Genomic DNA, 144,179 nt, shown 5'->3' with positions numbered 1-144,179 from the left:
TAATGCCCGTGAACCTGATATTCAAATAGCAGATGCCAGAATTTGTGCATTGCCAAGTAGGAGCTTGCTACATGACGAGAAAAGAAACAAGTTGGGACTCAACTTGTTACTTCTCCAATTGTCTTAAAGTGCCCTTAAAATCAAGAAAGCTTGTATGTCAAATTTTAGCATTCCCGCTCGATATGATACAAAACTATAGTGTTGCTTTCCTGATAGGGCTCACAGTCCTATATCTGGTAAACTTGCAAACATTTCATGGTGAGGCACGTAGTTCAAGAGGACTTGTTGTTATTATGATGTCCGCTGAGCTTCTTATGGCTTGGCGTGGGCAGCTTGCAAACCAATATTCTCTCTTTTGTCCTTCTTCCTGAAAAGAGAAATCATGAAGCCATGACAAACACGCAGGCAAAGAATGCCGAAACAAAAGTTTGTCCAATAAATGAAGAAATCGCAGTTCTAGTTGAAGTGTTCAGAAACATACCTTGCGAGGGTTCTGGCTCGGTGGTGACACATTCACTGGTGACTTGTACGTCCAGAGACAATAGAGTCCAAAGTGGTGATCAAATATGAGCAGCATCTTGGAGGCTGGAGGTAAAAGAAGAAAGCCTCAATTGCTATGGTGGAAGCGTGGTTGAGTTTGTGATTCATGCATGACTAAGAGCAGTGCACAAAATGCTCCGTGACAGAAAACATACACACACAACACTGCTTTGAGTGTGCATTTCTTTCAATTGTGTCCTAGTGCGAGCTGTGCTTCGTGAAGCCTCGGTTAAAGTTTTTGCCAGCATCTAGGTAGTAAGCACAGTAATTTTATTACGTATCAAATGATATTAATCCAACTGTGTCACCGGAAGTACACTTGCACTAATGTGCTGCGAATTTATCGCAGTGTATCGTTCATGCAGACACAGCCAAAACTATTTATTTTTTATACTGTACTCCGAGTTAGGAATTTTTTCAACGTGGCAAAATAACAAGAGCCTTGTTTGAAATGCCTTTGGAGAGCAATAACTTTACTATGATTTTCCACTTTGAAAAAAAAGTAAGACTACAGCAATCTGTTTTACCCGCCTTGCACCCGAAGAAATTGAAAGTTGGAAATGCGAAGCAGTGTTTTTTGACTCACCGGTGCACACACCGAGAAGCTGCAAGGTTAATCCGCTTTCTTGGGTAGTTTCCAGACAGATCGTGCTCGGTTCCAGCGACGAGTTTTCACACTAGCTAGCACATTTGTTTCAAGTAACCCGTCATGACGTGGATAGACGCGGCAGACTACTGACGACGGAAGCCGTGTATGTACCCATTACGCCAGTGAAACGCCGCAGCCAGTGGCGTAGCCAGAAATTTCGTTCGGGGGGGCTCATGTTGCTGCTCGGCCTCCTCCTTAAGAGGAAGCTTTAGCTCGGGTGCTGCTATTTAAATACATGTAGAAGGGTAATTCCTTTTTCCTCGCAACAAGTGCACAAAATTTGACGATATTTGTTGAATTTAAAAGAAAAACTTAAATTCTAGTGACTGTTGGTTTCGAATTTTTGGTCAATTCTTCATTAAAAATTGGCCAAAGTCCCAAATTTTCAGAAAACAGAACTATCAATTTTAAAACTCAGTAACTCAACAATGAGAAATGGTAGCACATTTCTGTGAATTGCATCTAATAGTACATCTACAGCGGACAAAATAGATATGTTAACCATGAGTCTAAAAAAATTGTATTATGGAAATACGACTTTTTCAGAACCCTTTTACACAACGTAACCAATTCACGCAAGACACAAATTGACACACCAAATTTGTCCGCATTGACTTTCCTAATAATTGCCTATTACAGAACCGAGATATCTGTTCTTGGTACATATTTATTATTTTGTAAACGTCGTGCTTCTATTTTTTCGAAATATGAAAATCTTCAAAATATCTATACAAAATTCAGGCCGTAAATCGAAATTCGCTTCCAAGAGACACTATAATTTACCTTCTCTCTCAAATGCTACAAATTTCATTAAAAGCGATTAACAGGATTATCTCAGAAAAGCGTTTCTGCGTTTTACATGTATTTGAATAGGCCGCGTGGGATTGGGTGCCAGCTAAAACTTCCTTTTAAACAATTTGTCGAGGGATCAAATACATGAATAATAACTGCAGTACCATTGTCAAAAATGATGTAAACGAATTCTTGAAAGCTACGCACTGTCCAAACAAGTAAAATGTGTTTTTTTTTTCATAAAAGAATATTCTTGTATGTGCCAAAAATTGTGCCCAAAGTAATTGATATCAATGCTTCCATGTTTTTATCTATTTAATAAGTAAAGAAAATATCACACGAACTTTAGAACTATATCAGTTCGAAACCAGGAAAGCAGCGCATACCGCTGATATGAAAAATGAAAAGGCCATGAAATGAACAAGTTGAGGACAAATATGTTAATGAAACTTAGTCATTCAAGAACCGTGTTTACATTCTTCTATATATTCAATGGCCAGTGAAAAATCTCCATGACGCTGTCATTTGTTCAAATGTATTACGCAGGAGCAGCTGTCACCGGCCGAGAATCGTAATTGCACCGAAATTATATTCGCAACAGAGAGCAAGTATAAAAAGCAGGAGTTCTGCAAGCTATACGAGGGTCAGTCAAATGAATGTGAGCCAATGAGAATACATGACAAACTGAGTACTTTATTAAAAAGCAGTCTTCATGAGAATTTAGACATTTGTTCCACTGACTAAAGAGTCGCGTTATTCCCGCCTCATGAAACTCTTTAGGTTGCTGCTTCAAAAGGTCTGTAACTGACTCTTTCACGTCATCGTCCGGCACGAATCTAGTTCTGCTGAGCTGTTTTTCGGTTGCCCTAAAATGTGGAAATCGCATGGGGACAGGTCTGAGCTGTATGACGCATGTTGCAGGGTTTCCCACTTGAATTTTGCCAGTTTTGTATTAATCATATCAGCGACGTGGGGACGGGCATTATCGTGGGACAAGATGACCCAATTCGTCAATTTTCCATGTAGTTTGTTCTTGATTGCGACACGCAGTGGTTCCGGCGTTTTACAATATCGGAAACAATTGACAGTCTGTCAAGATTGAGCAAATTCTATCAGTAATGGCCCCTGACGATCAAAAAGAAGCCAACAACACCTTTCCGGCGAAAATGACGGCCTTTGCGTTCTATGGCCGAGGTAAATTCGAATGTTTCCACTGTAAGCTTTGCCGTCGCGTTTCAGACTCGTAGTAGTGGCACCATGGTTCGTCCCCGATCACAATAGCAAACAAGAAATCGTCATCCTCATTGTGATACCGGATCAGATTAGTCAAAGCAGCGCCAAAATTCTTCGTCTTCTGGCGGTGGATCAAAATCTTGGGCCTCAATTGCGCACACAAGAGCCGATAACCGAGGTGCTCATGAATTATGGCGTGAACCGGTTCGTGACTGATTTTCACACGCTCTGCCAGTTCATCGATGCTTGTCCTGCATTCTTGTCTCGTCAGCTCATCAACCTTTGAAATTGTGCGGCATGTGATTGCACGATGACTTTGGCCCGGTCTTGGAATGTCATTGCAACTTTACCATTCTTCTTTGAACCGTTTGCTCCCACGTTTTACAGTGGCCAATGAAATGCAATGTTCAACGGACACGGCAGCCATACGGCGATTAATTTCTTTTGGGGAATTACCTTTAGCTGTCAAAACCTTCGCGACACCACGCTGTTCAGCTTTTGGGGTATCCATTATGACAGGCAACCATGTCCAACCCAGTATATGAGAGCAATAAAGAACATTTATCCTCACACATGAGTACCACTTTTGTAAATGAGAGGTGCCACTCTGCTACGTGCATGCCTCGTAGATAATGAACCGCATCATTATTGCGACTCGCACTCGGGCATTAGCAATGCGAAGATGCAATGGCATATACAAATGCGAAGGTACAGCTTGATAAAGGGCAAAAAGTGTGACTGGAAACGAAGTTCGCTGCACGTATACACGAAACCTCGCAACAAGATATTTAAATATACGTATAAGTCTCCAATAAATCTACGTATCTAAGAAAAAGTCGCTGTATATAATGCGTCAAACAAGGCAAATAAACATGTTGCGCGATCACAGATTCACGTAATCCTTGATTCCGCCCCAATTCCGTCCACACCCCCCGATGTATCCCGCGCGACGGAAGGCGGCGCGCTTGCTCCCCGCTTTTCTCCTTTACACACACACGACTGAGCCACTATCGTCGGCTCAGCCATTCCACCCCCCATACATACAGCATGCGGCACGCGGTCACGATGTTATCACCCTTGGACTTTATACGAAACGTGAGGGCGACGGCAGGAATGCGCCTGTAGTGTTCATATAATTGCTATCGCAACAATATAACAGTATCTAGTAACTGAAGCGTCCCGTGGCTCATTACTTTCCACAAAAGAAGAAGTAACAAAATCGAACTTTTACCATGCGACAATTCGCTGCGCCGCAACAATGTATTTTTTTTTTCCTTCTGTGGGGCGGGGGCACCGAAATGAAAAAAAAACGCATAGGAAAGTATGTTGGCCACAATCGAATGCCTACTTTGGGCACCTAATGTGGCTACGGAAGCAATATCGATGAAAACATGAGACGCTTGGTCCACTGAGAACCAACCATACGCATACTGCTCGGTATCCTACACCGGCGAGACAAGACTTTCCGGAGAAGTTCTGAAAAAGCCAACGCGGCGCAATCCGTCCAGTTCCCACAGTTATGGCGGCTAGCGACCATTGTTTGTTTTTCTCGTCGGCTAGCCAGAAAGTGTACAAAACTCTGCCAGGCGAAAATACACTTGGCCGGAGAAAACCGAACGCGCACCGAAGTGCGCCGCGCGGTGGTCGGGGCCACGCGGGAAAAACGCATGCGCTCTGGCTGGCTCTGGCTGGCTCTGGCAGCCCGCGGGTATGTTAGCGAGAACAAAAAAAAAAAAAAAATGAAGAGGCTCAATGTCTCCTCGCGAATAAAAGTCAAAGTAGAAAAAATAAATAAGAACGTAGTTACCTTGGCTGGCTTTAGTGTTTTGACATGAATGTCTTGGCGTAGGTTAAAAAAAAAATGTTGATTTTTTTTGTGTGACATGGCGGCACAAATGAACAACCACAACGCTTCGTCTCATTGAAACTCGCTGCGTGTTTTGTCAACTTTTCTGCTAGTGTGTTGATTTGACTTGTCTCGTTGTGTGTTCCGATGTAAGACTTTAGAAAAATCAATGGACCTTTGGAGTCAAATGCTTATAACAACATTAAACCCACGAAGTTCCGCAATTGAAAATCTAACGCACAACTTTGCAAATGTCAATGCACCTTTCACATCAAGAGTTTATGAGATTTATACCCATAAATTTTCGGAATTGACATCCATGCTTTCCATAGATTTCGCGGCCTCAGCGAGAGGCCGCGGCGAGCCCGCTCACCATCAAACCGCCCTTGAAACTTTGTGGTCGGATGGGGCTGTTTGGCGTTCATGTGACTCTCGGTGAATGGGCGTTGCCGCGATATATATAAATAGAATTTATTGATAGGAAAGACAGAGAGGTCGACCTGAGCTAGTGCGCTCTAGTTTGCTACTCTGCACTGGGGAAGAGGGAAGGGGAGTGAAAGTATTGGGATGGATGATGATGATAAGAGAAGTGGTGAGTGCTTATGTACATGAGACAGTTGCCTCGCTAGAGCCGCTCGTCGAGCTTGGTGTCCAGCAGGAACTTCAACAATGCTTTTGTTGCACGCATTGAAATTGCAGTGTCCGGCCATGGGCCGAGGATAGCTTCCTCCGACAGTAGTTGTCTGCCAACGCTGGCTAGGAAACTGTTTAACGTCCTTCGCTCCAGCATACATGCTGGGCAGTCGCACAGTACGTGCTGCAGTGTTTCGGGCGTCTGGCAGTGTACAAAATCAGGGCTGTTCGATTGGCCGATGAGGTGCGCGTAGCGACGGGTGAAAGCAACGCCGAGCCGAATCCTGTGTAGCAATGATGTTTTGCTCCGTGTAAGCTTCGGGGGCAAACGGTTGCGGCGAAATCTAGCGTGAGTTCGCTACCTTCGCGGTTAACTGTCTTTTCGAGCGTCAAAAAGACATTATAGACAAAATCCAGAATCATTTCCGGCGCCGGGGGTTGCTTTCATCGGCGGTGCATGGACAGCACGAAAAAATTTCGGGGGCGGGGGGGCTGAACTGGCTACGCCCCTGGCCGCAGCCGATAAAATTCACCGTCTTTAAACATGAGCCTCTGGTAGCGGCTATCGAATGTCGGATGCATAAACTGGCTGAGATATTATTGTTGGCTAATTAACACGAACCTGCGTGATGCTGCACAAAGGAAACGGCCACCCCGTTCGCCAATATAAACCGTCGTACAATTTGAATCGATAAACGGCGCGGACTGCAGTCGATACCAGTGGGCTGCTGCTTATCACACGTCAGTGAGGCCTCAAAACCTTTATTCAAGTAATTAAGCACAGGCTTTAATAACGTAAGTTTAATAAAAACAATTATCTGTTTATTTTGCAGAAAGTTGCACGTTAACTATGTTTGACGGTTATTATGTGTACATATATAGATCAAATATTGAGCCGCGTTGAACGCCCCTAGCACAAAAAATACAAATTAAAGTATGCGACCAAATTACAGTAGCTCCACTTACGCGCTTATGCCGGCATGCGCCGCGGTTGATTTTTCGCCCTCTGTGGCGATCGCTAGAACTTGAGAGTGTGCGGGGCCTGCCCGTACACTCTCAGGTTCCAGCGATCACCACAGAGGGCGAAAAATCAACCGCGGCGCGTGTTGCACATGCTGCGACTGGAACGACGAAAATCGGTGCAGTCGCACGCGTCGCAATGCGATTTTTAGAGGGCTCATTTCACATGATTGCGATTTCAACAATGCGACTGGTGCGGCGCCCAGGAATGCTTACTGTGCTTACTGCCAGGTTTCGTGGCATACGCTGCATAATTCTTTTATTGTAATGAATAAAACGTTAGCATTATAATATTATTGACTTTTCTTGCTTAGGAGCAAATAATATGCACGTTTAATAATCTAAAAACGTGTTAAGATTTGTTTTGGAGTGCGCAATGGCGGTTTCTGAAATTCAGTGCGACATAGCGTACTTCGAGTGGGACGCGCTCCTGCGAAGTCCCGTCTTTGAGGACCAAATCCTGGCCGTCCAGCGCGCCCGCGATCGGGCCGGCAGACTAGATCTGTCAGTCCCGTCGTGGGATTAGCCGGGTGCGCGTCTTATCGCGCTTTGCTGGACCAAATAAAAGTTTATTCACTCACTCACTCACTCACTCATGGCGCACGTAAACGGGTGTTTGTCGGTGGTTCAGCGCTGTGTGTTGTCTCATCTACCTTCTATGACCGTTTCATTCTGCCTGCGCTACAACAATCTACAAGATGACCTATCTACAAATACACATAGCTATCCTCACCACGAAGTCGTCGTGTCAGCCCAACAAGATCCTCGCGCTACCGGTGCTCGGCGTCAGCTTCTGGAGAAATGATGCGTGTATATTGCTCGTGATTGTGCATATGCGGTGCCTGCTCCTAGCCATATTCTTGCGCCAAACGCAACAACAAGTACCAACCCAAAAGCCCGCGTGTGTCCCTGAACGAAGCCGCAAATCATCGGTGTGATTACTGGACGTGGAATGAAAACTGTGTTGTGAAATTCAACCTTAGCGTTAGCCTGGTTCGTCTATCGCCGTGCGTGGGCTGTGAATATATATTTATGGGAGTCCTCTCTAATATATTTCTAAAGGCGCAAAAGCCGACGCATCAAATGTTTTGAGCAGTTGCCGTCACTTTTGTAGAAACCTGTACGTTGTAACATAGCTTTCTAAAAGACATGCTTCTCGTCCACTTGTTTGTCCTGTGTCTCGCGCTTGTAGTACACTCTGAACTTCTAACAAGAAGACCATATCAATACGCGCTATCCATAATGCAGGATCGTAGGCCCACGGCAGGCTCACTTGCCGTAGGGGTTTTCAGCTATCTGCTCAGCCTCGCACGCCGCTCACAGTTAGCCTGTTTTGTAGAAATAAAGATTATTATTATATTAATCTTATTAGATATTATAGTTTCTTCACTGTAACTTATAGCAATCGTCCAGATTTCTTAAGCTAGTCATGCATTTCACCTGTATTAGATCAACATTGTTACGACATGCTTATGGGAGTCATTTCAAACTAGATTGCTCAGCCAGAGTAAGTACAAATGAAAGTGTCAATGTTTATTCCAATTTGGTATCCTAAACAGATTATATTGGCAGAATTCTTTGCCTGCTTGCATTTCCTGCAATTCAATGTTCAGAGCTGGAAGAACTGATTACTTTCCTTGCTGTCGAAAGGCTGCTTCAATGTCAATAGCAAGATATAATTATTCATTTCGAAAGTGTTAAACAATGGCCATATCTCTAAGCTTATCAATGCGTTTTTGTTCCACGAATACAATTAAGTTTTCTCTCTCCCTCTCATTGACAGCCATGGAATGAAACTGTTCATTGCCGAGACAGCCACTGCCTACTTGCCTGTGAGCTGGAAGCTGTGGATCTGTTCAGTGCTACCTTTTTAGCAAGGGATCCAGTCATAAAACAAAGAGGGTAGGCGGAAATGAACCATTCTGTATCACGTACACTTGCTCTCATTTCACATGCTTGTACCGTGCTAGCTGTTAGGGTTTTAAAGAGAACTTCACAGAAAAACTTCGAGTATATTCACATGACAAGGAAAAGGCAACAGTTGACTTGAATTTCCATGAACTTGCCAGGAACCAGATAAAGAACAGCCAAGCATTAGGGTTGATCACATCTCACTAGAACTTAACAATATTACCAAAGAGTCATGCAGCATATAGCATTTATCTTGCGTTGAATTACTACAAACATGGCTCCACACAATAGTTTTGTTTGAATATATTGTTGAATGCATATTCTTGTTTTATAGAAGAGCTAGATTAGTAAGTGTTACTAAGCAATGTTAAATACATGTTTGTTTGGCTTACAAAACAAACAAAACGGATCACCACTTAGTAATAGTGTGCTTTTGTGTGTAACAACTTGACTTTTGAAAAGTTCCTCATTCTACAAGTCATATCATAAGAAGCCAACAAACACAGACTCCAAGGACAACATAGGGGAAATTACTTGTGCTTAATAAGTGAAATAAAGAAACGATAAATCAAAGGAAATTAAAGTGGATGAAAAAACCAACTTACTGCAGGCGGGAACCGAACCCACCTGCGGAGGTTGTGGGTTCGGTTCCCACCTGTGGCAAGTTGTTTTCTTCATCCACTTTAATTTCCATTGATTTATCGTTTCTTTATTTCATTTATTAAGCACAAGTAATTTCCCCTATGTTGTCCTTGGTGTCAGTGTTTGTTGGCTTCTTATGATATGACTCATAAAAAATCGGGCCCCTCGGTTAACCCCCTTTCTTCTCATTCTACAGAGGTTTATGTAGTGAAATATATAAATATTTGGATGCATCTGAGGTGTCGCCTGGTTCAAGGAAATTCCAGTGGCAGCCTGTCTCGATCGCTCAATTCTTGGCACTATCCAATATGCAGCATGTCTGATTGCTACAGTGGGCAAGTGCTCTGCAGCTGCGGGAAACTTAGGGATAAAGGTTAATTGCATGATTTATGGCATTTCTAGGTTTTTAACTTAGTACCTCCTCTATACGAGGTCGACACTATGCCACTAGACCCCTGCAGGGCTGCAGTCATCATAAATATTAATTACTCACCATGTACACAAACTATAGAGCTGGTTAGGACCAGGAACAAGATGTTAGGACCAGGAAGAATGTGCACTATATTGTGCAACACGAAATCTTTACAAAAATGGCTTGTACATACTTTCTAGTGACAACACTAGAAAATATAATGCAGACAAATTCCGGACATCTACACCTGCCGCGATTCCCTCTTCATAAGCCCACAATACATAGAAGCTAGCTTATACAGATCTTGAAAACGTACTCGGGGAACCTGATACGCATATAGATGTTGGCACTACATGCTCCTTAACACTACAAATGTTCTAGAACTTATCCGCAGCAATTTAAGAGGCACGCAGCCAAAACGGGCTTTCCTTGAGGATGCAAAATTTCCGCACAAAATGAAGAGTGAAATGACGGGAAGGTTCTTGTTTACAATATTCACGCAAAGAAAGAAAAGCATGTAGCAACAACACCTAGCTGTAAAGTTAACACACATATTTCCAGCATGTCAGAACGATCGTATCCGAGGTAGCACAAAAGAGATACATAACGTTTGTATATTGTTTATCCGAGACGAAAGAAAGGGTTTAAAGAGACGAGTAAGGCAACTTCGTTGGTAAAACATTGTATATGCCTGCTAATGTCCGGCTCAATTACTTTTTCCCGACGATCTAGAACAGCTCTTCAAATTGTATTCGGAAAGCTGGTCTTGAAATAGGGTTGGGGAAGACACAAATAATCCCTTTGCTGGGGCACTTCATATATTGTTTCTAAACGCTTTTAATACATTATCTAAAAGCTGATTTAGAAGTAGTCTTCAAAGGTTTGCGATAATCTGAAGCTCGTTTTCGCGGTTTCCAAATGAGTCGAAGCGTCGGTGTCTAGTTCTACTGAGCTCCTAGCGCAGTGCCAGGCACTTGCCTATACAGAGGCAGACGCAACCTCAATCAAGTGACCTGAACAGGCACATGTCCACGAAAATGAATTCGCAAGGCCACTTTTGGAATGCAGCAGCGATGTTCATAAACAAAATGGGAATGACGTCTTGACAATCGGTCAGGCCAGGATTTTTGTGCCAAGAGCACATGAAACGAGCATATCACAAACCAACACATTAATGCAAAAATAGCACTTATGCAAGGTTTGTGCAAAATATATGACAAATGCAAGGTAAATCGAATTAAAAGCACATCAAGAATCACTAAAGCTACCAGAAACAGTTCTCAATGAACTAGAAATTGATCAACAATGGCTAGAGCTTGCATAAACGAAATTCATAAGTACGCTTACAATGACGAACAGCAAGAACGCGAAGTGTGCTAAAGTTTCTTATTTTGCACAGGAAAAGCACATGCGATCAAATGAACAGACTAGAGTTATTTAGAAATTGATAACACAGCAACTGCAAGAAGCAGAATGAAAATGCGAGATTTAATCGCATGGTATCTGCCTACAAGCTATGTTACAAATAATCTAGGAGCTTGAAAAGAACACAAAAAGGAATAACGACACATACGATCAAAAATCAATCCTGTGATAAAAACCAAACAACGGGAAAATGTTAAGCTTGAAAATAATGCCTTTACGGTACATGAAATATAGTAATGGTGAGAGAATTAAAAGAACCTTAACACTAAAAAAAAAATCTCGTGAATGATCATAACAAATACTCAAATAAGGAAGTCTGTGTAACAAGTGAGCAGCACTGTAATGCAGAGTACGACGAGACTGAGTAACGTTACACATAACTAAAATAATCATAGTACTCTAGTACGCGAGAAATGAATGTGCAAGCCTGATTATTACAAAATTGTATAAACCGGGAAATTTCCCGGCCGCGGCGGCCGCATTTCGATGGGGGCTAAATGCAAAAACACCCATGCACTTAGATTTAGCTGCACGTTCAAGAACCCCAGGAGGTCCAAATTTCCGGAGCCCCCCCCCACTACGGCGTGCCTCATAATCAGATGGCGGTTTTGGCACGTAAAACCCCATAATTGAATGTTGAATGTTTTGAACCTGGAAATTCACTGGAATGCACAGGAAGCTGCGCTTCAGTAACCAAGTGAGCAATTGTCATAATAAATAGGAAACCGTTTACATAAACAACATTGTACAAAGGGCACATATGTACCACTCTCGCAAAAGCAGGCAGAAGGTCAAAATGAATCATTTGCAAACACATGAATACATTAGTACACTTGCACACATCTCCAGTCTCCTAAAGTAAATAAAAGAAATTGGCTCGCCATCCCTGCCCTGCGAAAGTGGATGTCCAGCGAAGCTGTTTAATACTACCACTACAACTGCTGTGGGGTTATGCAGTGCTTTACTGCTTTAGAGTGATGGTAATTTTGAAAGCACGTCGCCGCCCGTAGCGGAGCAGCAACAACAGTGAAATCAGGTTCTAGGCTGGTTATTCTGTACACGCAATACTAGGGACATCACATTCCACGTGGCAAGCTGCCATCGCCGCGGCAGCTTGCGCAGTAGTAATCGGGAAGCGTATGCGGGAGCGCTACGTGCTTCGCTGTTACCATGCGCACCTTATCAATTATGTCGCTCGGATGCTTGTTTTGAGCGTGTTCTTTATTGAAAGGTACGCTGTTCTATATGTTGCATCCGTGCTTCCAAAGAATGTATGCACTGTGCGCTTTACGTTGCTGAAGCCTCTGCCTTACGGGGGTACGAGCCATCGCTTCTGGGCCTACACTGCCGCCGCGATCGGCTCACATTTTCGGTAACGGACACAAAAAATGCCGACAAAGTAGGGGCTAACAGCTTCGCTGTAAAAAGCACTCTGAATGACAAAAACCTTTCACACAGGTAGACCCAAACCAATGCTTTACTAGTTTACTCTCACTTTCATATCGAAAAATATTTGGCACAGAGTCCAGGCAGAGTTACATTGATGAAGAGCTTGGGAGAAAATCACTTTGTACTCTACGGTTCCGCTGGCAATGGCACTGCCGTACATGCTGGTACTTGAAATGTCTTGAGTGTAGACACACTTGCTGCCTTGGACAGGTATGCCCAGATATTTCCACTGGTGCTCCATTTCGTCGAAGCGGAGGCGACATTTTGCACTACGCTGGTAGTGAAATGTTTTGAATGCAGATGAAGTGGCTTCACCAGGACGACTTGCCCACATACCATCCCTGACACATGTATGGGCTCACTCTTCACTTGGTAGCACTGAACTTTAAGTGTTCCCACTGGGTGTGCTTGCCAGATAAGTGGGCAGGCCTCACACTCAATTTTTTGCAGCTTCTAATGAAACATATAGCAACACAGTTACGCTACAATGTGAAAGATATCCTAAGTTTATGACTCATGAAACTGGCATGAGCACAAAACATGCAACTACAACACTGTATCCAGATCATAAAAATGAACATAACCAATGCTAACTAAAATGTGTTGTGGAAATTGTTTTGAACAAGCTGTTCAATGAAATGGGCACATATGTAGATTCCGCCTAAAATATAGTAAGCATTTTAACTATGTAATGATAATGTAAATTGCGTTCACTCGCCGTTACTGTGCTAGCGATCTGATTGCTTGTATTTCTTAAACGATTCAGAGGACGTCCTTAAAAGCACATGAGGGAAGATGCCCCGATGTATGTCCACGCATTCCACGCCCTTTTACCAGGGGACACTGTGTTGATGCCAGTGGTTTTTATGTCACCCGTCATCTGCTTACTACCGTTCAAGACACCACGCTAAATTACCTGGCGTTAGTCCGATATTGCTGCATTTATTGGCACACTTTTGCCTTGTAATCATATTTTCAACTAAGACCTCGAGGTAGGGACAAACATATGCAATTAATCATCCACAAATCCATTCCGCAATACAAGGCTAAAATTCCTGTGCAAATAACCCATATTGCCGCAGACAGATCTCCACACGCCAGTTACAAGCACTCTCGTGAGGCATCCTTCTAAGCGCCTCATCGCTAACGCCCCTAGGCATTTCTCATCGCATCGCCATTAGAAGAGCGCCAGCAACGGCTCGCGGATGGCGAGGCAGCGCTTGTCCCTAGTGCACGCGCACACGGCAGCGCCCGAATCCCCCTCTTCCAATGAGAAGTCACGGCGCCGCTCCTGGTCTTCGGGGTGCGTGAAAGTGTGTTCGGTGTGGAGACGCGGTTCACTGTTGATAGACTCCTGTTAACTCTGCTTGCAAATTGCGTGAAAGTGCTTTAGGCTTGAGTTTCCGTGCACAAGTTCGCTCACAATAAACCAGTTTGTTTAGTGTGCTTCATTGAAGAATGCTACATTTCTGGTGGAGGTGCGGGGTATGGTTTTGAGTCCCCAGGTCGTAAGAGAGCGGAGCACCGACCCTCAGCGATTGGAATCCAGAGAACTGACTCCAGTACACCAGCGCACAAGCCGCTGCCTCCGAGGAGACCCGCCCGAGTTCGGACTGCCTGTTGCTGTAGCAGTGCAGGCAACAGTTACCAGAGACAGTGCAACCAGGACCAGCCCGGTTGCATCGTCTCAGCTCATCGTGTGCCCACCACGCACGCCCGAGTCCTTCCACGGCGATACATTCGAAGATGTGGAAAACTTGTGAGAACACTTCGAGCGAGTCGCAGATTTCAACGGCTGGAACAAGACAAGGTAGCTTCCCAACGTATACCAGTCAGCGAGGACATGGTACATGAATCATGAAGCGGCACTATCTTCATGGGAAGAGTTTCTGAGACAGCTGCTTGCCACGTATGCCAGCACCGATCGGCGAGAGAAGGCAGAGCACGATCTGCCTTCTCTCGTCAGAAAGCCAGAAACCAGCGCACTAACGAGAGTGCTCGTAACTGGCATGTGGAGAACTCTCTGCGGCATTACATGGCAATAATACTCTAAGCGGCAAGTGCTTTGTATTTTTACCCACAAACTTAATGAACCGACACCCCTAAATGCCTAAGAGGTTCTTCCGTTTGACGTACGCTTGGAAAATTTGTTGAACAAAGACCAAGAACAGCGGATGCCCTGTTGCACGAAGTGCATGAACAGCGCACAAATCGAAAAAACCACGCGAGCGCTGCCGAAGCTCCGAGCGTGCACATGACACACGCACGAACTCGGCGTCTGCCGAGTTCAAGGCCGTGCAGCGCGGAGACCGGCACCAGCCACAAACAGCAAAAAATAGTGACTACGTGGAGTATCAGGATATTTTAGGCCAAGTGCATTCACGACTCACGAGCGCAGTATCCACTAGTGAGTTATACATAGTATATGCGATATCCGATCACGAACTACAGAAACTATAACAAGGACAAAGCTTTAGAAGCAGCGAAAGATATTGGTAGCATTCAGAGGCGCCGAAGAAAATCGAATTCGGCCGTCTCATATTGGACACAAAGTTCCTCTTAAGACCATGAAATACCAGTCACGTGGGATAAAAGGGGCCAAAATACAATCGAAGCTGAATCGCAGGCGATAACAGCACGGTGTGGTTCACGGAATATTCTACGAGTGCGCTGTAGGCCACGGCACGGAAATACGACGGGCACTTCACCTCATGCCTTGCGCTATCGTACTCGTGATGAACATTAGCAAAGAGCCCATTTGTTAGTTCTCTTGTCTGCAACATTCTTGCTAAACGGAAGAGTGAAATACCACAGTGACTGGTGTCTAGAGGGTATTGGCAATGTGCGCAGAATTGGCATTCCCGCCTTTCTTCGCATCCTGCAAAACTTGCTAGTTTCACGCATGACGGCCGATCCCGATGCCAGGCACCCAAAAGCAACATTTCGTCTCTAACGTTCATCTTAATACTGCTCTTAACGCCTTAATAACAATGTCACTCAAAAGGCCCTCGCATAGCCATAGCGACATGACCGTGAGCTTGAAGAGCAAATTAGTGCACTCCACTCGGCGCTCTCGAATGAACTCACGCGCTCTCCAAATTAAAATCATACAAACAAATCGCTGCACATGCTGTGCCAAGTAAGACAACAAAGCACAATACTTACTTGAGAAAGGACAGCGCGACCGAAAACAGTGAGAAACACGCCTGCTCACACTGAGTACAATTGCGGAACTATGCACAGACCGCTTCCACACGACAGCCTTGGCCACAGCTCAGCTGCTCTCCAAATTAAAATCATACACACAAATTGTTGCACACGCAGTGTGAAGTAAGACAACAAAGCAACTCGGTGCCTCAGTGCCGGACGTACGCAACGGAGCCCGGTGTCAGCCTTATTCACACGTAGCCGCAGGGCAAGGAGCTGCATGAAGCTTGGCCGGCGAAACGTAGAACCGGCAGACAGCCATCGACTACAACTCGGTTATGCAGCAAGCACAGACGCGAGGAACATTTCTGCTACGGTGCCGGGAATGCGCGATGTTCGGTGAGTAGCAGAAAACGCACTGAGACAGACGCTCGGCCACGGCCGCTGCCCGGCTAATGTCATAACGGTTCGGTCTCTGAACCTTTTGACGCTAGATACTGGTAAGTTCACTGGAACCGAAAGGGTGCGGTAAGACGCACGTTAAAAAGCTTGGAGGACGCTTAATCTTCGCTTTCAAGATTGGAATGCGATAGCGTTATCGCACCCCGTTCGCACCGTCCACTCATTCGCTCGGCATGCCCTTGAGTCATAATAATATTTGGGGTTTTACGTGCCAAAACCACTTTCTGATTATGAGGCACGCCGTAGTGGAGGACTCCGGAAATTTTGACCACCTGGGGTTCTTTAACGTGCGCCTAAATCTAAGCACACGGGTGTTTTCGCATTTCGCCTCCATCGAAATGCGGCCGCCGTGGCCGGGATTCGATCCCGTGACCTCGTGCTCAGCAGCCCAACACCATAGCCACTGAGCAACCACGGCGGGTATGCCCTTGAGTCACACAAAGACGAAACGTGCGCCTGAGCAAGCGGAACGAACCAAAGAATTTGGCGTCTCGGAGGGAGAAACGATCTACGCGAGCCAAACGTCGTGATCAGCACGGACAGCCGGGACGTGACGCGCCATGAAGGCGGACGCGATCATGGGGCTGGCGCCTCGATGGGATCGTCCTCTCTCTCGCTTGGGAGCACCACGCAGGCGCATGACTCCTCGCCAGCAGCACGGTATACATCGCAGGGGACGCTTTCCCACCAGATGCGCTACGGCGCAGCGACACGTCAGAGCCGTCCCGCATCGGACGCTGCACCTAGGAATCGCGCTGTGAGAGGAAAGAGAAGCCGCGTCACCTAAACACGAGGGTTCGAGTGACGCACGCTGGAAGTTGGAAGGGGAGAGAGCATAACTCTGCCGTCGCTGCCCAGGAATAATTCCGTCACTTGTCCCATCTTTCGCAATTGTCTTGGCGAGTTTAATTCATTTATCAGTACTATGTCTCGAAGCTTCACTGATTCTGAGTGCCTAGTTTCATTAATGTGAGCTGAACGAAGGTCATGGAGGTGCTCTCATCGCCAACGATTCCAGAGATTGTTTAACACATGTTGTCTGTGTTTCCATCTTCGCTGAAGTAATTCGCGTGACGACGGTGTCTTTTTTGATGTTGTGCTCGACAAGTCTGGAGGAAGCATAGTCAATCTTTGGCCTATGAGGAAATTACTTGGCGTAAGCGGCATTGGTTCAGAGGCTTCTGCATACACAAATGTTATCGGTCGTGAATTTAACATCGCTTCTACTTGATAGAGCGTGGTCGAAAGTTCTTCATAGGTAAAGAAACTGTTTCCCAGTGTTTTCCTTATTGTAGACTTCACAGATCTAATGAGTCGTTCCCAATATCCTCGCCACCAGGGAACTTGTTCGGTGATAAATTTCCAAACAATCCTGTGACTTCCGAAATACGATTGTACTTCCTGTGATTTCATTAATTCATAAAGTCGCTGGATCTCCCATCAGGCTTTTCCAAATGTCTTGGCTTTGTCGAATATACTGTCTTACAAATTTCTCGTCGTGCCACAAATCGCTTAAATGCTAGCAGGAATTTGTCGTAAGTAAGACTGGTGACAAGCTCGAGATGAACCGCTCTGACGACTGCACATGTGAAGATGAGTATATAACACTTCTTCGTTGGCCCTCCGTTATCTTTGTGTAGAAGCTGTCCGGCAAAATCCATACCACTGACTTCGAAAGGTGGAGAGGGCTGAACACGTTCAGCTGTCAGAGACGCGAAGGACTCCGAGTATGGCTTGCAGGAATATCGCCGGCAGACTGTGCATTTGTGAATGACTTTCTTTACAACCTGCCTGGCCCTCAGTACCCAAAAGCTTTCTCTCAGTTCAGTCAAAAGAAAACTGAGTCCAGCGTGTAAAAGTCGTTGGTGTTCCTTCGTCACCAACAACTTCGTGAATGTGTCTGACGCAGGAAGCAGAATGGAGTGCTTGGAACTTCCCAGGAGGTTGCTCCGCTTCCTGGTTTTCAAGAATAGCCAACGGCGGAAAATCTTATTGCATTTAAACATACAAAGTCGCAAGGACGGCGCACGAGACGGCATGCAGGGAAAGAAAGCTGGGAGAGGTTTCTCTCGGGCATGAATTCTTATACCCAGGAGCCAAAAGTGTGAAATGGGCTTAGAAGCATAAAGGGGCAGAAAACCGTTGCCTTTGGTCAATGAAAAAGGGAATACCTTGGAACACTTGGCCGACGCTTATAGCATTCACTTCGAACGTGTATCTGGCGCCATACACTATCAGAATCATTCCTTAAATACAAGCAGCTAGCCGAACTGAAGTCACTAGACCAAAATTGCCGACCGAATCAACCATACAATTGTCCTGTTAATATTGCCTAGCGGAAAGCTGCGTTGAGCGTATGTAGGAACTCTGCACCGGGAGCTGACAGAATAATGTATGACATGATTAAAAACCTACACAGAGAGAGACAGATTCCATTTCTGGCACTTTTCAAGTCTATTTGGGCTGCTGGATACGTACAATCCTTATGGAAAGAAGCTGTCGTAGTCTCGGTCTTGAAACAGTTTAACGACCCATCCGACGTTTCAAGTTACCGTCGAATAGCACTCACAAGTTGCTTATGCAAATTCGTGGAGAAAATGATAAATCGTCGTCTTTTACATTTCTTTCATTTGTGCAAAATGCTTAACCCTGATCAGCTCGACTTCAGAGAGGGTTGGTCGTCTACGGACCCTCTCATGCGCACTGAGGCAAACATTCGCTACGCCTTTCTCCACAAGCAGTTCTTTCTTTCTGTGTTTTTAGACATGGAAAAGGCATATCACGCTGCTTGGCAATATGACGTTTTACGGGGCCTCTCGGAAACGAGTATGCGAGGCAATATGCTTAATATCATTGAAAGTTACTTATCACACGCAATATTTCGTGTTAGGGTTGGCAATGGCTCTATGCAAGCTATGCACACAAGAAACTGGGGTGCCGCAAAGGTGGGATATAAGCTGTACCCTTCTTATTGTCAAAATAAATTCCTTTTCACTAATCTATACCGCAGAGTATGTTTTATTCGGTATACGTACATAACGTACAGTTAGGTTTCCGGCCATGTAACCTTGATATTTGTGAGCGACATGTCCAGCTTGGCTTGAACAAAGTGGGCAAATGGGCAGAAGAGAACGGCTTTAAAGTGAATCCTCTTAAAACCTCCTGTGCCCTTTTCACACAAAAAAGAGGCTTATTTGCAGAGCCTAAAGTAGAAATGCATAGACAACACATACTAGATGCCACACAACACAAATTTTTAGGCGTAATATTAGACTCAAAGCTAACCTTCATTCGACACATGAAGCACCTCGAAGAGAAATTACTAAAAACAATGAACCCTCTTAAAATTTTATCACACAACATGGGACAGCGACAGGAAATGTCTTATGAACGTGTTCGAAAGTCTCATATGTACGCGCTTAGAATATGGGGGCATAGTGTATCAGTCCGAGAGTGCAAGCGCCTCGAAGATCATTGGCCCTGTTCACCAGCTAGGTATCCGCTAGGCGACGGGTGTCTTCAGTTTCCTAAAAGCTGTCTTCATTTCCTAAAACTTCAGTCAAAGTACTTGTGCACAGATTTTTTCACTAAAGCTTCTAAGTCACATGCGCGGTGTGTTTTATGCATCAATCGGATCATTCTTCTCTAAATCAGATGCCTTTGCACTCAGAAACAAGTACCTTCGCCGCTGAAGCTTATGCAATACTGTCCACTGTTAAAGAAAACAAGTAAGCAAAGCTACACAAAGCCAATATATACACGGACTCCCTCAGCGTCCTGAAAGCCTTAATGTCACTGCGTAAGCACGAAACCCTGTACATACGGAGATTTATTCCGTTATTCAATAATAAATATGCTAGCTGCCAAATTGCCACATCACTTCCATTGCAAGTTATAAATCCTACCACTGCTGTCCCTAGCTTAGATCTGAAGCCTTTTCTCCGAAATAAACTGAGAAGTCAGTGGCAACGCTTGAAAGAAATAATAAGCTCCACATAGTCGAGCCACAGTTGGGTTCCTGGCCCTCCAGAGCGAAAGCACCTATTTGTCGTCTCAGAGCACCTATGTCCTATTTTGTCGTCGCAGAGTAGAACACACATATGGCACCCACAGTTTTTGCTGAATGGTCACCACCAACCTGTGGTAGATATGGTGAACGGCTGACCGTGCTACACGTTTTCCTGCAGTGTCGGGTAGCCGAAACCGAGAGAAAGAAACGTTTCGCTTTAGCATACTGCTATCGTGTCCCCCTCCATCCCATTATGTTTCTTGGTGAAGAACCGCTTTTGAACACCAAAGCAGTTCTAGGTTTTTGAGTGACGTTGTATTATGTGTTATCAGCTCAAGGAATTCATAATGCATCCTCTAACCAAAGCATCCTGCTGCGATCATAGTGTTCTTTACAGCGAGTGCCTCCAGGTTCTTGGGCTGCAAGAACAATGTCAAGGCAGTTGTGCTTCTTACAAGTTTTTAGCGCTGATATATTTAGTATGTGCATTATCCTTTCAGAATATATCTTGCGCGTTCATAGTATACATAATTACTCATTGCCACAGTATTCTAACGTATATGTTTTACGCACTTCACGTCGACTGTTCTTCAGGCACTTTTACAGCCGCATCATATCTGCCTCTTGTAATTTATTATTACATTGCCAACTCATTAACAGAAGCATGGCGCTCTTTGACCATACTTGGCCCTTGCGCCATAAAACCTCCTACATCATCATCAAGTTGCTTAAGTATGTGAGAATGCCTACATACACGCGACACTTCAACAAACTTTTTTCACTCCAACATGGACAACTGCAGGTGCGGATCTGGGTAGGTGGCTCTGGTCGAAGAAACTCTTTGACGTGGACTTGGAGCACTGGGTGTGCGCTACTCAATCAGCGCTGCTATTCAACGCACCTCCTTCATACCAACCTCAGTAACTCGGTATGTGCCAGTAAGTGTGCTTGCTCTTCAATGAACGTCTTTGATGCCAACTTTGATAACTAGGTAAGTACCACTGTGAATGTGCCCCTCTACAATGACAAAAAAGAACCCTTAAATTTCTCCGACCCTCAGCGGACTCTAACCCATGTCGTAATGGGTTCTAAAGGATAGAAACCCTACGCGTTGGCAGGCTTTGTCACAAGTTATTACGGGAATGTGCCGCTTTCAATGAATGCCTTTTACGCCAACACTTTAGCAAGCTGCGCCATGAATGCACTGGGTATGACCGCTTTTCAATGAACTTCTCGCTAACTTGGGTCACTGAGTGTATACCAGTGAGTGCGCTGCAAGCGGGGGAAGAATTCCGAACTTTAGCAGGCACTGGAACGCCACGCTTCTCGTCTTCTTGGCAGTGTCACTAGATGGGGCAGCATGTCCAAAAAGAAGAGCGAGAGGGGAGCCCGGTTGCTGCGTGACACATTTCTCAGCGTTTCCACGCACCGGTGCGCCATACATTTTGAGACCACGCAAAGGCGACGCTGGATGGCACCAGGTGTTCTTAGGGAAGCGCAAAAAATCTTGCTGCAGTACACTCCCTACGCATAACTCGTTTCCACGGTGGCAATAGGTTGAGTCGACAGAATAATTCCCTCCTAAACGCATCGCCTGGAATGGTAATCGCGAGATGGGTTCCACCGGCTCTTTCCGAGCTTCTTTAACGACGCGACGAAAGTTATGTTCGTCGTGGTAGGTTTTATCTCCTGGCAGGTGTATCTAATCTCAATGGACCGCACAAAAATCTGTGTCAAAAAACTCCGCAAGCGGATTTGTATGATGCGATTTCTGTGCTGTTTAGACCGGTGCACTGGCGAAAATAATGATTGTTGTGATATTTTGTTCCGCGCGTTTGAGATTCAGGTGCTTTGACAAATCTTCAGTCATCACGGTTATTTGGCTGCCACTGCTCAAAAAACTTCGTATGTAACAGCTAGGTGTCATTTATGGCCTAGGTTTACAAAGTTTAGGGAAGAAATACGCTAGAGACGGCGTTTTCGGTTACCTGTCGTCTTGCGATGAACTCTCAAACTGGCATAGTTTGGCTGTAGTATTTGACGACATGTTGTCCCTTCCATAAACTGGGTCGCACGTAATTGTAGCATACCGAGCTATAGGTGTAGATTAAGAGATCGTTCTGCAGTCCCATGCTTGATGACCTTTGGTTGTTCAACGGAATGACCTTTTTGCCAGTTCGAAGCAGTGTAATAGCGTAATTTCAACTCAGTTTCGCACATTTCTGCTTTGTATTGCCTCGACGACCAAAACATGCAGTTATATTTATGTCTCGTACTGAGTGGCTGTTATGTGATGTGTGGTGCGCGACATGGTGCCGTGATCGGGACGGTCAGGAGCAGACGACAAGGAGTGCGCGTGCCGAGGCAAATTCCGTGCTGGAAGGTGAAAAACGACAACGCCGAAGAGCGTGCGGCACGTGAACGCGCGGCGCAAGAAAAACAACTGAAAGAAGAAAAGCAAACCAATTAGGAAAGACCACCGGGCGTCAGGCAGCCAATCGGAGAATGCCTAATCGGCCAGAGAGAAGAAAAAGCGTGGTTCGCTGGCAGAAGAGAGAGACGCCTGGGAGACGCCGGAAGAGTTCCAGGAAGCGACGCCAGGAGGAGGTCAACCACCGGACCTGGAGTTGAAGACGGGCCGTCGGGTTCCGGACCCGAGCCACCAGGACTTCACCCGACCGGGGCCTCCTGCCAGCCCGTTCCTGTGCGTCGCCCGTCTACCCGAGTTCTACGCCAGCTGCCCGGCCAGAACACCGCCCCCGTCTGTCGTGCCGCCTGCTGCCCGAGGCCGGCGTTCGAGCTTCTGTGCCCGTGGGCAGGACAAGAGCAGTCGGGCTACGGGCCCGAGCTCTACACCCAGCTGCCCGGCCAGAACGCCGCCGTCATCTGCTCGTACCGCCAAGCCGCCTGCTTTACCTCTCGAAGCCAGAGCCGGCGCGCTCCGGTCGCCCGGTCAGTCAACTTACACCACGACCTTTGGTGAGACCTGCGCAACTCCTTGCGGCAACTTGTCGCCGCGTCTCCGCATCGAGACTGCGTCCCTGCCGTCGTGGCAAGCCCGGACTCGCGCACTAGTTAGCTTCACACTAGCCCCAAATGTGTCTTACCGCCGTGATGTCTATTTGAGTGTTGATTTTCTTATTTCTATTTCTTTATATCATTTATTTTAAGCCTCTTTTAGTTCCATTAAGAGTTTGTGTGTGCTCGAAACCAACGGCTTTGTCCTCAATTGGCTTCTCGGAGGCTCCGCCTAAGAGAACCGGTAAAACCTTTGAGTACACGAACCGTTGTGCATATTTGGGCATCACAGTGGCACGTAGGGATTTCGAGACTACCATGCGTGGACTGGCTTGCCAAGCTTGAATTTCCATCGTCTTGTCATCTAGGGTGCTTGAAATCACTCCTCTCTAAGCTCTCGGGCTTAGTTGATAGGAAGTTGAGAAGACCGTCTAATGTGTTGCCTCCTGCGTCCCGTGTAATTGTATAATGCAGGATTGATGGCATTGCACGACGACGTCCCTTGGTAGTGTCCAGAAGGAAATGTCGCAGTTCATAAATAAGGATGGTGACTTCTTCATAGCCATTGTCTGCAGTCACTGAGTATTGTTGAGCACTTTGTCATACAAGATTCCTAGGTCCCAAGTGTCATTTGGTTAACAAACAGGGCTCAGCATCCGTAACTTCACAAAATATTCTTGCTTAGCTGGGCACATCTTCTCACTAAGCGCTTCCTAGCGTGCTGAGGGCGTCCTGGAAGAAACTAGTAGTCGTCGGAAGGCCCGCAATCCAGTGCCTCCTTTTCGTTGCAGTCAAAGATAAAAGAACTCTTCTGTGGGTGTGAGACTTCAAATATTATGAATAATTTAGACAAACTGTTCCCAAAGCTCAATCCCGTTGCATAAATCTTTATAGAAGGGAGCTATAATCACCTTCGTTAATTTGACTCCAGTGCTGGGTAATGATGCTGCGGATGTTGAGGCAGCCGTTGCTTGTGCATGTTTCGACGACCAGCAAATTTGACATTTCCTATAGAGAATCTCTGCAAGAAACCGCGTCGCATTGTCTTCATATATCAGGACAGCGCTATGCTCAATGTCGAACTCTTTCTCTGTAATAGCCTGTTCAATACAGCCATTTAACCTTGTCACATCATCATTGTTAGTCTTCAGTCACTCATACGTGGAATTCAACTAAATGTAAGTTATAGAGTCTGCGAAAAGAGCCATTGCCTCGTTTATAATCAATGTTCTGTGCTCACCGCGACGTCCGCTTCGGCTTCAGTCACTCCATTCTTGGCTCTTCACTGATGGCCCTTCGTATGTTTTGGGCTGTAAATGCCCGTTTTTGCGGCACAAAATATAAGCGATGGCCTTCCAGCATCTTGTATAAGACTCCGATGCGTCATTTAAGCGGACCTGGGGACCACCTGGCCTCCAATTTAGAGCCCCCCCCCCCCCTCCCGCCTACCGCGCGCTCGCGCTCTTTTGCATAGTGCCTAAATCCAGCCCGAAAGGTGCAACAAAACAAGAATGGAGAATAGTATGGTTTGCGGCAACAAATCCACGAGACCAACGAGCACCGCTTTGAACTGTGTAGTGCTACGTGCTCCGCCTTGTTCAACCACGAGAGATCCAACTTGAACGCGTTTGTCCTCCTTCTAGCAACATAATGAAACAATCTTCACAAAAATGAATGCGTATCCAGGGAAAGACCTGCCCACGATCTCAAAAGAATCCAGGTCCCAACGGCACCGGCACAGCTACAGATGTAGTGGTTATCGGTTCTGTTGCATACAAAATTGGGCAATGCAAAGAGAAACGGTACCTGTATGTCTTCACCGTAACAAATATGTGCATCCAAGTGCATCATTCTTTGAAGACTACCTTTCTACTTTTCGACCCCTCACTTACACAGGCCATGATTGTGATTTCCGCAGAAGTTTTTCTCTCGGCACCTTTTCTGACGCGACGACATTATGCTTCAGCGTCATAGATCAATTTACCTTAAACACGACGGCTCCATTGTTTACAAGCCTTTCTGAACTATAATTACAATACAGAAGCTTTCAAGCTTGCGCTCTATTTCTACCACACATGTTTATTTTCGCATAAGACAAAGAGAGACGGAACAATCCCATCTTGCAAAAAGTCTAGGGAAACTAAGGAAGTTTTGTTTGTATTACAATAAAAGTGGCTTAGGTAGCTGGCATCACTGAGTGCAGACGACCATGGCCGCATGCGCTCCAATAGGCACCATCTGTCGCGCACCGCGGGTGGATGCGCACAGGCACTCAGAAGGGAGCTGGCGCGACGGAAAGCGTACGTGTGGTCGGCGCTTGAGACTTAGGACTCGAACGTTGTTAAGCCTAAATGAAATGTTGCGACAATAATGGCACAATTAATTCATTCTTCTTAGGCCTTTTGTGGGATAATTGCCATGGCATATTTAAAGGTACGGTTGTCTTTGACATAGCTCGCTTTATACTTAAGCAGGCGTCATTTTACCAATAGCCATGCTTTTTCTAAGAAAAAATTCCATGAATTTTTTTTCCTACTCCTGGAGTAGCAGGGTCTCTAGCAGTCGGAAGAGGGCCTAGCTTCATGTAGATTGCCTTGTGTTTATCTGGGACGCTGCCTTCAACTTCGCGCGGTCCTGCAGAATGAAGTACCTGAAACTGAATGGTAAACTAAAGACAACACTGCACGGTTTTGGAACACACTGACCAAAGGATAGAAAACAACAAAACCATCGGATCAGCGCTTTCGTGAGTCGGTACTCAGCCATGAGTCGGCACTTGTGTGGGATGTTCCGTCTTTTTTGCCCCTTCGCACTTTTGTTGAACATACACTTTTACCGCATGTTGAAACAGACTGTAGTTATTCAATGAGCGAAAAACGTAGATTGTTATTTGCTGTTGGTAAACAGACCGCAACAAGCTTTTGCAATCACCCCCACCCCCAGGTAATGTCTGGGTAAAGTGTACTAACCCTCGCACTGTCTTATCATTTGAATTTCGGAAGCTGAATGCGGTAATCGATTTCACATAACTCCATTTAATGGCGTGAGAATGGTTATTTTATAAAGTTGCAGTTTGGAGGATTGAGACAGTGTTCACAGTATGTCCTAAATATAGAGCTAGTTGTCGACTGATTTGCATTTTCTGACATGTGTTATGTCATGGTTGTAAAAGGAACACTAAAGATGAGACTATTCAAGGACGTTCCGTGATATGCAGAAACGGTGACTGTTATCGTCGCAATAAGCAGACCAGTTTCAGGTACACATAAAAAAAAGATAGAATACTAGTGTTCCAGGTAGCAGTAAGGACGTTTTCAGATCCACGGCCAGATAAACAGTTGTGAAAATGTTCGCGGGGATAAGCTTCGTTAAAGAATGCTCAATACACCCGTTGTACGTATATTAGAGCACACTTGAACGACTTGGTTGTGGTAAGACAGTTGAAGAAATCCGGTGCTGTGCCTCCTATTCTCCGAAGGGAAATCCTCTGTAAGAAAGTGAAAAAATTAACGCTTAGACGAGTGTGTGTTCTTTAGTTTGTTCTACCTAAGAAGCAAGAGCAAAAATCTGTTGAAGTAGTTGGCTCTGTTTTCACACGACATCAATTTCTTCAAACACTTGTCTGAATTTTTTAGCCAATAGTAAGAATTTGTTCCCCATGTATCAGTTTTTTTATAATGCTGCTGATTCCTTAGGGCCGTCTAACGGGCCTTCGGGGTGCATTAAAGGGTCCCTGAAACGGTTCGGACAAATTTTGTATGCGCGTAGGGTACAGCTACAATAAATCTTTACACGACAATTTGTGTGAAGCGTCTCATATTAAGAGCGCTACAGGCGAATAAAAGTTACCCTCTTATATAGTCGCGCATTTTCTCCTCAACTCGTTCGCCGAGTGATCGGGGCTAAGCCCTGCCTTCGCTGTTTATGCGTCATGATGCGACGTCGTCCTGTGGATTTTCGGTTGTCTCAGAGCCAGCGCGCGAAGCCTTTCTCTCTCCGTCAGTCACCTGGTAGTCGATGCCAAGCGAGAGCTATCGAAGCAGCGTATCTGGTATTCTGGTAACCACAGGCGAGATGGGCTTTTCAGTGAATGGGAGCAGGCGTAAACTAAAGCCCCTCTATACTACTATTGCTGTAATGAAGGAGCTTAACGGAGGGGTACGTGAGTCGCCTGATCGGTCTATATGGTCCAGGCACTTGGTGGGGCAGAGCTTATCGAACAAAGAAAGAACTGATATTGCTCTAACCAAGTGTTCAATATTACGCTACTGCCAAATATTTACACCTGGAGCAAAGTAGAATATACTTCGTTACTGCTATATTTGTTCTGTGTTTGGTTGAGCTCCGTGCCACCAGGTGGCTGCACCATGCAGACGGTTCACGTTCGAGCCTCCGTTCATACCGTGAAACGGCCAGGATCAGTCCGCTTGCTATTAGCGGCGAGAACACGGAGGAAGGAAACTAAGGAGAGGCCCTACCCCCTCCGCGCGCTAGGAGAAAAGTGTGGCGGAAATGACGTAGTAGGTTCTCATTTTTTTGCTGCTTTTTTATTTTTTTTTGTTGTATGGCCACGTCTTTTGGGCCACAATGGCGGCGTTGTTCTGATTTTGAGCGCTCACACGTGTTGCTCTGGTAGGTTTCGTGCCGTGGCAAAGGCGCTGTGTGGGCGGGTTTGCGTTAGTCACCGTGTCTTGTTGCGCTCTGTTACCTGCACTGTGCTCTGCCGGATGTTGCGCGAGCGTGGGCGAAACCACGCGCAGCGCGGCGTGGTTTCGCGAAAGATGTAAACAAGAGAGGAGGGTGGCACAAAAGGCGGAGCATCGCGATGAGCAACGCCAACTTCCGGCTTCACTTTTGCTTCACGAAGAGTGACGTCAGGGCCTCTCCTTAGTTTCCTTCCTCCGTGGGCGAGAATTAGGAGTGGCGCCCTCTCGTGAGTGACGTCATGGCAAGGACGCCGCTCGCTCGGCTCTCTCGGCTGCCGCGCGCGCTCGTTCCTTTCGTCCTTCGTGTATGCTTGGGGTATGGGTGGCTCGAGCCGTGCTTATTGAACGCTATGTCGGCATCTTTCTGCTGCTATGACTGAACCACAGTTCCTTCTCCTAAAGCGCATGAGTAAAAAAAATTGCGGCCTGGATATCGCAAGCTACGTAGCGTTGAATGAGTCTACTGGCATTGCAATGGATATATGAGCCGTGTCTGTCCATAAACTTTGCGTAAAAGGAATGTCTGCAAATTCAACACGCGGAGTTGTGTATGGTACCCCGCTAAACACTTAACATTCCCTTAGTATTTAGCTATGAGAGACATTGCATTTTACATGGAAGAAAAATCTTGGTAATTGGCGTCAGCATGTTATCCGTGTTAGAAAGACACTGCACAGCGAAGCTGTCATAATGATTCTTATTACTTTGGCGTGTTGTTCCGTTCAAATATGGCCATTCATTAATGCGTAAAATGCGTGAAACAGACATGTTTCGCTAAAAAATTTGGGCCGAGAAGCCTGTGTGAGTTCGCCAAAAAGATTCCTCATGTATATCCCTCAAGCAACAAGCACCAGTAAATTTCTCAAGTGAGTTCAACGTGTAGCACGGAAAAGGGAATATATATTGGTACATTCCTATTTGCAGTCTGTAAATAGTTGCAAGCCTTCATTAACTTTACTTCAAATTTCCGCCACTTAAAATAAACACGTGATAAACCTCCTAATGTAGACAAGCAGTTAAAGAAGCAAGTGGTGCTGGTAGAATCTAAACTGCAGTATTAGTTAAGTCCCCGTGTTAATGCCGTGTGTTTCTGTGAAGAAATGCGAAAATTCGATATTATATCATGAACTACTCGTCGTGAGCAAACCTGTTTTAGCGGATTAAAATCAACGTAACGGTTGTAGAAGTCATATAACCAGCGTTTGTGACCTACTTGTTGCACCGCGGCAGGTATGGTATCATAACTGGATTCTTAGATGCTATGTTTTTGCGATTGTCCATCCGCGCATAAAAAAACCGCAATGGGCTGGTCTGCGCTCCTTAGGCTGGCACTGGAGTTGCCTTTGAGAGCTGCATTGTTGCCTAAGAAATTAGCTCTCTGAATAAATGTTCGCAAAGGATGACGCCGTAAAAATATATTTGAGACGACCGCCATAAGTATACAAGCAGAGAGAACGAGGGCGAACAAACGAAAACACCGCAGAAAGCACCCTGAAAACGCCCGAACTGTAGCAGACGACAGGCGCGAGTCCTTGCCCTGACGTCAGGCGAGCGGCGCTCGCAGCGCCCCTGCAGTTCGTTCTCGGGGCTAATTGCGTTTACCCGAATGCCGGGCACGCGAAATACTATTGTGGTAGTAAACCTCTGGCCTAAAGTAATGGCTTGAACCGCAAAAATCCTGGCAGCGGTCGGGTAACGACAACACCAGGTGCTGCAGCTTCTCCGCTCGTCTGCTGCTTTGCAGAGGGACACGATGTCGCACCTTGACATATTGCCAGTCGCTTTGTTTGCAGCTCACGACGTAAGAAGGGCGAACCATGGTGCTCGCGAAAATTACCATCGCGACCACTACTGACCGCGGAGCTCTAGTCAATGCGGAGCCCGTTGCAACACAAGTAGATGACACTTCCTGTCTTCCAGAAACCTTCAGTTTAGTGGTAATGTGTTTTTGTGCGTTCTGTTTCTGTAACTTTCTTTCTTTACGGAAACAATTACCTAACATTCCTCCTATAACGAACAACATTTGTTCGCCATAAAGTTGGAAAAATTGTCGATGACGCGCCCTGGGCAGCCAATCGGACATCTCGCTCTACTGGCGTGATATATAATCACCCCGCGTCACCTGGTCAGCGGCGGCTGAAAACTCAGCCGAGTGGCATGCTGCGACCGGTAGCGATGTACATACATTTTGAAAGCCTTAAATAACTTCGACGCTTTACGCCAAGCACTTATGTGCTTCAATTAATGATCACAAGGACCTGTCTTAGGGTCTCATTACGTTTGTACAATATCGTAAAAATTGTTTCAGGGTCCCTTTAAGCAAATATGACAGGGTGAGGGCCACATGTCCCTGCTCGCCCAGTCGAAACTACTTGCTCGTAAAGGTGATTTACGGTCTGTTGGCGATGGTTACATTCTGACTTTCCCAAGCGAGGCCTATGGACTATGACACTTGTGTTGAAGGTCTATTTTGGCTGTTTCTTTCGCAACGTAAGCCATGGACGGAAATATTACGGGCTTGATAATGGATACAGTCATTCAAAAAGCACTGAAATACCTAAGGTCATTGTACTAGCCGCAACGTCGGACATATTCTTCTCGGAAGTTGGACAAAGCGCTTATTAACAATTCAAAATAAACGTGACACCTCTTACTAAGTAGTATGTAGTAATATCAATGTTCAGTTGCGATTATATTCTAATTTAAAGGCATAGCCCAAGTTCAGCAGTGAGTCATAACTACCAGCGCGCACGCGGAAATCGAAATCTTTACCTATGTTTCGTTCCTTCTCTTTACCATACCCCCCTACCCGCCGTGGTTGCTCAGTGGCTATGGTGTTGGGCTGCTGAGCACGAGGTCGCGGGATCGAATCCCGGCCACGGCGGCCACATTTCGATGGGGGCGAAATGCGAAAACACCCGTGTGCTTAGATTTAAGTGCACGTTAAAGAACCCCAGGTGGTCAAAATTTCCGGAGTCCTCCACTACGGCGTGCCTCATAATCAGAAAGTGGTTTTGGCACGTAAAACCCCAAATATTATTATTATTATCTTCACCATACCCCAGGACACGAAAAATTTGGTTGCGTGCGGGCGCCGCAGTAGAGAAGCGGTGCCAAGCAACCTTTGACCAGTACAGCTATGGCGAAGCATGCCCAAATACTCTCAAAACATATTCATAAATACGAACGGCATTTTCCCATGATTCTTGTAAAAAAAACTGGCACGTGAGCTGAGCTGACATTAAAAAAAAGTTAGTGACGTTTCAATTCGTGAACGGTGGTGGCGCGCGAACGTATGGGTGCTATAGCGCACACGAAGCTGTCGGCCCTAGTGCGCCTACACGACGAGACTGTCCGCATCGCAGATTGAGAAAGGTTTCGGGCGGCCGTGCTATCTGCGACAGCCACCGCAGTAGAACGCCCACCCCCTTTTCAAGATAGGGCTCTCATGCCGCGCCGAAAATATCAGCCGCCGGAGTAAAACACCTCCCACCCAAATGAAATGACGCGCTTGCTCCCCGGGTTCCTGCCTTGCGCGCGTGACATTGAGCCGCCATTCGTCGGCTCACCGTTGCTCGCTTTCACTCTCACATGCTGCATACGCCGCGCGGGTACGACGGTAACACGAGGCGAGCGCGGTACGTCCATACGGCACACAGCAGCGTTAGCAACTGCCAAAGGAGGCCAACCCTACTGCCTCTGCCTACCCTCCCGCTCCGTGACGCGTCGCCTCTTTTCTCGTTGGGATGAATGGATGGATGTTATGAGCATCCCTTTTGGAACGGAGTGGTGGGTTGCGCCACCAAAGTCTTGCTATTACACTGCCTAATGTCCTACCTAGGTTAAAAAAAAAAAAGAAGCACGATGAATTCCCATAACCAAAATTTCTGACCCTCTTTTGTGAACTTTGTTTTTGTATGTCTCAGTCTTTTGGTCGTTTCCCTACTTTTATTACACCAACCTTCCAATCACCTCTTGTTAATCTCTACAGCGGACACGTTTACTTTCCCCCTGCTCTTGCTGAACCCAAGGGCTTCAAGGATGCCAGTGGTGCCTAAATGGACCGCTAGGCAGATATCTTCACATTCTAATAAAACATGCTCCATCGTTTCTCTAGCTTAGCCGCAGCAAGTGCATGCTTCTTCTTTCTTCTTATATCTCGCTTCATAGGTGCGTGTTCTAAGGCGTCCTCATATCGCTTCAAGAAGCAATGAGCTTCCCTTTGAGTTATCATGAATTGTTTCTTTCCTGATTTCGTTTTTTCCTTTTAAGTAGTTTTATTCTCCCGCTTCGCTCAATGCCACCTGTACTCCGTTCCAGACTGCATTAGCAACGCTGTGGAAGCTACGCAAGAAGTTCGGGGACGAAAATGTATTACTCCGCGCGTACCATCAATGCTTCGCTAAGCGCCGATGGCGTTCGCTTGCGCTGGCGTGCACGTCAGGCTGGTGCGGCGAGCTGCCAATGAAACAGTCGAAAAGAACGCAATAAAAAGCAAATTGACCTAAAACAACGCATTGGATATCGGTATACGACAGTTTGTTTGTTTCTAAGTTTTAACACTTCCTTCATTCAATATTCAGCCTGTATAAAAAGCAGTTTCGCACAACTACCATCAAGAACATCGAACTATTTGCAAGGGCGGCCGAAGCCACTGCAAGAAGTCCCTATAGCCTCCACAGCGTTGTACCTGATGTCTGAAACGGAGTATAGAGTTTTCTCTAGGTGGCATTACTTTTCCGCGCGTTCAGCGCGATCGCTCGTACTTTCCCCATCGTGCTATTTACCTCTCCACCTTCAGGCGCTTTTCTCCTCTGGCGCTCGCTTCGTTCCCGGCTTCAAACGTTGCCGACTTGACTGGCAGGTCACAGATGCTTGCGCCTAGAAAGCGCTTAATAGCTCAAATTCCAGCTACGGAATTCAATAGACCAGTAATAATCACAACAGCGGAACCAGGCAAGCATCGGCGAATATTGCTATGGCAAAGGATGCCTAGTTACTTACAGAATATACTGCTAAAAAGGAACCACATCATTGTATGGTCCTTGACAGAGATCTGGCACCCGAGCTCTGGTAATGTTAAAGCAACTAGTAACATATATCTCAGTTTTAGAGTTGACGAGAATTTTCAGAAACACCCGCAGAAGTTAGAATACCGAAACTTTTGTGCACACTCCAAGTCGATGGTGTATCTGCGTATGGGATGGTGTATCTGCGTATGACATCCTCCAGTGCACTACATCTGCAGGCTAGGAGTGGCGCCTGACACCGGCGAAAGATGCCGAGAGCGAGTGGGGCTATGCAAATCCAGGTACAACCAAATTAGGAAGGCCCAATAAGCTTGAACAAAGACACTCCCTCACCAGAACAGGAATTCGCCTCCCTGGTGCAGTATTCGGCTACAACCTCCCTAATGAAATTGTCTCCTCAATGAAATGGCCCTCAGTCCCCAGTGGCTGCGGCGGTCAGACAAGGTGGCGGTCAGACTTGCAACGCAGCAGAGGGTGCTAAGAATATCTGGGTCCGGACAGGCCGTAAATGGAAGCTGACCCTTGCAACTTTTAACAACCGAACCCTCTCGAGTGAGGCAAGCTTAGCAGGACTCTTCGAAGAACTATCAGACATTGTTTGGGATATTATCGGCCTTAGTGAGAATAGAATACCTGGTGAGTCTTACACATTACTGAATAACGGCCTTGTCCTCTGCCATAGAGGTCTCCCGAATAAGAATCAATGCGGGTTCGGATTCCTAATCCATAAATACATAGCGGGTAACATTGAAGAATTCTACAGCATCAACGAGAGGGTAGCAGTAGTCGTAATCAAACTCAATAAAAGATATAGATTAAAGGTACTACAAACCTACGCTCCAACATCCAGTCACGACGATGAGGAAGTAGATCAGTTTCATGAAGATGTTGAATTAGCGATGAGAAAAGTGAAAACGTGGTATACAGTAGTAATGGGGTACTTAAATGCAAAAGTGAGGAAAAAGCAGGCGGGTGAACAGGCAATTGGCAACTACGGTGTCGATTCTAGGAACGCCAGAGGTGAGAAGCTGGTAGAATTCGCAGAAAGGAATAAGCTGAGAATAATGAACACTTTTTTCAAGAAACGTAGCAACAGAAAATGGACCTTGAAAGCTCTAATGGCGAAACCAGAAATGAATTTGATTTCATGCTTTCACTGATGTTCAAGTAATAGGCAGGGTAAAATGTAGTGATGATAGGTTAGTGAGGGCCAGGGTCCACCTCAATTTAAACAGAGAAAGAGTAAAATTGGTAAAAAAAAGGTCAACTTAGAGACAGTAAGGGTAAAAGCAGACAAATTTAGGCTGGTACTTCCAAACAAATATGCAGCCTTTGAACAGAGAGATGATGATGATCACATAGAGGTAATGAATGAAACCGAAACGAGGCTGGCTTCAGATGCAGCAATTGAAGTGGGAGGCGAGGCACCAAGGCAACCAGTAGGCAAGCTCTCTCAAGCAACAAAGGACCTTATAAAGAAACAACAAAGAATGAAAGTGTCGAACTCAAGAGATAATGTAGAATTCGCGGAACTGTGAAAACTAATCAAAAAGGCGAAAATAAGTGATATTTGAATCTATAATGTGAGAAAGACTGAATAAGCCGTAAGAAATGGATGCAGCGGGAAATCAGTGAGAAGGAAACTTGGCATAGGACAAACCAAGATGTATGCACTAAAAGTTAAGCAGGGTAATATCATCAGCAATGTCGAAGATATAGTAAAAGCAGCGGAAGGATTCTATGCTGACCTTTACAGTACCCAGACCACTCAGGAGCGCTCTATTCAAAACAACAATGAACAGTATACAGAAACTCCTCCTATAACTAGAGATAAGGTCAGAAAGGCCTTGGAAGGCATGAAAGGGGGAAAAGCGGCAGGAGAGGATGGAATAACTGCCGATTTGATCAAAGATGGAGGAGATATAAAGCTGGGGCAACTGGCGGCTGTCTATACGAAGTGTCTATCGACTGCAAGGGTTCCAGAAAATTGGAGAGTTGTTTGGGAAATCAGCCAGCCGTAACATTCCCGCAAAGCCGGAACGGGCCTCCCGTGCCAAATCCCCCACTGAGTGATACGTCTCGTTCATCCAGGACGCCTGGCACTTTGTCATAAAGCCGATCACTACATGACAGTAGCTGAGAAGGTCGTGCAGGTGCTGAAGGGAATGGCAGACGACGCCTTTAACCTCCTCATGTACAAAAGCTGCTCTACAGGTGATGCTATCATCAAAGAGTTCCGACAATTCGAGCAGGCCAAAAGCCGACGCGTCCTGCAACCATTCGCCAGACTTCGCAATACTGCCGCGACGTCGACGTGTGAAGATCAGCCCGTACAGCAGCATGCGTCGCCATCACAGGACGTGGGGTGAATCGTTCGACGTGAATTGGATGCGATGGCGCAACTCAGCTTTCTGTTCGAAGTAGCCCTGATGCTACCCCCTTTTCAGTTCCCCTCCTACACGCGATCGTTGGCCAGGAACTTGAAGACATCGGTCTACATTCTCTCTGTGCTGTCGCCAACCCCAGAGCCAACGAACGCCCTTCTTATATTTTCGCTCCACCCTACCGATGCTTCTTTCCGCGCTATCGCAACACTACTGAGTGCGAACAGCGGACGATCAGCCGGTATGTTTCACCTGTTGCAGCATTGGTCATGTCGCCCGATACTGTCGCAACTTGTCGTCCTCAATACCTCGCACGCTGATCAACCTGAGCCGCTTTGATAGAAATGCGCGCAATGTTTCGCCCACAATCATGTCTAACATGGCCGACAACTCTGCTAGGAACACGTGGTACAGTCGCTCACCATCGCCGTGCGGACACCAATCTCGTTCACCGCAAACACGCCAACCCTCTTCCCGTTCGCCGCAGCCACGTCGCCTTTCCTCCCCTGTGGCTTTCGGCCGCACCCTTTCGGAAAACTAGATAATGAAGCCCTCGGAGGTGGTGCTGCATTGCCTACTATTATACAGCAAATCCTCTGTCTGTGTACACAAAGAGAAGTGTAACTGATGTTAAAATAGAGGGCGTACCTATCTAAGCGCTCATCGACGCTGGAGCACACGTATCTGTGATGAGTACTAGCGTACGTAGACGTTTAAAGAAGCTCCTCACCCCAGCAGCTGCACAAGCGCTCTGTGTGGCCGATGGCGTCATGGTTGTTGTTCTTGGAATGCGCACTGCACGTTTAAGTACAGCCGGCCGCCCTACTTCTGTTCCCTTTGCTGTGATCAACAACTGCCCGCACGATTTTATCCTTAGATTGGCCTTTTTATCCAATAATTCTGCTCTCATCGAGTGCACATCCGGCGTTCTTCAGTTGGAACTGCCTCAACTCGCCGATGCTCCGAGCACCACCCCACCGAAATTGTACTCGCTTCAAGATGTGCCTTTGTCACCAGAGGCAGTCCCTTACGTCGCTTTGACCGCACAGCGACAGGTTTCTGACGGTGAATATGGGCTTGTCCCGGAACGTTGCTGTTCCGCATATGATGCTCATGGTTACTAATAACGACGTCGTTCTCCCGCTTCTGATCTTTCACAGTTTTGATTTCGGCGACAGGCCTTTAGCCCAAACATCTGCTGTTCACCACCGTATAAACATTGGCGACACGAATCCAATTCGTTGGCGTCCCTATCGTGTATCGCGTGCTGAACGTAGAGTCATTCAATTAGAAGTGGACAAAATGCTCCGCAAAGGGTTGATCGAAGAATCAGCCAGCCCTTCTGCTTCGCCTGTCGTCCTTGTGAAAAAAATTATGGTACTTGTCGTTTTTGCCTCGATTATCCCCACTTCAGCAAGATCACGCGCGAAGACCTCTACCGACTACCATGCATCTATGACACCTTGGACTGCTTGCACGGAGCTAAATACTTCTGGTCCTTTGATATTTCATCCTGCTGCTGGCAAATTTCAGTTGATAAAATGGACTGGGAGGAGACGGCTTTCATCACGCCTGATGGTTTATATAAGTTCAAAGTCACGCCCTTTGGCCCATACGATGCTCCTGCGACATCTGGACGTATGATGGACTATCTTCTGCGAGGCGACGAACGGACCTCCTGTCTTTGTTACTGTGCCGATGTTATTGTTTTTTCTCCCATGTTCGGCAGCCACCTTACCCGACTCGTTGCAATTTTTGCTGCGTTACGAAAAACCAGCCTTTAACTGAATACCATGAAAAGTCAATTCGGGCGCCGTCAGATTACCGTGTTGGGACACCTCGTTGACGCATCTGATATGCAATCATATCAGGAAAAACTGCGCCTTTCGCAGTTTCCCTCTGCCGTGTTCTGCTTCTGACATGCGCTGCTTCGTAGCCTGTGTTCCTACTTTCGCCGTTTCGTCAAAAACTTTGCCGACATTGCTCGGCCTTTGACAGATCTTCTAAAGAAGAACAAGCCATTCTATGGGGCCCGGAGCAGGCTGGTGTGTTCGACGCTCTCATCGGGTTTCTGACCATCCCTCCAATACTTGCGCATGTTGATCCACCTGCATCCACCGGAGTCCACACTGACGCAAGCGGCCACAGCATCGGCGCTGTTCTCGCCCAACAGCAGAATGGTACAGAGTGCGTGATAGCTTATGCCAGCCGCCTGCTGTCACCCCTCGAGAGAAATTACTCCATCACCGAGCGGGAGTGCTTTGCTTTAGTTTGGGCTGTCGCCAAGTTCCGGTAATATTTGTACGGCCGCACGTTTTCGGTCCTTACACACCACCACGCCCTCTGCTTGCTATCTTCCTTCCGGGACCCCACACGACGGCTCGGTCGCTGGGCTTTGCGGTTCCAGGAGTTTTCATTTATTGTTAACTACATGTCTGGACGTCGGCACAAGGACGTTGACTGTTTCTTTCCTCACTACGTAGATCCTCCTGATCCTTTGCACATGATCCCGTCACCTGCGTGATGGCTTTTACTGACATGACCGACACGCGCGTTGAACAACGCGACGAATCCTTACAGTCCATCATCGCCGGAGTGCAATCTGGCAGCACCGAGGGTACGTGCCGTATGTTAGTTCTGCACGACGGCATACAGCCGCAATATGAACCCTTGCGGCCCGGAGTCGCTACTTCTCCTTCCTCGTAATCCGCGATCCGTCGTTCAAGAACAAATTCATGATGCACCGACGGCGGGACACCTAGGAGTTTTGCGTACATACGACTGCGTACGACGCCGGTTCTTCTGGCCCGGTTTCTACATCTTTGCGTCGTTATGTCGCAACATGCGAATTGTGTTAGCACCGGAAGAAAACTCCCCTGCCGCCTGTCGGACGACAGCACCCAATTGAAGTTCCTTCTGAACCTATCTTTCGCGTAGGCCTTGACATGCTTGGGTCTTTTGCGACGACGACTTGAGGGAACAAGTGGATCGGGGTCGCTACTGATTACGCGACACGCTACGCAATAACAAAGGCCTTGCGGGCTAGTTGCGCTACTGTCGTCGCCGATTTTCTCCTCCATGACGTCATTCTCCACCATGGTGCACCTCGCCAGTTGCTTACTGACCACGGCCGCTCGTTCTTGTCTCGAGTTGTCGAAGACCTCCTCCGCTCTTGTGGCACTGAGCACATGCTGTCCACCGACTACCACCCACAAGCGAAAGGTCTTACGGAATGTCAACCGAGTACTCAGAGATGCTGTCGATCGCACGTCTCCAACGATCTCTACGGCTGGGACGCCATGTTGGCCTATATAACATTCGCATATAACCTGTCCCGACATGACACTGCAGGATATTCACCCTTTTATCTTTTGTATGGTCGCGACCTCACATTGCCGTTTGACACTACCCTACTTTTTGTGCCACGTATGCAACTGAGTACGCTCGTGAAGTCATCGATCGCGCTCACATGGCGCGTGATGTCGCCCGATCTTGTTTATTAGCCTCGCACCATATACAAAAAACGCGTTACTACGGGTGCTATCGAAATGCTATATTCGCCCCATGTGCTTGGATGCTCCTTTGGTCGCCACGTCGTCGGGTCGGCCTCTCCCAGAGGCTTCGATCTAGCTACAGAGGGCATTATTAAGCCTTGCACCAACCTAACGATGTGAATTACGAGATCTCGCCGTTACAGTTCGATCCATCCTCAAGTCCGCAGCCTGTTGACATCGTGCACGTTTCCCGGCTCTAATCATTGTTCGCTCGCAGTTCTTCGCCTAACAAGCGCCGAGACGGCGCTTCAGCACCCGGGGGTCCTGTTAGGGAAGAATAAAAGAAGACAAAGGACGAAGATCGCGAGACGCTGGCTGCAGCGTGTTGTTTCTGGTTAGCCATCTTGATCAGATTGACTAGGCTTGTATATATATTTTAAATACAGTCTGTCTATACTCGCAACATCCCCGTAACACAATTATTAGGAGCTATTTGTTTAAGTAGAAAGCGCACCCCTCGGCGAAGGCAGACTTGGCACAGGTTTCGGTCACGAAGCGTGCGCCTCCTTAGAACTTTGAGAACGGATGGGCAAGGGTGCAAAAAGTCGTTTAACTTGTTTCGTTGAGTCTTGGCCATACCCCGAAGATCGGTTTTCATTAATCGCTGGGCGATTAGGGTGATTGTTGCCTCTCAAGGACTGAGGGTGATTGCTGATGATGAGGGTGATTGTTGCCTTTAAAGGCCTGCATACGGACAATCACTGAGTCTGTCAATAATCAGCACCGTTGCCTCTACCTCGTAAGAAAGATGGCAGTCGCACTCAGTGTTTTCTTCTGTTTTAGTATCCCCTGTATATATATATATATATGGCTCCCTAGACAAAAAATTTTTTTCTTGATTCATTTCTTTCCCTTTGATAACTTGTGCATGCTTTTAGAATCTTTAAACTAGGCTCATGCAAAGCACCTCTCCTGCTTCAACTTGTTTAAAGTTATTCTGGTTTTTGATGATGGTGATAATGCAGGGATTTGTGGCGCAAGAGCCAGCGTGGCCACAGAGCGCCAAACCAGTGTTAATGAGTTGGAAGTGAAGCGATCAATTACTAGAGGTGGATGTGACGGGGCTGTAAAGTGCCTAAAATACTGTTGTTGCGAAGTGCGTAAAACCTACATGTGGTAAAATTATGGATAATGAAGTGTGCTATTGACACGAAGAATACATTGTGAAAGAATGACGATATACTGAAATATGTAAGAGGCAAAAGTTTTCAAAAAGCAGCACTGCCTTAAGAGAGCTTATCCCTACCCCCCATCCTGCCCAGCCCCAACCCCCCAAGCAATGGGACATTCTTTTGTCCAGCCCCGACCTACCGACCCACCTCACGCTGGCGGCTAGGGGACAGAAACTGCTGCACGCATGTGGGACCTGAGAAGAAGGTTCCACCCCGTCTGGTGCCAGCGCGCACCAACCTTTCCTAAGGGCACAATAAATGTTGATTCTCTCTCTCCCCCTTTAAACGCAAGGATCTAATCGCGATCGAATGATGATTCATTAAATACTATCTGTCGCTGCCCCATGAGAGATACAGGCAGATAGACAGACAGACAAGGAACTTTATTGATGGTCCTGAGAGGCTCCGGTGCCCCCTTTTCAGAGAGGTGATGAAGCCGCGGCCGCTCCCACGTTAGTACAAGAGAGCCAAGGCTCACCACCGCATCGTGAGCTCTCTGGACAGCCCATGCTTGATGTGAAAGCTCGGAACTCTGCAGCGCAGAACTCCACTCTTCGGCGGTACAGCTATGCGGAACTCTCTATACCGAAGGGCGTTCCCCAAGCAAGTGTTCTAAATTACTTCCCTGTCCACAACACGACCAGTCCGAACTAAAAGCTTCTGGATTGATGGAGTGGAATAAAGTCAAGTTTGGATACGATCCTGTCTGAAGCATGCACAGTGGCTTGTGGTCTGTTTAGTTTATCGTGGGAGGGGGTGGGAGAGTAGACTCTCCTGTCAAGGTAGTAGTGCATCGTTACCTCGTTAAAAGTGGAAAGAATGCCTCGGAACTCTACAAGCCTTAGTTCAACAAGACCTCGACACGCATTCGCGTCCGCTCGGTGGGTTAGTGCCGCGCTTGAACGTGCGCGATGTCGTTGAGGTTCGGGAGGGAATCCAGCTAGCAGTCGAGATGTGCCGGGAACCACGTGATAGTATGTGGGCGTGTTACTCTAACGTCGATGATTCATTCTATGAGCTTCTTCGGTGATGGAGCCAGAGCAAAAATGTCCTGACCGTCGCCCTTGACTCGGTGCATATTTGAGTTCTCTCTTCGTCTAGGAGTGCCAAAGCGATCGCTGCCTGCTCCGCACTAGCCGGGGTGGAGCCTCTGATGCAGGCCGCGCAAGTGACCGTGATTGACTGCCGTTGCGACGAAGCCCGATTTGGTCATATACTGAGCCGCGTCAACAAAGCTGACCGTGTGAGGCGATTCCTTGATCTTCCGGAGCAGTGCCACAGCCCGAGATCTGCGTCTGCGCGCTTTGAGTTGCGGATGTATGTTTTTGGGAAAAGGAGCAACCATGATGTTGTCTCTTAGGTGAACCATGAGAGAGAGAAAATAAATCTTCAATGAGCATAAGGATGGCTTGATTTGCAGGAGTGGTTCCCTCTTCACGGGAATCAATGCGCCGTCTTGGCTGCGACCCTGCTCTCAACAAACATAATCTGGTCCGAGAGACGGGAGCTCGACAGCAGCGTCTGCCACTGCTCTTGGGTTTAGGGAGTAGAGGAGGCAAGTCTAGATATTGCTTGCAAAATCTATGACGATGTGCAGGAGTGTTTCTAGCTGCTCGCAATATTTACAGTGTTCGTCATATTGGGCAGGGAACGTGAGATGACGTATCCTTGGGTGCGAGATTGCATTGGTTTTTGCAACAATCTGAGTGATTGTCGCTTGTGTCTTCGTGAGCAGTGGTGGGAGTGTTCGGTTTAATCTGTAGTGGTGAGTGATTTCTTGGTACGTTGTCAGTCTAGTGAGCTCATTTGTATCCTCCACGGTCTGGCGGTCAAGTTTTTGTAATATCTGCGAAACGTTTTTAGCAAGTTTATTGTATTTAGGCATTTCACCTTGAGATACTTATGTATGGAATGAGAGTAAGCTTAGAGTTAAGTATCATGCCTAAAATTGTGCGCTCTTTGTTAACTGGTATTTGCTGTTCATAAATTTCAATAATGGGATCTGCAACATGCGCTTTGTGCCTGGTATAAGGAACACGACTTATGTGAGGGTTCAGTTTGACCCCGTTTTCGTCTGCCGACTAAGGCACTCTGCACTTTGTTCAGGTTCTGTTGTACTTCTCTCTCACACACTGTAAGGTTTCAGTATTTGAAGCCTATTTGTATGCCGTCTACGCGGACGGAATAAAAATAGCTGGTGGTAATGATGCACCAGGCGTGTTTATCTTAACAAAGAAGAACGTGCAACTCAGCACGCCTCCCAGAGGTACACCAGTTTCCTGTATGAATCCATGTGACAGTGCTTTACCCACCTTCACTCCGAATTTAGTTTTGTAGGTAACTTTCTATAACGTTTAACCTATTGTTGCGCATGCCTACCGTCGACAGGTCGCGCAGGAATCACGTAGCACCAAGTTGTATGGTACGCCTTTTCCATATCGACAAACACGGATAAGAGATATTGCTTGTGCATGAAGCCATCACCATGGTTTGCTTCTATGCGTACGTGGTGGTCACTTGTAGACCATTCTTCTCTAAAGGCGCACTGATATAGGTCAAGAGTTTTGTTTGACTTATGGAAATCTACAAGTATTTTTTTTTACTGCAAGAGAATGCAAATTATTTAAGCTGGCTTTGCCTAGTCCGTTCGCTTATCTGCTCGTCCTCTCATCACGACGACTACTGTTGTCGCTATCGGCGTGATATCGCCGATGGAGCCTCGTTGTACCCATAGTCCCGTACACACCATCGCCGTAGGACGAAGTAAGAAAAATTGACCCTAACCCGACACGCCTCATTGTAGCCGTATTCACAATCGCCATATGATGAAGACAAAAATACTGACCATAACCTCCGCTACTGCGACTCGAACCGGTCAGTGCAGCAGTGTGAACATATGAACCAGGCGAGCTAAGCAATGTGCTATCCTACTATGACAGTGCTGCACAATTAGTGCCCAGTTTGCGAATTCACACAGATTCTGAGCGATGAAGCATTGGTGAATCTATTACGGAGGCCAGAATTATCAGTATTGTGGTTAACGAGGATTGCACCACTTTGCGTCGCATAGAAATCGTTGTTGACATAGTGACGGAATGTTGTCGACCGATTCTTCGTCCCCGTGCTCATGACTACAGTGTCGACGGTACGCAAGAGTCTTACATGACAGTCATGCACGTTGAGCTAGGCGGTTGGTGGGAAACAACGTTGGAAACATTGACGGAGACAGTAAACATGGCACTTCAACGCCAGAACGACATCATTTGTTCCGTAGTAGCTGACACAGTGCACAGCCGTCAAGTGCCCGACATAGCAGGTCTACAATAATAACCTGGAAATAAACTTGCTAAATCTTTGTAGTACCGCGCTGTCATCTTGAAAATAACACACCAACCGACAGAAGCAAAGCGCATTTACCTAGAAACTTTCCTGAACAGTGGCGCCATTTGCAGATGTTTGTGTTCATTCCTGCTTCCAACACAGGTTAAAGTAAGAACCATAGTCAGCAAAGGGTGCAAACTTTCTGACAGATAGAAGCTACGTCACACATCAGGACACTATCAGGACTGTTTACTAAGATCGTCTGTATTATTTGTACGCCATCATTACTATAATGCAATAACTAGTTATACGAAGCTGGGAAGGCTGTCTACAATAATAAGCTATCAGCTTTCAACTAATCGTTAACCGCGATTCTCTAAATATTACCGGAATGCAAGAGAGATCAGAAGGAGCAAGAGATACCAGCTTAAGGGTAGCAAGATCTTGCTGATCACTGTACTGTACTTAATGAGCGATTGTTTAGAACCGTTTGCAAAAAAATTATGATGCTATGAGAGCTTGAATTTTACTTTGAGGCAGTTCCTGATGAGCCGACTGCCTGTTACCAAAAATAGGGCTGCCTCGGATGGTATTTAACACATGACCTTCATTGCTCATTCTGCGCTGTGGTACCAATAAGAAATTGGCAACGAATTGTCCAAGATATTTATAGGGTATGCGTTAAGCGCCAACTATACAATGAAAGAAGTAGTGCAATATAAAAAGTACACCAACGAACACGCGCGTACTTATGCAGTGTTAGCTAACCCCCTCATAACTGATTCATGATATTGGAAGCTTTCAGTACGTTCCGTTCTCTTGTTACACAGTGAGAAAAATTTTAGGGGAGTATAAATGCTGCATAGTGAATTCGGAAGGATGACCTGGTCGTTAGCTAGTTTATTTACATCGGTTAGTTTATTACACAGGCGCTTGTGCTACTACATTTTATAAAAAATTGCAAAGCGAAAAAAATTACGCCGAGACGAGAAGGTTACTAAGTTTGCGCTGAATTTCATTGTCGCATTGTTTGCATTGTGGCTGTACTTCAAGAGCATAGAGAGAACCAACTTATTTTTAACTACACGTTAAGGTTCAACTAGATAGGTTTCCTTAACGACGGATCGTGTTAGAATTTGGATAAAGTAAGCTTTTATATTCATAACAATGTGAATGACGGTTACTTATTTCGTGATGAACTTCTCATTATAGGAAACTTACTCGCATTCCATGAGACACATCGATAGGGTGGTGAAAAAGTTAGAGTCTGGTGGTGCTGGAGGTCCACAGAACTTAAAAGACTTGCATGCCCTCGAACTGATGTCATAGTAAAACGCATCCAATTCGTAGTTTCGTTGTCTCCAGCTTCGAGTCTTTACTGTCTCGCATCCGCCAGGGTGAGGTTTTGCACAGAATGCAGCTGCTTCACCTGCATAGTTGCAACGGAGAAATGGATACGTTTCATTCGGAGACTCAGCTGTCTGCGCGTGCTGCCTTGGTTCAAAATGGTCGAACCAAGTTGTAAACTATGTAATATAAGTGCGTAAGTAGGCTCGAGTACTTGAGCTTTAATAGGTACGGTAACGAGCTGTAGATGACGGCTTCTTGGTTGCTAGAAACTGCAGTTCTTTGAGAATTGGAAAGTATGGTTTGTGCATGTGCGATAATGTTGCCGAAAATAAACGCGAATAGCATAAGGCTTAAGAGTTCCGTTTGCAGTTGTGGCAGTGCATGCTATGTCCGCTAGACTTCATATCAGACGCGGAATTTGGGTTCCACAGCCCACTTGGCGATCGTACACCTACGTAGCTGTACGATGCACACTGTGCAGCTTTTAGTCTGCTTCATGCTTTAGTGTTCGCGTTTTGTTTGTACATAAAAGTAGATGTCAATGCACTCGACCAGTAGCCAAAGCAGACGTGACGAGGGGGTGGCGTGATAAGGTTGGTTTTGCGCTTTGACTGTGTTTAATGGCAAATGATGGGCTCACAGGTTGCACCCCATTTCAATTCATCGGTGTGCTAGCTACTGCCGTCAGCTCTCTCTCTTTCTCTTGAGTGCTTTTGGAGACATTGCTGAAATGGAGCAGTCCTGAGGGTCGAAAAGTTATACGCACACACGCCGAAGCCTAAATATCCCGCTTCAAACTATACTCCGTTCCATGCATGGCAGTCAACGCTGTGAAAACTATGCACGAAGTTCGGTCAATAAATGTCATCACTCCGCGTGTTCCCTCCATGATTTGCTTCGCGCCAACAGCCTCGCGCGTGCAGGCACGCGAGGCTCCCCGCGACGGGTTGCAAATAAAAAACCGAAAAGAACAATAAAAATAAAAAAATCATCTAAAACAACACAATAACAGCTGTATCTTACTGTGTGTTTGTTTCTAAGGATTAAAATTTGTTTTATTCAATACTGAGCCTATATAGAAACAGTTGCGCAAAACTGCGGTCAAAAAACGTCGAATCAAGTGCGAGCGAAGCCACTGCAAGAAGTCCCTTTAGTCTCCACAGTGTTGATTGCTGTGTATGTAACGGAGTATAATAACACGTTTTTATTTTCGTATAGTTCGTTGTCAGTGACTGAATCGTGAGAGCTTTTCTGATTCTAGGGTTCAGCACGCGAGGCACTCCAGGTGCGCTTACCCAGCAAATGCACGAGAGAAATGTGACAGCGCACACGAAGGACGTACTCCACCCGTCAGCGTTCAATCGGGTAAGTCCATCGAGGTGTTTTAGGGCGATGAGCAATAACAGGCTGTCCAGCGATTGCCACCAAGCGATCGCGTGCCGCGATAGTCACATCGTCGCTGGTCGCCCATACGTAGTCGTGTCGCACGCGAACTTGCACACACAGATCGCCTACCACGCTCATCCGCCGTGCAACGCATTATTTCCTGACAACACTGCTTCCCGACCTCTTCCGACAAAGAAAGAAGACCAGTATGGTAGTACCACTAATTATAATGTGACAGGCAGAGCACTTAAGCGCACAAAAGGTTTCATAAAACAGAGGGATAAATTATCTGACGGCGTCCGTAATAAATATCATACAGAGTATTCTAATGATAACTGGCAGTTATCATTCAGACTGACATTGCGTGCTCATAAACATAACATACTTGTTCGGCTGATCCCTCATGTGGAGCTCTGGTAAACAATTGTAGACGTTATTCTTTGCCAACATAGGCTTCTTCAAAACTGTTCCGAGTTGCATAGTCCGTGAAGAAAAAGAAGCGTTGCGCGCGAAGTGAACGGGCACGGTGAAAGTAAAACCAATGGGCCCTATAACGAGAAGCTATTGCAATTTGTTTCTTTTCCAAATTTGCCATTAGCCCTCCACGATTCGACAAAAATGTGTCGGGCAATTCAAACTAAGCTATTGCAATTTGTTTCTTTTCCAAATTTGCCACTAGCCATATGGGATTCGGCAAAAATGCACCGGGCCACCCGAACTTCACCTGCATATCACGCGTCGTCACGAAAACCGCAAACACTGCCCATGCGATATAACGTATACACACTGATCATGCATGATTTGGCCGAACAAAACAAGGATATCTGTTTCCGATTCTACAATTTTTTCACCATTCGCTCTCCGCTGTTGGTCAACATGTTTCAGGCTGTGCCAAGTTCGCCGATATGTCAGGTAAAGTCACAGAAAACTGCGAAAACTCACCAGGTAAAAGTAACGTATACGCACCAGAGACTCATTAATATGCGCAAGGAAACTTAATGTATTTTTTTTTCGAAATAACCTGAGACTTCTATTTTCTCAAAGGAACAAAGGATGGTATCCCGCCGACCGCTCCGGCATTTACTACTCAGGGCAATCGGCGATTATGGATATCTCTGAATATAATGAGAATTGTTGTGTGAAACTACTGCGTTGTAGAGCCGTTTCCACACGTATACGACATTGTTCTGCCAACTCTTCTTCGCAGAGCATCTTTCTAGCGGCATTTTTAAGCTTCGCTACGAACTCCTAAGGACCGTGAGCAACATACCTAGGTCCAAGCTATTATTGAACATGGGCCACTGGGTCGGGCTGGAAAGTATGATGACGACGACTTGACAAGAGTTAGATCACGAAGCTAGAACTACCCCTGAGGGATCACGACCAAGGTCACCTGCGTGATTGCCTATGAACTTGGCTTACTTGGTCAGTGTAAGAGGATATTTAGAATAAAATTTAAAAAATGGGGTTTTCGTGCCGAAACTAAGATCTGATTATGAGGCACACTGTAGTCAAGGTCTCCGAAATTTGGACCACCTGACAGACAGACAGACAGACAGACAGACAGACAGACAGACAGACAGACAGACAGACAGACAGACAGACACAGACAGACAGACAGACAGACAGACAGACAGACAGACAGACAGACAGACAGACAGACAGACAGACAGACAGACAGACAGACAGACAGACAGACAGACAGACAGACAGAGGCCCAAACGGCTGAAGTAGCCAAAAATGTGAATGCTATCAAACCTTTGAAGGAGAAAATGCTGTCTGCTTTCATAGCAAGCTAAAGTGACTGCCTATAAACTCGCAGTGCGTTTGATTGGGCTGCTCAGACAACGCTGCCCATCACTGCCTGGTGTTTTCCTCGCCTGTTACGTAAATTTGACGTCAGAACATTGGAATAAGCTCAAAGTGGAATAGCTTGGCGGTATATGGTCTCACGGTCACTAAATTTAGGTGATTCCTCTCGCTCGATTCTATTCCTTTATCATCATCTTGCTTTCTTTAGAGCGCTGCTTGGACGACTGACTAGGGAGTTAAAGAATAGCATTGGGATACAATTCCTGTAAGATTCACTGGCCAGGTTTTGTATTCGTGCTCGTTCTTGTGCTAGTCTACCCCTTTCCCCAGCACAGGGTAGCCAACCGGCACTAACGCTGGCTACCCTGTTTTCCTTCACTTTTGTCTCTTTCTCCCTCTGTCGTCGTATGGATCACTTGAGCGCTATAATGTAAAACTTTTCCAAGCCTTTTCTATTTCGTTTCTGCAGTCAGCCCTCCACGACTGGTCAAACCGTTTCTGGTCACGCCCACATCGCCTGTCTGTCCCGTGATGTCACAAAAAACATGAAAACGCCCCATGTTATATGACGTGTACACATCGATTATGCACGACTATGACAAACAAATAAAAACTAACCATTTCCGATTCTGCACTTTCTTTGCCATTAGTCATCCGCTATTGGTCAACCGTTTTCTGGCTGCGCTCACTTAGCCTGTCTCACGCGACGTCAAAAAAAAAAAAAAAACAAGTCGCTAACTTAGCACGTCAAAGTGACATGTACGCAGTATATATGGATTAATATGCCGAACAATATCGATTATTTCTTCGGAATAGCCGGAGACTATCCTATTCAAAAAAGAATAAAAGGTGCCTGCCTACCAATCACTCGGACATTGGCTGCTGAGAGATGCCGGGGAGAATAAATTTATTGGCCTTTAATAAAAATTTTGGCACCGGCAAAAACATTCTCGCACCTTTTCGGCACGCTTAAGACATCGCTCTGCCAACACTTCTTCGCTGAGGTTCCGTTTTAGTGGCATTTTTAACATTTCATTTCACGCTGTCGCTATTGTCGATCTACCACGGCAAACTAATAAAGAAAACTCCCTCCATAGCTGTGTGCTCCTCGCCTCTTCTCGGTCAATTTGATAGGAAAAACCCGTCAAGGTAAGCAATGTTATTCGTTCTGAAAGCAAACAAAAGTGGACTCCTATAAGCACGGATAGCGTTTTATTTGTCGGCTAAAACGACGCTGCGGATCAACGCTCGATGCTTGCGTCGGTGGTTACTTCAGTTTGATGTCAGGAGATCGCCTTTCAAGTGTCAAAGTACTTAACGTACTCTGACACTCAGTTTTACTTAACGTAGGACGGCGTTAAATACTTTCACTTGTACTTGTTAAGTACTTTTGTTACGTGCTTGTTAAGTACTTGTTAAGTACTTTGATGTATGCCAGACTTGTCCGTAAGAGAAAACTTCAGCTGGACATATATTAGCGAAGGCGGCCTGCTAATTAGCACTTCCGAATGAAAATCTTTGTGAATGTGAAAAAATTAGCATCCCAAATACGTACCTTCGTTGCAGTTGAGTGCGCATGCGTAGCGTGTTTCGTACACACCCCTGGAAAGGCACCCATTCCAGTAAAACTTTTGACACATGTTCGCGGTTTTGTTGAAGAAGTATTTGTTTATATTTGCGGTGCAGTCCCCCACTGGTTCCATTTGTGGCTCGTCACAACTGTATCTCCACAGTGTTCTTAATAGCTTGAGTGCCGTCGGATCTGAAGGAAACAACCAAGATCAGCTGTACTACATCATACCAATAGCGCACATGTAAGAACAAGAACTACCGATTAATATGTGCACGACATATTATCAGAAAATTTAAATCCGAGTCGCGAAGAACCATCGGGTCTATTCTGCCACCCCTCAGAACCACAGGTGCCCGAAATGAGCCCGGGGCCCTGCACTGTGCCGTCCGAAACGCCAATGTTCTACCTACCAAACGTAAAATTGTAGAGAAATTATGCCAAAAATGCCATTATGTTCTTAACGGCCTTGGAAAACCACGCTAAAATTACAGATTCTGAGCTTTACGTGTGAATAAATGCATCTCTCAAGATTGAGTTATAAGCTACGAGTTGTGGCGAAATGCTAGAGCTTCGAAAAAAGAACATAATTTAGTAAAAAAAAAGTTTGTCTTGTTATATTCAGTAGGCAGGAAAACGGTAAAAAGCCCTTGAAATTTACCTCATGTATTGACGTGTATTGCAATAATTGTTGACGTGACTGCGAGATATGAACCGCGATGCCACAAATTATGTCATCTTTTAAGTGTAGTATGTTTCATGTAAACACGAATGAAACTACCCCAAAGGGCGCCTCTCTGCGAAGCAAGCTCCACAGGTGTTGATGTTTGCGTGACCTTAAATATCTTTTTTGTTTCAGAAACTACACAAGCATGTCCTCATTCACTAATACTCAGGAAGTATGACTGCCACCAACGAAATGAATCGGCTTGTTTCCTCTATTTTTTGGGGTAGCACACGGGATGTGGTTACCCCTTCTTTCTATGCGATCTGAAAGATTGCGCGAGCTAGAAGTCGGACTGATCCGCGCAACCTGCTTTCATAGTTACACTGTGATTTATGTCATGTGTTCATAAATCGTCGTGTCATTCTCTACGCGTATATATTCTAATGAAGTGGCAAGCACCGAGGCCTTGAGGGATTAAACAAAGCTGTACAGAAGCTGTTTCCTGTAATGAACGGAGGTGTACCGCTGAAGGGAATTTTTTAATGCGTATGCATTTACATACCTACCCAACCAGGAAACCCGCCTGTCTGCTTATCCATTTGTCCCACCGCTTGTCACATAAGACGATCGCTTTCAAGATAGGGCGCAGAGCAGCGAGCGAATCGGCCCCTTCGTACTGTCTCTCACTTCAATACAAACTGAGCGGCGAGAGCACAGCGCGCAAGAACCTATCAGCACACGGCGCACTCTGTCCCCGCGGCAGATCGCTTTCAAGATAGGGCTCGCGTGCGCGCGCCATCCGCAGCCACCCTCAGAATACGGTTGATCACGGTTGATTATGGTGCACACTGAGAAGAGCCATCGTCATCGGCGACGCCTACGTATGAGGACTACAAAACGTGAAGCTGTTCAGTTAGGTCACGTACCACATCGTGCATCGGCTAGTGCTCATCTTCCACGAAGCAGCGACATCATCCAAATGCACCTTCATACAATGTGAAGATAAAGAAGAAGCGCAACAGGAAGAACCAAATAATAGAGTCTACATAAATGATGTTGTCTATACTTGCTTCATTCACAAAATATCTCTCGTCATTCGATCTGACGTCCACGTCCTCTGGGAGTTATAACGCGAGTGGACATTGCTGCTAATCCCCTCTTCGTCCTCTCACGCTAGTCTCAGTTAACATTTCGGTGTTGCAACCAGGCTTTTCCGCTTCCCTATTCTCCTTCGGTGTTTCTCGCAATTAGACTAAACACGGCAGCATACGCCAAAGAAACAGCAGGTGATTAGTAGGAAGTGTTTACGCATAATTGAGATAACTGCCACAGGAGATTCTGCACATATTTTTTTTCCGTGTTAGGCATCATGGAGCTTGGCTTGGCTAGTAGGAAGAAAGGCTTCGTAAAATTCCTTGCCTTGTTTGACTTCCAAATTCACTGGAGGCCTTGACGCAGTGGTCTGCCGTGGCGAGCTGTCTCTCTGCGCACATTGAACTCAGACACTCTCAACGTGCCGACTTGAAGATGCTTCCGAGAAATCGTTTCATCACTGCAAATTACGTATGCGTGCGATTGTACGACAAAAGAACGGGGTTAACTTATACCTATATACGCTCTCTTGGGCGCTTTTTCACAGCGCATGCGTATTTGTTTCTACGCAGCAGCGAGAGTTAGCTGCAGGGACTTTTCAATTTTGTCCCTTCTTCACAGCGGTCATTTCAGTTTTGTAGAATTTCCACAACGTAGCGAGCTCTTACCTTGTCAGCCTTCTTCGGATACACATGTGAAAATGAAGCAAAAATTAAAATTAAATTATGGTGTTTTGCGTGCCGAAACCACGTTCTGATTATGAGGCACGCCATAGTGGAGGACTCTGGAAATTTTGACCACCTGGGGTTCTTTAACGTGCCCCTAAATCTATGTACACGGGTGTTTTCGCATTTCGCCCCCATCGAAATGCGGCCATCATGGCCGGAATTCGATCCCGCGGCCTTGTGCTCAGCAGCCCCAACACTATACCCACTGAGTGGAAATGAAGCAGGTCGATGGAATTAACGCGATTGTGTACTGCGCTTCATGAAAAAATCGGTGCGCTGTACGTACATGACGCAATCATGGTCACGCAAATTTTCTGGGCGAGATCGAGCAGCTTTGCCGTTTTGTGTTAGTTTCGTGTAGGGTGCATCGACATCAGTCCTGCCATTCAGCGTGGAGACACCCGTTGACCCTGTCAGTGGCGAAAGCGCAGGCGGCATATTCGTCCTCTTTGGCGTGGTCATGCGCTGCTGTTGGTGCTTCCCGGACGCCTTTCTTCAGTGTTTTCGGCTAGCTTTCTGTCTCTCTCTCTCTCTCTCTCTCTGTGTGTGTGTGTGTGTGTGTGTGTGATTTGCACGCGTGTGTGCGTTTGTTTGTGTGTGCTCATGTAGCTACGTGTCAGTATGCGCGTGCTACATGTGTGCATGCATTTGTGCGTGTACGAATACACAGTATGCACAATTGTGTACAAATACAAAGCGTGTAAGTGCGTGCTTGTGGACATGAGCCTGCGTGTGTACGCGTGCTTGTGCGTGCACAAATACACAGTATGCAGGAGCGTGCACGTACATGCAGTGTGTAGGAGCCTGTTCGTGTGTTTCTGCGCATAGAAATACAGTGCGTGGGATCGTGTTTTCGTGTTTGTACGTGCGCGTACAAATACGCGGTGTGTAGGTGCGTGTTTGTGTGTACGTGCGGGTACGAATACAGTGTGTATGGGCGTGTTTTTGTGTATGTGCGTGTACAAATGCGTAGTTTGTAGGTGCGTGTGTGTACAAATACGCAGTGCGTAATTACGTTTGGATGTGCGTGCACAATTACACAGTATGTAGGAGCGTGTTTATGTATGTGCGTGTACAAACACGCAGTGTTTAGGTGCGCGTTAATGTGTGTTGGCATGTAAAAAATACGTAGTCTGTAAGAGCGTGCTTGTGTGTTTGTGCGTGTACAAATACGTAGTATGTGGGTGCGTGTTTGTGTGTATGTATGTGCGTGTGCAAATACACAGTGTGCAGGAGCGTGTTTGTGTGCATGTGCGTGTATAAATGCACAGTTTTAGGAGCGTGTTTGTGTGCATGTGCGTGCATGTGTACGCGTGTTTGTGCGTGTAGGAATACGGAATGTGTAGCAACGAGTTCGTGTGTTTGTGTGTGTTTGTACGCATGTTTGTGCGTGCAAAAATATACAGTGTGAAGGAGCGTGTTTGTGTGAATGTGCGTGCAGCTGTACGTGTATTTTCCCGTGTATGAATAAATAGCGCGCAGGAGCGTCTTTGTGTGTCGTGTGTATGCGTGCACAAATGCGCTGTGAGTAGGTGCGTGTTTGTGTACATGTGCGGGCACAAGGATGTACTGTTTGCGTGCGTGCGTGCGTACGCGTTATTGTGTGTACAAATATGTAGTGTATAGGTGTGTGTTTGTGTGTATGTACGTGTACAAATAAGTAGTGTGTAGTGTGTGTGTTTGCCTGTATGTGCGTTTACAAATACGTAGTGTGTAGGTGCGTGCGTGGGCCTGCGTTTGTGCGTGCATAAATCCACAATATGTAGGCGCTTGTTTCGGTGCATGTCCGTGTACAAATACAACGTATGTAATTGAGTGCGTGTGTACGCGTTTGTGCTTGTATAGATACGTAGTGTGTAAGTGAGTACGCGTTTGTGCGTGCACAAATACGCAGTGTGTAGGTGCCTCTTTGTTTGTATCTGCGTGCGCGTTCTCCTGTTTGTCCGTGTACAACTACTGAGTCTTTACATAGGTGTTTGTGCGTGTTTGTGAAGGCGCGTGTGCCTGTGTGTGCACGCGTCTTTCTGTGTGCCTGTGCGTGTTTGTGAGTGCGCGTTTTCGAGATTGCTTGTTTGCGTGAGTGCGTGTTTGTACGTATATTTCTCTAAGTGTACACTAGTGCACACGCCGCCGATGAGGAAGCGCTGTGCACTCGTTTTCCTGGACCTCCTTCCTGGAACACGGAGCATGCGTGTGCATAAATGCGCACTGTACACGTGTTTTGTGTGTATGAGCTTGCGTGTATTTGTCTATGCTGCCTTTGTGTGCGCGTTTGCTTGTGTTTTCCAGCTGGTTTATGTGCGCGTATGCGTGTGCATTAGTCTGTGCGTGTGCATGCAAAATACGCGTTGCGTACGTTAGTTTAGCGCGCACATGCATGTGTGTTGGTGTGCAGGCGTTTGCTTGTGGGCGCGGGTTAGTGCGTATGTGTGTGTGTATGTGCCTGTGTGTGCCTTTACAAATATGTAGTTTGCACGTATTTTGTGTGTGTGTGTGCCTGCGTGCATGTGTTCACGACGGCTTTCGTATAAGTTCTCAGTCGGCGCAGTCGAGTTGATTACCAATATGGCGCCGTCGAAGCGCGTGTCTCCGTTATGGACCCCGGGCGTGGCATCTTGGTGGTCGCTTAGCGACTTGGTGACTTGGCGACTTGGTGGTCGCTGAAACAAGGACATTCGGAGAACAACACGGATGCAGGAGGGCCGGGTTGCCAAGGAAAAGGGGAAAGGGAAGGGCATCGCTAGGAGCATTCGCAAAGTGGAGGCAAAGGGAAATGGTGCGTTCGCCGGTCGCTCGCCTTCAGACGCATGCTTACCTGCAGTCGAGCCATGCCACTCGATGAGCCCGCTCGTCGAACACGCCCCTGCTCGCCCTTTAACAAATGCATGGGTGCATGCTCACAACGCAGCCGGAGTTCCAATGCCGCAGTTTCACCAAATACGCGCTCACCGTCGCGTCGGATTATACCTGTGGCGCCTGGTAGCGTCCGGTGTTTCTGTTTTCGCTGCTCAACTGCACATGCTTGGCGTACTCGCTAATACTGTGATTATTCGCCCTCAGAGCAAAAGTGTAATAATGAAAATGTTGTTCATATTCTTGAACTTGTATTTATGAATGTCGAAAAAAAAAAGCCGGCCACTGCTCCCTTAAATATACGTTTCACGTTCCTGTGACGCCAGTTCACTTGAAAGAAGGATAAACCAATATTTTTTTGTGCTCCGGAATGAACAATTTTCTTTAAACCGGAAGAACAAGAACCAGAAAGCGCGGTGAAACTCATCTAACGATAACTGTCGACGTTAATGCGATTTGTATTCTAGCAATGTAGCGACACACCGTATTTCTGAAGTCACGTTTATTTCAGGATTGTAATGGGCATTCTGAGACTTTGGTTGCTTCGGTTTTATGCAGAATGCTCGCATATTGCTATTAAACTCGCTTATCAAGGTGACCTATTAACATGGTGGCCTGACGAGGACTATATGACACCGATACTTTGACGACGACGGAATGACGAAGAAGGAATGACGTCGATGGAACGGCAAAGTGGATACCGACGTGGCGTGCTGAGGTGACGATGCCTGAAGTATGACGATTGCATAACGACGACAGTGTGCAACTGGACAAAGAAGCTATGATCAGGACTGTACGACAACGAATTCATGATAGCGAATGTGGGATGGCGACGCAGTGCCCACGTTTACATAAAACGGTGGTATAAGCGCAATTCAATGGTGACCGCATGATTATGATATAACGAAGAAGAAGAAAAGACATCAATCGATCGACGGAGGCGGTATGAAGACGACGTCGTGTCGAGTACGGGAAGACATTACTGAAGTGATGAGGATGTTAAAACGACAGCGTAACGACCATGGCATGACGAAATGGTATGGCGACGATAGCTGACGACGATGGCGTGACGAGAGCTTGTTGTCGAAGTCAGAATGACGATGACGGAACAATACTGACAGCATCACGACGACAGTACAGCAACGAATGCATGATTATGACGTAATGCCTACGATGGCGCATGACAGCTGTATGGCGACGATGCGTTGAGACGAGTCAATATTTACAATAGCTTGACGGCGACTGTATCATGAATGTATGACGACGATGGCGTGACGATGGCATGACGAAGGTCACATGACAAAGCTTGGGTGCTGATGATGGCATGACCACTACAGCATCATGACGAAGGTCTGACAACAAAAGCATGTTGGCGACTTTCAGCCGACGACAGCATGACAAAGATGGTCTAATCACGATAAAAATAATGCAGAAACTCCACTGGAGTAGTCTAAGTATGCGTAAGCATATTCCCAAATTTCAGTTCGTCCACCCCCATTGTTTAAGTATGCGTAAACATACGTCCAAATTTCAGTTGGCGCACCCCCAAACTTAAGTTGGTCAATGGCTGACCCCGAAATTTCAAGTTGACCCATCCCACATTTCAGTTAGCCCACCAACAAATTTAAACTTGGCCCACCTCCATCTTTAGGCAGGTGCACCCCCATATTTCAGTTTTGCCCACCCCCAAATGTAGCTTAAAGAACTAAAATTTTAAGCTGATCCACCCGCGACCCAAGATTTCGAATCTGCCCCCTGCCATCTTTAAGCAGGTTCACCCCCAAATTTGAATTTCGCCCGCTCCCACATTTAATTTCAAACATCGAAAATTTTACGCTGGCCCCCCACTTGCAAATATTAAGGTGGCCCGCCCAAAAATTGAAGAGGGCCCATCCCTGAATTTCAATTGCCTCACGTCTAAATTTAAGCTGGCCGACCCCCAAATTTCACGTTAGACAACCTTTACTATAAGCTTCCCCATGCATTTTTTATGAAGCCCTAGCGAACCTCTAGGGGTATTTTCGTTTTACCTTCTTCGGTTTCAATTGTTACTTATCGCTTATTAAGCTATCATGTATATTTACACTATTATAATGAATAAATATCTTCGAAATTATGCATTGTTGTGCGGATACAAGGCGTTAGACATTTAGTGTGACGGGGTTGGAGTACTCGTCGGAGAACGCTGAGGCATTAAAAATATCCGAGGACACCTAAGGACTTATGAGTCCTGAATGCAAGAGCAATGATGTACATTTGAACATGGCTGGGGGCTATTTCGAGATATGAACTCCTCGCGGGAAAGAGAGCTTGACGAATGCTTCCTTCAGCCCGTCACGTCATGCTACCTTGCCCGACTAGTCTAAAATCTAGTGGGGTTGCTTCAGAGTAAGGCGCGGCAATTTTGACGTCATCGCTTTAGTAACGCCGAGCTTGTAAATCGAAATTGCGGTTTAAATAGCACGATGTCATACAGGAGAGTGCACAGGCCTACTTTCTAGGAGGCCACGATTTAGCCCAGTGGGTAGGACACTCAGATTATAAGCCTGAGGTCTTAGGTTCGAAGGCTCGAAACTCACTACAGCCAACGTTTTCTTTTTCGATCGAGTATTTTGCACATTTAATTCTTTATAGCGATTACCGAGGGGAAGTTGGAACGCAGGCGAGAGCTTGCACGTACCATGAACGCACTGGTTGCTGGCAGCTCGGTTTAGAGGAGGCAAGAAAAACACGTTTTGGCAGGTTGAGAACGTAGAGTCGACTGGCTTTATGCCACAGTAAAAGCAGGTTCGCCTAATGCCTGTCGCGGCACCCCTGTCGGGCAGCCGCCTCCCTTCCAAGAAAGAGCAAAAGGAAATGAATGCTATCCTTCATTGTTGTTCTCAGCCCCGGTAATAGTAGGGGTAGCCTTTCCACCCAGTTACGTCTGTCGAGCATCGCGGTGAATGACGCCTTCTGTTATCGGTGGAGACGCTCGACCATGCCGTTGCTCTGTATGTGGCAAGCCGTGGCGTTATGAAGGCGTGTACCGAGCAGTCTCGCGAGGGCAGACAAAGTGAGCTTTGGAATAGTCGGCCTCGTTCAGTATTCGCAACGGATGACCATACCGCGACATCCAGGTAGCAACAAATGCTTCCGCCACTGTTTCGGCCGTGATGTCTTGTAGAGGCATCTCCTCAGGCCATCTTGAGTAGCTGTCGACACACGTGAGGGGGTACCTGAAACCTTGGCAGGGCGGAAGATAGCCACCAAGCCTAAATGCACGTAATCGAAACGGCTCTTTGGTCGTCGAAACGGCGACCAAAAGAGGCTTGGTAGATTCTTGCCGAGCTTCGAACATCTTTCTTGATCCTTTGCTAAACGAAGCAGTCCGTGATAAGCTTGTGTGTCGCACTGATGCCGAGATGGCTTAGCCCGTGCGGTGAATACTGGCCGTCGAAACTGATGGGGCACGAACAGGCAGGCTGCTCGCGATATGTGGCACCTGACCTATGTTGTTCTGCAGGGAAGTGAAACCTCTGCAAGCTGGAGCGACGAACCCTTTCACTGCAATTTGAGCAGCTCGGGGTGGTTTTGCTGCGTGAAACCTAGAGCTTTAAAATCCACAGGGTCCGCAGGAACAGCTCCGATCCGTGACAGTGCGCCAGCTGTCTGGTTTCAGTACCAGAGATATGGTCGATATCCGTAATAAATTTGGAGATAAAAGAAAGTTGCCGTAGCTGACGTTCTGAGTACGAGGAACTGTTCTTGAAAACGAAGGTTAACGGCTTGTGGTCGGTCAGAATGTAAAAGCTATATAGCCTTCAAGGAAAATACGGAAACGCTTGACAGCACATCATATGGCCGACATCTCCCTCCTGAAGGTACTGTAGCGAGCTTCTGTGCGTTTGAGGCAATTTGAGAAGAAGCCTAGTTGCCTGTAATCTGCGCCATCGTGACGCTGCAGTACTGAACCCACTGCCGTGGACTACGCGTCTACCATAAGGCGAGTTGTGGGGTCAGGCAACGGAAGAATTAACAACACTGCAAGTCGTCAACCGGGTTTGGCTTCCTGGACAGAGGGTTTGTGCTCCGAGGACCAGTGGAAGGCAGGCGGTTCTTTGGAGTCACGACTCAGCAGGTCGGTAAGCGGCTGAAGAACTTGCACACAGGAACGTATGAAGCGCCTTTAAAACTTTATGAGCCCCAGAAACTCGCGCAACTTTTGGAAGGAGGTTGGAGAGGGGAAGTCCTTGTTTGCTCGCACCCGTGATTCAAGAGACTTGATGCCTTCGGGTGAAATTCAATGACTGAGAAAACCCAGGGCTTCAACTCTAAAAATGTATTTCTGGTTCTTTAGGACTAGGCCATGTTCATCCAGTCACTCAAATAGAAATAGGTGCCTAACCTCGTCCATGAACCCTTGAAAAGCGTGTGCCCCGTTCTTCAAACCGTAAGGCATACGGACAGACTCAAATAGGCCACATGGAGTAGTGATTGCTTTTTTTCGGAATGTCGCTGGCTTCGAGAGGAAATTGGTGGTGCGCGCTCATCAAATCGATCTTGCTTAATATTTTGGTTCCTGCGAGACGAGCGCCGAAATTATGTATGTGGCCTGTATGCTGTATGTGGCCTGTATGCCATGTATGCTTAACCAACACGCCCAACTATCCATCCTAACGACGTATTATGTATGTGGGCAAGGGGATATCGATTCGAAGTAGTGAGGCATTCAAAGTTCGGTAATTACCACAAGGCTGCCGCTCGTCACTGTCCTGCTTTGGAACCAGATGTAGAGGTGGAGACTAATTGCAGGAGGAAGGACGAATAACGCCCATCGTATGCATATGTTATAACTCACAGTGGTTGACTTACAACCTCCGTTCAGTGAAGTATTTCTTCGTGCATGCACATTAAAGTTGTTCCGTTGGAATGTCTTTTCAGATTATCATGCTTGGTAACTAACCTTCTGGTGCAAGTTGACCTAATATGTATCACGAAAACAGTGTGTGCCGACTAAGAAAATCAAGTTGTATTCTTTTTCGATCTCTAACGTGCGCCGGCTACTCGGAATTCACATGGGTTCAACCTCGCATCCGATTCTCGCCGGCAAGTGGTCTTAACAACGCGGCGCATGGCGCTCTATTGCTTCTGAAAATAACGTTGCTGTTGCAAAGACTAGTTGTTTGTTATTCGCTGAGGCTTCCCTGCAGAGGCACCATTTAGACCTAAGAGTGCGCATGTTCTTTCAACGCACCGCATGCGTCTGGTTTATTCTTGCACATTCGCGGCCACTGTCATTAGGTTGTTTTACCTATATTGACGGCCCTTCTGGCCGAGTTATTTTGTAGTTGTTTATTTTGTAAAGTCGGTCCAGGTTACAAGGTAAACAACGCTTAGAAAATCGTACCGCGAAAATTCAAGGAGCACGAAGGATAGCAAATCACGTTTCCTGGGAAATTCGCAGTTACCTGTATTAGGATGTGCGCTGGTGCGGCCAACGCATGGCATTGTTATCACCTGAGTTCTACCTTGAGTTCAAGGATACACATGCAATAATAACACGTTGCACGCATGTTGCCTATCGACAATGTTCAGACTTGACTTGCCTCCTGTTTCGATCGTGGGCAGAGCTTTGGCAGCGCCTCTAGGCCCGTAGTCGTTCCATAATGCGGCTAGCTCGAAGCTCAAAGCTTAGTAATGACACGATAAGAAGCTTTCCAATCACCAAGACTTGTTGCCACCTCTAATGCAAACGCAAAAGCCTGCGATCCGTCGTCAACAGCACGTTCGCGGTGCACCCTCCAGCGCGATCCCACATACCAACCTGGCGCTGGACGATAGACGGCGCTGTGATATCAAAATGACCGTTGACCATTACATCGGTAATATACAGGCTAGCATTGCAGGCAATCAAATTAAAGCTTTAAGCATGGACAGAGAATAATGGCATTTTGGGAGAGCTTCAGAATGGCTTCAGAATAGGTAGGCGTTTGGATGATAACTTGTTTGTTCTTACTCAGTGTATTGAAATATCAAAAGCAGAAAGCAGACCGTCGTATGTGGCCTTTTTAGACATTACAGGAGCCTGCGACAACGTAGACCGCAACATTTTGTGGGATATTCTGGAAGGGGAAGGCTTAGGTAACGATTGCATACAGCTTTTGAGATAGATTTACCTAAAAATACCGTTTGCGTTGAATGATAAGGGATGAGGAGCGAAGAGAAAGTTGATATCAACAAGGGACTGAGCCGGGGGTGCCCTTTATCCCCACTGCTGTTTACGATGTATATGATCAGGGTGGAGAGGGCGCTAGAAAGAAGTGATATCCGGTTTAATCTCTCATACAAACGGGTGGGTACAGTAGTAGAGAAGCAGCTTCATTCACGACATTGTTTTGCTAGCTAACAAGCAACTTGACAGACAATGTCTGTGGGCAGGAAGGCGAGAATTTAGGTTTCAAATTTAGTGTTAGAAAATCAGGTGTTATGGTATTCAATGGAAACAGTGAACAGACAGTGGCAATAAAGGGCCAGAAAATGCCTCATCTAAAAGAATCTAAATACCTTGGTATATGGATAAATGAAGGCAATATATATATGGACACACGGGAAGGAACAATAACTGTAAAAGGAAATAGAAATGCAGCCATAATGAAACACAGAGCACTATCAGGATACCATAGGTACGAGGTGCTCCAGGGTATGTGGGAAGGTGTAATGGTTGCAGGGCTTACTTTTGGAAATGGGGTTGTTTACTTCAAATCAGGGGTACATGCAGGACTCGATGGGAAGGAGCCAAAGGTCGTTGGGACGCCTCGCACTGGGAGCTCATGGAAAGACTACAAATGAAGCTGTACAAGGTGATATGGTCAGGACTAGTCTTGAAGTGAGGAAAGCTCACAGTAAAATTGATTCTGAAGAACGAGTGAGGAATACGGAAGAAAGTAAATTGGCTGGGAGAGTGTTGAGGTTTCTGTACAGGAAAAGCATTGATTCACTGATTACGAAACGAACTAGGAAGCTTAGCAGCAAGTATGCGGCCTGCAGGGTGAGTATCACAACAACAAAGAACGTCAAGCAGAAATTCAGAGACGCTGAAATAATCTCATGGGTGCGGCAATGGAAAAGAAACCTGCTATGAGTAACTTCTTAAGAGGAAAACCGAAATCAGGAAAGAAACAATTTATGATAACTCAAAGGGAAGCTCATTACTTTTCGAAGCGAGACCAGGATGCCTTAGAACTCACACATATAAAGCGAGATATACGAAGGAAGAAGTATGTGCTTGCTGCGATAAAGCTTTGGAAACGATGGATCATGATTTATTAGAATGTCAAGACATCTACGCAGCGGTCGATTTAGGCATCACTGGACTCCTCGAAGCCCTTGAGTTCTGCGAGAGCAGAGGAAAGGTAAATATGTCCGTAATAGAAATTAGTAAGAGGCGATTGGAAGATTGGTGGAAGTAAGGAAACGACAAAGAATGGAGACGTACAAAAGCAAAGTTCACAGTAGTAGGTCAGAAAATTTGGTTGTGGCAGTTCATCGTGGCTTTTTTTCTTTTTTTATTAACCTAGGTAGAACATTAGGCAGTATAATAGCAAGAGCTTGGTGGAGCAACCCACAACCCCGTTCCAAAGGGGACGCTCATAAAATCCATTCATCTATCGGCGGCGCCCTCAATGAAACGGTATTTAATAGCAACAAGATGAAAGTAAATTTTACAGTGTGCTTTATGTCAGATTTTAGAGGATGTGACACATTCAGCGAGTGACATTAGTGCCACAGTTTTCATAGCCGTTCTGAGGGGCCCAGAACATTTCTAAAGTGTGATTATTTCGCTTACTATACTTTGCAACAATGGGCGTTCTAATATTATAGGACTTGAATGACATTCTGTGCAAGGAATGCCATTCGACCCGTAGTGGTGCTGCACAGGGAAAATTATAGTCATTCGGTCGCGATAGCAATGGCGATCATCCCAACAAAATTTAGCAAGGAAAAGTAGAACAAAGTAAATGTGAGCGTCTGTAACTTCAATATATTTATTTTAAAATAAATGTGGTGCATCGCTTGTCTTAACTGACAAACATATAAAATTATCTTGCAGAATGTCTGGCCACCATAGGCCATGACAAGGCTCAGACAGATTAGTAGTCGTAGCCGATAAATTGAGCGCACACAATATGAGTGACACGGTAGCGCAGAACGACGACGCCCAGTTGCAGCAGGTGACGCGGTTAGTTGCTGAGTACCTTGGTTTGTACGAGTACACAGGCCCCCCTTTGTTTACAGTACAGTCGACAAGTAAAGCGACGGCGGCCAGACACCACTGAGATGCACAGTAAAAATGTTTTGTGACAGCCTGGCGTACAGAGTTTCTCTAGTTAAACGACATACACCTGCATATTGACACGTGTACATGTTGATCTTTCCCGGGTGATCATGTTTCACCGCTTAACAAATGCTATCGCACAGCGCAGGACGCGCCTGCACGTATAGGACGTTTCTGGAATGTTATCGATGCTTCTATCCGCTGTCTGTTGTCGCCGAACCTTGTGGTATCTGATTTCATCGCGTGACGCGAATGGGGTAGAACTTTGTGGAATACACGCGGTTCCCAGCGATTAGTCTGGAACAAAAAAAATAAATTATGGGGTTTTACGTGCCAAAACCACTTTCTGATTATGAGGCACGCCGTAGTGGGACTCCGGAACTTTCGACCACCTGGGGTTCCTTAACGTGCACCTAAATCTAGGTACACGGGTGTTTTCGCATTTCGCCCCCATCAAAGTGCAGCCGCCGTGTCCGGGATTCGATCCCGCGACCTCGCGCTCAGCAGCCTAACACCATAGCCACTGAGCAACCATGGCATTCGACGACTGCTGTATAAAAGCCGACGCGCTTGACCCGCTCATCAGATTTTCGACGATCGCCGACCGTGTTCGCCGCTATCGTTGTGCTATAAGTGTAGTCTGTTTTTGTGGGCACAGGTTCGCCCAATAAAAAGTTAGTTTTGCCTTTCGTAGTATTGCTACTTTGTTCTTAACGTCACCACCACGGGACAATATACATAAACGAATACCTCACCCCCCCCCCCCTCATTGTACATTACCGTTTCTCAAATTGCGAACGCTCAATGTCATATTTTACCTTGTCTTAGGGGTAGAGAGTATGTATTCGCATCGAGTGCGGAACCAAATATATCTCGCGAAATCATTACATTGCGGAAGTCATTCGATTTTAATGGTATTATTTACGGCTGTCTAGCAGCGGGCGAATTATGTTGTTTGATGCTAATACCATTCAATTCTAATGACATTAAAGGGTCGATTCAGTGTGACGTTTTTAGTTAGAAGCAGCTGTGCAAGTTTTTTATGATTTTGTTAATTCGATAAGTTGGGTTCTTAAACGCCCTGTGATCTTTTCATAACGTTGTTTCATGTTATTCTTTTTGGCTCTATTAAAAGGTCCTTGATATACGGATTTCAATGGTGTCTCGGCACTGATGTTAAAAGCGTGTCCAAAGAACGAAGCCCACATGCCTGTCATAAAATAACATAGACAGGTTAAGAAAAAGAGGCGTTAACGTAAGCCGGGCAGCCACGTCAACAGTGATTGTTAGGGTGGAAATCCTCCCCCACTGTCCTAAATAGAAAACTTTAGCCTCGTGCTGAACGCGGTCGTAAACGCTCTTGCCAGCCTTCTTTCTTTTCTTTAAGGAAGGGCACGGGGGCTTTCTACATGCAAAATGTGAGTGATGGAACTGTATTTTTGACCCTAAGGGCACGAAAAACCAGTTTCAGAGTGTAGAAGACCACAAGACGACCACGAAGAATAAACAGTTGGTGTTATTCGCGAATGATTCACCACTATTTTTCTTTAAAAGCTTTGTTATGTTACTTGGAAGTGTCAGCATAAGAGCACGGCCAAATATATTCTATGCGATGTTAGTGATTCCAATAGGGCATATCAAAGAGAAAGGAACACTTACTTGATTCGCTGGTCAACACCACCAAAGATGCGAGCGTAAACAGCATCAAACAGTAACCACGTCCTTTCTCCATAGCAATCCACTGTCGCTGATGCAACGCTAGGAATAGAAAATTTGATCATAAGTTCTGGATGAAAATATAAAAGAAATGATTCTTTGCGCCTTTCCAATTTGTATGTATCACATTGCGATAGTATGCACCAAAAGCGCCTTAAGACGCACCTGACGGTCCCTCCCATCCCGTCTTACTCTATTCCTCACTGTCACAAAAAATCATTTCTTTTCAACATTCATTTATCGAATACTCATTCCTTATCCTAATCCATGTAATCACATTAGGAGCGAGATGTGTGTAACCAACTATGTCGAAGAGACCAACTTTTGCTGTCAGAAGGAACAGTAATCGCCTTACGTGATACGTAGACTTCCTGGGGGACTGTAAATTCTCAATCTTAATTCTCAATACCTTAGGTAAGCGCACGACATGGAAACAGCAGATATAGGCGAAGAAGCGAGCTTGGTAGGTGGTGAGAGTTAGCAATGCTACTACGGGGGCTAGTTGGTGAAACATCATGATTATACGCGCCACTCATGGCAGAACAAATGAGATATTAAATGGAAAGGGTGTCAAGAAGACGTTATGTATTTGTCCTTGTCGTTCCTAACCTGTCCCTTTTTACGCCATGAACAACGCATATATCCTTGATGTGTTGTGAAGCGAAAAGTTACCCAATGTGAAATTGCTACGACACATCGTAAGAGGAAGCTGATGATGATAATATGTTGTGTTTGATGGCGCGAGGGCCAAGTGTGGCTCCAGAGCGCCAAGGCAGTAATTATAAGTATTCAACGGCCTAATTGCTCATGTGACGATGCGGTATAGAGGCCTAAAGCACAGAGCTGTAAATTGATTAAAATACAAAGGAATTAAAAATATGTGAATGACTGCAGTGGGGTGTGCTATGAGTATAACATGTGCAACAAAGTTGAGATAGTGTAACATGTATAAAAAGTGGAGAAATTATGTTTCATTACGAGTAGCGCGACAGCCTCAGTAGATCCCTTGAGTACAACGGCTCAGAGGCATGTGCTAGGACAAAGGTTGATATTGTAACAGTCTCCTCTCGCACAAGGCCGTGCTACGAATTTCTTGGACAGAAAACTGCCGCCTTCTCCCTAAGCTTGATTTGCCACTTTATAGCAGAAACTTGCACAGCAAAAACTCTATTGCTCAGTAGCTCGGCAGCTTTAAACATTAGAAGTTAATTTTCCTTTTATGGAACCATGAGAAGCCAACAAGCAAAAACGCAAAGGAAAAGTTATCTTTTTCATCCACTTTCATTACGAGTAACTTATTTCTTTAATTCAATTGATAAGTACAAATAATTTCCGCTATGTTGTCCTTGGCGTCGTTGTTTATTGGCTTCTCATGATGTGATTGATAAAAACCGGGCGCCTCGGTTAACCCCCTTTCTTCTCGTTTTTCTCTTATGGATATTTCGCAAAAAAAAACCAAGACAAAGTATATAAAACACTCAATTACCCAAGCCTTCACCAGACGAATCAAAACTTTCACTGATCAAGAAAACTAGCTCTAAAAACTGATGCCTAGTTTTCTCAGCCAGCTATTCAGAAACCAGCAATGCTTAACATGTTAAATAAATAAACAGCAGCACTAAAACTTGAAACTTCCTTTAATAAGTTTTGGAGATATATTTATACTTCAAACTCCACAACCAAACATATTCAGAACAAGCCTACACGGATTAAACGTACTATCTTACGAGTACATTTCCGTTTTTTGTCACATGTACCAGAAACTTGATAATGAACGGGCTTTTAATTACCTGTTCTCATAAATGTGAAGCAATGTCATATGATACGCATGTGTTGCCTGTGGTATTCGGTTTACAATGGAACATGACGCTCAAGCATAGACAGAGCGCTGCGCATGTCCTGTGTGACTCCGTGTAGTGTTTCTTTACAGAACGTGCAACTTGAGCGAAAATTTGCCAACTAGCCTGACAAGGTGTTCTGATGATGTATATCATCAGGTTCTTTACAGGTTCTGCACATCCGCAGCGAGACCAAAAGCCGAAAATCTACTTTGTTTATGCGAGGGTAAATGCCTCAGGACATACAGGGGTATGGGATGAGGGTGAATAAGGATGATTAAATGAATGAAAAAAGATTTGCTGATCTAATGAAGTCCAAGAGGGATCGATAATGTGTTCCCTGCGTCCAAGCAGTGTAATCGCTCGGATTATGCGGCGAAAGTCCCGCTGCTGCGAAATGCCGGAGCTTCGTCGCTTTCAGTGCAGGACAAACCCACAGCAGCTGGTGGATGTCGGCTTCAGCATTTCGCGACTTGCAAAGTAACAGTCTCCTCTCGCACGAGGCCGTGCTACGAATTTCTTGGACAGTAAACTGCCGCCTTCGCCCTAAGCTTGAGTGCGAGGATATAACGGACGAAAGTGCGGCCACTTCCGAATCACGGCTGAAGTGAGGGCAACCCCGACCCGGATATTCCGAAGAGCAACCTCCGCTGCACGGGTAAGACCGCAGCGGAGGTCTACCGCACACGGAGGTATGAGAGCACGTGTGCGGTGCCGGAGGTGCTCCTTTCTTGTTAAAAGGAGGGTAACATCATCTAGGTAAATGAGCTGAGGAAGTGATGATGGAGAGGTCGCTAGACGGGTCGCAGAATCCGCACGGCTTTGGAAACTTAGAAGGTCGCGTGGGATCCACTCGATAGATATTGGCTGCGGGATGCGTGCCGCCAGAAGATGGTTCTGTTGACATATTTCAGGGCTGCGACTGACGCGTTGCAGAAGCCGCGTCACCTGAAGTGCATCAGTGCGGATGACAATGCGGGTGGTGGGGACCATGGGAAAGGCGGCCACAGAGCACTACGCTTCTCGAACAGCAAGGAGCTCAGCAGCAAAGCAGGGAGAGGGTCTTGGATTTGAAACCGGGTCGTCTTATTTAGGGCAGGTGCTCAAGGGCAATAAATTGCCGTGGCCGTTTCACTGCTCCGAATGCTTGTATCAACGTAAAGCACGATGGAGCCAAGGGGCAGGTGGGCATCTTGAGCTATAATTCGGACACGCAGCGACGCTGCCGCGTGATTTGATGTCGAGCGACGTATATCAGTTTGCTTGTTATCACTCAGCTGTACAAAACTCCAGGGAGGAAGAACTGGCGATGGTAGTGGTACAAAGCAGTCCGAGAAAGCGTAAGCCCTGAGAGCACACGTTGCGTTTGAAAGGCTGGCCTTAAGCCCGCGAGCATCACGTCGCTGCTGCACCAGCTCATCTAATGTGTTCAGCTGTGCATTTTTTTGGATAGCCACGATCGGGGTGATGCGGGGAAGGCAAGTGATGACCCTCATTGCCTCGCGATTAACAGCCTCGAAGCGATCCTATTGCGGCCTCGTGAAATGCTGAAATTGGGCGTAATAAACAAGGCGTGATTGCACTACCGCCTTCACCAACTGTCACGCAACATGAGCGGGCGCCGCCCGTTTTAGGAGCAATGCGCCTAATCAGACCCAACGTCTGGATCGCCTACTTCGGTTCCGGTTCCGTTTCCCGACTCGTGGGCTGCTGCATCCAGAATTTTTAAAGTTGAACATTGTTTAAGTGGGGTTCCGGATAGATGAAGACGAATGGGTGTGGCAAAGAGTTTACGCCGGCCCCAGCGATTGGTAACTGACATGTAAGCAGATTTGCTGACGGAAAGCCCACCGAAGAAGCGTAACTAGACGTCATATCTAAAGCTGATTGAAGTGCAGTGACTTGAGTCTGCAGGTCATGATGGGTGCTCCAAACCGTGATGTCATTAGCATACAACAAGAACTTTATGTCGGCTACATCGTGTAAGCGCCATGCAAGCGGCATGAAACTAATATTGAATAATGTGTGTGACAATACCGATTCCTTGGGTTACGCCGCGAAAAGGGACAAATGAGTAGACGACGTCACCACTGAGGCGAATTGCAAAATGTCTGTCTTCAAGGAAAGATTTGACAAAATTTCATACTCTAGGGGGAAAGTACAGCATGTCAATTGAAGCCTAGGTGGCAGCATGACTGATCTCAAACGCCTTTTCGATGTCTATAGCGAGCACAGTACGACATTGTGGCTACGAGTTGATAAAACTGAGGATGCCAAGACAGCCAGCCCATCTTTAGTACCTATGAATGGACGGAAACCAATTAAAGCAGGGTGATAGAAACCATGGTGCTCTAGCCACTACGACAGTCGTGTGGTCAGCATTTTCTCAGCGAGCTTGCACAACGTTGACGTTAGGGAAATGGGTCGGAAGTTGCCAAGATCGGTCGGCGGTTTGCCTGGTGTCTGAATCGGGATAACAATAGCCGATTTCCAGCCTGGAAGGACAACGCCATCTATCCATACCTTGTTAATGGTGTCAAGGAGTTAAGGCAGCACAGTGCAACTCAAGTTCTTGTAACCCGCATAAGTAATCGAGTCTGCACCAGGTGGCGTCTTGCGACTGGTACCATCTATCGCTGCAAGCAACTCAGGCATGGGGAAAGAGCTTGCAATCCCCTCGGAGTCTGCTGTAGATGGTAACTTGTCGATATGTGCCGGAATGCCTGCCAAGGAAGCACCATTGGCTGTTTGAGGCAACGCGTCGTACTGAGGGAAAAACTTCCGGGCTGCTTCACTGGCGAAATCATCCGGCGACAAGCCAGCAGCGAAGCAGGCTGTGGCCGCCGCGTCTGGACGGCGGCAACCGTGTTCCACTGCACAGAATGTTCGCCAGAGAGAAGCATTCGATGTCTTGGATGAAAACCGCTCACACCACGTATGCCAGTGCCACTGTGAGAGGTCGCGTTCGTATCTTCGGGCCTTAGCAGTAAGGAAATTCAGTCTTGTGCGTGATTGTGCAGAAGTGGTGTCTGGGGATGCTGCCAGCTCAGCTTGTGTGCGAGCAGCCCGCAAGTTGAGCAGGCGGGTATCCGGTGCCGGTCGATCGACGTCTACCCAGCTTATGGTTGTAGCTTCATTGAGCGCGCTTTGCATGCGGTCAACAAGTAGTGGCGACGAGTCCACAGAGGTATCTTGGAGAAAGGAGTGAAAGGTGTCCCAGTTGACCACAGTAGACTTGCGGCGCAATCGGTGGGCCTGCGACGGATGAAGGCCGATGATGATAGGGTGGTGGTCACTACCCCAGTAGTCGGGCTCCAGGTGCCAAGAAGGAGTGCCGGAACCCGACCACCACATGAGATCCGGTGCATATGTTGTACGTCGAGCTTGAGGCACAGCCGCGTTGCTGAATCGGGATGGTTCAGTTGTACAAAGAACGCATCCGCGAAGGCGGCCCGCACACGCCTTCCTCGGGGGCTAGAAGTTGGGTACCGCCATTCTGGGTGAGAGGCGTGGAAATCACCACCAATATAGGACATGCTCGGTGTTGTCGACGGAAATTCAATGACCAGCCCAGATTATTCCTTGAAGAAGAGCCACAGGCCGGTCTTGCGTAGTATGACACTACCACAACAGTCGCTTTGGGCAACTTCACAGCTTCTGCCACTACCTCTCGATATGAGTTACATCAGTTTTCTAGAGAAAGGCAGACCTGAGGATAGCGCGTATCAACATAAACTGCTGCCTTTCCTGGAGGGGCAGCTGTGTGCACGCGACGGTCACTCATCGAAGGAGACGCATATCCACTGAAGCCCGGCATGGCAGGCCAGGCGTTGGTCTCCTGTAGTAACAGGGCCCACCATCTGCAGCTTATTCATACCTAGACGGAATTTAAGCTCCCCCACTTTCGTGGAGAGACCTCTTCCGTTCCACTGCAGCACACCACAAACACCTGTCACCACAATTTTGATTACGAATCCAGGCGTTGTAATATCACAGATGTGAGGTTGGATAACTGGCTGACCATGAACCGCAAAAGGGATGTTGTAGAGTTATCCGGTAACGGAGCAGAAGACCTGGTAGACTGTACAAACGATACAGCAGGGCGTGACAAAAATGACGCAGTGGAATCGATAGTTGTAGTGGTGTGAGACTCCACTGCACGTCGGCGACACGCAAGTAGTTCACGGTGCTGTCGGAGCTTGGAAACCTCCGCTAAAAGGCGGGCAATTTGACTGTAAACTGTTGCCATATCGTCACGCGGATGTTCGGGTACGCTCTGGTTCTGTGTAACCAGCAGGCGACGGCGGTCTTTGCGAACTTTGCGAGCTCTGGCCAGTCGTCGTCATGCCACTGGAGCGCTGCAAACCTGTTAGACCTCGGCACTGGTTGTGTGGCAGGATGCTGAGGCCATTGCTTATGAATCCCGCGACGAACCTTCTGAGTGGCCTTTTGCTTTGTGGGACAAGTTCGAGAAGTAATCTTGTGGTCGTCGGTCTTGCAGAGTCCACCTCGGTAAGACACTGTGCCAGCTAGTACACCTTCATCTGGCGCTGTAAACGGACAAGATGGGCCCATGTGGCCAGGTCTGAAACAGTTGTAACAATAGACGACACTTGGTTTATATGGCCGAGGTCATAGAATACAGCCATACTAGTACAGGCGGGCTGGGGGAGTTGGTGGGCCCTGCAAGGTGACGATGCAAGAGGGCCCCTTTCTTATGTAAAATCTAGTTAGCAGCTCCGACACCTCTCCTATGCTTCATACTAGTCGCACGAAACTGAGCCTATGGTCTCTGTTAAAGAATATGGGTAATGTACATTCAGCGTATTAGAGGAAGGTCTTGAAAACCACTAAAAGATAATTGTTCCAAGCAGGTTACCCAGATGCACTGAATGCAGCCAACTTGCGTTTCTTTTAGGAAATATTCTCCATGTCCCGAAGCTACGCATTCAGTGATACCTTTGATAATCCCTCTGACCTTGCCAAATCTCTACTGACAGTCAACCGCCGATTTACACATGTTTCTCCTGTGTTTACTGTTTCTGGACAAAAAAAAAGAACTTAGTATTAATCGGTACTATCTGGGAACGCTGCCATTTATCCCTAGATGACGGTAGAACAAACGAAGTGCAATAGACCTTTTAAGAAACATATGCAGTATGCCCGCGAGGAATTTCGTAATGACACCTTGTTCGCAACGTTACAGATCTGAATGAAGCTCTAGTGGTCTCGCATATTGTTTTGCAAAACAAAACCACGTATGAAGAAGGACTACATCATCGTCATCATGATCATTTGTGGTCCCTTAAGGACCCCTTCCAGGGCATTACATAAGGTTTGCAATATAACATGCTGGATATTTATCAGCACATTAGCACAAGGAAAGCTATGCAGAAAGTTCACTAGGTATAACACGTTGTTTAGAATAACAAGCATACCCGTTGCGTCAAATAAATAAAGGAATTTTTTGTTACTGGTATGCGAAAAATGCTAATCAGCTGTTCTTAATAACATTTTTATTGTTCACAAATAACTGTTGTGACAAAAATTGCTGTGATGGAGTTGCGTTGCGCACAGCAAATAAACATGGCCTCTGTAGCAGTATTCTGTCTATGAGAAATTGTACGAAGCTGTCATGTATGTACGATCGTCGTACAGGATTCGACGATTCGTACTGAATAATGAGATACCCAGCTCTACATTATTGCATGGTGTATTGAATGCCTTGTTGTGCGATAGATTGCTAATAAAAACATAATAAATTGAATTTTTCCGCCAACTTATATTTTGCCGAAACAAAGATATCCGCGTGGCGAGGTATGCTGGATCGCGCATCTTGAACAGAAAAGGAGAAGATTTTACACAGATGCGTTGCACATATGTTAAGTAAGAAAAGAAAATTAGAAGCCCAAGCGTGTTGAAAACATCTCAATGCTGAAAGCAACCTGAAAAAAATATATGCAAGCGCTGTTGGTTTCCGTTCAGACCTGCAGAGAAAGTCGTCTGCTCGTCGAGCGCATAGTGGACAAGCGGGATGGCGTTTCCCCCTCGTACATCGACAAAACCGTTCCCATGGAAGCAGGTTTAATTTTATTGTTGTTTTTTTCCCTCTCAGCGTTTGGCCTGCGAATCACCAGGGGAGAAATTGGCGCTCATGCCGAAATTCCTGTTTACCTGGGAGTATACTAGCTGAGATAGCCATGGTACAAATGCGTGCTACTTGCCGAGCGCAGCCGAAGCGATAAAGCGTCCAAGACTGCGAAAAAGTAGAGAACAACTTTTTATCCTGTTTCAAGTAAGGAAAATGTGATTCGCGTGAGAACGATGGAAGGCGATGACTACTACAGTCATTTCCCCGTTATATATAAATGATCTGATATGCTTCTACGCCGGGCAAACCCAGTACGGGCGAAATACATTGCAAATGTTCACCTGCGCCACAGCGTCTGCTCGGCGTCTATTTGGCTTCTACTGTGCGTTTGCTCGCTACCGTGACCACGTACCATGCTAGAGCGGGATAGTAAATTATTGATGCAGTGAACAATTACACTTTTATAGCTTTCCGCATCATCAACGCATCACCAGTGCTGATGTTCTTGCGCCATCTGCAAACTAGAAATCAAACCAGTTTTACGACTTGGTGCCGTGCCTCTAGTTCTAGCAGCGTAAAAACAAACGGCTGATCTCAATAATACCGACAAAACATACCTAATGATTTGACCTTAGCTCGACATGCCACTTAGCGATGACAGAGTTTGCCGTTTGTTCCTGCCCGACAGGGTGGCGAGCCAGAAACACGTTAAGTCGGATCGAAGCGGGTGGTCGGCACTGTATGGGCGTTGCAATAATGCCACGGTTAGGGTGGCTTCTGTGCAATAATTCGGAGTTCCACGTGACAGTACTCGGCGAATGGCAATGAAGCGGCATATGGAAAACAGACCCTTACAAAAAGATGTTGAAAGATTATTGAAATGTCCTTGTTCAACGCCAACAAATGACATTAAAAGCACATTGGGGAATTCTTGAAGCATTATTGAGGAAATTGTTGACAAGTGTTGATAATTGGCCCGCGCGCTTTTGTCGAAACATCATTGGGAGCTTTTATTTTAATGATGATTGGTGTCTTGTTGAAACTACGATGTATTTCAGTGTTCAAAGCCAAATTAAGCATTGTTCAAGATCTGTTGAGTCTCAAAGTTGAAAGCCCATTGATGTATTATTGAAATGTGTTGTTTGTCAATATTAAAAGATTGAAGCATTGTTGCAAATGCGTTAAGTCTTAACATTGAAAGTCCATTGAAATATTATTGTAGCTGTGTTGAATGTCAACACTCAAATTGTGTCGAAAGCCCTTCATGCCCTCATTGTGTATTTAGCAGTGTTTATAACTGCGCTTCGCTTAAAATACTGCTGAGAGAATCAGATATAAATGCAGGCACTCTTGTATTGCAGACGTCGATAACCGCCGCGAGGGAAGCACATCGCTGGCGCAAATAGCTCAGCCAACGCCTTCATTACTGCTCTGTCACCTGTTAAGCGGCAGCACGCCGTGCTCGATGCTATGTTAGTTTGTATGCGAACAATTTGAGGGCGCTGCAGTGACGCCGCGCAAGCGAGTATGTCACGTGGTATTTTTTTACTCCGTGTACCATCCGCAGTAAGCTATAAAACACTAACACTTCAAAGACAGAAAGTTAGAAATTGCCTAATCGGATGTTTCGCAAAGTGCTCGACAACTTTCTAATTGAATTTTTTTCTTAACACTGTTGCTTCATAAGTTGGTTAATTAATCTTTACTCATTGTCTAATTTAGAAAACACGAAAATAGCGCGAAACGATAAATGCAAAAGTGAGCAGCATGCATTTGGTCGCGTCGTCTTAGAGTGCAGCGGCATATTTTTAAACTCTGAGTAAGGTTAGCTGAAACACCCAGTCTAAGAAAGAATGCGCGTGAAAGAGAGAAACTTGTTTTCCAAGAAGTGATCAACTTTTCGAATGAAATCTTGCGGCAACCATGCATGGCTCTATCCTGAAGTTGTATATATTGTTACGAATGATGTTTATTTACAGGGTGAAACGAGGTCCGAGATGGAAGCTGCAAGCAAGGCCCAGCCGGCGCACAGAACCCCGAAATCACGCGCGCACACTCTTCTTCTTCTTTCTCTGCCTCAGTCGCGCAGTGCTGCGACATCTTCCCCGGGGGCAGACGAAGCTCGCTGAGCGAGTTAAAGGAACCTGTGATTGCACTGCTTGAGTATGGTCACGTGAACAACTTGCGTCGCACGTGAACGCCGATTACTTGCCGTCACTTTGGCGACGACATAGTTGAAATCACTCAAGCGGCTGAGTATAACGAATGGTCCGGTGTAAGTGGTGAGAAACTTGCGGTACAATCCGTTTTTGCGAACAGGTGTCCACAACCAAACATAATCACCGGGACTAAAGCTCACGGGGATATGCCGCGCATCATAGCGAATCTTGCTGTGGCCTTGTGTGGACAACGTCCTGAGATGCGCCAGTCCACGCGCTTCCTCAGCACGACACAGAGTTTGGGTGATGGAAGGATCTTCTTGGCACGATAAAGGTAGAATAGTGTCCAGAAATCTCTGGGGAGCGCGTGCGTACAGCAAAAAGAACGGCGCGTATTCAGTAACTTCGTGCTTGGCACTATTGTACGCGTACGTTACAAAAGGTAAGACGGCGTCCCAATTCTTGTGGTCAGCAGCGACATGCATTGATAACACGTTGGTAAGGGTTCGATTTGTCCGCTCCGTGAGGCCATTGGTTTGCGGGTGGTAAGGAGTGGAATGACGATATGCAGAACCACAAAGCCGTAAAAAGTTCTTCAACGACGTCGACGGTGAATTTCCGTCCACGGTCACTGATGACAACCCAGGGAGCGCCGTGACGTAGTATGACGTGATGATACAAAAATGAAGAGACATCTGCTGCAGTGGCGGATGGAAGTGCCGCCGTTTCCGTGTAGCGAGTAAGATAATCTACGCATACTATACTTCAGCGATAGCCAGCTGACGTCTTTGGGAGCGGGCCAAGCAAGTCGATGCCGACTTTTTCAAAGGGTAGCGTCGGTGGCCTAACTGGTTGTAAATAGCCTGCTGGGGCCGTCTTCGTTTGCTTGCGGCGCTGGCAAACAGTACAGTTGGCGACATACTGCTTCGTTGTTTTCCAGAGCTTGGACCAGAAAAATCTCTAAGTCGATGTAGTGTGCGTGCAAAGCCAAGGTGCCCGGACGTGATATCGTCATGCATGGAACGAAGGACAGCAGGGCGCAGGTTTTCGGGCACAACTAGAAGCAATGGGGGACCATCAGCCGAGTAATTTTTTTTGTACAGGAAACCGTTACGAAAAGTAAACGGTGTTGTTCCTGCTGGCTCACGTGCAGCTGCCCGTAGGAATTTCAAGGTAGGGTCGCAACATTGCTCGCTCTCGAAGGTATACGCAGGTCTGAAAAGTCGGAAGCGATGGAAACTAGGTAGTCATCGAAGTCATCATCCTCAGCTTTAGTGTGCGGCGAAGGGAGACGGGATAGGCAATCAGCATCCGTGTGACAGCGTCCGCTCTTGTAGTTAACGGAAAAGCTGTACTCTTGAAGGCGCAAAGCCCAGCGGGCCAACCGACCAGACGGGTCACACAGCACAACCAGCCAACAGAGTGAATGATGGTCAGTCACTATCGTGAATGCGCGGCCACGTAGATACGGACGGAACTTCTGAATGGCGAATGCGACTGCTAGGCACTCAAGTTAAGTAACGGTGTAGTTTGTTTCCGCTTTTGTAAGTGTCCGACTAGCGTAGGCAATGACATGCTCACGGCCATCGCAGAGCTGAGCAAGCACAGCGCCAACACCCGCACCGCTGGCGTCAGTGTGCAGCTCAGTTGACGCGTCCGGATCAAAATGCCGCAGTACCGGTCCAGAAGTCAACAAAAATTTCAGTTGTTGAAACGCGGACTCGCAGTGAGCAGTCCACAAGTATGGGGTGTCTTTGTGAAGGAGAGACGTGAGGGGAGAGGCAAGCTGTGCGAAATTCTTCATAAAGCGCCGGAAATATGAGCAAAGGCCCAAAAAGCTTCGCAGATCTTTCACAGCTTGTGGCTGTTGGAAGTCGCGAACTGCTGCTATCTTTTAAGGGTCTGGTCGTATGCCGTCTTTGTCGACCAGGAAGCCTAGTACGAGGGCTTGACGCTCACCGAAATGACATTTCTTCGAGTTTAAAATAAGGTCAGCTTGCTGGATACAGTCAAGAACGATCGACAGGCGCTGATTGTGCTCGTGAAATGTCCGGCCGTAGATAATGACGTCGTCTAAATAGCACGTGCAAATTTCTCATTTGAGTCCGCGGAGCACGGTATCCATAAATCGCACGAATGTCGCTGGAGCGTTGCATAAGCCAAAGGGCATAACGTTGTACTCAATGAGGCCGTCAGGTGTCACGAAGGTTGTCTGCTCCTTGTCTGAGGGGTGCATGGGAATTTGCCAATATCCTGACCGTAAATCAACAGAAGAGAAATACGACGCGGAGTGGAGGCAGTCGACGGCGTCATATATTCGTGGTAGGGGGTACACGTCTTTCTTTGTGACGGTGTTTAGGCGGCGATAGCCCACACAGAATCTCCATGAGTTGTCTCTTTTCTTCACTAGGATCACAGGAGCAGCCCAAGGGTTACATGATTCCTGGATCACTCCTTTCTGTAACATTTCTTCGACCTGCTGGGCGATGACTTTTCTCTCTGAAGGTGAAACGCGGTAGGCCTTCTGACGAACTGGCGTTGCTTGCCCTGTATGGATGCGGTGTTGCATACGAGACGCCGGTGGTGTATGCGACGCTTGTTGCCCTTGAGCAAAATCAAACACTGTGGCGTAGCGAGCGAGCACAGCTTCCAGCAGACACTGCTCACTAGAAGGCAGCGACTTGTTAATCATGCGCTTAAAGTCAGCAGAATTATCATGGTTGGAATCGGGGTTGGATTTTTTTTCCGCAGTTGACATTTCGACCATTCCGACGCTGACAATGGCTTGTTCATAAAAACTTGCCAGTTTAAGTCCTAGCGGCAATGTTATGGATTGGGCTGAAACGTTCATTGTCCACAAACGGGTACAACCATCAGCGGTGACAACGAGGGAGCGAGGGACTATCGCATTTTTCTTGAGCGCATTGTTATAATCGGGCTCGGCTAAACCACAACAAGAGCCTGTACGAGGGCGAGATGTGTTCACAGGTACAAACATTGCAATCTGAGGGGGCAAACACACATTTTGTGACACGGAGAGAATGTCGGCGGCATCACTGGTGCTATCTGTCATTGAAGTTCGCGCGTCGCAGCGAAGAGAAACCGCGCCACTTCCACACTCCAAAGTTGCCCCCACTTCATTAAAACTTCTTTCTGGGCGAGTTGGTGCATACTTGACATAAAAATAGTTACAGCGCAAACACATGCAATCACAAAGTAAGAAGGACGGGACACAGCGCTTGTGTCCCGTCCTTCTTACTTTGTGGTTGCATGTGTTTGCGCTGTAACAATTTTTATGTCAAGTTGCCCCCCACTCACGCAAGAAATCAATTCCTAAAATAATGTCATGCGTTGTACGTTCAAGCACAGTAAATTCACTTCGAAATGTCTGGTCCCCTATCGTAACTGAAACAGAACAGATCCCAAGTGGGTGTAGCCTTTCCCCGTCAACTTCACGAAAGGTAGCGTTCCGATCCCAAGAAAACATAACTTTTTGTCCAAGACGATTTTTGAAGGACAGGCTCGTAACAGAGACTGCGGCCCCGGTGTCAACTAAAGCAAAAGCACTCACATTGTCAACTAAAACGCACACTTTGTTTTTAAACAATTTTACACAAGGGGGTCTTGATCAAGATGAACCCCCGTCGGTCGCACCAGCTAGTTTCCCAGCGGCGGCAGTGATAACGAGCGACGACGCGGTGATGGAAAGCGTCGTTGTCGTGTCGGTGGTGGTGTGAGGCTGCGATCGGAAACGGGGGAGTCACTGCGGTTCGCGCGTCCCTGCTGCATCCGCTGGAAGGAACTGGGATACGGTCAGGGCTCGTCAGCGGGCACGCGGGGTGTGTAGGACTTAAACCGTGGAGCACGCTGCTGGCGGCGGTGGCAATACCTAGCAATGTGTCCAGGTACACCGCAGCTGTAGCAAATGCGGGAGTCACGGCTTGTCGCGGGTGACACCGGTGATATGGGTGTCATGGGTGGAAGCGTACTCTCACGCTGGTTGTAGGAGGGAAGAGCCCGCGCAACAAATCATTGTGGTGCATCTTCTCGGCGTCCCAGACTTGTCGGTTGCGGTGGCAAGTTGCTGCTCTCCGTACGGCCAGCATAGGTCCTGCGAAGTTCTCGGTAACTCTGAGGGGCCCAGGTGGCCGGTGGCACACGAGAGCGATGATCAAATGCACACTGATGGCACACATGGGTGTCGTCAACAACTTTAAGGCGTTCAAGCTCTTTAACCGCTTGCCGAATCACCGAGGAGATGTCGTGCGTTGGGACGGACACACTTGCAATAGTAGTAACATTGTCCAAGCGTCCAAACTTTGGCCCAATCCTTCTCATTTTCAGCGCTTCAAACGCCCGGCACTGTTTCCTCAGATCAGACGGAGTACTAAGATCTTCCTTCATTATAAGAAAATTGTAAAAATCTTCAGCGATTCCTTTAAGCAGATGTCCTACTTTGTCTTCGTCTGTCATGATAGCGCTGACGATTCCGCATAATTTCTGAACAGCCTCTATGTACGTTCCTGCTTAGCCTTCTTTTTATTAGAAGTCGGGTCCCCGAAGCACTTGGTGAATTCTTCTACAAAATTATCCCAGCTTGTCAGAACGCTCTCGTGGTTTTCAAACCAGAGGAGCGCGGTTCCAGCGAGAAAAAAAACCGCGTTATCGAGCTGCTTCGTAGTGCTCCAGTGGTTGTGGCGACTCACTCTGTTGTAGTATTTAAGCCAGTCGCCGACGTCTTCGTTCGCCTTCCCCGAAAAGGTGGGTGGCTCTCGCAGCGGTGTCCAGTAGCCAGCCTGACCTCCGTGATTGCTGTCTGGTCCGCCGCAGGTGGGGTCGTCACTGCCTTCTCCGGAATCGGCCATGTCCGCTGCTTGTGGTCGTAAACCGGCCAAGCGCCTACTCCGTCGAACAGTTGGTAGAGCTGGGTCGTCCAGGATCGTCCAAGATTTACCCCGCACCTCCACGAAAGATGTTACGAATGATGTTTATTTACAGGGTGAAACGAGGTCCGAGATGGAAGCTACAGGCCAGGCCCAGCCGGCGCAGACTACCCCGAGATCACGCGCTCACACTATTCTTCTTTCTCTGCCTCAGTCGCGCAAAGTGCTGCGACAATATATATATATATATATATATATATATATATATATATATATATATATATATATATATATATATATATATATATATATATATATATATATATATATATATATATATAAATTTATATATATGTCTTTGTGTGTGTGCGTGCGTGTGTATGTGTGTGCACGCGCACGCAGACTGTTTTACGTACTTAAACGTTTCACTGAGAAAATTGTAGAGCGACATAAAAAACTTCCGATACCGCTTTCTGTTGCCCAATGCGCCACATGAAACATTTTTCAGAGCATGAAAGCAGCCCGCGAATACACGCAAAGTACCTCAAGCGGCCTGGCGCGCAGCGACTTTGCGTGCATTTGCAGGCCACTTTCACGCTCGCTCGGAAAAACATTTTTATGTCGCACGTATTGAGCAACAGAAAGCTGTATCGCGAGTTTTTCTTGTCGCTCAAGAATTTTCCCGTTGGTGGTTTTCACTTAAATATAATATTTGCGAAGTCGAAGAATCAATTAAGAATAATAATTCAATTGGGCCCAAACAAAGAAATAATTTGAGTATCACCAAGCGACGACAAACAATGTTACCTTTGTGCTATCCAGCTACGTGTCATTCCCATATTTTTAAACCCTGGTTAACATTAGCAGCCACACCCGGCATAAGAAAACGTCTGGGAATGAGAGAGTGCGTTAACATTGCACATAAAAGCGTGCGCCAGCCATAGATGCCTCTATCATGATATATATATATATATATATATATATATATATATATATATATATATATATATATATATATATATATAAGCAGGGTGTCTTATGTAACTTGAACACAAATGTGTCTACTGGGGGGACAGGGGGCGACCAGTAACGTGAAAGGGCGCTTCCCTCCCCCACTTGCTTAAGTGGGGGAGGGGCTAAGTCACGTAACTTGAAATATAGGTGTATCAACATGGCGGGCTGGGGTGCGTTTGGCAGGCATTCTCAGATCATGAACAGCAGGTTGCCGTTATCCCTCGAGAGAAAAGTGGATAATAGCCGTGTCTTACCAGTACTCACCTACGGGGCAGAAACCTGGAGGACTCAAATTGAGGACGACGCAACGAGCTATGGAAAGAAGAATGATAGGTGTAACGTTAAGGGATAAGAAAAGAGCACATTGGGTGAGGGAACAAACGCGAGTTAATGATATCTTAGTTGAAATCAAGGAAAAGAAATGGGGCATGGGCAGGACACGTAATGAGGAGAGAAGATAACCGATGGTCATTAAGAGTTACGGAATGGATTCCAAGGGAAGGGAAGCGCAGCAGAGGGTGGCAGAAAGTTAGGTGGGCGGATGAGATTAAGAAGTTTGCAGGGACAACATGGCCAGAATTAGTACATGACCGGGGTAGTTGGAGAAGTATGGGAGAGGCCTTTGCCCTGCAGTGGGCGTAACCAGGCTGATGTTGATGATGATGACACGGTGGGCAGGGGGCAATGTCTCCCTGCCCACTCGGTAGATATGTCTATGGTTCAAGCAACGTGAAACCACGCCCTGTATATGCGCAATGGTGATTAAGTGAACAATAAACCTATATATATATATATATATATATATATATATATGCAAAAGACGCACACATACATGCGCATGTGCTTTTCACGCATATTTCCAAACTGAATATTGCTCAATAAGACCTAATGTTATTCAGCAATAAGTTAACAGCATTTAGTCAACGACTTTATTATTGTAAACACTCAACAATAGCTCAATAATACTCAATATTATTCATAAATATGCCAACAGAATTTAGTCAACGAATTTGGTGTTGTGAACTACTCAACAATTGCTCAATAATACTTAATACTATTCAACTATATGGCAAAAGCACTTAGTCAGCGACTTTTTTGTTGTTAACATTCGACAACTTTATTCTTGGAATATTGCTGTCGGCTTTCAATAATTGTCGAGGTTTAGTTCAAAGGCTATTGAGTCAACAACTCATCAACAATATGCCAACAACATTTTAATAGTAATTCTTATAAGGGGAAGCCCAAGTCTGGCTCCCTGCCGGAGCTATATGCAGTGACTCCAGTGGTTCATGGAGCTTAGCGCCATCTGTGTGACAAGGTAGCATTTCCGACGCAAGAAAAAAATAACGGGACGCCATAACCATTAAAAACAAAAGTGACGTCCCTGATACGAAGGCCACCAGATTTGTTTTGGTAGCCTGCGATTAGAGCTGGATATTAAAATATCGCCCCGTTCGACTTGACGGACGTTTCGAGCTTTCAGCGCGGAAAACGACGTGGCAGAAGGTCAGCCGTACGGGTTTCAAAATCGCACCCCTGCAGAGAACACATTTTTTTGGAGGCTGACGAAAGCTTTAGGTGTTGAGGGCTGTTGATATGGTCAGACACCAAACCGGTCGGCTAGCGCAGCCACACGAATACAGCTAATGTAAATGAATACATGGGGCGCTATAACGTAAAACTATTCCAAACTTTTCTATTCCAATTCTGCTATCAGCCCTCCACGATTGGTCAAAAACTTTTTTCGACCACCCCCACTTCACCTGTCTGTCAGGCGACGTCACGAAAACCGCGATACGTCCCCACTTGATATGATGTGTACACACTGATTATGGATGATTTGACAGAAAAAAGGAAAACGGTTATTTCTGATTCGACCTCTTTTCGCCATTAGCCCTCGGCTATTGGTAAAAAGTTTTCGGGCTGCACCCGCTTCACCTGCCTGTCACGCGACGTCACAAAACCGCAAGAACTCACCGCGTCAGAGTGTCGTGTACGCGATAAAGATTAATTAATATGCCGAACAAAACTGAATTTTCTTCGGAATAGCCGCATGCTGCCCCGTTCCGAAAGGAATAGAAAATGGCTGCTGCCGATCGCTCAGACGCTGGCTACTCGCACTTGCCGGAGAGCATGGGTGTATTTGCGTATAATAAAACTTCTTGCGTGACCGTGTAACGTTTTCGAGCACTTTCGGCACGTTTAATGCCCCATTCTGCCAACTCTTCTTTGGTGAGGGTCCGTATTAGCGTCATTCTTGAGCTTCCGTTGCATGCCGCCGCGATTTTCGACCAGCCACCGCAAGTTAAGTAAGGGAAAGCCGACCAATCGTAGACGCCGGCACCACCCTCTTCATCCGGTTATCGACTTTCAGTGCAGTGGCTCGGCCCCATCGAATCCCTCTCCACTTGAGCGTCATCCTCGCCTCTTGTCAGCCAATTAGATAAGACAAGCCGCTCAGAATAGGCAATGTTAATCGTTTTTCAAGCAAACAAAAGTGACCTCCTATGAACGAGGAGAGTGTTTGATAGGTCTGTTCAGACAACCCTGAGGGTGACCGCCCGGTGCTTGCGTCGGTGGTTACGCAAAGTTGGCGTCAGGAGATTGGAATAGAAACATATTGGAATAGTTTTACGTTATAAGGCCCATGGCTTTTGCAACTGAGTACTTTTGACTCAACAGTGTAAGAAGCGTATAAATTATCCACGCCACCGAATTCATCCATACATCGACACGCAAAGCAACACAACACTGTAGGTGAAGTTTACGAGGGCACCTTTCTGCACGCTTCAAGACCTGCATGGCATTGCAAGTGATAGAGGCATCATTGCCCATTCTTATAGTGGATGCTCAAAAAGGTATTTATTGATAATGGTAATGTAAAATAGGGTTGTCTTTTCTGGCCACGCGTGTATAAAATTTATTAGATTTTCTTTACTTTCGTTCAATGAATCAAACTATTTCTCATTTTAGTTAAAACAATCAAACAGAGAGTGTTTTCTTTCCCAATACTTGTTCCCGTCTCACATAGTCGCGCTTCAATCGCTGCGCCCAAACCACCCCGGCTGATGTTGGTGAACATTTGTTTTGAACCGCTTTTCGCTCGAAGCTTCGCGAGGCGATGCTTGCATGGCTTAGTGCAGCGTAATAGGCATATAACACACACACACACACACACACACACACACACACACACACACACACACACACACACACACACACACACACACACACACACACACACACACACACACACACACACACACACACACACACACACACACACACACACACACACACACACACACACACACACACACACACACACACAGGCGCGCGCGCGCAACAAATGTTTAAAAACGAGGTTATTTTTTGAAGTGCTCTAGACATTCATATTTGTCATGATAGAGATTCAAGCAATGGTTACAGAGTTGACCAAATAAAATCAATTAGGTAGTTATTGTTTAGTGAAGAAAAAATACTGGTTGTAAGTACACGCGACTACCGATAATATGCAGTCGGTACCATTTCTCTATTACTATTGGTTCTTTATTAAATATTGTTCGAAGTTAGGTGCGGCACACATCGTTCTTTTGCGTATTTTCAATGTTTATTACACGCACTAATTCCCATATCACCAACATTGACATATTTTTACAGTAGTGATGAAACTTACAGATATTTCTTAGCAAAAGTACCTCGCCCATCACCTTCAGCGGATTATATTCTTTCTCCATATGCTGCTTTTCCCGATTTGTACCTCTGTGAGTAACGTTCATGGCGGGGAAGCTAAAAACAGCGACTAAATAAAGAACCTGACTCCAAGAAACACGTAATCAGCAACGCAATGGCAGCAACAGTCGATCCGTTACTTAGGTAGTTAAAGGAGTCGTGCACAAATATGCGGAAAAAAAATTACGGAAGCATAGAAATTTGACTCGGAAGACGTTACTGTTCCGATACCCAGTGTTTATTTCCCATACTCTTTAACGGATGGCTTGCATTTTGGACGATTGTGAGCGCGCGGCGGCTGCAAGCCGGTATGTGCGGGCCGACTGTCGTTACGTCACGTGTGCTGGCGTGCAGCAGCAGCAGCAGCATAACGAACATAGGTGGGCAGCCGGCGCTTGCCTGACGTCCGCCTGTCATTGTTTCGCGAGCGCGCAACCTTGAAGGTTTGAGTGGAAGTGACTGCACGAGTGGCGTAAATACATGAAAGGGCGAGGCGAACTTGCTCTGCAGTAGCTTTCTAAGGATGTAGTAGTCCAAGCGTACAATTTGCTCAATGAGTTAAGCCGCTGTTTTGAACGCTTTTGAGGCTGAAAATGAAGCATGGTATTGTAGTTGTTTCAAAATTGTTCGCGCTGAAGCTTCTGAACACTCTACCGAAACAGGGCGGTGATTTGCGCGCTGTGTCGACAATATTCCCTCGCCGATACAGGCAGTGGACCCTTGCGGGATAGCGGGCGTACGCATAGAACGCTCGTTGTGTCCTTTCGTCGTCTGCCCCAGTTCACCTTGCACTTGCGCCAGCGCTGTGGTTGGTCCACGGCGGACACTATATTAAAGCTCCCCCATAGCGTTACGCCGAAGTTCCATGAGCAGATAAAAGTATTGAAGGACCATGCTACTACGATGCCACAGCAAACGCCGCTCGAGGGAGCAGCAGTATAAAGGTGGCACGATGTCTTTGCTCATCGCCCGCCAATCTCGTCTTGGTTTTCCCGATGACCAATGAAGAACTAAAAGCATAGCTCTTTTCGTCTTCTCAAATGCACCTCCGCTTTCTCCGTTCCTTCATTTCCGCTTTCTGCAGAAAATCCAAGGGACAGCGCCAGATTTCAGGCGCTGTCTTTTCGCTGACATGATGCAGCTCTACAGTAGACCAGGCCTCGTCTGATGGTCACTGTCCTTGAAGTGTTCGGAGCACAGAAAGTCACACTTTCACTGCACCCATGATGGCTGCGATCAGCGCGCAGCACGAATCCATGTCATCCGAAGCTTCGGCTCTGTCGGAGAGCTATGACCCGGCTTGTCTCGTCCAACGATACTTTTCCACACCCTTGCGCGCAGCAGCGTAGATGCATTTTCCCGCGTTGTGTCATTTGCTTCACTCATCCCATCGCAAAGCAGCATACAACACAAACAAACACTTAAGGCTTCGGCGCATGTTCCTCTTGCGAAAAGAAGCACGCAGCAGAGAGCAACTGCGTTGTTAAGACGACATTCGCTGCAGTCCGGCGCCATCCATGCAGGTGGAGAAACGCGGGCGATGACTGGCATACCGGTATCCGGCGCAACGTCACAGTAACGTCACTTCCTGTAGTTCACGGTTCGGCCGCTAGACGCGGTATTTTGCGACAATATCATCATCATCATCAGCCTGGTTACACCCACTGCAGGGCAAAGGCCTCTCCCATACTTCTCCAACAACCCCGGTCATGTACTAATTGTGGCCATGCCGTCCCTGCAAACTTCTTAATCTCATCCGCCCACCTAACTTTCTGCCGCCCCCTGCTACGCTTCCCTTCCCTTGGGATCCAGTCCGTAACCCTTAATGACCATCGGTTATCTTCCCTCCTCATTACATGTCCTGCCCATGCCCATTTCTTTTTCTTGATTTCAACTAAGATGTCATTAAATCGCGTTTGTTCCCTCACCCAAACTGCTCTTTTCTTATCCCTTAACGTTACACCTATCATTCTTCTTTCCATAGCTCGTTGTGTCGTCCTCAATTTGAGTAGAACTCTTTTAGTAAGCCTCCAGGTTTCTGCCCCGTACGTGAGTACTGGTAAGACACAGCTATTATATACTTGTCTCTTGAGGGATAATGGCAACCTGCTGTTCATGATTTGGGAATGCCTGCCAAACGCACCCCAGCCCATTCTTATTCTTCTGATTATTTCCGTCTCATGATCCGGATCCGCCGTCACTACCTGCCCTAAGTAGATGTATTCCCTTACGACTTCCAGTGCCTCGCTGCCTATTGTAAATTGCTGTTCTCTCCCGAGACTGTTAAGCATTACTTTAGTTTTCTGCAGATTAATTTTTAGACCCACTCTTCTGCTTTGCCTCTCCAGGTCAGTGAGCATGCATTGCAATTGGTCCCCTGAGTTACTAAGCAAGGCAATATCATCAGCGAATCGCAAGTTACTAAGGTATTCTCCATTAACTTTTATCCCCAATTCTTCCCAATCCAGGTCTCTGAATACCTCCTGTAAACACGCTGTGAATAGCATTGGAGATATCGTATCTCCCTGCCTGACGCCTTTCTTTATTGGGATTTTGTTGCTTGCTTTATGGAGGACTACGGTGGCTGTGGAGCCGCTATAGATATCTTCCAGTATTTTTACATATGGCTCATCTACACCCTGATTCCGTAATGCCTCCATGACTGCTGAGGTTTCGACTGAATCAAACGCTTTCTCGTAATCAATTGAAGCTATATATAAGGGTTGGTTATATTCTGCACATTTCTCTATCACTTGATTGATAGTGTGAATATGGTCTATTGTTGAGTAGCCTTTACGGAATCCTGCCTGGTCCTTTGGTGGACAGAAGTCTAAGGTGTTCCTGATTCTATTGGCAATTGCCTTAGTAAATACTTTGTAGGCAACGGACAATATGCATGTAATTTATTATTTTTCGCTAGTTTCTGTTTGAAAACAAGGTTGTGTCAACCAGTATCAGGACCCAAGATTTCACTTGGGCTAAAGATCTCGGCGACAAATGTTTTGTTCAGTATCCCTTTAAGGTTATTTTCAACCAGTGTCCTATATAACAAACGTCCGTAGTCGAGGCAAAAAGATGCATGGATTTTTCTCGAATGCCTGCTCGCGGTACAATATTTATTTCGTTACGTGAGTGCTTGTTTTGTCCATAATTACCTCATGGTGTTCATAATGACCACCATCATCATCTTAATCATATTTATGTGCACTGCAGGACGAAGGACTCTGCCTGCAGAGGCCTTCAATTCTTTAACGTTCCCTTATTGTGAATTAGCATAACGTTGGCATTCTTCCACTTCTCTGGGACCCTTGAACTCGTGAGACAGTTCATATAAAGGTCAGCCAGCTTTTAAAGCATGGTGTCTCCTCCACCTTTGATTAAATGGACTGCTATTGCAGCTTCTGTTGCCGTTTTCTCTCATTTCATGTCTTGCAAGGCCCTGCTAACTTCATGGTTAGCTATAGAAGGAGCTCTGCAATCTGTTCCTTATTACTTCGAATGGAGGTGTTGTGGCTGCTCCGGGTACTGTAGAGGCTAGCATAGGTTTCTTGCTCAGCTTTTACTATATCTTCGGAATCCCTGATGATATTACCCTGCTTATATTACAGTGCATACATTTTGGTTTGTCCTATGCCAAGTTTTCTTCTCAGTGATTTAAGGGTACGTCCTTTTTCAATGCTTCTGCAGTCTTTCTCTATAATTTCGAATATATCCTATTTTCTCCTTGTTGTTCAACATTTAAATTTCCATAACTCTATCTTATTTATTGAGTTGGACACTTTCATTTTTTGTCAGTTCTTTATTAGCACCTTTGTTACTAAGGAGAGCTTGCCTACTGGTTGCCTTGGTGCCTTGCCTCCCACTTCAATTGCTGCCTCTGAAGCTAGCCTTGTTGCAGTTCCATTCATTACTTCTATGTCATCTCCATCCCTCTGTTCTTAGGCTGCATATTTGTTTGCAAGTACCAGCTTGAACTTGTCTGCTTGTATCCTTACTGCATCTAGGTTGGCCTGTTTCTTCTTGACCAATGTTACTCTTTCTCTCTTGAAATTGAGCTGATTCCCAGCCCCACTAGCCTATGATCAGTGCACTTTACGCTAACGCTTCTACACCCTACACTATGCTGGGATCGGAAGGAAGTATGACATCAGTGGCATTTCTTGTTTCACCATTAGGGCTTTGCCAGGTCCACTTTGTTGCTGCGCCTACTAAAGAATCAAACGCTTTCTCGTAATCAATGAAAGCTATATATAAGGGTTGGTTATATTCCGCACATTTCTCTATCACCTGATTGATAGTGTGAATATGGTCTATTGTTGAGTAGCCTTTACAGAATCCTGCCTGGTCCTTTGGTTGACTGAAGTCTAAGGTGTTCTTAATTCTATTTGCAATTACCTTAGTAAATACTTTGTAGGCAACGGACAGTAAGCTGATCGGTCTATAATTTTTCAAGTCTTTGGCGTCCCCTTTCTTATGGATTAGGATTATGTTAGCGTTTTTCCAAGATTCCGGTACGCTCGAAGTCATGAAGCATTGCGTATACAGTGTGGCCAGTTTCTGTAGAACAATCCGCCCCCCATCCTTCAACAAATCTGCTGTTACCTGATCCTCCCCAGCTGCCTTCCCCCTTTGCATAGCTCCCAAGGCTTTCTTTACATCTTCCGGCGTTACTTGTGGTAGTTCAAGTTCCTCTAGACTATTCTCTCTTCCATTATCGCCGTGGGTGCCACTGGAGCTGTACAAATCTCTATAGAACTCCTGAGCCACTTGATCGATCCCATCCATATTAATAATGATATTGACGGCTTTGTCTCTTAACGCATACCTTCTAAAGAAGGCGTTCATTATTCGAAGGTTATTCCTGTCTTCGAATTCTACCAGTATTTCTCCTCTAGCGTTCCGAGAATGAAAGCCGTAGTTGCCATTTGCTTGTTCACCAGCTTGCTTTTCCCCCACTTTTGCATTGAAGTCGTCCATAACTACAGTATACTGAGTTGCACTTTTCTCATTGCTAGTTGAACATCTTCATAAATTTGGCCTATTTCATCATCAACGTGAGTGGATGTTGGATCGTAGGCTTGTACTACCTTTATTCTACACCTCTTAAGTTTTATTCCGACTACTGCTACCCTCTCATTAATGCTGTAGAATTCATCAATGTTGCCCGCTGTGTCCTTATGGATTAGGAATCCTACCCCTTACTTCTTCTTATCTGATAGTCCTCTATAGCAGAGAGCGTGGCCGTTTGTCACCACTGTACAAGCCTTACCCGTTCACCCAACCTGACTAAGGCCAATGATATCCTAAAGAAGAGTTCGGTTATGAAATATTGTCAGGGTCAGGTTCCATTGGCGGCCTGTTTGGCTCCAGAGATTCTTAGCACCCTTGCTGCGTCACAGCTCTGACCGCCGCCTTGGTCATGTCATCTACAGCTACTGGAGACTGACGAGAATGTGCTGATTGAATGAGTCATTTGGGAGGTAGTTGCCGAATACTGCACCATGGAGACCAATTCCTGTTCAGGTGAGGAAGCGTCTCTTGTTGAAAAGCTTAATGGCTCTTCCTAATTTTGTTGTACGTGGAAAAATTTAGCCCAACTTGCTGTCGGCATTTTTCCCGGTGTCAGGCGCCACTCCATGCCTTGAGATGTAGGGTACTGGAGAAGGTGAATTTGAGCTTACCACCTTCAGATGGCAAAAACCCCGAGCATTTCATCTTCTGACTGGCAAGCAAGCAACCGAGATAGCTCAGTCAGATAACCCTGTAGGCGGCCAGGCCACCTTATGGCGAAGTCCGGCCAAAAAAAGCCCGCAAGTCTAAAAATGCGCAATTATAGTTATATAGGTCTGCTAATCACTGCATAAGTCGGAAGTTTTTTCACTGTATGCATAAATAAATCAGAAACGTGTTTAGTCTATAGTGCTCACAATGGCTAATTAATAAGGAGTGTTGACTCCATTTCGGAATATGTCTTCATCGTCATTAAATGTGAGAAATGAGATGCTAATGGGAAGTATTTATTGATAGACAAAAGAATGTATTTGCAGTGAAAATACCAGGACATCTAAGCACTTAAGAGCTACGAAAGTCAAAGGATTAGGGCGAAAAAAGACCCTTCAGTGGTCCTTCGAGATCCGAAATCGCGGGCAAGCAAGCGCTTTGAGACAGTTGGCCAACGCCTCGTGGATAGCACAGTTAAGGCCCGTGCAATTTTTTCCCGGTGTACTTTTTTCCGACTGCCACAGAATCTAATGGGACGCTCCCAACTAAGCCGCTGTGATTTCGCGTCACCGCTTTCGTCACGCTGGGCTTGGCAATAGAAATTTTGGTGCAGGTAGCCTGATGTAAAAAAGCAGAGTGCACGGGGCTGCTATGCGGGGGGTGCTGGTTTAGCCCACTGGATAAGATACTAAGCCTCTGAGCGTGGGATCGTAGGTTCGACACTCACTACCGGCAAGGTTTATTCATTCCATTTCAACTTTTTTTCCACTATGTTCTTTATAGCGAATATCGAGGATAAGGTAGAATGCTGACAAGGAATGCGCACATAACGCAGGCTTCTGAGATGACAGCGAGGGTCACGTTATGTCGCGGCGATGTCTTGTGCTCTCAAGCAAGACATGGCATGCCAGTGCAGCAGCGGGTGCTCCCATTCGCCTGCTCAGCTTTGTAGAGGCATGCACATGACGTGGTATCGCAGCCAATGGGAATTTCGGTGCCGTTTCGCAGGTGCAGACGCCGGCTTTTTCGCTCAGTGGGCCATTTTATTCTTCTGCATCAAAATTAGTCTCCGAAAGCTTGCTGCACTGCTGAGAAGGTCAGTTATTCACTCAGCACTGAGCTCAGGCAAAATACAACTGCCGAACATCGTTCTGACACTTGGACAGCACCACTGCTTGCAGTCGACGCAGACGCCGGCGCCATATTTCCCAGTAAAATTCCTTCTATAACATTAGATTATTTCGCTCATCCTGAAGACCAACGAACATTGTGGTTCAATATCCGCGTGCAAAAGTTGTGGTTCAACATCCGCGTGAGCGAAACATTTATTGACATATTTTGACAAGTTGGCCCTTAATGTTGTTCGCCACTATGCTCTCTTATGTTCAGTGTAGTAATATTGCCAAAGTGATGTTTTCTGTAAGTTAACGAAAAGTTGAGAATATGCAGTACTGATCGTTACCGTTAAGCTCACACAAATCTGATGGTTGTTTTGGATGCGAGTGTGCGGAATCAGCTGCACTGTCTCTCAGTGCTGTTCTTCGGTGTTCTGAATGTTCAGTGAACAATTGCAATAACTATACTGTCCAGGCCTAGAGACCGAGTCAGATGTATGCTGCGAACCTCCAATTATTACCAAGTTTATCAGCTTGAAGTATTTAGCAAAACGATTAAATGGTCTATAGGATGGACGTTCATCGTTGTGCTGTACCCAGTTTTCACAGTGAAGGAAGGAAAGGATGCAAGACGAACACAACAGGTGGTAATCTACGCTTCGTCCTTGGGTCTCGTATTCTTCGTTTTTTTAATTCGTTCATTCTTTCGTTTCACTCTTCAATCTTTGAAGTGACATATTTGCCCAGCTTTTTAATGTGTCGGAACCTTTTGAAACCTTATACTGAGCATCCTCTCTAGGGCATACGCTATATATACGTTCAGGCAGCAATTCGCCCTACCGAACGACTAATACTTGGTAAAGCGCATGCATCGCCAATTAGGAACCGCCAGCGCGTTCTATAACCAGCATTCTGTAACTTTTCTCAGCCTCAAGAGCCCCCCAAGAAACAAGTTGCGATGTTGTGGCTACGAATGTCTCCTTGGCACAACTCTCCACGTATCGCTTATTGTATGACGTGGAAGATTCCAATTAGAAGTCCAAGCTTCGTTCACTACGCCAGTCATCTACGTGTATGCAATCACGAAGGTCACTGCATGTTTGCAAAGAACACATTTATTATCGCCACCCATTTAAGGGTGAATTTTGGCATACGAATTCACATTCCATGCCTTGTTTTCAAATTTCTACGGCAGCCTTTTCCAAGGCCACAGGCGTTCGCCTAACGCGTTGGTGGAAGAGCTAATCCTTTGTAGGGTGTAACATGAGACCACCGCAAACGAACAGGCTCAGATCGACAGCATCTATGCCTACCCGGCCCACCATTTACATCGACACTATGGCTCACAGAGGGTTTTGCGCTGAGTTCCGTAAAAATGTCACATTTTTAGTTAAGCTAGAACTTCGTAGCTCGTCGTCATTGTGTGATGATATCGCCCACCATAGCTACTTACCCAGCCAGAATGGATGAATCAAGCACTGCTAAGCAATCTGATGGCGAGGACCTACGCTTTGTGTTCCCACAGAACTGGAGAAATTGCAGTCATGAAGGTTAATACGCAGATGGTGTTTTCCGAGCACTGCGCAGCACGTTATGCAAAACCTTGCTTAAAGCAGCGGTGTAAGAAGCTGCGTGCATTGTTCTGTCTAGTTTATAAACGCATACATACGTCGTTGTGTAGTGTATACTGAAAGCGTGCAGCTAGAACTCTTTACCTACTCAATGAGTACCTGCGGCTATTGTCTCTTTGGTCGGATATCTACACTGACAAGGAGGTTGTCTGGGAGTAACAGGAAGCGTTGAAACCGCACTTGTAATGCCTAACTGCGTTTTGAGGGATGGCCCGCGTATTTCTCAGAACAGAGCGTAATTGACACGCAGAAATGTGAGGGAGTCTTTCTGAGCCTCAAAAGAATGAGTTTTCTTTCTCAATGAAAAGTAAAGGATGAAAACAATGGTCAGTGCAAGAATAAAAAATGTGTGTACGATGGCGTACATTAGGAAAAAAAAGAACAAAATGGGAAAAGACGCGGATTCATGTGGCCATTGTTCAAGCTGGTCATATGTGCATTGTTAAATCGGTTGTTTTTCTGTTGCAGGAAAGGACATCCGTGGAATAAATAATGGCCATTGTACTTACCCTGCCGGCCACACACAAAGTGTCCCAGCTAAATTTAGCCGGAGTTTGAAAATATGCCGAAGCGCTCTTAACCGACGTGACGAAATGCATGTTGCTGACTATTGTAGTGAGTCACTATTTTCTTTATTATCTGTATCTGTGTTGCAAAAGACGCAGATCCATGTGGCAATTCTTCAAGCTGGTCATGTGGGCTTTATTGAATAGGTTGTTTTTCCCTTGCAGGAAAGGAGATCCGTGGAATAAATAATGGCCATTGGTCACTGTCGGCGACATACACGGTACCCGAGCTAAATTTAGCCAGAGTTTTAAAAATATGCCGAGGTACTTTGAGACGACGCGACCAAATGCATATTGCTGACTAGTGTAGGGAGTAAGGCACACTTTTTTTTGTATTCTTCTTAATTCCATATATATTCAAGTTCAACTAACCAACTTGGAAAAGAACAAAGTTCGGCCAAAAATTCCAATTAGAAAGTCGTAGAGGAGTATATGAATGTACGATTAAACACTTTGTAACTTTCTATCTATTAGGCTTTAGTGTTATCCCGCTTACTACGGAACCCCGCAAAATACGAAAAAATACCGCATGACATGTCCGCTTGCGTGCCATGATTGCAGCGCTTCCAAGCGCTCCGCGTACAAACGAACACAGTATTTAGGCGGGTGAGCTGCCGCTGCGCGTGCTTATCGCTATCAGGAACCGCCGCGAGATAACCACATCTGTGGTTCAAATCGCACAGCCAACACCTGCGTCACTGCTCTGTCCTCTTCTAAGAGGCAGCAGATCCTGCTAGATGCTATGTTCGTTTGTACGCGGACAGCTTGGGGAGCGCTGCAATGAAAGCGTGCAAACGGGTATGTCAGGTGGTATTTTTTTTTATTTCGTGGGATCGGCAATAAGCAGAAAAAAAAACAAGTACCTGATAGATAGAAAGCTAGAAACTGTTAATTCGGATGTTTCGGAAAGCGCTCCACAACTGTGTTATTGGACTTTTTGCCTAAATTCATTGCTTCGGAATTTCGTTAAGTAATCTTGGAGAATTATGAAATTAACTACGGTGACTAATGGGCATGTTGGTAGGACGCGAATGGAGCTTACTGCGCAGAACAAGAGGACGAAGAAAGGCTGAGATACAGGAGTGCAGTGTGCCTCAGCCTCTTCGTTTTCTTACCACTACATCTTGTGCCTCTCGCCAACGTGTTATGAAAACAATGGGACATTGCAGCTCGAGCTTATCTTGCGCAAAGTACATCTTGGCCGAGCGCGTTTTGGGTGTATTTTTAAAATAGCTGAAATCGTCGAACGCAGACAATATACCATGAAACACGTCAAGCAGCACTGTACGCAATAGAAGTACGAGGGTAGCCCAGCAAAAATTTCGTTGTCTGAAACTTTGTTCTCTCTGCTTTGAGCGAACACGATGAGCAAACTCAATTTCAGCTTTCAATTTATTTGAACAGATGGCTATCGGTGTTTCTGTATGTCGTAAACTCGGTGACTGGCAGCATTAAACCAAGCTGACCTGTACAAAAATTGTGGCATGTACTGTTTCATTCACCATTACAATAAACGATGCAAGCTTATTTGTTTGCCACCTGAGGCCTGTCGGTCACTTGGCGACATACTAAAGACATATTTTGTCACGTTAGCGTACCATACACACGAATACCGCCTCGAAAGCGGTAACAAAGCGTCCAAGACCAGCGGCCGAGCAGCGCGACGAGCCCCACAAGCCGCTACCGTAGCGACCATATCGCTCACTACGCAATAAGGATGGTAACGGTTTCGATTTTGCCAGCACCATCTTTCGGTCGCATACATTAGTTCACAACGCCACCGCTAGTCTTATTTCCGTTGCACTGTGGAAGGTACAGTTCATCCTCTGTCAGTTCACATAGGTGTTCAGTGGTGTGCCCACGATGAGTTACATCATGTACACCGTGTATTCCATCATGCGCAGCTTAAATTTCATGAGGTGAAATGCTGGGATTTTCAACAGGGAAGCTCTTCCTAACACTCTCTAAACCGATTATTGTTCACTCTTCCGTCCCAAACTAGAATATGCATGTATTGTGTGGGACCCTTCCACCAAAAAGAACACTGATGCCTTGGAAATGATACAGTGCCAAGCGGTAAGGTAATTTTTTTTCCAACTAGCGTTCAAATGACTCCTCAACTACCCTAATGCTAACACGGAACATTCAAACATTGTAGTTACGGCGGAAAATTCCCTTGCGGCGACGAGCGACCACCGAGCGTCGTTTCCAAAACAGCGGTGGTAGTAGCAAACGCCAGGCGTTGTAGTTGAGGTTTCATTTTGGGTGCCCGTGCGTCTTGACCTGCTGGAACTACGGCTGCGTGGGCGACGAGATGTGCGGAGATGTTCCGCTCCACAGATGATGCGTTCCAGGCGCTCACACAAGGAGTCGAGCGGAGATTGCGCTGCGGAAGAGCAGGGAAGAGTTTGCAGAGCGGTTGTATTGTCACCCGGAGACGGTGACGTGGCTGCGATGGTTGGGGTGGCTACTTCCATGACTTTGTCGGCCAAAGCGGCAAGTCCGGTAAGGTCCATGGTGGAGGCTGTCGCCAGGACCATCTGCACGTTAGCCGGGAGTCGTTGCAAAAACAATTCGCGCAACAGCGTGTCGTCGATGGATCTCGCGTTGTTTCCGAGCAGCTGGCTCATTCGGCGAAGAAGTTGACTAGGGCGTAGGTCGCCGAGTTCTTGAGCGGACAGAAGCTGCTGGATGCGAGAACGCTCTGAAGCTGCTGTGCGCTGTAGCAATGCTGCCTTGAGATCCTCATAGGCGGCGGCAGACAATGGGTAGTTCAACAAATCTGCTACCTCGTCAATGGCGGCGGGCGAGAGCGCTGCGACGGCGTAATGGAACTTCGAGGCTTGAGACCGGATACCAGCGACTTGAAATTGCGCTTCGGCCCGAAGAAACCACGCCGAAGGATGCTGGCCCCAGTACTGTGGGAGGCGGACAGCGATAGCGGAACAGGAGGGCTCACCGCGTTCTTTGGAAGGGTTCTGGCCTTGAGCTCTCGTAGCGTTGGTCTGGTCCATGGTCGTCTCTACCACAGGAGCGTATGGCAGTATCACGTCCGGGTCACCAAACTGTAGCGACGAGCGACCACGTAGACCGGTAAAGTCTCGGGCTCTCGCAAGAGAGGAAGAACCGACACTCGATCTCTTAGCGTAGCATTCTTTTTAATTAATCTCCTTCGGAACGTTAGCCCGTGCCGGAGCGTGCCAGCCGCTCCTGCCTCGTGTAGACGCGAGCGTCTGCGTCATCTCTCGTGCGACGCCGATGCTGCTGCCGCTACACCCTCAAATTCCGTTTCATGCTGAAAAACAACCATTTCTCTCTTAGCCTACACCCTTGTTTAAAGTAATTTGTAGCACGCCCTACAACGCATCGACATGCTAAATATTTAACACCTTAAATCACGAGAAGTAACCTTTTTAAGTATTCCTTCTTGCCCCGAACCATATCAGACTGGAAAAATTTGCCAATAGCCCATCTATTGAGCTTTGATGCCATTGAACAATAAGGATGTTAAATGCGTTTTGCTCTTTCTTTGTGTTTATTTTATACAATATACTAAGTAAATATACGACTTAATAATATATTTCTTTAATATTGCTGAGTACATGCATTGCTGGTCTTTCTCATAAGCTTGATTTGTTTACATCGCGCTGTATTTTGCAGCTTGTTGAATTGTATCCTGTATTCAATTGTTGGCGTGTCTTGTACATTTGCCTTTGTAATTATCTATCCTTCATTTTTTGTATGCGACCGAAGGCCCTCCTGCTTGGGCCCTTACCGGGGTCTGCAGTATGTAATAAATAAATAAATAAATAAATAAATAAATAAATAAATAAATAAATAAATAAATAAATAAATAAATAAATAAATAAACAAATAAATAAATAAATTTTGCCCAATCTTATGCCTATCAATTTTTTAGCAATTTGACAAAGAAGGCGGTGCTTCCTTTGAATGTATTCGAGACCATGGGGGGGGTGAAAAATAATCATTTACATGTGAGTTGCCTGACCGCGATTATTACATGAGTACCCCAAGGTAGCTATGTGAAATCACCGTGGAATTTACAGTGCTGGTTATTGTATATAGTAAAGTGATCTGAGGGCGTCTCCGATAAAAAAGTTCGATGTTTAATAGTATTAGGTCTCATTAACCTCTGTTAAGCCATTCCAAAAAAAAAACACTCTATGAAATGTTCTGTCGCCCAAATTACAAGGTTGCTATCGCGTGCAAATTGTGTAAGTGCATCTTTCTCGGACATATTTCATTTCGCCTTTGTGCCACCACCTCACGCATTAACTTTTACATTTTTAAGCAGGCTCCGATGTTGTAAAGGTCGCGGAACAATAACAAACACCATTTGTACAGAGACATTCATCAAAGCTTTACGACAAACCCATCGGCAAATGTCGTCATCTGTGGTAAAGATAAAAGCGGCAGGCCACCGTTAGAGTCCCAGCTTTTTCTCAAGGACATGATTACCAAATGAGTCGAAGGGTAATCCCTACCTTGACATGATGCTGTCGTTTTTTCGCTGGCTCGCCGAGCGCATTACTTGTGTATATTTCTGGTGCATTTGCATCTAAAAGCTGAAGCAGCTAAAGTTTTCGCAATCGCTTCGGCGGCTGCGCGGAAAGCACGGGCTGTCAGTTCGCTTTCAGTACGCACGCTGTGAAACAAGAAACGTTTTTAAGAGAAAGGAGCTCCTATACAACTCGTAGCGAGAAATCGGTCCGCATATCTCGTCTTATTACCACGATATGTTGATGAACCCCACTCGGCGGCCCATGTTGCCTTTTATGTCGAAAAGTATGGTTCGTGCAGTGTCAGTAGTCTGTACGTGTAATCAGGAAATTGACCCCTGAAACTGTACTTCATAATACTCGTAAGGCGAACCTCAATTAATTTCAATTTCTTATCTGCTCGCCGGTGCAAATATGCTGTCCGGATCATAACACAGTGTAATTTTGGAAGAATTCATATGAATCTTGTCCTCCAACAAGTGTTCCTCTTAGTCAAGCAAATTGTTTTCTTATTACATATGTGGCTAAAACATAACTAAGTCGATTTGTAAATTATTTCAAAGTTAAGCTGGCCTAAAGGTACCGTAGGCACTTGGGAATATAACAATATGCAAGTATTTGTTCGCATAAGTTTCCTGGCTGCCATGCATGAAATGAAAATCTCACATATATTGCCTAGCTTTGTCTCTTCGCAGCACACTTGATGCATGGCATCTACGAGAGAATGCACCATTTTTGTTTATTTTAAAGCATTAGTCCTGAAATAAATAAGCAGTTAACTTTCAGTGATAGGCTCCAAGTGGGGTTTAAGTTTCAAAAGCTGGTTCATTGTGTTGTCGTTTTGGTAACGAAGACGAGAGACTTTTACGCGTAGACAAAGAAAGATGCGATAAGCGGTGACTGATTAGTCAACAAGGAAGGGAAAGGGTAGTGCATTATAAGTACAGCTGAGCCCATAACCCAAAGTTCGATTCGACTTACAAAGTTGGTATAGGCTGAGCTTGTGACGTTACTGTTATTATGAACTCTAAATACTTACACAAACCTACATCCTCTATCGCAGGGTCGTTAATTACATTGAAGAAGTTCAAGTATTCTGTAACATGGGCGTGATTTTACATTAAGCATCATCGTTATCAGCCTATACGTTGTCCACTGGAGGAAGGTATTTCTCAGCGATTTTCAGTAACCCTGGTGCTGCGCTATCTGATTCCAAGTTGCCCCTGCAAATTTACTCATTTCAACGCCCCACCATATCTTCTGACGTCCTCGACTGTGCTTTCCGCCTCTTCGCACCAATTTTATAAACTCTAATGATCCACCGGTGATCTGCTTTAGTTAAATGGCCAGCCCAGCTTCATTTTTTTTCTCTTAAAGTCATCTAGAATATCGGTTATTCCCGTTTGCTCTCTGATCCACAGCATTCTCTTCTCGTTTCCTAGCGTAACACCTGACATCTTTGTTAGATCGCTCTTTTCGCGTTCATCAACTTGTTGTAGAGCTCCTGTGTTATAGGCACGGGTTTCCCCAGGAATCGAATCAAGGGAGGCTATCTCAATCGTTGGGGGTGAAGAGGGGGAGGCGGGAGGCTAGATAAACTATACAAACTGTTTCTGTTTTAGTCCGTTAGTTAAAAAGTAGACGTCTGTTACCCAAATGCTCATCCCTGTGACGTATATTTACCTTTTTCTCTATATACACCTGGAAGGGGGTGTTTTCTATTTAATTAAAAAAAAACACTTATTCTTTAGAAATTAACTTTTTACCGAGAAAGGTTAGTATTCAGTTGTTAAATGTCTGACCATTTTTCACTGTATAAGAACATGTTCAAACTAGTTGCCAGCGCCAATGACGAGATTTAAATTTTTGAAACAATATTTGGGAGTACACGAATTCTGCAGCACTTATAAAGCGGTACAGGAAATAGGACCGCTACAGGAAAAGATTTCAGCGAGAGAACCGCGGCTGCCTGTTCAGAAAAGGTGAGACGCTGCCACGTAAACCAAGTGTAAAGACAGGTAAACATCAAAGACCGGAATTTTTCTGGGACGTCTTCCGGTGGGTTTAGCCTGTGGTGCCACCTGTACGGATTTTTTCTTAGAAGGGTCTATATTGCAAGCACCATGGCTGCATGTGTTTTTTTATTTAGTTTCTTTATAAAATTTGCTTTAGGTTGTATCACTTGTTTCCAGTATTAATTAGTATTATTTGTATTAAAAACACTCTCCATATATAGTTCCGTGCCCCGCACCACATCCCTTCCTTTTTTTTCTTTTCACCTGACGCCCACTGCAGCTAAATTTTCTTATGAGGCTTCATATCTTCAAGAAATTTCGTCCTCGGTTGGAAGTAAAGCCTATTAGATTAAAGTACACAGGTGCACATTCTCTGTCTCGCTTTAGGTGGTAACTTGGTATTACACTCCTCCTTTCATTGGCGCTTGAGCAAACTGCCCGGACGTTTATTACAGGAATTGACATGAGCAAAATGTAGAGCTTCAAGGGGGGGGGGCAGAAAAACTAGGGGGGGGGTCTACAAACTCCCTAGGGCGTGTGTAGGGAAATCACTGGTTAAAGGGATTCTGAACCACCCAACAGGCATGGTCAAAAAACACAGTCTGCGCATAGCGTACTCTGCTGTGAGCATCTCAGTCAAATTTTACTGTCGTGGGCGGCGCGTGGAGCTCGCAAGAAGAGGCTGAAGTCACCCACTCTCAAACGCTCTCTTTACAACAGAAGCGAGCTCCCCACTCTTTTCTGGAGGCTTTATTTCGTAATGCAGCAGATTCCCATAAGTGGCTGCTATTGGCCAATAAATGACATCAATCAAGAAGGGCGTTCGCATCGATGCGCTTCTTCCTACTGTTCATCATACCTTGCTGGTGAAGCAGCGCACTGACACGGACACAGAGAAGACACACAAGACGACACTCGCTGCTTGCTCGAACATATAAAAGGACTCGTTGTAACGGAAATGAAGTTCAGTAATGTGGAAAGTTGGGCTAGTTGTTGATTGATCATCATACCTTGCTGGTGAAGCAGCGCCCTGACACGGACACAGAGAGTGTCGCCTTGTGTGTCTTCTCTGTGTCCGTGTCAGTGCGCTGCTTCACCAGCAAGGTATGGTGATCAATCACCAACTAGCCCAACTTTCCACATTACTGAACTTCCTACTGTTACTGAGTGTATTTATTGACGACGCTTAATAAACTGACTGACGTCAGCGGAAATTTGCTTTCGAATTCCGACAACAGTTAGGCACTTCCGCAACAAGCCGACTATTGTCTGTTCACGTTCGGCCCGGCAGCCCGCATAGGAATTCAACATTTGCCTTCTTGCTTATCGGTGTGATAGCCGCCGGGTGTCACTAATTTTCTTATATAATAATAATAATAATAATAATAATAATAATAATAATAATAATAATAATAATAATAATAATAATAATAATAATAATAATAATAATAATAATAATAATAATAATATAAAATTATATAAAGTTGCAGCTTCGAGGATTGACATAGTGTTCATTGTGTCCTACATGTAGAGCTAGTTGTACATTGATTTGCATCTTCTGGCATGTGTTAGGTGGTGGTTATGAAAAGACCACTAAAATTGAGACTATTCAAGGGCGTTCCGTGATATGCGTTAACGGTGGCTGTTATCGTCGGAATAAGAAGGTCAGTGTTGTGTACACATAAAAAAATAGAATACAAGTGTTCCAGGTAACAGTAAGGATGTTTTCACATCCACGCCCAGGTAAACAGTTGTGAAGATGTCCGCACAGATAAGTTTTGTAAAACAATGCTGAATACACCGGCTGTACGTATATTATTAGAGAGCACTTGAACGACTTGGTTCAGGTAAGGCAGTTGAAGAAAACCTGTGCTGTGGCTCCTATTCTCCGAAGGGAAATCCTCTGTAAGAAAGTGAAAAAATTAACCCTTAACAGTGTTCAATAGATTGTTCTGCTTAAGAAGCAAGAGGGAAAATCTGTGGAAGTAGTTTGCTGTGTTTTCACACGACGTGAATTTCTTCAAACACTTGTGTCACTTTTCTAGCCAACAGTAATAATTTGTTCCACATATGTGCGTTTTCATAATGCTGCTGAGTCCTTAGGGCCGTGTAACGGCCCTTCCGGGTGCTTTGAGGAGTCCCTTAAACGGTGGGGATAAATTTTGCAGATGCGAAGGGTGCAGCTACAATGAATCATTCACACGAAAATCTGTGCGCAGCGTCTCATATGAAGAGAGCTACAGACGATTACAAGTTACCCTCTTCCATATAGCCACGCATTTTTTCCTCAACTCGTTCGCCGAGTGATCAGGGCTAAGCATTGTCTTCGCGGTCTCGGCGTCGTGATGGGACGTCGTGTTTGGACATTCGGCTGCCTTGGAGCCAGCGCATGAAGCCTCTCCGCCAGCCGCCTGGCAGTCAATCACTAGCGAGAGCTATCGAAGCAGCGTATCCGGTGTTCTGGTAACCACAGGCGAGCTGGGGGTTCCAGTGGATGGGAGCAGGCGTAAACTAAAGCCCCTCCATACTACTGTTGCTGTGACGAAGGAGCTTTAACGCAGAAGTACGTGAGTGGCCTGATCGGTCTGCATGGTCCAGGCACTTGGTGGCGCACAGCTTAACCAACCGAAGAAATAATTGATACTGCGCTCACCAAGCGTAAAACATCTGAACCATATAAAACATGTTAACGATTACGTTACTGCCAAATATTTACACCAGGAGCAAAGTAGAATACAGTTAGTTACAGCTATATTAGTTCTGTGTTTGGTTGAGCTCTGTGACACCAGGTGGCTGCACCGCGCAGACGCTTCACGTTCACGCCTCCGTTCATTCCGTGAAATGGCCAAGCCCAGTCCGGTTACGCTTGCGTTTACTCGAATACCAGACAAGCGAAAAACTATACTACTAATACTATTCTGCTAATACTAAGGTCTCTTTTGGTTGGCTCTTTCGCAACGTAAGCCATGAACGAAAACGTCGCCGGGTTGATACTGGATAGATTTATTGAGAAGGCACAGAAATACGTAAGCTTCTTGTGTTAGCCATAATGTCTGACATATACTTCTCGGAAATTGGATGAAGTGTTTAAAAACTATTAAAAAGAACGTGCCTTCTCTTTATAAGTAATATGTAAGAACATAAATGCGCACTTACAATTATATCCTAACTCAAAAGCGTAGCGCAAGTTCCGCAGTGAGTGCTAATTACCGGCGCTGACGTGGACGTTGAAATCTTTAATTTTGCTTGGTTCTTTCTCTTTACCACGCCCCATGTCAGGACGCGTAAAATTTATTTGCCTGCTGGTGCCGCAGCGGAGAAGCGGCGCCAAGCAACTTTTGACCAATACGGCTGTGTCGAAGCATGCATAAATACGTTGAAAATATATTTTTAATACGAACGGTATTTTTATATGACGCTTACAAAAAAAAAACGGGCACGCGAGCTCAGCTGACAATAAAATAGTTAGTGACGTTTCACTTCGTGAACGCGGGTAACTCGCAAGTGTATCGCTGCTAAAGCGCACACGAAGCTCTCGACACTTGGTATGCCTATACTGTCCGCATCGGCGGTCGCTCTCAAGGCGGGACTTGCGCGGGTGCACCATATGCAGCAGCCGCCGGAGTAGAACGCTCCCCTTTCGAGACAGTTCACGGGGCCGCGCCAAATGCAGAAGCCGCCGAAGCAGAATGCCCCCACTCGCCTTTCAAGATAGGGCTCGCTTCGTCCCCGCTGTCCTCGCTTGCACGCGCGACCTTGAGCCGCCGTTTTCGGCCCCACCGTCGCTCACTTTCACTCGCACATAAAGCATACGGCGCGTGGGCACGATGGTATCACGAGACGAGCTCGGTACGTCCAGACGCCACACAGGACCCTTAGCAACTGCCATAGGAGGTCAACCCAGCGCGCCTCCGCCTACCCTCCTATTCCGCGACGCTTCGCCTCCTTTCTCCTTCCCGGCTTCGCTCAACGTCACCTAGATTTTCTTCCAGGTGGCATTGCTTTTCCGAACGCCCTGCGCGATCCTTTGTACCTTACCGGGCGCGCGATTTTCCTCTCTACCTCCAGGCCCCTTCCTCCTCCTGCGCTCTCTTCGTTCCCGGCTTCAAACTTGGTCGATCTCACTGGCGGGGGAAAAATGCGCATAAAGAATGCTTAACAGCTTAAATTTCAGCCACAGAATTCGAGATACCAGTAATAATCACGACAGCGGAACCAGACATGCTGCGGCCAGTACTACTATACCAAAGGATGCTTCCTCACTTTCAAAATATGCTGCTAAAACCAACAGTGTCATTTCGCGCTTCCCGAGCTAAATCTGGCACATGAGCTGTGCCAAATAAAACTAATAAGAAAATATATCACAACTTTAAAATTCACGAGCACCTTAAGAAACGCCCGCAGAAGTCACAATACAGGAACTTTTGTGCACACTTCCGGTCAGAAATGTCGACCCAGCTACTGCTGTGGAAACAGTTAATGGAAGCAATGAACATTTCGCGTGCACCATGCGCAGCACATCCCCGAAGTACTAAGATGTGAAGTTACCGCCTTATGAACGCCTCCACATGATGCCTGGATATCCGCGTGGCGAAGTTGGAATTGAATGTGAGATGCATTGTTAACGCTTCAATTTACACCAGCGTTTTATGTATGCGTGTATTTCGATGAACTGGCATTACTGACCAATTACTCTAAGGTTTCAGCAAACTTTCTTTGTGAAATTCGAAGAATACCCCTGTGGAGCCGACATAAATTTTGAATTTACCTTAAGGACAGATACTTTAATTCGGATACTATATTTTGAGCGAATAGCTTAGCCGCTGGAAAAGCTTATTAAAATGTAAACCGCCATCTATCGCTATTTATATCAACAACTCGCCATCAGCCACCTTATCTAATCCACAGAACAGCAAAACTAGCATACACCGTTTCAGAAATCAGGTGGAACGCTGTGGATGCTGCCCAATGTATCGAAAATGTATTGCTCCGCGTTTTCTCTCAATGCTTCGCTGTTCGCCAATGGCGTTTGCACGAGCGAGCATGCATCTGCCATGGCCTGCAAGAAAAAACAAACAAACAAAGCAAAAATAAAAAAAATACTGGGTTTTCCGTAATCCAGAGTAGTTGTAAGCTTGAAACGGCAACCGGAAAAGCAGATTCGGTTGAGATGATACTAACCACAATCTTAAATTAGGTTTAGTGCATGTCCGCAACGGCACATCCCACCACACCGCACCACGCCATAGTGTGCAATGGCTCATATGAACGCTCCCCAGCTAGAAGAAAACCGTCTGAAGGAGACACGATGTCAGCGAAAGACGAAGAGAGACCGAGCGCACTGCCCAGTTAGAAGAAGAAAAGCAACGCGACCAAACGTCTATACTGCGTGGGGAACATCCTACTTAGTATGTGTAAGTTTGGGAAGGAGCCCGTTTGCAGTCTCCGCCATCCTGCGGCCTCCTCCTTTGTTAATGCTTTATGTGGTGGGGGATGTTGATATCTTAGCCCCTTATAGAGGTTTAATAGCTCTGAATAGCTGTTCCCGCAGTTGATCTGTGGCCCCTCTGGGGCGGTTGACGTTCCTCCTCGGCTGGTCATCCCTCGAGCTAGGCTGTCTGCCCCTTCGTTGCCCCTGATCCCTGCGTGGCTTGGTATCCAGATAATGTTATGTATGGGCTGTCCCTCAGCGATTGGAACTCTGCTGAGGATCTTGAGCGCCGCGTTACTAATTCTGCCTCTTATATAGCTCCGGCACGCCTCTTGTGAATCTGTTAGAATATTGAGGGATATTCCTGTTCTATAACCTTCTTCCGCTGCCAGTGCGACAGCAATTTCCTCTGCCTCGGTTATGTTAGCCACCTCGGCCGTGAGTCCTGTGATTAATTCTCCTTGATTATTTACTACTACCGCGGCCGCGTTGTTTTTGTGTGCTTGTGAGTATAGGGACGCATCGGTATAGACTGTATTGTCCCGATGTCCCATCGTCTTTTCGTAATACTCTGCCCTAGCCTGTCTCCTACTCGCATGGAGGTTAGGGTCCATGTTGCGAGGGATAGGTTGTATGCGTAGTTTCTTTCTTAGTGGGTCTGGTATTGTGGCCCTGCTACTTTGTGGTTTTTCTACTTCCCGACCTAGCTTTGTCAGGAGCGCCCTTCCCGTTGTTGTATTGCTGAGTCTTCGTACTTGTGCCTTGAGCTGGCATTCCCTTAGTTCTTCAAAAGTGTTGCTGATTCCAAGTTGCATAAGTTTGTCGTTGGATGTGTTCCTTGGGAGGTGGAGCGCTGTTTTATACGCTTTCCGGAGGATGGTCTCCACTTGCTCTTTTCCGGTTTTGGTGACTGCATGGTACGGCAGTGAGTATTTGACCCGGCTGACTATCAGGCTGTTGACCTACCTGGTACAGCAGCATAACAAATACCCTGCGATGCTATTGATTTGGCGATTTCGTCAGCAAGCAGATTACCCTCGATTACTCTATGGCCGGAAACTCAGCATATTACTACATGTCTATGAGATCAATAAATTTTGCATAACAGTGAGTAAAGTCCAATGAATACAGGATTTCTATGCTTTTGTACATACATTAATCGTTTCACAAGACTTAACGAGTCTGTGAATATGATGGCTCTGTCAAGTTTTAATTTGTAATTTTCATTTTACAATTACAATTTTCATTTGTAATGCGGGTGTTAGGCCTCGTCAGGCGACACCTTAGTCTAGTTTAGTCTCTCCCCGCGGACACCATGTATTGTTGTCCGAAATAAAATGAATAAATAAATAAATAAAAATAAATTATGTTTTACCGCAGACAGCACTGCACAGGCTTCTGCAGTGAAGATAGTTGTTAGGGGGTTCAATACATCAGATTTAGCATCAGCAGCGTAAGATACGCAAGCATGTGATTTTGATGCGTCTGTGTAGAATTCAGGGCAGGAGTACTTCGATTGAAGCTCACGTAAATGCATAGCAATGCCGAACTGAGGAGCGTGCTTTGTGACCTCTGCAAAGAATAAATCACATTCTATCACCTGTCTCTACCAGGGTGGTAGTAGCTTAGCTGGAGGCTAAGCTACTACCGCCTACTACTACTAGTGCTACTACTAGCTACTACTAGTACTACTACTAAGCTACTACTACTACTGCCTCTAGGCCCTTGTGTTTCAAGAGCTCTGCCTAGCCAATTTTAGCTTTTCACATATTTTGTATAATGCATCATTCTTTCCCAATGCATTTTAATGCTCGTAGTACACTTCATTAGTAATGGCTATAATCTTATTAAACATACATTTCACACAATTTACAACAATTATTTAAAGCCACTTTTCAGCCACGTCACATGAACTTGCCTCTGCCACACTGTAATGTTGCAGGATTTGAAACTTATTTGTATGTGGTCTAGACGTAATCAAAATAGCTGGTAGTAATGATGTATGAAGCGTGTTCATCTCAACGACAAAGAGCGTGCAACTGAGTGCGCCCCCTTCGGGTACCCCAGTTTACTGTATGAATGTAACCGATAGTGCATTATTTATTTTCACCCGAAATGTGCGGTTGTGTAGGTAGCTTCCTACAATGTTTAACATATTGCCGCTGATACCCAGCGCCGATAGGTCAAGCAGGATTCCGTACCGCCAAGTTTTATCGTACGCCTTTTCCATGTCAAGAAACACAGTGAAGAAGGATTGTTTATGCACGAAGGCGTCGCGAATGTTTGCTTCGATGCGCACGAGGTGGTCGGCTGTAGATCGCTCTTTCGTGAAGCCACATTGAAATGGGTCAATTATTTTGCTGGACTGGACTGCTTTTCTCAAAAAGTTTATAAAGGCAGCTCGTATGCGCTATAGGACAGTAGCTGGTCAGCAATGATCTATCTTTACCGTGCTTCAAAAGATGAATCCCAATAGCTTCTTTTCATTTAGATGGGAGATGCCCAGCAGCCCAGATAGTATGGAAAAGTGTGAGTAGCGTGATTTGTGTGTCGGAGTACAGGTGCTTAAGATTATCATACGGGATTCTATCGGGGCCCAGTGCAGAACTCTGATGTACTGATAAGGAAGCTTTAAGTTCAGCAATGGTAAAAGGACGATTATAAGGATCGTTTGGGATACATTTCCGATTTAGTGGTTTAAGTTCTTCTATTTCTTTATGTTTCAGATATTTCTCCGAATAGTGAGTGGAGCTAGACACGCCCTCGAAGTGGTCACCGCGGGCGTCGGCCTGGTCTTCCAACTTGTGTCCTTCTTTACAAACCAGGGGTAATGGATGGATTTGTTGTCCCTTACGTTGCCTTAGCCCGTGCCATACTTTCGCCACCTGTGTGTACGAGTTAATGCCAGGCAGGAACCTCGCCCGCCTTGTCTTCTTAGCTTGCCATCGCGTTCGTCTTCCCTGCGATTTAATGCTTTACATGCGATCAAATTTTCTTCGGTTGGGAATCGGTGAAATATGGCCCACGCTTTATGCTGTTTTTTTCCGCGCCTCCTTGCACTCGTTATTCCACCACGGAACTCGTCTTTTGGATGAGCTGCCGCTTGATTGTGGAATGAAGTTATTCACTGCTTCAATGATAAAAGCCGTAAAATACGTATACCGCGTCGTTAATACTAAAATCAGCGATAAAATCTCGTGATAGGTAGGTAAATTCCTTAATATGGTCCCAGTAGGAAAAAGCCAGCTTCCACCGAGGCAGATGTGGAGGGCATTCATGTGGTACAATTAAGTTTAAAAGTACAGGAAAATGGTTACTTCCATAAGGATTTTTATTAATGCTCCATTCTGGGTAAGTGATAAGAGCTGCCGAGCCAATAGATCAGTCTATAGAAGAATGTGAATTGTGATGCATATTATAACAGGTCGGTTCGTTTTTATTGAACAGACATGCACCCGTGTTTACCAAAAAGTTCTCTACCAATCGACCTCTCGCGTCGCATAGTGAGTCTTCCCACATCGTGTGGTGAGCATTAAAATCTCCCACGAGTATGTAAGGCTTGGGAAGCTGGATAATAAGGTTATAAAAGCCTGTTTTTTCGAGATGATGGTCGGGGGGTATATAAATGGAGCAAAAAGTTTTCATTTTATTAAGAAATGGCCCGAACTGACACTGCTTCAAGGGGCGACTAAAGAGCTACGTGTAGGCAAGCTACAGAGCGGTTGGCTCTTATTGCTACACCCCCAGAAGCGTCAGCCTCGTCGCATTCCTTCCCGAAGATGAAGTAATTACGAAGAAAATTAGTGCTCATAGCTTTCAGCTGTGTCTCTTGAACACGCAGCAACATTGGATTACGTTTATGTAGTAGTTCTCTGCTATCGTCAAGGCTATGAAGAAGTCCTCTAACATTCCATTGTAGTATTTGTGTTTTCATTATGACAAACGTGTTTTGCGCCGTGTGTTTACGAGACAGGGATTAGCTCAGGGGCCCTTTGCAGGTGCCGTGACGCGAGGTTTGTCTTTCTTGAAGCTATAACGAGATCTCGCCGCTCCTTTCTGCTGTGGTGGCTGCGTTACTGTCCCCTGACGCGTCACGTGGGCAAAAGTGTTTTTGGGGGGGTGCGATACCCGCCTGCGTGCCTCCTTGAAAATGATGTTTCCCTTTACGATAATTTTTACTATTTCTTTATTTCTTTTTCCATGATGGGCACAACCGCGAGTACGCGACGTGCTCCCAATCACACTTTACACAATTGAGAAAGTTCTCGCAAGATTCGGAGCTGTGTTTATGGGCACCGCATTTGGCAGAAGTTTGGCGCCCTCATCAGCTGTGCAAACTGTGGCCAAAACATTGGCATTTGAAACATCTGAGGGGATTTGGCATGTATAGCCTAACAGGGAGCTTGTTGTACCCGGCCTCAATGCACTCGGGCAGGGTACTTGAACCGAAGGTATTAGGTGCTTCGTCTCGATTTCTTTGCCGTCCCGCCTCATCTTAATTCTTTTGACATTGACAACATTCTGCTAACGGAAGCCCTCCAACAGCTCATCCTCTGTGAGCTAGAGCAAATCATCGTCCGAGACAACGCCGCTGGCGGTGTTCATAGGACGGAGTTACTGTCACTTGAACGTTCCCAAATGACACTAGACTGGGCAACTGGTCGTACTGTTTCTGATCATGGAGCTCCAAGAGGAGATCCTCCCTTGCCTTCCTTGATGCCTTGTAGCTTGGACAAAGACCGTCAGTTAAAGACTTGGAAACTAGAAATGGGGATGTTTAAAGAGGAAAAGACCCGCGACTTCAGATGGGGCGTGACGAAGGAGTGGACAGGACGAGCGGTCCTGTGCCACTCTCCCACTCCTTTCTCACGTTCCCTTTGAAGCCGCAGGCCCGAGGTTCCCACCTCTAGAAAGGGGGAATTCTTCGTACTTGTTGAGCTGTTTTTCTTTCCGAATGGATGACGAGGAATGCTGGGAAGTGCGGACTTTGACGCCCAAAGAACTGGCTTACATCTTCGGTGCGCCCTCTTTTTTAGGGCGATCAGGAAGTGGGGGAAGGAACTAGCCATAGAGAAACGTGTTTTTTCGGCAATAACGCCAGCCACCCACCGTGAAGCCCTACAAGGGGATGCTACAAGGACTGTGAAAACATGTCCTGCAAACGCCAGCTGTACGTTATCACTATAACCAAATATGAAATAACCTAGGTTGGCTGTTCACGCACAGTTAACTTTTGCTGCCTAGAAAACTTGGAAGGGGAAGCCAGGAGAAGACAGGAAAGATGAAAAGTGAGAGAAAGACGAATATTGGAGGGAGAGAGAGAGAGAGAGAAAAAGCCAACTACCGATTTCACCCGGGTCCTTCAGTCCGGGGGTGCCGTCTACGTGATGTCGCAACACACCAAACGCCCGCTCACGCAGACGCCCCTTCGAGGCAGCGTCACCTTGCGCCGAACGCTGTATGTGCGAGTGAAAGGGTGCAAGGGTGATGCGGTGATCACGACTTCACCTCGCGCGCCCCAGACAGTAAAGCGGGAAGGAAGCGTGCTGTTTTCTGTCGCGAGCATGGCACACGGGGAGGGTAGGTAGGGGGAAGGTTGCAATTCAGCAGTAACTGCGTCTGGCGCGCAGAACGCGGTCGCGCAGGCTTTGTGTTGAAGGCGATCTGCTTTGGGAACCGACGGCTTGTAACTTAGCGTGTGCTGTGTTCTCACCGCTCAATAAAACTTGGTGCTGGGCTAGTTGGTGATGCATTCTTAAAAACTGATGGTAGCGCTAAAAGGTCGGTTAGGCTTTCTTTGTGGATGTTGAGGATTTATTTTATTCCATCCCTCAACCTTAACTCTTAGTTGCTGTGAAGGAGGCTGTCGAAAATTCAGGCGAACTCTCTTTTCAGTCCACAGCAGGAGTGTCTCTTGATGATTTTTTAAAGCTTTTAGAATTTTATCTGAGTGTCATATTTATCCTTTTTGACAAGCAGCCTTTTCTGCAGCGCAATGGCGTTTGTATAGGGTCCTGTGTTGCACCTATCTTGTGCGACATCTTTTTAGCCCATGCTGATCGCCTTTTGGATCGAGATTTTACTGGAGGCCCGGTTTTAAAAGTTTTTAGGTCTGTCGACGATTTCTTGATCTTTTTAAAAGATCGTAACGACATTTCTTTTGAAGATTCTGTACGACAGGTCTTGTTTACCGTTAATGACCATGGTAAAGGCCTCGCTTTTACCCATGAACTTCCCCAAAATGGCGAGATACATTTTTTAGACCTCAGACTGAGGATAACTAAGGGACACACCTGTTGGGCGTATTTCCCACGTGCAAAGAAAGAACTTTTGCCCTATGAATCATCTCATTCAAAGACCGTGAAAAGAGCAATTGCATCGCTCTGCATGGAATCGGCGCTTCAAAAGTCGTGCCCGCAGGAAATGCTTTTTAGCTTTGACTATCAGGTTCGCAGGCTATTGGCCGCAGGCTTCCCTTGCTCGGTCCTCGTAGCTGTCGCTGAAACCCTCCTCAAGAAATTTGGGCCCCGACGAATGAAGGCTGCACCTGAACGCGTGAAGACCAAACCTGAGGTGATGCCTTACATTCATAAGGTTTCACACAACCTCAAAAAGGTGGCCAGCAGGCACAACGTGCCGCTTGTTTTTTTTTTCGGCGCCAAACAAGTTGGCGAGGCTGTGCCCCCGCATTTGCGGTGAAGGTCAGCGCGGTTGAAAAAAAGCAGCATGAAGATGTCTTCGTCAGGTGTGCCCTAGGAGTGGTATACTTTATTCCCCTGTCCTGCGGCAAGTGCTATATCGGGCAGGCGGGGCGTTGCCTCAATGACGGCTTAAGGGAACACTCTCAAAACTTAACAAAACAAGACAAACTTGCGAATTTAGTTTCGCATGTGATGGTTTGCGAGTGCGTGCCACGGTTTAAAGAAGCAAAGGTTCTGGGCAGAAGTGCTAGCGTTAAAGCTAGAGTGTTGCTGGAAGCTTTCCACATACAAAAAAGGCGGGTCTGTGCATCAGCGATGCTTCAATAAATTTGTACTCGGCTGAGCGCACACTTCTGGGGAAATTTGAGAAATCGTAACGGTATGGCTTTTCTTCAATTGGTCATGTGTTCACTTCTTGCTGCTCGGGTGTTTTATCATTTCACTTCGCGTGCATGTTTTCGATATTACGGTAAAGAAGGCTGGTGCAGTTCAGTTGTGCGCATGTGTTGTGATTCTTTTAAATATAGAGCTTTTTCGAAAACTAAACCAGTTGTCGGTAGCGTTTCCTCGTCGTCGTGTCGTCTTTTCATCGTGTGTCCGTTTTTTTAGCGATACCATCCGTTTTAAAGAAAAGATCTCACCGCTCAGTTTGCGTTGAAGCGACATACAGTACGAAGGCCATTTCACTGGTGGCTTCTGCTGCGCTTCCTCACGCCAGCGTTTGGACAGCAATTGTCCGCGATCATCGAGTGTGATATGTGCTAATTTCCCAGTGCGCGCTGACACCACGCTAGTGAATTTAGTTAGCACGGGATTGATTATACGGCCCATACAAGCACTATCTTTACTTCACATGGCTTCGTACTAATTTGTTATCGTAATCGACTCTTCAGCTTTCGGGAGAAAGCGCAACTTTTTTATCTCTAAGAATTATTTTTTTGTACCAAGGGACAGTCTGACTTTTATTTTTAGATGACATCTTAAAACAAGAGGGTGGACATCTGTTTTTAGCCCAAGAAAAAAATACAGCCCCCATCACACAGACATTGGATCGCTGCTGTTGTAGTCGTCGGATGAAAGCAGTGCGTGGAACGAACTCATGACATTCGATTCCCAATCAGATTTCGCTTTCGTCTTCATGGCGCAGACATGCGTAGGGGCTATATTGCGCACTTTCGGTTCGCACCGGTTCTAACCCTGGAAGCGAGAACCGATCGAGAACGCGGAAACCACAGGGCTCATATTGGTTTTGAATGAACAGCACTAATACTGGAGCTCCGATTTTGCAACACAAATGCGACGCGTTATTGCGCAGACAACTGTGGGGTTATATATTGAAGTGAAAGTTACCTTTAACCTTAACGCGAAATTCCAGTTTGAATAAGAAATTCTTGGAGCACTTAGTTTAGGTAAAGACGCACGTTTCCTCTAGGGGAGGCTTGGCACAGGTTTCTTACCCGAAGCGTGCACTTTCTGACACTACTGCTGTTGGAGCGGATGTTGAAAGGTTCAAAGAGTCCTTAAAGTGGTTTCGTTGAGTGTAGGCCATGCAGTGATAATCGGTGCTCATTATTCGCTGGACGATGAGGGTGATTTTCGCCTGTAAAGGCCTGAATAGCTACATAGCGACAATCACTGAGCCTATATACAGCACCCTCGCATGTGTATACGTCGTAGGAAAGATGGCAGAAGCAGTCAATGTTTTCTTATGCTTTAGTATCCCTTATGAATATAAGTATTCAAAATGCAGTGCACGATTTTTGGATATATTACTTCGTATGGCTCGCTAGATGAAAAATGTTTTGTGCTGCATTGCTTCCCCTTGTATAACTTGCACATATTTTTAACATTTGTAAACTTGGCTCACGCAATGTGCTTCTCCTGTTTCAACTTTATTTCAGTTATCCATTATTTTTAATGATGATGATAATGTAGTGTTTTGTGGCGCAAGGGCGAGTATGACCAAAGAACTCCAGGCCAGTGTTAATGAGTTTGAAGTGAAGCGATGAGTTACGACAAGTGGTATGACGGGGCTCTAAAGTGAGTGAAAAATATATGTGGTAAAATTAAGGGAATTAATAATGAAGTGTGGTATTGACACATAAAATATATTGTGAAAGAATGATGATATACCAAAATATGTCCAACGAAAAAATTTTCGAAAATCCCCACTGCCTTAACAGAGCCCTTGAAACACAAGGACCTAATCGTGATCCAATGAGGCTTTCGTGAAGATTCATTCAACACTTCTTGTCGCCGCCCTATGAGAGAGAGAAAACAAAAAGATCTTTATTGAGCACAAGGATGGCTTGATTTGTCGGAGTGGTTCCCCCTACACGAGAATTCATGTGCCGTCTTGGCTGCGAACACCCGTTCAACCAATATGACCTGATCCGATAGGTGGGAGCTGGGCAGCAGCGTCTTTCACTGCTCCTGGAGTTGGGTGCAGGGGGTACAGGAAGCAAGTACAGATCTTGTTTGCAATCTATGATGATATGTGGTGTTTACTGGCGCAAGAGCAAGCTGTGACAAAGGAGCGCCACGACATACCGTAACACATTTTCTATTTTGTGCGAAATTAATTAGTGACAAGTGGAAGATATAACATGGCTGCATACGGGCCTAAAAACAATTATCCATAAATTGTGTAAAAGAGTGTATATGAGTATTATAATCATGAAAATGGTTAATGGTATGTGCGATGGGCATAAAAGTTCCATTACCAAGGGATGATACAAGAAGACCTATACAAAAGCACCAGTGTTTCACGATTCCTTGAAGTGAAGGACTCAGAGACAAGTGCTCTGAAAACATTGCATTGCGTCAGCCTACAAGGCGAGGCTGTGTTACAGATAACCAGGCTAAATGATTTCTGTGGTGTCGACGTCTGCTAGGAAACTTTAGTACCCTTTCAAAATCAAAAAGTGCCTCGTGGCTCAGAAATAGTGCAGGGCGAAGGGGAATTCACTTACGATATGCGGGATGAAAGTACGTTTTACGATGTAATTCTATTTAAAAGCACTGGAGAAGAACATGGAGGACATTAAGAACGTCACCGCACTTATGACAAGTCGGAGGATCACTTCCAGTGAGGAGGTAGGGGTGTGTTCCATGGGGATGTCCTATCCTTAACCTTCAAAGAAGCACTTCTTCGTGTCTTGCTATTTTCCCGCATATCCATCTCCCTATTCTTGGTTTGATTACTTTGAGCTTATTGGAAACTTCGTCATCCCACAGTGTTTGTTAATATTTGCTTAGCTCATGGCGCAAGAAAAGCTTCAGGCAAGTGGTCGGGACAGGTATGTGTCTGTCCGTATATATTGAAAACCTACCGAAGCAGCACTCTCATCGGTAGTCACATTGCCTTTTAATGCCCCTATGACCAGGTACCAATATACTATGATCAATTGGTTGTCCATGTAGGCTGAGAATAACAAGTCATATTGTTAATGGTAAACTGAATTCTTGGGTTTTAGTACACTCATTAGAGTTCTAACGATGCTCCATCTGTAAACAGAATCGCTTTTGTAATATGCCTTTTCTTTATGTGTTTCACTGTCGAGAGTATTATATTTGCTTCCGCCGTAAGAATACTTCTATGCGGATTTAGTGCACCAGACGGTGATAAGGATGGTCCCAGAGCTGCGTAAGCAGTAACAGCAGGATACTTAGAAGCATCCGTATAAAATGCACTGCAGGAAAACTCCTTCCGAAGTTCAAGAAAATGCGAATGTATATGTGCATCAGGTGCCCGTTTTTATATATCTACAAGACATGTCACATTGGATGGTCTACCGCTCCCAAGGCGGTGGAAGCCCAGTAGCAGGCATTAGGACATTCTCTAGGAGAGGGACACCTGTTTCTTCTGACAGTGCTTCTAATCGGAGGGACAGAGGAGACCTAGTGGCCGGGCGGCTACGGAACAGCGTATCCACGGACAATTCGTAAATAAAAATGAATGGCATGAATGGTCTACAGCAGATTTTAGTTTCAAGGAGTAGGAAAAGCTTTAATATGTCCTTTGGAGGTGTAAAGACCATTCGTTAGATTCAACGTGCAGGCTTCGCAGTGCTATTGGAGGAATTAGCAGCCAGCAAATGGGATAAACTAGGGCTCAGTGAAGTTAGGAGGACAAAAGAAGCATATATAGTGTTAAAAAGCGGGCACGCCCTGTGCTACCGGGGCTTAGCGGAGAGACGAGAACTAGAAGTCGGATTCCTGATTAATAAGCATATAGCTGGTAACATACAGGAATTCTATAGCATTAATGATAGGGTGGCAGGGCTTTGTGTGAAGCTTAATAAGAGGTACATATTGAAGGTCGCACAGGCCTACGCCCCAAAAACCAGTCATGAAGACAAGGAACACGAAAGCTTCTATGAAGACGTAGAATCGGCAATGGGCAAAGTGAAAACAAAATACACTACACTGATGGGCGACTTCAATGCCAGGGTAGGCAAGAAGCAGACTGGAGACAAGTCAGTAGGAGAATATGGCATAGGCCCTAGGAATAGCAGGGGAGAGTTATTAGTAGAGTTTGTGGAACGAAATAATATGCGGATAATGAATACCTTCTTCCGCAAGCGGTATAGCCGAAAGTGGACGTGGAGGAGCCCGAACGGCGAGACTAGAAATGAAATAGACTTCATACTCTACGCTAACACTGGCATCATACAAGATGTGGAGGTGCTCAGCAAGGTGCGCTGCAGTGACCATAGGATGGTAAGAACTCGAATAAGGATAGCTTTCATTGATTACGCAAAAGCGTTTGATTCAGTCAGAACCTCCGCATTCATGGAAAAATTACAGAATGAGTGTGTAGACGAGCCATATGTAAAAATACTGACAGATATCTATAGCGGCTCCGCAGGCACCGCAGTCCTCCATAACGAAAGCAACAAAATCCCAATAAAAAAGGCGTTAGGCAGGGAGATACGATGTCTCCAATGCTATTCACAGCGTTTACAGGAGGTATTCAGAGACCTGGATTGGGAATAATTGCGGATATGAGTTAATGGAGAATACCTCAGTGACTTGCGATTCGCTGATGATATTGCCTTGCTTAGTAACTCAGGGGACCAATTGCAATGCACGCTCACAGACCTGGAGAGGCAAAGCAGAAGGGTGGTTCTAAAAATTAATCTGCAGAAAACTAAACGTTTGACAGACTCGGAAAAGAATAGCAGTTCACAATAGATAGCGACACATTAGAAGTGGTAAAGGATTACATCTACTTAGGGCAGGTAGTGACCGTGGGTCTCGATCATGAAGCTGAAATAATCGGAATAAGAATGGGCTGGGGTGCGTTTGGCAGGCATTTTCACATCATGAACAGCAGGTTGCCATTATCCGTCAAGAGAAAAGCGTATAACAGCTGTGTCTTACCATGCTGCAGTGCTCACCTACGGGACAAAACCTGGAGGCTTACGAAAAGGGTTCTAATTAAGTTGACGACGGCGCAACGCGCTATGGAAAGACGAACGATAGGTGTAACGTTAAGGGATAAGAAAAAGAGCTGATTGGGTGAGGGAACAAACGCGAGGTAATGACATCTTTCTTGAAATCAAGAAAAAGAAATGGGCACGCGCATGACATGTAATGAGGAGGGAAGATAACCGATGGTCTTTAGGGATTAGGGACTGGATTCTAAGAGAAGGGAAGCGTCGCAGGGGCGGCAGAAAGTTAGCTGCGTGCATGAGATTAAGAAGTTTGCAGGGACAACATGGCCACAATTAGCGCATGACCAGGGTAGTTGGAGAAATATGGGAGAGAACTTTGCCCTACAGTGGGCGTAGCAGGGCTGAAGATGATGACAGGTATCGCACAGGGCTAGTCCTGAAGGCGCCTGCAGCAAGGTGGATGCCTAAGTGTCAGATAGGATGTAAAATATTCAAAGCAGTATGGCTCCGTAGTGAAGACGTAATAATATTAGACTTTTGTACTAGGGTGTAGACATTTGCTGTCGCTACCCCAGGATGTGAGTGAAAAGAGCTTCGGCAGATTCTTTCAAGAGTTTCAGCCCTGGTGGCATGGCCGCGGCCGCACTCTTTGTAGAACGGGAACGTGCCGGAATCTCCTCTCACGCATCGCATCAGGATACCTTGCGGTATGAAGAAATATTACGCGCTTTCGCGCTTCCTGGAAGGAAATGTTTTCCTCTACTTTGAGTGCGATTACATCCTTTTCATCCTGCCATGCAGGACAGGTTCTAGAGTAGGCTGCATGTGCAAGTTCGTAGTTCGGACAGTGGAATGCGTCATTGCAGTAATCTGGAGGGTGATCCTGGATGCTGCACTTCGCACAGGTTTGTCGGCCCCAGCACGTTTGTTAACAGTGGCCATACCTCTGACACTTGAAAGATCTCTGAGGATTCGGGGTGTGTGGTCGGACTCGGTCTTTAGTGTATCCTTTTTTTAAAATTCTGGTAGCACACTGGATGCGAAGATGACGACGTTTAGTTAGGATTTTTTTGTTCTCCCGTTTGATTACGATTCTTTTTACTATGACAACATTCCACTCCTTCGAGCCCTCTGGGAGCTCTTCCTTGGTCAGGTTCAACAGATCATCGTCGGAAATTACTCCTCTCCTTGTATTCATTAATCGATGGGGAGTCACTGTTAGGTTCACACCGCCGAATGAAACTAGATTTCGAAATTTGTCTAGTTGCTGCTTATAGCGGACCTGAAGCGAGAGGTTGCCACTCGCCATCTTTGTAACTTTGTAGTCGGGACCAATTGTTTTGGTGAGACTTTTCGGAACTGAACGGTGACATCACTCTGTGTTTTAGGGGTTTCAATATGTATGACGTGAAATCGTGTGAACGTTTCGTTGCGTTGTCCAAAAAACTGCAATACTCCATCGGTGCGCCCTCTTTCGCTAACAGGGCGATCAGGCAGACGGGGGAAGGACGATGAATCCATTAACAGATGTTTAATTTCGCTGGCTATGCGAGCCACCCACCAACGAGTCCAACAAGGGGACGCGACGAGACCCGAAGGACGCGCAGACGCTATCTGTACATAGCTACAATAACCTAATGTAATAGATACAACGTTGGATAAACTATAGCAGGTTGGGCCTTGCTACCTGGAAAACTGGAAGTAAAACGAAGTGAGGAGAAAACAGGAGAAGTGGAAAGTAAGAGAAAAAGACAATCGTTTGAAGGAGAGAAAGACAAGGAAAGGCAACTACCGCTTTCCCCCGTGTGGGTCAGTCCGGGGGTGCTGTCTACATGAAGCCGAGCGCAAAGAAGAGTGTTGCATACGCCCAAGGGCCGCAAAGGTCCAAACTCCCGGCACCGGCTCAACCCCCAGGGTCCCCCTTTCCCCTGACACGGCTAAGCCGCGCACGGGTAGACGTATTTTGTTTCAAATTATTGAAATTATAAAAATTTTCTTCGGCGGCACTCCTGACTATAATACAAGGAAAACGTGGGCAAGAAATAACAAAATTGTCTACTTCATAAAGAAAAGGTTCTGCTATCGCATAAATTGAGTTCTAAGCTGAAGTAATCACAGAAGTCTGCTGTCTTTTTTCCCTTGGTTTCTATCTGTCACACATTAGTTCCTTTGAATGAACTGTCCTCGATACAATGTTCTGTGGTGTTTGAGTTTAACCTCCGCCCCCCCCCCCCCCCCGCCACCCTGAAATGCATTATCGAACTCTATTCGGAGCAACGAACCTTCGATTGGTTTTGATAAATGCAGTTTCTCAATTTTCTCATCTACGAAACTATATCTAAAACAAGCTATCAAGATGTGTTTTAATAGAGGCAGCAAGTTTGAATGTGCCAGTGGCAGATATTTGTGTTCGTTCCTGCATCCAACACAGGTCGTGTAGGATCCGTAGTCAGGAAAGGGTGTAATCTTTCCGACAGATAGAAATTACGTCACGCATCAGGCCACCATCAGGACTGTTTAACAGGATCGTCTGAATTATTTGTGCGCCATCATGGCTACAATCCAATAACTTATTATATACTAAGGCAGGAAAGCTTTCTACAATAAGAAACTTTCAGCTTTCAGCTAATCGGTAACCGCCATTCTTTATATATACCAGAGCGCAAGAGAGATAAGGAGGAGTAAGATATATCAGCTTAAGGTCAGCAATATCATGCTCATCTCGCCGCTTCGTGCCGTTAGGAATCACTCACTGGCTGGTCAGTCGACGTTCGCGCGGTGCTTTTAAAGAATCCCTCTCCCCCATCCCCTATATTAGTGATAGTGTAGAAGCGATCGTAAAAACATTGTGGTGCTATGAGAGCTTGAATTCTACTTTGTTGGCATTTCCTGATGAACGGACGGCCTGTTACATAAGATAGCCTTGTCTCAGCTGGTAGGTAACATATGACCTTTACTGCTCATTCCGCGTTGTGATACTAATTAGGAATTGGCAACAAATTGACCAAGCTATTTATTGCGCATACATTTATCGTCCACTATACAATAAAAGCAGTGCGATATAAAAAGTACACCTACAAAAACGCTCATACTTATGCAGCGTTGGATAACCCCTCATTACTGATTCACGATATTGGAAGCTTACAGTACGTTCGGGCACCTTGGTTCCTTCTCTTGCTACACAGCGTGAGAAAAATTTTAGGGAAGCATTAATGCTGCATAGCCAATTCGGAAGGATGACCTGGTCGCCAAATGCCGCCGGGAGACCAAGGTAGTGACATTAGATTTCATAAAAAATTGATAAGCGAGAAAAATTACACCGAGACGAGAAGTTTGCTAAGTTTGCGCTGAGTTTCATTTTCGCATTGTTAGCATTGGGGCTGTAATTCAACAGCACAGAGAGAACAAAATTATTTTTAATAACACTTCTATAGAATCAGGTTGAACGAGATAGGTTTTCTTAATGACGGAGCGTATTGCAATTTGGAAAAAGTGAACTTTTATATTCCGGACATGGCGCATGATGGTTATTCATGTCATAATGAACTTGTTATCATAAGAAAACTTACTCGCATTCCATGATACACATGGACAGGCTGGTGAAAAATTTGAGTCTGGTGGTACTGAAGGTCCACAGAATTTAAAAGACTTGCAAGTCCTCGTACTGATGTCATAGTAGAACGCATTCATTTCGTAATGATGTCCCCAGCCTCCTTTCTTTTGTCCGCCGCATCCGCTAGGAGGAGGAGGCACTGCACAGAATGCAGCTGCTTCACCTGCATAGTTGTAACGCAGAAATGGATATAATTGATTCGAAGACTCTGCTGTTGGCGAATGCTGACTTCGTTGAAAATGGTGAAATGGAGTTGCAAACGATGTAATATTGCTACGTAATTAGACAACAGTACTTGAGCTTTACTAGGTACTGTAACTAGATGTAGATGATGGCTGCTCGGTGAGCGGAAGCTCCAAATCTTCTGTGATAGAAAATAATGGTTCGTACATCTGTTATAATGTTGACAAAGAAAGCGCCAATAGCATAGAGCTTTAGAGTTCTGTTTAGAGTTGCGAGAGCGCAAGTGAAACCGGCTAGAGTTGAGAATACACGCTTGATTTGGGGTCCACTGCTTACTTCGCGATCATCTACCTACATAGCTGTACGAAACACACTGTGCAGCTTTTAATTTTCTTCATGCTTTACCGTTCGTGTTTTGTTTATACAGTCACGGACAGCCTGAGCTGAAACAAAATAACAGCAGCAAAGAGATGCCGGTAGCGTGACGAAGGCGCGAGAACAGAAAGCTGTGACAAGATAAAACATGTTCAGGAGACTGCGCTTCTTCTGATCTTCGTTTAACAAATGTTTTACCTCATCACAACTTCTGCAAATCCTGACAATAGGAGGACGCGCTCATTAGAAGCACTAGCGGCGGCTTCCTCATCCTTATTTTCTTACTTCAACATTGTTTTAAATTTCCACTGTAAGCACCGTGCACATGGAGAATATATCTAGATATACACAAAGGAGAAAGTTTACTATATTCTGAAAGAGATGGAGGTAGCCAATTAAAAATTCTTTGTAAATGTATGGATAGATTATGCCTAGAGAACGAATATGTTGCTGTATGTTCACCACGCTTCCAAGTACATTGCGTAATTTTTTGAACACGAAAAAAACCTATAGACTTCAGTGACCCCTTCGGAAGAGTCTTTTATCAACGACGTGTGAAATACACGTGAATGTTGTGTGTCTCAGTATTGCTTCTCTTTCCAGTAAGCAATGCTAACGACTAAAACAAATGAAATATTTCTGTTAATTTACAGCGTTTATTAGGGATGGAAAGGTCAGCATTAGCATGCAAAGCTCACAACTATATACAGGGTGTCCCGATTAACTATCATGCCCCAATATTAAAAGAAGAGCAATGGGTTGCTCGAAGAAAACCTAGTGCATATTGTTTACAGTACACTGGAGTAGCTGCCAGTAGTTTTTTTCGTTACTGAGATTTAATTAGGCAATTGTAATTAATTATGTAACTGTAGACGTGTTATCCTAATTATCAAAGTGTCAATGAGGCATTTGAAGTCACAGTACTAATTGCACACTAATTTTTCCGACTGACAAGTAAGCTCGGCGAAATAAGGAGAATACCACGTGACTGCGCTACCGGCAGAAGAAACACATCGCGTTTGGTGTTAGTTGGAAACAAGCTGTGATAATTGTTGTCTTAGCGTAGAGAAAGAGCGCGGATGTTTTTTGACACAACACCTATCACCAGAAAAGCGAATTGAAAACGTCAGCGCAAAGGTTTAATGGTGCGTTTTGTTTCGTCCCAGTCGCCATGACTTTCTCTAATGAGCAGAAGGTAAACATGATCCTTGCATGGGATCTGCAAACGGCAACAAGGGGAAGGCTGCAAATATATATATATATCAGTCATGGAAGTGTGGCTGCGGATCAAACGTATCGACTATCATCAGGAATTATGAAAACCTGAGACAAAGCGGCAGCTTCAAGAAACAGTGGCGGAGAACTCCATCTCAGTCATAGCTTACGCGCGGATGTTCTAGCATCTATGGCCGCAAACCTTCATGCTAGCTTGCGGGACGCGGCCACCTAGGTACCAATTTCGTGTCATCAGTTTGGAGGATTCTAAATGACGGAGTTTCACCCGTACCACCTTAACCAGCACCAATGCTTAGAAGAGACGGACCTCTACAATCGTCTGGATTTCTCGAATTGCGTCCTCACAAAAGCCGATGAGTCATCAGACTTCTTGAGCAATATCATGTGCAAAGGTGAAGACAATTTTCGCAGAAACACTTAGGTAAATTAGCATAATGCACATTATTGGAGGGACTCCAATCTGCACTGGGTAAAGCGGAAGCGGCGTGGAAATGCGTGGTTTGGAATTTGCGTCCGTGCTATAATTGGTCCCATCTTCTTCGATAACATACTGACTGGACAGCGTTACCTGAACGAAATTCTTGAAGGAGTGGTGGATGAGTTTCTAAGCGAAGTCCCGCTTTCACGTCTTCCACTTCTGTCGTATCAGTAAGATTGGGCACCAGTTCACAGCAGCAGCCGAGCACGAAAGTGGCTCGATGCGACTTTTCATGCGCAATAAATTGCGAGGCATGAGCCTGTAAATTAGCGGGCTAGGTAACATGACCTCTCTCCACTCGATTTCTTTCGGGTTATGTGAAAGGTCCTGCTTACATGATCGAGACGGATGTAAGATTACCTCAAGGCAAGGATAACGGATATCTGCCGTAGGATTCCAGCGTCGGTCATCCAGAGAGCCACTGAAGATGTGATAAAACAAACACAGTACTGCGTAGCTGCAAAAGGAGACCTGTTTGAACACGTCCCCTAGGCTGGTGTTCAACAGAGCTTACGAATCCATAGATAACAAGGGCACACTGAAATCTGGCGTTTTTCTTCCTTTCTTTCTGTTTCTTTTTTTTTGCAGACATCTTGATTGCAATCAAGACAGCAAGTTGGGCCATTTGGTTCGGATTCGTAGTAAGGTTCGTTAAAGCGCAATACAAGACAAGAACAAAAGACGGTATAAAGCGCCGTGTCGTCGTTTTATATTTTGATATATCAGCTCATTTAGATATGGTATATTTGCTTTCTTAAACGCATCGCTTTTGCCTTTTCTCTAAACGTTGGCCACTCCCCGGTCAGCTTATTTTGCTTTTATTTTTTGACAGGAACCTGTTTTAGCAGCACATATACACTTTGATGAAAAATGAAACGGCCACATTAATTTGGCTTTCGTCCGAAGCAACTTTCTGGCGCGAAACATCGCTTCGCGCGCACTCTCTCGATACGGTGTGAGCAAAGCCGGAAGTTTGAAACATTCTATGCCTATTATATTGATGTTCGAATTTCGTACGTGGTGAGAGCTGCGCTTCCGCCGCGTTATTAAGAGCTTTTGTTATCAGTGTGATCAGTCGGCCTTGGGAGACGGATAAGTGTGACATAGAAATGACAGGAAGGAATAGCGGTGAAGCCGCGAAAGCTGCTGTTGGTGCTCCCTCCGTACCATTATCAAGGTTATGCGCTGTCTGTTCGGGTTTGCGACCGGCAATGCAGTTGCTTTCAATCGGCTTATTTGAGGGCGCTGCTTTATGATGCGGGTGACAGCGCACTCACGTGGTATTTTTCATCCATAGTGAGGTTTCTTTTCCACTCGGGAAAAATTGTACGCAATTATTAGTACCTCGCTGAAAACACCACAGCTAGATGTCATTTTAGTTTGCCTACAAATGCCTCATTGACACTTTCAAAATTCGGACAGAACTCGTCGCGTTGGACAATTAATTGCAATTACCGAATTAAATTTCAGTAGCGAAAAAATTACTGGCGGCTACAGCACCGTGCTGGAAACAATATGCACTAGGTTTTCTTCGAGTAGACTAACTGCTCTTTCTTTAACTCTTGGTGCATGATAGTTGGGGAGCACTGCATAATACACTCAGTAACAGGAATGAGGTGGAAGCCGAATGCACTCGAAATCAGAATCAACAGCAGTCATGCGCAGCAGCGCTTCTACTCGGACTCACAGAAAAAGAAAAACAAAGGGAGAGAGAGTCTGCAGTTTCGCCAGAAAGGCGAAGCAGTGTTAGCCATTGCCAAGTACGCGACAATTACACGAAGGAAAATTACACTGAGTGGACTCAGGCTGTGACGTCGAACTGTCTCCTAGTTTGAGGTCTTCTATATGCCCGTATAAAGCCGTCACTTCAGCGCTGAACTGTTGGAGATCACACGAAGGTTCTTGAAGTGCAATATATATATATATATATATATATATATATATATATATATATATATATATATATATATATATATATATATATATACTATGGGGTTCAGAAATCTGGTAGGGTGCCAGCACCCCCCCCCCCCCCTCCCCCGGAACAATGAAAACTCTCCGTCTATGGTACTGGGGGTCGAGAAGTAATACATACATGCCTTCGAAGCTTATTATGCCGCTTCGAGCTAATACCACATGTTCTCTTTTTTCTTCAAATAGCTCGTTGTCAGTGACGGAATAGGGTGCACTTTCCTCTTTCTACTGTTCCGCACGTGAAAGCTCTCCAGGTGCGCCCACCGAGCCCAAGACGTGCTCTGCCGTGAGGCACGAGAGAAATGTGACAGTCTACACGAAGCACGTACTCGCGTTCAACCGGGGAAGCCCATCGAAGTGCTTCCAGGCGTTGAGCAATGTGTGCTGAATTTCCAAAACAGAGGCTATCGAGCGATTGCCACCGAGCGATCTCGTAGGGCGATGGCCTAATCCTCGTTCGTCGCCCTTACGTAGTCGTGTCGCGCACCAACTTGCACGCAGAGTGCTTTCAAGATCGTCTGTCATTGCTTTCATGGCCACCATACATCGTGCAAGGCATTATTTGCGGACAACACCGCTAAGCGACCTCTTACGACGAAGTAAAAAGAAGAGCAGAATGGAAGGACCGTTTATTAAAATATGGGAGGCAGAGAAATGTTTCATTCACCTTGAAGGCACAAAACAGCTTCTAAAACAGAAGGTTAAATTATCTGACTGTGCGCGTAATAAATGTCATGCAGAGTAATCTGTGGAATACTACACGGCAACATGCAAATCGCAGTACTGTGCTGATAAACATCACACGCTTGTTCTGCTAATTCCGCATGGGGAGCTGTGGTAAACAATTGTAGACGTCATTCTTTGCCAACGCAGGCTTCTTGAAGGCTGCTCCGAGTTTCTTAGTTTGCCATGAAAAAGAAGCGTTGCGCGAGAAGGCAACGGATACGGTGAAAAAAAAAAACAATGGACACTATAACTAGTTGCTGTCACAGTTTGTTTCTTTCCTGTTTTGCCACTAGCCCTCAGGGATTCGAGAAATATGTTTCGGGCCACCCGAACTTCGCCTGCATGTCACGCGACGTCACTAAAACCGCAAACACTGCCCATCTGATATGACGTGTACACACTGATCATGCATGATTTGGGCGAACGTGAGAAGGATATCGGTTTCTGATTCTGCTAATTTTTCACCATTATCCCTCCGCCATTGGTTAAAACTTTCTTTCGGTCGGCGCCAACTTCGCCCATTTGTCAGGCGAAGACACAGAGAACTGCGAGAACTCACCAGATAAAAGTGACGTATACGCACCAGAGACGCATAAATATGCGCAGTAAAACTAAATAGATTTTTTTTTTGGAAATAGCCTGAGACTTCTCCGCTCTGAAAGGAACAAGGGATGGTAGCGCGCCAATCGGTCTGGCATTAGCTACTCAGATCAATCTGCGATTGTGGATATCTGTGAATATAACGAGAATTGTTGCATGAAACTATTGCGTTGTAGAGCCGTGTCTGCACGTATGCGACATCGTTCTGCCAACTCTTCTTCGCAGAGGATCCTTTTAGCAGCATTTTAAACCTTCCTTACCAACTCCTAACGACCGCGAGCAACATACTTAGCGGCCTATGAACCTGGATCACTGGGTCAGCGTAAGATAGATAGATAGATAGATTTCAAACGGCTGAAGTATTCCAAGAATGCTAATCTCGATAAAACCTTTCGAGGAGGAAATGTTATGTGCTTGCGAAGGAAGCTAAAGTTACTTCCTACAGACGAGCAGTGCGTTTGATTACGTTCTTGATTGCGTTTGATTGCGTTTGTGCGTTCTTGCTCTAATCCTCGTCGTATGGATTACTTGGGTGCTGTAACGCAAAGGTATTTCGCACTTTTTCTATTGAATTTCTGCTATCAGCCCTCCAAGAATGGTCAAAAATATTTCGGGTCACACCCACATCGCCTGTCTGCCACGTTATGTCACGAAAACCATGGAAACTTCCCATGTAATGTGACGTCAACACACTGATTATGCTTCCGTTATTGGTCAAAAGTGGGTGGTTGTGCTCACTTAGCTTGTCTGTCACGCAACGTCAGAAATGCGAAAAATGAGCACGTCAAAGTGACGTGTACGAATTAAATATGAATTAATAGTGGAACAAAGCTGATTTTTTTTATTAGCGGGAGACTGCCCCATTTCAAAAAGATTAGAAGGCGTCTGCCTACCGATCACTGGGACATTGGCTAATAAGAGATGCCGGGGAGTATAAAATGTGTTTGCGTATAATAAAGATTTTCACGCGGGAATAAAACATTGTCGTGTCTTTTAGGCAAGCTTAAGACATGGTTTTGCGAAGTCTTCGCTTAGGTTCCGTTTAAGTGTCATGTTTAACCCATTGCTTCACGCCGTCGCTATTGTCGATCAACCACGGCAAACTAAGCAAGAAAAAGTGCAACAATCGCAGGCACCGTCACCACTCTTCTCATCTGATTATCTCATTTCATTGCGCTGCTTCAGCCTACCGAACCCCTCTCCATTGCTGCGTGATCCTCGGCTCTCACGTCAAAATCTGTCACGATAAGCAATGCTATTCGTTTGGAATACAAAGTTACCTTCTATAAGCACGGAGAGCGTTTTATTTGGCGGTGAAAAAGACGCTGCGAGTCACCGTTGCATGCTTGCGTCTGTGGTTACGTGAGTTTGATGTTAGGAGATTGGAATAAACGCAGATCCTAATAGTTCCTCGTTAAGGGGGCCGTACTTACTGCGCCCGCGTTGGCTTCGCGCAGTTCATGCCTTTCTTTGCTCAAAATACTTAACGCTTTTCTTTACAGTGCTACATCTGTGGTTGTTTGTAGAAATAATAATGAGGGCCCACATTTAACAAAAATGTCTTACGCCAGACTTGTCCGTAAGAGAAAATTTCAACTGAACATATTAGCGAAGGTCGCCTTCCAATAGCAAAGAACACTTTCGAATGAAAATCGTTGCGAGTGCGGTCGGAAAAAAAAAATGGAAGGCGACCCTAACCTTTCACTTGGGTGTCCCTTAGTGGCACTTGCCCCTCGGCGTTGGCGTTCTTAAGGCTAAGCTAGAGAGCGTCTTTCCCCTGGAACGATATGCGGACGAGGAGGGAGGGAGAGCGAGGAGAGAGCGCCGCACGTGGCACCTGGCGGGCCGTAGCCCCCTAGCGAGCGGCGCACGAATCGCACCTTGCGCGCCCTCTCCGGGGCTGAAGTCAGACCTTGCAACGAACGCGCCCGCGCAGCTGTTGCGAGCAAGCGAGCGAATGAGCGAGCAGGTGAGCGCCGGGAGAGGAGAGCGAGAGAGGAGGGAGTGGCGTCACATCCGCTCTCCTAGGCAGGTGCTTAGTCTATGCTAGGAACCTGATTTCCATTAATTATGCGGTTAGATATCACGCCACCTCTTTGTAACTGATGTCATTACTTCAGCTTTCTACTTCCAGGTTTCAGGGGATTTCGTCGAAGTCGCGCTCACGAAGCGAGTCTCCAAAGTCTATTCTTGCTTCTGTCATTATGTGCTTCGATGTGCGGTAATCAGTGATTTATAAATATATTTATTCGAGCCACCTCAGCAAGTCAACTTGTATCTAAATTAGTGCTCTGATATTATATCTACAATTTTTTATGTTATATATATATATATATATATATATATATATATATATATATATATATATATATATATATATATATTACAATTTTATATCTACAAGTTTTGCACTCTGCTATTTTTTTCTATGTTTTTGTGCTTTACTTTGATTTCGGCCCCGGTCGTCTCAGCACGTGAACCGGAAGTGCTGCACAAGAAAGAAGTGTCACTCAATGCTCATGCTACTAAAAAGAAAACATCCCAAATACGTACCGACGTGGCAGCTGAGTGCGCATTCGTAGCGGGTTTCGTACACCCCTCTGGAAAGGCAGCCATCCCAATAAAACTTTTGACACATGTTAGCGGTTTTGTTGAAGAAGTACTTGTTTATACTTGCGGTGCAGTCCCCCACCGGTTCCATAAGTGGCTCCTCACAACTGTAGCTCCACAGTTTTCTTAATAGCTTGAGTTCCGTCGGGTCTGAAATAAAGGAACCAAGATTAGCAGTATTATATTTCACCACTAGCGCACATATAAGAACAATAACTACCGATTAATATGTACACGGCGCATCATCAGAGTATTTAAATCTGAGTCGTGAAGAACCAGCGCGTCTATTCTGCTACGCCTTAGAATAATAGGTGCCCGAAATGAGTCCGGCGCCCTGCGCTGAGTCGTCCGCGATAGCAACTTTATAGCTTACAGATAATGCGGAAAAAATGCCAATATTTTTCTAACGGCCCTTGAAATCGATTGCAAAATTACAGATTCTGCGGTTTACATGTGTTTAAACTCCTCTCTCAAGCTTGAGTTATAAGTAATGAGTTGTAGAGAAATGCTAGAGCTTCGAAAAAGGAACAGAGTTTTGCAAAAACTTCTGTTTTGGTATATTCAGTGTACACGAAAACGGTAAAAAATATATTGAAATTTAGCTTGTTTTTTTACTTGTATTGCAATAATTCTTGACGTGACAGGGAGAGATGAACCTGCATGCCACAAATTATGTTAACTTTTCAGTGTAGTATGTTTCATGTAAACTCGGATTAGGCTTCCTCGAAGTGTGCCTTTCTGCGAAGCAATCTCGACAGGTGTTGATTTTTGCAGGACGTTAAATACCTTTTATGGCTGAGAAACTACACAAGCATGTCCTCATTCATCGATACTCAGCAAGTATGACTGCCACAAGCCAAATAAATTTGCTTGTTTCCTCTATTCTTTGCCGTAGCATACGGGATATGACTAGCCCTTCTTTCCATGTGATGTGAAAGGATGCATGAGCTGGAAGTGTGACTGATCCGCCCAACATGGTTTCATACATACACTCTGATTTATGTCATGTTGTCATAAATAGTCACGTCATCCTTTATTTTCGTAGCAGATTCTACTGAAGTCCAGGCAAACACGGAGGCCTTCAGAAGTTAAAGAAAGCTGTTCAGAAGCTGTCTCCTGTAATGGAGGGAGCGAAGTGTATTATTTAAATGAGTGAGCAATCCCCCTTTTGTGAAGCTGAAATGTGCATGTGCAGCGCCCTAGCGGCTGAGGACCGAAGCAATTTGGCAGGCGCACCCCAGCCGGACTCGACTCTCTCCTTGGAGTGAGTGGAGTACGGCCGTGGCAGGCGCTGCACTTGTCAGTGGAATAGGGCGCCAGCTGTTTCTCTTATACTCTTACAGACCGGCACATACGCGTGTCTTGCCGTTCTACACGGTTTACCCCGACGCATAACGCAACGGCGCCTGCCCGTCCTTGCGGGAAGACCTCCAGTCTATAGCACACATGTTCTGGGAGTGCGGGTCGAAATACTCGAAGTCCAGCAAGGAGGAGTGGGACTTCCTTCTGCGTAGCCCCTCTCTAGACAAGCAAATCCTGGCTGTCTGGCGTGCCCGGGACCGGGCTGGTGGGCTAGACCTGCCAGTGCTGACGTGAGACTAGCCTTGTCTAGACTAGACGCGATCGACAGCGCCGTGAAGCCTGTATTAGGGCTGTGAAGTGGTAAGATCCGCAAGGGCATCCATGGCAGCAGTCCGCAGCATCTAGACTGTGCGGGAAGCACTTTGTGACAGGTATGTATTAGTGTCACGGTTAGTTTATGGAAAGCGACTTAAAAGAATATCGCTATTCATGTTTTCTATTCAAGGGAAGGATGAGAGCATTTGATTTCAGAAGTGAAAAAAGAATGTATATTTACATATAGAAAGTGGTGAGAAAACGCACTCTAATCCTATAGTTGTTATGTGTGTCCGAATACACAAGGACAGTAGAGTGAGAGCGGGGTGCGGCTCACCAACAGTTCTGGCACATGGTCACGTAGGTCAAGAGAGCCGATCCGTCATCAACAGAAGGCACTGGTCGATCCTTGAGCGAACTCCAGGCTGTCAGGCGATGGGACCTTGTCCAAGCTCCGGAGGCTAGGCAGTCCTGGTTCGGCCGGTAGGAGTCTGGAAGCTCGGGCCCACGGCCCGACGGCTTACTCCCGCTTCCGGCGGATGCTGACTTTTTCGACGCTCACTTGCGTCGGAACACCACCGTTCTAGGGTCTCTCCCTCTTCTTCCTCTTCCTTCATTTTCTTCTACATCACCCATCGTGTACGGCCCTTAATGATTCCTTTATTCTGAGTATCTTGTTTTGCCGGCGCGTCAGATATCACGCGCGTCGCTTCTGCGTCGTCGGCTTCTTGCGCCCACCCATTAGCTCTTGATGTTGCCTTCGCCGCACTTCATCGCAGTGTTGCAGTGTCTTTATCTACGACACTGGCTTCGCGCACTGTCACTCACTAACACCCAACGGTTAGCATATGCAGTTTAGGTCTCTGTTTTCGTCGTTACTGACCTATACGAACAATCTCGACGAAGACGCAAATGTACGTTTGAGCTATCGAAACAACCGATCTCTGAGCTCGCGCGACCTGGGTGAGGTAAACGCGAAGTGCTTTTTTTTTCTATCGTCTCTGGGCGTCCGCCGCTAGAACGCCGTAATTTCGCAACTTCACACCGTGCACACTTGCAGCTTCATAAACGCTCACCGAATGTACGTGATGTCGGCGTAGTTATATGCCGGAGACAATCTTACCGCCACCACCGGGCTGACGTGGCAAACAGCGTGCACTGTGGAAGTAGCTGATAGTGCTAGTTATCAATCGTTGCTAGTTGTCGTTTCGTCATTCTTGTCGGCACTATGTAAAGTAATATTTACTTGCAGAAGGCTTTTATATTCGTTTAGTGAATCGACATGTAGTACGGTATGTACTGGCTCGTTTTCCTGCGCGGCAACTTCTGGAGTCGAGTGGCGCGTCTCACTGCATAACTGACGCATTTCAGGGGCGCCTTCGCTGTCACCCAGAGATCTGGACTGCATACCGACGCTGTTTGTGCGCATGGACTAGTTTAATAAAGGACGTGTCGACCGCTACGTTCGTACCGTGGCGCGTTCTGAGAGGAAGACAGGTGCCCCACAAACAGGAAGTATCAATAATTGTGTTCATTCTGACAATTTTTTGGCATTGTTGTATATGTACACACACTTTATGTGGGTAAATAACGTATGCAACTTGACATTCTGTTGATCTCCCCACTACTTGTGTCTGTATGCAGGCCTAGCACTATGGCACACCATAAAGCAAGCCAAGCAGTAGGGAAACGTGATATTTGCCCTAGGAAATAGACCTCATGACCTATTCGACTCATGCGTTTTTGTGCGTACTCATACTGTTCTATTACTTATTCACTTTACGCTACAGGTGCAGTGGCTTCAGGTCAAGGAGGAGCCTGCAAAGCATTGCCGAAGCTCTTCGTCCAGCCGTTCATTACGCTGAAGAAACCTTTCGGTACAAAGCATTCACCAGCGAGCTCTATGGCTAGCTGACGATGACAAAATATGACGGCGCGTACGCGTTGTTTCTTTCTTCTCTCACACGCTGCTAGCTTGGTCGCGAGTCTCGCGTCGGGCGACTGTCACGGCGCGCAGCGGCGCCTGCCAAACTGTTTCTCATGACCACCGCACGATGGCGCCTCAATGCATCGCAAAAGGCCGATTGTATGCCTACGCAATGAGGAAGCCCGACCGTCCATCCATCCGTCCGTCCGTCCGTCACGTAAGACGATGGCTTTCAAGATAGGGCCCGCAGCAGCGAGTGGATTGACCTTCATGCTTTCTCTCGCTTCAGTGCGAACTAAGCGGCAAGAACACAAAGCAAACGAACCTATCAGCACGCGGCGCACTCTGTCCCCATCGCAGATCGCTTTCGAGACAGGGCCCGCGCGGCCGCGCGATATGCAGTTGCCCCCGGAGCATGGTTGACCACGGATGATAGTGGTTCGCACCGAGAAGAAGCAGCGTCATCGACCACGTCTACGTACGAGGTCCACAAAACGCGACACTGTTCAGTTACGTCACGTACCACAGCATGCATCGGCCAGTGCTCATCTTCCACAAAGCAGCGGCGTCATTCAAATGCACAACCATACAACATGAAGATAAAAAGGAAACGCTACAATAAGAACCTAATAAGAGAGTGTACATAAACAATGTTGTCTGTATTCGCTTCATTTGCAAAATCTCTCTCATCATTTCATGCGACATCCACTTCCTCTGTGAGTTATCTACAACATAAGTCAACATTGCTACTTCTCGCCTCTTCTTTGTCCTTTCACGCTGGTCTCAGTTAACATTGCGCTGCTGCAATGGCACTTTTCCCTTTCACGATTACTTCGCGGTGTTTCTCGTAATTATACCGAACACAGCCGAATACGACAACGAAACAGTAGGTGATTAGTAGGAAGTGCTTACCCATTGCATTGTTTAGATAACTTCCAAAGGATATTCTGCGCCTATTTTTTTCCTTGTTGAGCGCCATCGAGCTTAGCTTGCATGAAGAAAGGCTTCAAGAAATGCCTTGTCTCCTTGGCCTTGCAAATTCACTGGAGGCCTTCGTGCTGTACTCTACCGTGGTGAGCTAGCTGTCTGCTTAAATTGTACTCATGTACTCTTAGCGCGCGGACTTGAAGATGCTTCGGAGAAGTCGTTCCATCACTACATATTACGTATGCGTGTTATTGTGCTACAAAGGAACAGGGTTAGCGCACATCTATCCCGGTCCTTTAGGCATTTTTGAACAGCGCACATGAGTGCCGAACTTGCAGGAATTTCTTTCTACGCAGCAGTGCGACTTAGCTGCAGGGTCTCTCACTTTTGTCGATCCTTCACTGTGGTCATTTCAGTATTTTAGCATTACCACAATGTATGATGCTCTGATCCTCTCAGTATTCTTCAGATACCGAAATGGAAATGAAGCTGTTCGGTGGCAGTATCGCAATTTTAAATCGGGCTCAACGAGTATTGTTTTTATACCGGGTTCCGTGAAAGATCAGTGGGCGGTACGTACATGACACAATTATCGTCACGCAAATTATCTGGCATCCCAGAGAGGTAGCGCAACTTTTGTCGTTTCGTGTAAAAACCCCTTAAACTTTGTGAAGTAGCGACAATCTCTTCCTCCGCCTTCATTCCTCCTCGTTCTTTCCTCTCTTTCATGCTCCTTCTTCGACCGTGGCGCCGCCTACACCACTGGAGCGTAGCACACGGTCTTTGGCAGAGTGAATGCACGCATAGCCAGGCGGTGCGCTTGAAGAGTTCACGTTGGCTTTCTTGTTCCGAGTAACTTCGTGTACAGCAGAGAAGTTCTATACGGACGGTTATACGAATTAAGTGACGGCAGCTTTTCTTTCCTGTTTTGATAACTATTTTTGGAAAAACGTATCTGAACGAGAGCTAATGCTGTGCCATGACGACTCCGAATGAATCGCGTTCACTACAGTTAGGAATGCAACATTTGTCAAGCGCGTGTCGCAAGATCTTGTTGCTAATGGCTGTAAATAACACGTTTACGATCGAATGCCGACATCCTGACCTCCAGCAAGCCCTCAATAGCATAGATAATCCGCGCCATCTTTACCATGCGAATTCGCAGCGCGTAATCAGCTATAACGTACAAAGAATGACAAAGGGCACAAACGATGACTGCTATGAAGGTTCGAAAAAGTATTACAAGCTACAGTTCCGCCAACGTGCGTGCTTGCCAATCTTCTAAGCACGCGCAAAGGCTCAGAGGTAGGCGCTGGTGCTATTATTTTATTTATTTATTTATTCCGTACTGCCAGCCTGTTTTAGAGGCCCTAGGCAGGAGTGGGATATACATATAGGCTTTAAAGCCAATAACATGTGAAACACAAGAAAGAAAAAGATAGGAGCATGTTTGTACGTTGTGCGTGCGTGTGTACGCGCGTTTTTGCGTGTACAAATACACAGAGTATGCTTCTAGTGCCTCAACGTCGACAGAAATAATGTGGTCGATCATTAAGTCGGGACTCTGCGTACATAGAAAATAAAATCAATTCTTTAGCATTCGTTCGCGAAGCGGGAACGCAGTAACAGGGCTCCACCGAGTCTCAAGCAAGAGCATAGTGTGCTTGAGTAATTTTTTTTCAGTTTTGCGACTTATCACGAATATCGTTTCATCGTACGCAACCTCGTCCATTCGCTAAGTTACGTACTTGTCGCGAACCGAGTTGCACTATCGTGCGTGCATTGAGGACGGTTGCGCTGGCTCTGAAGTAACATTTGCGAGATATGAGTTTATATAATAAAGTGATGATCGCACAAAGTATTGGAAACTGCGGTAAGTGAAATTATGCTTTATGGACGTTAAAATCACAAACAACATTAGAGTTGAAAATTTATAGTTTATTTTCGGGACAGGTGCATTACAGGTTTGCTTTTGCAGTCACAGGAAGTGCGTCTCAGTGATATAGTGGCCGTAGGAAATATTGTGGAACGAACGAGCAACCGAGAGCCTAAACGAACGCGCGAACTTAACGAATGAGCACGAACGATGACTAAACAAGCCAGTGAACGAGCTGGCAACGGCACGTTTTCTTTGCGAGTGCTCCCCCACCGCATCCTAACCTTTGGACACATTAAAGGTCACGCAAATTAGCACGGACGTCTCATGACCTATGATGCTGTCGCTCGGTGACAAACGCACCGCGTAACTCCGTTTCGGGAGAACACACACGCATTTCATCGGTGCCTTTGTATGGCAAATCCACGGGGCGACCGCCAACGACGAACACGAACAAATGAGGCAAACAAAGCTATTCTGTCTAAGAAAGGATAGTAAGTAACAAGAAAAAACAGAGAGTGGCTTTTCTAAGAGGAGATTGCACGACCGAGCTTGAAATCTTGCCGAAAGGACTCTGATGAATCTTAAAGGTTTTCTAAGCCCATTATTGCAAGCAGCCTCGCGTTCCCGCGAATTTAAGCCGATTGGCGTACAAAACGATTAAGCGCACCATATACGACTAACACGATCATGTAGTGTTTCTATAGATAACGTAGATGTCGCACATAAATCGTGTTAAAGCGTGCACACAAATGACAGCATGCTCAGTGAACTGTGCAATATCTACTACGTTATCGCCTGCAACAAATTACGCAATCCGGACATGTACTATACTATGAGACATAACTTACCTCGCATAGTAGTGTGGAGGGTGTTGGTCTAAGGTTCTGCCTCCAGATTCTGTGATGCCATGTCTTTCTTAACCGGTCGCGCTTAACGGACGGTATCGATAAGAGCTTCTTGCCTTTGCTAAATCTGTTCTGGCATTCGAAGGCGCAGCAGGTAATCGTCATAGAAAATGCTATGAAGTGACGGCGCACTTGCCACAAAACTTACTTCAAGGGTTTCGCAAATCAAAACAACACAGAACAGCAACGGCGCCAACATGGACTCTTCGCCACTCCGTAGACGCTTCTCAATCGAGAAATGGTGCTGAAGCGCGACTGTAAACAAACAAAGCCGGCTCGAGGGGCCACGTGATGACATTAGGCCAATAGCGACGCGGCGTCGGCCTCGATCGGAGCGCGTGAGGAGGCGGTATTCTTCAAAGCGTGGCGCTTTGTTTTCGGGACTTCACTTTCTTGTCAGTTTCGTGTAGGGTGTCTGGATAGCAGTGCTGCCATTCTGGGTGTTCCACCATGCGGTGGACACACTATGTGACCCAGTCAGCGCTGAAAGCACCTGCGTCATATTCGTTCTCTCTGGCGTGGCTGTGTGCTGCTGTCTGTTGCCGGACGCCTTTCTTCAGAGTTCTCGGCTAGCTTTCTGTGTGCGTGTGCGTGTGCACTTACGTGTGAGTATGCGCGTGCTGTTGCATGTGTGTGTGTGTATGTGCTTGTGTGCCTGTAGGAATGCGCAGTGCGTGTGCGCGTGCATGCGGAGGTGCGTGTTTGTGTGTATGCACGTGCGCGTGCATGCATGTACAAATACACAGTGTATAGGAGCATGTTTGTACGTTGTGCGTGCGTGTGTACGCGCGTTTTTGCGTGTACAAATACACAGAGTATATGCGCGTGTTTTTGGACATGTGCGCGTGTGTGTACGCGTGTTTGTGCGTGTACAAATACGCAGTGTGTTGGTGCGTCTTTGTTTGTATCCGCATGTAGAAATAGGCAGTGTGTAGGTGCGTGTTCGTGTGTATCTACATGTACAAATACGTAGTGTGTAGGTGCATTTTTGCGTCTGTATGCAAGTACAAATGCGCAGTGTGTAGGTGCGTGTTTGTGTGTATGTACGTGTACAAATACGTAGTGTATAGGTGCGTCTTCGTGTGTATGTGCGCGTACAAATGCGTAGTACATAGGTACTTGTTCGAGTGTATCTGCCCCTACAAATACGTAGTACATAGGTGCATATTCATGTGTATATGTGTGTACAAATGCTTAGTATATAGGTGCGTGTTCATGTGTGTATGCGTGTACAAATGCGCAGTACATAGGCGCGTGTTCGTGTCCACATGCGTGTACAAATACGTAGTATATAAGTGCGTGTTCGTGTCTATATGCGTGTACAAATACGTAGTGTGTAGGTGCGCGCTCGTACGTGCCGGGGCGAGACTCTTGCACCACTTGCACTATTTTTATACAAACCTATATTCCTGCGACAACTGTGCCATGTTCCTGAACGGTTTCGGCACGTGTGTTCCCGCAGGGACCGCGATGAGCTAGCGGTTTCCTTCTCCGAAAAAAAAAAGAGTGCAGCCGTTCACATACTGCACACCATGCGACGGCACCTGCCGGACAGTTTCTTGCAATTTCAGCGCTTAAAACACTGGACTTTTCTGCGGGTTTTCGCAGAACTATTACGTCTTGCCCTTGCTTCAAGTTGTTGACAAATTCGACTTCGCCCGGCCATCTGCTAGCCGCCTGGTTAGCTGAGATGGTAGAGCGGCTGGCCCAAAAAGGCGGTGGTACCGTGTTCGAGTCCCGAACCAGGATGAATTTTTCTTCAACTGCGAGGATTTTCTTTCGAGGGAACCGCATCGGCTTCCCTTGAAGCGATTGCTACGAACGGGTGGATGTCCGATTTTCTCTTTATTAATTACTTCTGTACACCTTGCGGGTTTCCGCATAACTATTACGTCGTCGGCAATAATGCGCCTGGAGTCTCCATAAAAATGCTGTCGAAATAAAAATAGATTGGAATAGTTTTACATTATGCCAGCCTTAAGTTCATCGCGGCCCTCTTAGTCTGCAGCGACTTATGGTTGCCCAAAAAATGTTACCACGTCGATTCGACTGCGTAATTTTGGGACATTTCCCGCTATCATCATGAGCATCGGCGCGGGAATATACAGGGTGTTCAACGTAACTTCAACCAAACTTTAGAAATATGCAAATGCCACGTAGTTGGACAGAAACGGCAATGCTGTTTGCCGTCACTTGATTACACTGAGATTGTTTCATGCCGCCAAATTATATATTCTGTCGTAATAACTTTCTCAAATACTATAATTGGATGAAAAGTTTAATGAGAAAATTTAAGAAAAAGCTGAAAAACTCCCGATAGAGCCTTCTGTTGCTCAATACGTGCTACATAAAGGTGTTTTTCCGAACGTGAAGCAAGCCCGCAAATACAAAGAAAGTTAGCGCGCAACTGGCCGCCCGAGGCACGTTGCGTGTATTCCGGACGTCATGTTTATTTCAGCTGTGTAATTGTCGTTCTGAGACTGGTTGCTTCGGCTTTATGGCAGCATGCTCGGTTATCGTCCTACCTTACTATACCAGTCGCTTGTCGAGGTGACCCGTTAGCATGGCGGCGTGACGAGCACTACATGACGCCCATACAGTGGCGACGACGGAATGACGAAGAGGGACCGATGTCGATGGAACAGCAAGATGGTATACCGACGGTATACAATGAGATCTATTTATTTTAAGTTCTATCTATTTATTTTGAAATAAATATGGGGCATCACTTCACTGAAATAGCATGCATATGAAACTTCTATTTCAGAATGTCTGGCCGCCGTAAGCCAAGACAAGACTTTTTAGCCGGAGCCCATAAACTGAACATCAATAGTATGACTGCAAAGGCAGCACTGAACGACGACGCTCAGTCGCAGTAGCTTAAGCGATTTGTTGTTGACTACCTTGATTTGTACGTGCTCATAGGCCCCCGTTTGTTTACAGTACGGCCGATAGTAAAGCGACGGAGGCCAGACGCCACTCAGATGCGCAGTAAAAACGTTCTGTGAAAGCCTGCCGTACAAATTTTCTCTTGTTAAAATGACACACCTTGAAACATGCAAATCAGCAACATTTCTACAATAACGCTTATCAAATTGCGAATGCCCAATATCATATTTTACCGTGTCTCAGAGTTAGGGTGTATACATTCGCTTCGTGTGTGAAACCTAATGGGTTTCTCAAACTCATTCGATTGCGGAAGTTATTCCATTTTCATGGCAATAATTGTCGCCGTGTAGCAGCCGAATAATGTCATTGGATGCTAGTGCCGTCAAGCTCGTATGACATTAAAACATCCACTGTGACGTTTTTCTGTTAGAATCAGCTATCAAAATTCTTCATTATGTGGTTTAGTCGAGAAGTTGTATTCTGAAACACCCTTTGGTGTTTTCATGAAGGTATGTTGTACGTTATCCTTTTTTCGCTCTATAAATAAAGTTCACGACGTACGCAATGAAATGATGTCTCGGCAGTGATGTTAACCGGATTTCCAAAGTACACATCTCGCATGCCTGTACCAACCTTAAAGAAAATAGACAGGTAAAGAAAAACGGCGATCTGTCGAGGCGTCAACCTAAGCACGGCAGCCAAGTCAACAGCGACTATTAGGATGGAAGTCCTCCCACTGTCGTAAATGTTAACCTACAGGCTCGTGCTGAGTGCAGACATAAACCCTCTTGCCAGATTTCTTCTTTCCTTTTTTTCTATGACGGGCGTGGGCGCATTGTACATGCAAAACAAGAATGAGGGCACTGTACTTCATACCCTAAGTGCATCAGAAACTAGTGTCAGGGTGTAAACGAAGAATAAACGGTTGGTGTTATTTGCGAAAGATTCACCACTGTTTTTCTTTAAAGGTTTCGTTTAGGTTACTTGAAAGCCTTGGTATAACAGCATGGGGAGTTATATTCCAAGCGATATTGTTAACAATTCTAGTAGCGCACATTGAAGTGAAAAGCACACTTACTTGGTTCGCTCAGCACCACCGAAGAGGCGAGCACAAGAAGTGTGGAACAATAGCCACCTCTTTTTCCCATAGCAATTCAGAGTCGCTGAGGCAAGCCTAGGAATAGAAAATTTAATCATGCGTGCCGTATGGAAGTATAAAACAAATGATTCTTTGCGAGTTTCCGATACCTACATAACACATCGCACTACTATACACCTAACGCGCCTTTAGACGCGCCTGATGGTATATCCCATCTCATCTTACGTACTCTATACCTCATTATGACAAATAGTGATTTCTTTCCGAGATTAATTTTTAGGTTACTCGTTCCCTAGTTTAATCGACGTGATCGGTTAGGCTCGAGAACAATGTAACCAACTCTGTCGAAGAAACCAGCTCTTGCCGTCAGTACGAATAGAAATCCCCTTGTGTGATACATAGACTTCCTGCCGGAGTGCGAAAAAATTAATGCTCATTGCCATCAGTAGGTGCGCGATATGAAAACAACATACACGGGCGGTGAAGCGAGCTCGGTAGGTGGTGAGATTTAGCAATGCTGCGACGGGGGCTAGTTGGGGAAACATCAGGAGTATACGCGCTACTCGTGGCGCTGAAATTAGATGTTAAATCTTAAGGGTGACAACAAGACGATGTCATGTATTTGTCGGTGTCGCTCCCAAGCTGTCGTATATTTAGCCATAGGCAGCGCAAATAGCCTGGATGTGTTCTAAAGGAATAGTTGTCCACTGTGAAATTGCTATGACACAGCGTAAGAGGAAGCTGAAGAGCGAGACGCTCGTAAATTTGAACGGCGACCAGCAGACAGAAAGAACTGCCAGGACTCGGCAAGAGGTGCAGAAGTTCGATGCTGTCGTGCTCTACGCTTTAGCTGAAGGACCACGACCGGATCGATATAGGCCTGCGCTTACTGCGTTTCCTGTGCCGCACAGTTGCGATATTAAAGTTTGTGTGATTCTCACCTGGAGGCCTAACCTGCGGACCCGGAGGCCTCGCTCGGAAGCACGAACATCCCTAAGCAGCAGGCCTAAGCAGACGACCTAACGGAGACACCGATTAGAAAGTCCCGCCTGCTTGGGGCCTTCAGAACGTGTGTACAAATCCCAGTCATCGGGTGCCGTCGTATCCGTTTTGGAACTCTCTGGCCACCAGCCACCATGCACTGCTGGCGAAGGACTTGCTCGTCGTTTTTTACATTTTTTTCTATGCGTATCCTAGGTATGTAACTACAGCATTTGTGAGTACTAGTTTGTCTATCTTTGCGGTATTTTTCTTACAATTTGCGGAAACTTGCAGAACAGGAAGTGGGTCTTTTCAACAAACGTCTTCAATAGCGTGTGCAAGGTACCGACTACGATGGGGGGCTCCAGCCTACTCCGGAGTTTTCCCGGGGGAACGGGGAGACTGAACCCCGCCGGCGATGCCGAAGCCTACCCCGCAACCCCCCCCCCCCACCCCCTTCCGCTCCTAACGTGTCATTGCCAGAGTTTTGTCATTACCATCATTTCAGGTTTCTTTTGACTTCCCTCGACCTCTTCACTAAAGATTACTTCACGACCTCTTCACTAAAAGCTTAGTGCATCATTGTTCAAGCGGACACGCACGAATTTTAATTCATAATTTGCTTTATTTCTGTAAATACTGATATTAGGAAAAGAAGCGCATTAGATGTACGAGCGGTCGCGGTCTCATCTGTATTTTCTCATTTCATGTTTTCAATTTGCAGTGTAAACACCATGCATATATAGAATATAATTAAATATATACACAAGACAAAGTTTATTATATCTTTAAAGCGAGGGAGGCAGGCAATTAACAATTATTTCTAAAGTTATGGATAGCTTATGCCTAGAGAATGAATATGTTGCTGTATGTTCACCTCGAATAAGAAAGATTTGCCTGCTTTTGTTACCCTGGACAATCCCTGTAAGTTTTACTGAGTCCTTCGGCAGATTCCTTTATCGACGGCATGTGAAATGCACGGGAATTATATCTGTCTCAGTATCGCTTCTCTTTCCAGTAAGCTAAGGTAACGACTAAGCTAAAAACACTTTTTACAATTTACAACATTTTTGAAGGTTGGAAACATCGCCACTTGCATGCAGAAGTCATAAATAAATACAGGGTGTCCCAATTAATTATCATGCACTGAAATAAAAAGAAAAGGAATGCGTTACTCGAAGAAAACCTAGTGCATATTGTTTCTAGTACAGTGGAGTAGCTGCCAGTAATTTTTAGGTCTTGAGATTTAATTAGGTAATGTTAAATAATTAACAAAGCCTACATGTACTATCATAATTATCAAAGTGTCAATGAGGCATTTGTGGGCACAACCAAGGGACATATAACTTCGATATTTTTAGCAATGTAATATTTGCGTACTAATTTTTGTCTACGGATAAATAAATCCTCCGAAATGTGACACCACATGACTGCTCTCCCACCCGCATCATAAAGCAGCGCCCTTGAACAGGCTTCTGAGATAGCCAGAACGAAATGAAGGAAATAAAGAAAAAAATATCACCGCCCAGCACCCCGTACACATGGTTAACCAGCGAAGCTGAAACGTGCGGCCCCGGTGTTTATCACTGGGTTAATCCCGACGCTTCATTAAACGACGGCTTGGTAAGTTGCCGGATCCTCGGTACGCAGTCGCTGCTTGCGCTCGGCTGCACGAGCCTGTTGTGTCCGGGCTGCAGCATCGGGGCAGCGTAAACGAGCTCGTTCCCGGTTCTGCTCGCAGCGTTGCTGATCGAAAGCTGCCTGCTCCTCAAGAGTACGTATGACGCGTGGCCTAACCATTTCGGAGAGAGAGAAAGTGCTGCGAGCTCATTCGGCTGCGACGGAGAGCAACAACATCACTACTGGCGCAGCCAATCGTGCGCCTCTCTATTGCTTTCTTTTTCGTGCATTCGCATAGGGTTACACAGGAGACGTTTTCGGCATACAGGCGACAGACGAACGGATGGACGAATCGGCTGGCCATATACTGGTTCACTGTAAAACATCGTTTTCGAACTAGTGCCTCATCTGCAGTGCCTCGGCCGAAGTAACACATCGCGGTTGGCGTTAGTTGGAAACAAGCTGCGACAATTGTTGTCTTAGCGTAGATAAAGTACACGGATGCTTCTTTCTTTGCCAAATACCTATCACCATAAAAGCGAATTGACAACTTCAGCGCAAACGTTTAAAGGTGTGTTTTGTATCTTGCCAATTGCCATGTCTTTCTCTACTGAGCAGAACGAAACATGATACTTGCATGGATCCGCAAATGGCAACAAGAGGAAGGCCGCAAATATATATATGAGTCATGGAAGTGTGGCGGCAGACGAAATGCATTGACTGTCATCAGAAATTATGAAAACCTGAGCCAAAGCGGCAGCTTCAAGATACAGCGGCGGAGCGTTCCATCTTTGAGCCTAGTCTACGCACGGATGTTCTAGCATTTATGGCCTCAAACCCTCATGCAAGCGTGCGCGACGTGGCCGCGCAGGCACCAA

General features: G+C 46.0%; 2 protein-coding genes across 4 annotated transcripts; both read right to left on the bottom strand.

Annotated features, from left to right (window-relative positions):
- Nucleotides 1–26,566: 26,566 nt before the first annotated feature.
- LOC142587515 (BPTI/Kunitz domain-containing protein-like) lies at nucleotides 26,567–92,994 on the bottom strand. 3 transcript variants are annotated; one of them, XM_075698584.1, is made up of 6 exons: nucleotides 92,853–92,993; nucleotides 81,086–81,143; nucleotides 64,790–64,888; nucleotides 49,459–49,665; nucleotides 44,577–44,784; nucleotides 26,567–26,675 (listed from the first exon to the last, which is right to left on the bottom strand). In XM_075698584.1, the coding sequence occupies exons 3-6, from the start codon at nucleotides 64,860–64,862 to the stop codon at nucleotides 26,654–26,656; spliced, it is 510 nt and encodes a 169-aa protein (XP_075554699.1). In that variant the 5' UTR covers nucleotides 64,863–64,888; nucleotides 81,086–81,143; nucleotides 92,853–92,993; the 3' UTR covers nucleotides 26,567–26,653. The 3 variants fall into 3 exon arrangements, with proteins under 3 accessions (XP_075554699.1, XP_075554697.1, XP_075554698.1); XM_075698582.1 differs by having other exon boundaries at nucleotides 81,096–81,143; XM_075698583.1 differs by lacking the exon at nucleotides 81,086–81,143 and having other exon boundaries at nucleotides 92,853–92,994.
- A 25,049-nt stretch (nucleotides 92,995–118,043) lies between these two features.
- On the bottom strand, nucleotides 118,044–140,768 carry LOC142588688 (putative Kunitz-type serine protease inhibitor). Its single transcript, XM_075700510.1, has 4 exons — nucleotides 140,680–140,768; nucleotides 129,401–129,607; nucleotides 121,328–121,438; nucleotides 118,044–118,108 (listed from the first exon to the last, which is right to left on the bottom strand). The coding sequence occupies exons 1-4, from the start codon at nucleotides 140,747–140,749 to the stop codon at nucleotides 118,044–118,046; spliced, it is 453 nt and encodes a 150-aa protein (XP_075556625.1). The 5' UTR covers nucleotides 140,750–140,768.
- Nucleotides 140,769–144,179: the final 3,411 nt, after the last annotated feature.

The sequence above is a fragment of the Dermacentor variabilis genome, chromosome 7 (assembly GCF_050947875.1).
Source record: "Dermacentor variabilis isolate Ectoservices chromosome 7, ASM5094787v1, whole genome shotgun sequence".
NCBI classification, from domain to species: Eukaryota; Metazoa; Arthropoda; class Arachnida; order Ixodida; family Ixodidae; genus Dermacentor; species Dermacentor variabilis.
This window is presented reverse-complemented; position numbering and strand designations above follow the sequence as displayed.

Excerpts from the sequence above, each read along its gene's own strand:
- LOC142587515 (XM_075698583.1), bottom strand. The coding sequence starts at position 64,862 with ATGGAGAAAGGACGTGGTTACTGTTTGATGCTGTTTACGCTCGCATCT. Across the intron at positions 49,666-64,789 it reads GGTGTTGACCAGCGAATCAA|ATCCGACGGCACTCAAGCTA; the intron begins GTAAGTGTTCCT and ends TGTTTCCTTCAG. Across the intron at positions 44,785-49,458 it reads CGCACTCAACTGCAACGAAG|GTGAAGCAGCTGCATTCTGT; the intron begins GTACGTATTTGG and ends GCAACTATGCAG.
- LOC142588688 (XM_075700510.1), bottom strand. The coding sequence starts at position 140,749 with ATGGGAAAAAGAGGTGGCTATTGTTCCACACTTCTTGTGCTCGCCTCT. Across the intron at positions 129,608-140,679 it reads GGTGGTGCTGAGCGAACCAA|ACCCGACGGAACTCAAGCTA; the intron begins GTAAGTGTGCTT and ends CCTTTATTTCAG. Across the intron at positions 118,109-121,327 it reads TGCGTTCTACTATGACATCA|GCGCCTTCAGGACTAGCCCT; the intron begins GTACGAGGACTT and ends ACCTTGCTGCAG.